Below are 121,896 nucleotides of genomic sequence, written 5' to 3' on the forward strand. Positions count from 1 at the left end.
GGGCCATGCAAAACCAACACAAGTTCCGACAAAAAAGCATTATATATATATATATACATAGATATTTGTATCCTTACTGTGCAGGGTCCCTCCCCAACAGTATACAGCTTTAAATCACTGCAAAGAAGAGACATCTCAGGAAAATTTTAAGAAAATTTATTTCTCTTTTTTTTTGCAGAAGTCTTCTTTGCCAAGCTTGTTAGCAAGGTACTCTGGGAATGATGAATATAAAGGGAGACTGCATGGGAGTCATGACTGTTTATGGGTAGGTTAATAATGGAACTGATCATGTCATCACTGACATTTTCCTGTCTCTATTCATTTAACATATGGGAAGAAAATCAAGGAGAGAAAATGAAATAGAAAAGGAATAGGTGATCTCCTTTCTTCGTTGTACTTAGAGGAGCTGAATAATATGGAATCATTCACTGTGAAACAGGGCAAAAAGTCAACAAATGTTAATGAGTCTCCATACGTTTTATAACATTCAATTCTCTATAGTCTTTATTGGTGTCTCTTCTGAAGCCTCATGCTAGCAGTAAAGGGAGAAAACAGCATTTTGAAGCAGTACTAAAGGTTGGAGCCTGCTGTGTTGAACTTCTCAAATTGCTGGGAATGAGAGCAGCTTTAGTAGTTCATGTACAAAATTTAAATCTATATTTCAAGTGGCATTTCAATTGGCACTGAGCTTCTGCACAGACTGAGTGGACAGAAGAAGAATGCTTCATCTCCTTGATTATTTCCTCAATGCCCTTTGAGTCATTCTGTGGAGTATAGCTGAACATTTTCAACCTGTGGGCAAAACTCAGTACGTAAATAAGAGTATATCAGTGAATAAACATTGCCAACAGACTGTGCTCATGAACATGCTCAGTCAAAAGGACAGAATGCTTCTTAGAGGAGAAATAAGTTATACTAAAATTGAAAGGGAACCTTAGAAAATACTCTCTGGTTCATGTGGGGTACAACTTCTTTAAAAATCCTAATCCTTCAGCCAGTGACCTCAGGGAGGGGTGTAACCCTAATGCCCAAAGTCTACAGTGAGCAGCTGCCTGCACCACACAGCTACAGCAGCACCTTTTGGGATGGAATCCTCCACCTCTGCCAAGACAGTCTCCTGTCTCCTAAATTTGCCCCCACCAGTTCTGCACCTGAGCAAAACAATGCTGAAAAAGCAGCTGCTTAGAAAATAGGTTCTTGAGACACACAGTAACTTAAATTTCACAAGATGAGACCAACCGTGTAAATCTTCATCTCTAAAATGTGTTTAACTCTTCAGCAATCACTCCATTTCCTGAAGAATCTCTGCAGTCATTTGTTCTTACACTGGGGACAAACTACCCTCTTGCGTTCACCAGGTTCTCCTTACCACTTGCTAGTCAAAATTCCAATTCAAATTTCCTTTGGGAATCTGGGATTGGAAGCCAAGACTAGCAGGCTTATTCCACAACCAGACTAATTTAATTTTTTTTAAAGTGACACTAGCAGTCAGCCTACATGCATTTATTTTTCATCTCCTTGTGTACTCTGCCATGAGACAAAAGAAATATCTTTCCTCTGGGAATAAGGGACTAAAATGACATTTATCTTCCTAATGCCTACTCTAAGCTCCTTGCACATGCACAACTGTCCTCATACCAAATTTTTTGTTTCAAACTGTTTTGGTGCCTCAGATACACAGTGGGACACAATAAACGAAGATAGCTGGTTTCTCTAGGGATTTTATTCCACATAAAGAGATAAAGTTCAAAAATCCCTGAGCATATGCTGAATGACAATACATGCAGACCATACAATTCAGCCCCATGAAGGCAGCCAGTCACACATTCCAAAAACTGTAAGGTTGTGTTTTTAAGGTGATGTGCTTAAGCTAATAAGCTCAGCTGTTCTCATGCTTATTAGAAGCTAATTCAAGGATGTGTGCTGTGCTCCTGCTGAGCTGCAACATTTGCCTGATTAATGTTTTTCAGCATGAGCTAGTAGGGAGTGATTACTTTCCTCTGTTTCTTTAGGCAGCAAGTCTACCTCTGCTACCAAGACATCTGTAAGCATTTAATGAACATTTCATCTCAGGCAGAGGATCCAAGCACTCTGTTCATCAAAGAGTGCTGTTAGATCATGGCCTCAAGGTCCCACTTATCAATTCAGGTTCAAATTTAAGCTGTCCCAATGTTATTTAGATCGAGATTTGTGTTAATGTTACCTTGAGAAGGAAAATGAAAGAAAAAGAGAAAAAAGTTGTAATTTATGTTAATCACTGCTTAGCTCCCTTTCCAAAATACCAGAGATGAATACTGATCACAATTTCCTAGCAGCTGCACCTACTTTGAGTAGAGGAAGAGCAATCCCTCCAATAGCAGCCACCTGAGCACTCTGTAGTGATCCAGGATTTCAGGGCTCTGGTTTCAGTGGAGCAGGTTATGGTCCCCAGGTACAAAACTTCAAGCAACTATTGGCGAGACACTGTCCTGCAGGATCTGTTGGAGTCATCCAACATGCAGTTAGACCATCCTTAGTTTCCCACTGCTTTTCAGCTTTCCTCCTAAACTTTAATTTCATAGGCTATATACACAAGTTTTTTAACTTCTCAGTCTGGTTCAGTACAAGAATTCAACAAGGATTGTTACAAAGATTCAAATAGACACAGTATGTTTTACCTCAGACCGCTGACTCCTGTGTGATTATCTACTCTCCTGAAAGGAAACCCAGCACAGCCCCAGCAATCCTTTGCAGAAAAAAAAAATCTAAGAGAATAGGAAAAAAGTGATATTATCCATAAAGCTCAGAGGGCAAAAATAGAACACACACATACAAAAAAAAAGTTTTTAAAAAAGAAGTTAAAGAATTATGTCCCAAAACATACTGTAGTACATTCTGTTCTTCATATAGTAGCACCAGAAAGTTAAAAGCATAACACTAAAACTGTATAAATTCCTGGTTTATAGAATTTACCTTGCTTTAATTTTGGCAATAAATTCTAGTACTAACAGTTATTAGGAAAAAAGAAAAAAAAAATAGAAAGATGACTGTAGCCTGGAAGCATTTCAAAATTAAAGGGAAACCTGGTCTTTGGTGGAGAGTGTTGGCAAGAGAATATAGGTTTAATGAACAAACCTGCTTTGCATTATGCAGCACATTTTTGCTATAAACACAAATTAAAGCATTTGTTTCTAGTGTAGAAATCTATCCTATCAATTTTTCCTCAGGTTCTGTTTTCTCACTCCTCAGGGTGTCTGGCTGTTGGAAAAGCATTGATTTAAAACTCAGTTCTGCAACACTGGTAATTGTGGGAGTGGATCTTACCCACAAGTCATTACTATGAAGCTAATGGAAATGCTTGTGTGCACAGGAATTAGAGCTGGCTGAGAATTTATCTTTCTCCTGCCTTGCCTTGCCTTGTCCTGCCTTGCCTTGCCTTGCCTTGCCTTGCCTTGCCTTGCCTTGCCTTGCCTTGCCTTGCCTTGCCTTGCCTTGCCTTGCCTTGCCTTGCCTTGCCTTGCCGTCCCTCCTTCTGGAAACAATTTTTGCATGGATACTGCAACTTTTGACAAAATATATGAGCTTTTACACTGAACTTTCAGTAAGTTACCATTTTACTGGACCCTCTAGAGCAAGAACAGGAGTTAGGAACTTGACTTTTCTCAGAAAGATAGGCAGCAATACATGTCTCAGGCATGTCCCCTTCAGGTTCTCAACTGAAGTGTTCTGTCTTTTATAAAACACTCAGTTATTGCTAGGGCAGGAGAAAAAGAGATGGAGCAGTCAGGATGTATGTCTGAGGTGCTAAGCTCCCACAATGAGGCATCCAGACAACATATACTTCTGCACATTGGGTAGGGAGGAAGGCCTGAGAGGAGCAACTTCCACTCTGGTCTAATTTCTACTCTAAAAATTGGTTTAATTGTCTAAAAAATGGGAAATTTTTTTAACACAGGCTCTGTCACAGTCTCACATCTCCCATATTGATTTTTTTGTTTGTTTGTCTAAAGCACCTTTTCTGAGGGCAGGAGCGTTGTGGCTTGTAGCTGCTTCTTTCACAGACTTGGAATGGGATTTTCCACACAGATTTGCACACAGAAGTTCAGGGTCAGAAGTCAGCTTTTGTATTGCACCCACACAGCACACAGTCCAGGAAAGGTCTCCTCCTGGGGCTAAAATTGCTGCCCAAGGAAAACTTATTCCATGCCATTTCAGTAGGGTCAAGAATAGAAAATTTACACTTACCATGACAAGAAGTTCTGCTTGCTCCAAAATAAGATTTTAAGTTATGGTGAAGAGTAAAATACATCCATGTTAACCCATTCCTGCTCTGGTCATTCTGTTGAATCAGCACTTGCAACATGCTTTTCCATGCCTGTAGGGGCACAACATGCTAGATCAGCACTCTTCAGCAGCAGGTTTTTCAGTGGCTGAGACACCTTTCCATTGACAAACCCAGCTCTGTGAATTCTTTCTCCTTGCTGGTAAGGATGGTGACATTTAGTATTTGACTGTAATTGTATAAACAGACATTTGTACTTTTCTGTTTGCCACTAAACTGCTAGGGATTTAATCTCCCATTTGCCTGCAAAAACTGCTTCATGCATAATCAACACAGAGAGGTGCTATAAAACTGTAACTGTAATTGTGAGTCAGAGAAAAATTCAATTCCATTATATATTACCATGCACTGTCAGAAAACTTTATCTGCCCTTATTTATTACGTACTAGTCTGAAGCATGCTCGGTTTGAGAAGTAGCAGAGCATTGACAAACAATGTGTAACGTAATTTTTTCAAACAGGTTTGCAGGTTCACCCACAGAATTAAGAGCACACCAGAAGTCCAAAGTTTTTCTCTGCTGCTCCAGCAAGTCCTGCAGGCTGAGCTGATCCAGGTCTTGCAGCTGAGCCCAAGCCAGGGCCCAAGCCAGATAGATCAAATATAGGAACGGTCCAGTATTATTCCAAGTCCTGCATGTGTGTAAAGATACATGTATGCACACATACAGACCTGTAACATCACTTTGGGTTATTTTTCTTGAATTGCCAACCCACGCAGGAAGCTAAAATTTAGTACAACTGGAATTTTTCAGTAGATATGCTCATCTTTTAATATTTGCTACGGTTTAATTTATTAAAGTTAAAAGGTCTCTTTGCAACCAGATTAAAGCAAACCCTTCCTTAAATAAAGATTCTTTGTGGGGAAAAAAAATAAGGATTACCCTGCTGTTCCTTTTAGGATTCAGTTCACAGTTCAGTCTTACATTAGAGATGTGTGAATGGCTTCTGAAGCAAAGTACATTTCAATAGGCCTGGCACACAGTGATAAACTGAGTCCTATTCAAGAAGAAACTTCATCAGCAATGACTTGGATCAATGCTGGTACAATCAATCCCTTGACAGGAGAAGCGGGGGTTGTTATGAACATTACATACATATACTTCATACAAATAAGGTTTTCTATCGACGTTTGTTGTAGAGGAGAAGGATTGGTCTAATTAGAGCTGAGGACCTGGCAGAGATATATTCAAGTCTCCTCATCTGGGATAGATTTGCTGTGGGACTTAGCCTATGGCAAAGTCTGCCTGTGCCTAAGATTCCCATTTATAGAAAGTGGAAAAGTAGCTTTTTCATTTCTTTCAAGGATTTTGTGCAGATAAATATGTGGTACTTACAAGCACCATGTGAGAATGTAAAACAGAATCTGAACAACAGCCTCAAGAAGATGAGCATGATACTTATTCTTTTAAAGCAAGGATATTAAACCAGTCAAGCAGAAGTATATCATTAAACTATTCTTCTTTCTAAGGCTGTAAGTAAGCTCATTCCCCTGAAGGTGACTTGTCAGGAACATATGCATTTTCTGTAAGCTACCGATCTCTATTTGCAGTTTGTTAAATATTACTGAGAATAGAATTAAGACATTTATGCCTGCAAATGTGGTATTCTCAATGGCTATACCAGAATCAACTACCTGACACATTTCCCCATCTTGCACCAAGAAGAAATAAGGTAAGAGGAATGGAATTTCTCTTCCCTAATCTAATAGCACAGACATTTAAATCCGAGCAAGTCACCCCAGGCTGCCTCTCAAGTTCATGTCGTGAATATATTCCTTCTAGCATGCGATTCATCTCATCCTAAAGCAGACAACTAAAAATAGGTCAGAACTGCAGGCTAGGAGGGCTTTTACTCCTGCCAACACTAGCAGCAGGTTAACATGAGAAGCTTACCTAAAAAGGTCTTCATAGTGTCCCACCATGTATCAATTCTGTGTCTTTTTTTCTGTGTAGGCTTTTTCTCATTTCTCTTGCATGTGTTTAGAAAGTCTTTTAGCATAGTCTAAAATAACAATTTCCCAAAATATAACATGTTTAGAAAGAGTGTTAAATGCCAGTTATACCACTTACATTCTAGGAGATGAACATTTGTCCTGCAAATTAATTGCACTAAAATTTTCTGAAGCTTGAGTTTGTCATCTACAGCTAGGTAAAGAACAGACATAGCTAAAACCTTCAATGGTCTTTTTCTTCTTCCTAAAATAGTAGATGTACCTGTTTCAACAAAAATGTGGAGCTTCCTAAAGGCAGGCCATACAAACTACAGGAGAAGAAAAGAGTATCTGTCACCCCAATACGATTTTTTTTATAAACATATATTTTTCCAAGTTCCTTAAAAAAGATGTCTATGATTTCTCTTCACTTGCATACATGTTGCTATGCAATAAGAAGGCTAATTTATCCCTCTACAAGGAAAAACTCACCTTGCCCACAGGATCAATCCCACATAGGATTCAAAGACTTGCTCAAAAATTTCAGAGGTAAAAGGAAGATATCTGCACAAGAATAAAGCTCTGTCAGCAGTAGTTTAGAGTAAGGTACATGCTGGTAGTTTAAAAAAAAACAACAACACATATGTTTTGCCCATAAACACTGGGAATAAGACAGCATTTGTGCCTCAAAAAGAAAGGAAAGATTCCAGAAGTCTTGATAAATTTTCCTAATTTGACTTCAGTGTTCAATAACGTGTTCAGTAGAGGCATCTTGGGAAGACCTACTAAATGAGCAGTCACTTTCACCTGATATACTCTCTTATTAGTGGTTACTTTAGAAACAATTGCTTCTGAAATGAAAGATGAGTAAAATTACATTTAAACTATTGCCTTTAATACACCAAAGAGGAGCTTAAAATGAACTGAAGAGGAAAGATCTCATAGGATTTTGTGTCTTTTTTCACACAGTGCTAATGGAAGAAAGAAAACAGAATCATAGTTACAGAGCAGAAGTACAGATCTTCTTGTTGTTTTTATGGTATTAAAAAGACCAAAAATAAAAGTGTTGTTTTTAAACAATTTCAGAATAGAAGAGAGGAAGGGAATTGATCTGATTTTTATTATCCTTGTTAAATGTCCAATTTATCCTTTTACTGACAAACCTCTTCACATGTTTGAGAAATCTTAGGGACCTGCGAACTTCCAAGAAAAAGCAATGCCACATCCTGAACCTATAAACTGCATTAAAAAGACCATTATCAACTTTTTAATTAGCCAGGTAAAAACAGCTGAATTTTATCAGAATTTATTTTCATTTTATTAGCCTAGAAGCTTAGGCTACATCAGTAGGTGAGGGCATGACATATTCCTGACACCCTCTGCAGAGGAGGCCCCAAGCATCTGGCAATCTTTTTCCATGCATCCCAGATGTGCCCTGTGCTGCTTCCCATTCTGACTGCAGGTGCCCAGGTGCTGGCAGTGGGGAATAGCAGAGGTGACAAGCTGAGGCTGTCCTATGCCAGGCACAGCCATCTCCAGGAGACCTACTGCAGGGCATGGCTGAGCCCATCAGTGGCACTGCTGGCTCCTCTGTGGTGACATATTTCAGATGGGAAAAAATGCTGCACAGCAGCAGTGAGAGAGGGGTGAGAAAAACATGAGAAAGAGCCCTGCAGACATCAAGGCCAGAGAAGGAGGGAAGGGGGTGCTGCAGATTCCCCTGCAGGCGCTGGAGGACCCAACTGGAGTCAATGGACATTCCCAAATGACTGAAGCCAATGGAGAATCCATTCTGCAGCAGAGGAAAACTGTGGAGTGTAAGAGCAGCAGAGGGGAGCTGTTATGAACTGAGCCCAAACCTGCTGCATTTCTGTACTGCTGGCTAAGAGCTGGTACCACGTGGAAATTTTCAGTTCATTCATCAAACTTTGAGCACCACCATTCGCTAATTTAGGATTTGGTCTTTTGAGTCTTGAGTAAGAGTAGTACTCATTGAAATCCACATACACAGGCTATGATAAGATAATAGATACAGTACTTTGAATAAACCCTGTATAACCAAGACAAAGCAAGAGAGGTAAAATAGTGGCTTTACTTTATCACCAAAACTGCACCCAGGCCTTTGTTTAAGTCAAAAGAAATCTCAAAGGTCATTTCTGTCAAGAAACATTTGCCAGAGCTTAGGAAAACACTGCTTGCATTTCATTTTTCTGCAGTGATATATAAGGGGCAATAAGATATCAATTTAGGAGCCTTCTACCTTTTGTCCTCCACCAAAGGGGAATCCCGGAGCAGCCAGTGAGGTGGGCTTAGTAGTAGCTCCCTTGGAAAAAACATAATAGAATATCTTATTCTGAAAAGACATAGTTTTATCTGCAGTAAAACAAAAGCAACAGAAGGACCTTTCTTCTTGAAAAGTCTGCTGTTTTCATGGTGTGAAGCCACATGAGGATGCAGCATAGGATTTAGACATTGACATCGTTTTCAGAACCTACTGCTCTGGTCCAGTATTTCTGACTGACAAAAATTCAGTCTCATATGCATGCACACACACATACACAGGCCTTGTACATTTGTTGATCTCTAATTTCTTTTTCCTCTTGACAAAGCTTATAATAAATCAGAAAGGGTAACAGGCAGAATTACCACACAAGAGAAATGAACTGGAAAAATGGATAATAGTGTTTATGTTCATAATTTACATTCCATTTGCAGCTTCATTCAGAACTGCAGCCTGGTAGCCAGTTGCAGTCTATTCAAGTGAGTCAAATAAAAGACTTTTATTATTTTTGTTGAACAATCTCTCAGTTTGCCTGTAAATAAAATTATTTTTGTTAAAAACTATTGAATTTGCTCTAGGTAATGAATCATTTGTGGCACACTCTGAGCACACTAATACAGAGAGATGCCTGGACAGGAAGCTTTTATCTGAACTGGTAGGCCAGCAGCATCAGTTCTGACACTTCTCAAGTTTGCAATTACGGAAAAGGCTTTGCCCAGAAAAAAAGCTTTCAAACTTAAATTTAATAAAACTGGAGAAAGAAAACAAAATTCAGCATACATCCCCACTCTCTTACAGAAAAAAAAAAATAATTTCCAGACTATTTCAACTAGCTTTCAAAATGCACTTTTGTAATTTGTTACCAAGAAATGTGAAATACTCCTAAGCGTATACAGCACATTCCCAAATAAATAGGTTTCCTGACAGCTTTTTCAGGCAAACAGATGAATTGACCTATGAAAAAACATAATAGGCTGTGTCAGATATTAAAACATGAAAAAAATATAATTTGTCATGAAACTACATGGCAAGTTTTGATCTCAGCTGGTTCTAAAATGAAACAGTGTTTTTTCAAAAAGAGTCATGGGCAGCAAAAAAAAAACCAACTGTAAACCATATTGCAGCCAGGGTTTGTCATAAATACCCGTGTTGCCGAAGCAGCATGCAACTCAAAACTCACTAGCTGACCAACCTTGAAAAACCTGTGTCATTTCCATTGCGTTTTCTTGAAAAATGAGACTGAAAAACCTCTTTTGCCTCACACATTTCCTGATGATTTCCCCAGACAGGTCACAGAAGAGACACAGAGTCAGGCGTCCTGCTCCCCCTGCAGTTCAGCTACACTAAAATTCTGGAAAATCTAATTTTCAATTCTCTTGGGTGGGAAAAATAAAAGCCAGTATTTTCAAATAAAGTTTCAGCTTGAGAAAATATACATTAATACACAGCATTCCAAAAGGAAATTTTTAATCAGTTTCACTTTTCATCTCAAAATATCTGTGGGAAAATCATCCTTCCCTAATTGCCAGAGAGGTTCACAGAGCCCCTCAACCCATGGCCATCTTTCCATCCAACATAAAAGAAACAGGGAGATAGACTGTAACCTTCACCTTTGAAAAACGCCCCTGGTTTCTCAGAAATTCCTTGCACTTTGAAACTACTCCAGACCCATAATCTGCAGCAATGGGAATATAAGAGGCCCTTGGTCACCGCAAGCCATATATTTCACTCCACATCTGCCCACAGATCTCCTGTCCTTCTCTCGCCCCTTAGTTCCCTGCCAACATTTTTGTTCTTCTTGAACTACAGGTCAAGTCATAAATGATACCTTTTCACTTTTGAAAAGCCATTTTCTAGTGAAATTTTACAGCTAAGATGACCTTACCATTCAGCCAACTAGAGCAGGATGAGACATAAATAGGTATTTTCTGTCCATACAGCCACACTTTCTGTTATACATAACACTTTATCACAAAGGAGAGCAGTTTGCTTCAGCTGTAATCATGAATCTGTAATAAAGGACTCAGTCAAGCTGTGAATATGCTACACTAGCTACAAATTATTCCTAATCTACATTCATTCCCAGCTCTGGCACTCAGTAGATAGTGAATTTGTCATATCTCCCAGATAACTGTGCAGCTATTGTACTCTAAAGTATTGCCCCTTTCCTCCAGATACAGCCTGAAGGGTGTTTAAAACTGTGTGAACTGAAAATATCCAAACCTTGGGCAAGAGCTACAAACACAAATGGAGAAGTGGTTGGTTGGAGCATGGTGCTAAAAACACCAAGATAGCAGGTTCAATCTGTGTGTGGGACATTCACTGCAGAGCTGGACTCCATGGCCCTTGTGGGTCCCTTTCAACTCAGAACATTCTGTGATTCTCAAGTGAGATTTCTAAAAGTAAGAGTTAGCTGAACAGAATTTCTTCTTCATATCCTGAGAACTCATTCTTGCAAAACATTTTCTTGCAAGCCTGAACAGCAGGCCTAAAGCCAGCTCTCAAACCACTTCTTATTGCTCATGCAACACATGAGGATAAGCTCAGATATTCTGCATGAAAGCCAGATCCATTTTCCTTCCCTTACACAGCAATACAAAACTACCTAGACTCAAAACGTTGCAGCTCTGAATGATCAAATGCAGCAAATAGTCAATGGTCCTAAAGCAGCCTCTGTAAATCCATTCTTCAGCAACAAAAACCTTGCCCTGAAGTTCAGCTCCCAGCGACAGCTAGGCAGTAGAGCCCTGTATATACTTATCTAGGGAAAACATATTGCATGCAGCACATTCCTATCTCATGCTCTAATTAAAGGAATGCAAATATACCTGCAATCTTGCCCTAGAGACCCACTAATTTGCATTTTTTCCTCATAGAATCATTTTGACTTATCGGCATGACTGTAAGTTATCTGAAACCTGAGGTGATATCATGAACTCTTCCTCAAAATTGCTTTCAGAAACTGGAAGAACCTTTGATTTTCCCCATTACTAAGGACCTACTGTGCAATCCAAAACCATCAATTTTGAGCAAAATTCTGAACCTGAGGTGAAAACTTATTTTTCCTCCATTCATCAGAGGAATGCACTTCAGTGTACAATTTTCCTGAGGTCAAAAAAGAGTATGCTTGTCAAAACAAAGCTTTTAAACAGATGCTTTCTATATGTTAGTATGAATTCAAGGATTTATTTATAAAATTTTAATGCTTATGTTATACTTTAAGGTCAAATTAGAATCTTTTCTGTATAAGAAAGATACATCTTACATCTCTCTCAATTTGTATTTTTACATACAATACTCCATAAATTGACTTCAAAATTTGACTTTAAAAAGAAGAGTTCATACTACAGTGCATTAGCCATTCTTGTGGCTTTTCCAGCCCATGTTTAAAATTTTAGCATTGGTCAAGCTTGGAAAACATCTTAGTTTTTCATCATACCAGAACTAAAGTTACTGGATACTGAAGTTCGAACACAGTGCCCTTCAGACCAAAATTAAAGGACTTAGTTTCTACTTAAGAAGAACACAATTTGAGTATGAGCAGAGTCAAGACACAAACATTTCTTCCGTGCTTGTTTCACAGAAAATGAACACTTAGTAGCATATTAAAGTAAACAGTGCCTGTAGAAGCAAGTACAGCTTGGTGTTTAAGATAGAAAACCAAATACAAACAGGCACAGAAAACTGTCTTATCTGTTCTCTTCCCCTTTATTTCCACCTGCATGTGACTGCAGCATTTAACCTGTTCAAGCTCCATTTCTTTAGCTGATGACATTTGGATTGTGCTGGTAATTAGCCTGGGGAGGCAAAGACTAATGACCCCAATTATTTCTGTAGGCACAGCTGGAGAGTCTTAAAAGCTAAAGTTTATCAGTGTGTGTGGGGGTGGAGGGTGTTCCAAGTGGAACAGCTTTCCACAGCCTAAGATATCTAAATAGGCTTGCAGTGTTCTTGCTCTGTATTGTAAATTGAAGTCATTCATTGGCAAAAAGGTGAAGTTCTTTTCTGATATGTTATTTTATGACAAGGAAAACTTTTGAGAGGTATAAGGATCACATTAAAAATGCCCACGTGTATTCAAAAGCACCTTTTATTCCTATAACTATGTAGCCCTGTTGAGTATTGCCACTGCTAGTAGAAGATCACATTTTTGGAGTGAGTTTGAAAGGCCTTTGTTGGCAGAATGAGCTACTTATGACTCCCACACAATGTGGTAGTGCAGAAAATGCAGCCTTGGTATGAAAGCAGAGGAATGGGGAGAAATGGGTATGCAGAAAGTGGCACAGGTGAACACTGACATGGCATGGCAAGAGGTGGGTCCAGAGTTAGCTACATGTTGGACATCTTGCCTCTCTGACCATCCCAAATGTATGTCTTGCCCTTAAGATCTGTGGAAAGAGATCCAAGAACACAGAGTGTAAGGCCCATTAGAAGGAGAGGGCTTGCAGCAGCTACTCAAGACTGTCACTGTCTGTTTCTTGTAACATCATACTTAAAAATATTGGAAGAGTTATAACAAAGGCATTAGGAGAAATCATTCACAAAACTTTTCTGAAAAACAAGGCAGGATTCCCTTTTCTCTGAGAACATGACTACATTAATAAAGAAAACAAGCAGTCTTCTCATTGTATCATAATGAAAATCTAGGTATAGTGTTATGTGAGTCTGTATGGGACTACAGTCGAGGATATTTTTACACCACCTTATCTGTTAATATTCTCCTAAGAAGATAGAAACTTACTCTTCTAGATTTCAGTCCAGCTGTATATTTTGCTTCTGTTTCTGAAGAACTTTGTAGTGCCCCATGCAGACGAACAGGCACAGCCCTGCCTGTTCACGGAGCTCAGTGAGTACATGCTCTCCCTCAGGCACATTGCACACACAAAATTTATGCTCTTCATTTTGCTCAGACGAAAGATCACTCCAAGCCCAGGACAAAGGTGAGCTCTGTGTGTCCTAGACCTACATACAGGGATCAGTTGGGTAGCATTTTAAACCTCCACTGGTTTAAAAGCTGCTTTTAGGAGATGGTCTCTGCCATGGTCCTCAGGCTGCAGTAGGGTGCAAATGTAAAGGACTGAACCATCTTCCTAGATATATTTTTTATTTCACTGTCAGAAGTATAATATTCCTTTGAAATACTAAACCATTTCCATTGCCTATAATGAGACCTTCCATGTGTGAGAAGAGTGCATAGATTGTGCACAAGTATAAGCAACAACAGGGTATTTCAAAGATAAGAGAACTTGAAGATATAGCTCAGTGACATGAGGTGACATTCCTTTTGGTGAAATGATAATAATCCATTTCAAGATCCAGAAAAAATACAAAGAGACAGCTACCTTTTTATTTTCCTTTTGGAGACAGAGTTTCTCCAAGTATTAATATACTTCTGGGTCACTGGATTTGAAGTATTTTTTAGGACTAAATAGATCCCATGAGTGTTTAGTTTTGTAGTTACATGCATGTTGAATTTTACAGATCATGAGCAGAGATGTCCAAAGTTATCAATGAATTAAAAATACATTATTCAGACAAGGCCTACCTCTGAATTAAAATCTCCAGGAATGAGGGCGTTGCAAATAAACAAAACAGATGGCCTAAGTATCGTATACATAATGAACAGACAAAGGGGAAAAAAATTGCCACATTTTAGTTTTTTTCCTGTGGATTGAATTAGACTGCATTGAATAGGCATGCAAGGACAGAAAGTTGGCAAATACTAATTTACAAATCTACATATGCCGAAGTAACAAAGTTAGCTAATATGTTCCTAGGAGTGTGTGTTCTTCCTAACCTCAACAGTTGCCCCTGCTACACAGCCCCTTGGCCAGCAGCGTGAGAGCTCTGCTGTCTCCTGCCGCTGAACCGCTCATTAGTGCCGCGGCTGCTAGCATTGCACACGGCAGCGCACACTGTGCCGGAGCGGAAGATAAGAAAGAAAATGAAAGTAGTAATTTTCTTTAGCTCAGGCTTTTTCTCCACTTTGATGTGATTTGTTAGAACGCACTCAGTAATTTGAGAGCGTTTCTTTTTCCCCAGTCAGGTTCCAGCAGTACTTTCGTGGTGCCCTGGGGTTCCTGTCACTCCCTGACATCTGTTACAGTTGAAGGCCATCAGCTGGGTTTGCATGTTGAAAACAAATTCTCAGTGGGGTCCGCAATTTCTCTGTGCTGTTGCTGTGCAGCAAAATAGTATCTATTGATCACTGACTGTAACTGTGGTAGGTCAACAATTACTGCTGATGGGAGCTCTCCCACATCTCAGTGCAGCAGCACGCCTTTGTGTTGCTCTAAATGAGCAAGTGGAGGAAGGGGACTTGGGTATGCGAGACAAGGAAAGGCTCTGCTCCTGAGCAGCACTTTTATAAACAAAGAAAGTTTAAAGCACTTAAATGTATCAAAATAAAACCACATTATCTAACACAGAGTAGCCATCTGGCACAGGGGAAAAAAGAAAAAGCCAGGAAAATTGAAGCTTGCACAAGATTAAATGCCTACAGATAAAAGTCAGAGATGATAATGAATTATTCTTACACTCTCTCAATACTTCATCCTACATCTGATGTTTCAAATACAAACATACACACACACACACACACACACAAAGGGAATTAAAGAAGAACTAATGTATTTTGAGAAGTATTAAAATAATTTCTGCTTAGAAACAAAGCTATTTTAGACAGTATTTCTTCCCTTTTTAAAGCATTACAAGACTTTGCAACTTCAATCAATTCAATTCCACACTATAAACAAAAATCACTGGGCTAATCGTAGGTAGGAGAATAGCACAGGTGATAGCACATTTTTAAACAGCTCTACACAGATTTGGATACTTAGAAGTTTTTGAGAGAAAATAGACAGCATAGAATTCAAGCCAGAAATTTGGCAATGATGTGGAATGACACAGGTTGCTTTGTAACAGAGGTGAAAATACATAAATGTCAAGCCGGTCACACTGCCCACAGCCTTTGTATTATGGGGATTAGGTTTCCCGAACCAGCATCTTGCTTTAACCTTGGTTACTAAGACAGAGTGCAACTGGCCACTAGCACATACCTTGAAGGAGTGCTGTTTGTGAAAACTCCCTGTCAAGTCGAACAGACAAATAACAAATCTGATTTCTACCACTCTATCCCTTTCAATTTGGAAGGAAACAAATGGTGTTTTAAGTATACTCTACCAGCAATGCCAAATGCATTGCTGCCACAAACAGGACCAGGAAAGCTGTTCTCCTGTTCCTTAGGCCACCTCACACACTGTTCTGTGTCTTATCAAAGTCGTTACCAAGGTCTTTATTTCTTTCCCCCAATATCTGCTGGTGAGGAGACTCTTCTGCCAGGCTATGTGACCACCAGTACCAGGAGCTGCTAACTTCTCTCTGGGGAGGAAGGTCTGCAGCTCTGGTTTCCCAAATAAATCTGAAATCATGAAAAAATGCAAGTCCTCTCCTCTCTTAGCAGAAATGATATTTTGTCTCTGAAGTGACCTGTGGTGGTGGATGATACCACCTCAGGAACTGCTGGGGAGCCGGGTAGTCCCAGTACAGCAGGGTTTCACTGGTGGCAAAACATCCCAGTCGAAGTAACACAGTAAGTCCCTCCCCAAATTATGTAAATCCCCCTGGCTGTAACCCAACCCCTGACTCCATCCCTCCCCTCTCCCCATTGGTTGTGGTGTTCCCCCCGCTTCCCCCCGCCTCCTCTCCCCTCCCCTGACCCCAGGTGATCCCTATATCTAGGGACACCGAGTGCTCCTCTTCCTCTTTCACCCTGGAACCCTTCGGAATAAACCTCTGGAACATCCAGCTGATTGAGCCTCTGGATTCTTTGTCTCTGGTAACGCATGAGCTATCCGGCTCTCTGGGTGAGTGAGAATCTGTGCCTTACACTGGCTCGGGTATGAGAAGGGTCTTTCTGAACAGCACCACAGCAGTGCTGGCTGGAGTGATCTCTCAATAGCCTTAGAGACACTTTTGGTAAACGCAGAGGCCTGTTCCACCCCTCCTCCCCCCTCTGCGTTAGTGACCCATAACATATCTTTACTGGCACGTTTGGTAAAGGGGCTCAGATAACCCTGTCTTAATCTTGTAAACCACTCATGAGCAGAGCAGAGCTATTCACTCTACTGCATTGTTTTCATCAGCTCTATTCCCCATCTTGATGTGAAAAGGAGACTAAGGAACAAATACACTCAGATTGACAGATGATATTCTACAAACAAAAAAAATCTCTTAATTCAGAGGAAAAATCTTTGTCACACTTACCGTGACACATTAATTTGCTTCATGGCACCTCAACAGAGAACAGCAATGGGTGGAAACAGGAGTTAGGCATTGGTATTTTTCCATCAACAAGAAAGCAAATAGCAACCAGAACACAGGTAAATAGAAAACAGAAATCATTATTTGTTTTAAATCATTGCGGACAGTTTTAATGTTAAAGGCCGCACTTGAAATATCCAAAGTGCTCAGAAAATAACAGGACAAATAACTCATAGAATCAAATCTAAAACTTAAGAAAGTGCAAATGAGAGCTATTTGAATTATTAACACCAGTACAACGTAGGCAAAAGGGCTAAAGCATTTCCAATAATGCCTCTTTCCACTAATTACAATGATACTCCATGGAATTAAACTGTGGCAACAGTCTTGTCACTTTCAAACAAAGAACATGATTTGAAACTTGTGATAGGAAAGAAAGTAAGGGATTGAATCACAAATGAAGTGGATTGGAAAGGTTTCTGGATTTGGCTGCCCAAACAAATAGTTGGTGAAAACTATATTATTTAAGATGCTGTCTTTTGGAAAAATAACATGGTGATTCCTCTGCATTGCTTAAAACTTTGAAAGCATAGCAAGGGAATAATTTTTTTTCTGATCTTTGTATCTATATTTTCATATTCAGCAATTCTAAACAGTGATTGAATACATGAAAACATCTTTTCTGTATCTCTAAGAAAGTTGTTTTCCATTCCTGTGTTTCAAAGCGTACAACAAAGTTCTGGTAACTTGGGATACAGATCTAGTATCAATGCTCCAGTGGCATCCTTCATGGCAAATACAGTTATATGACCATAAACCAAGCCAAATGCAGAAAATAGCCTGTTCAGACTGTATTTTTCTATTTTGCTCTAATAATTTCTGGATCTTCTTTCTTACAAGGATAGGCTGAGAGGTTTGGACCTGTTCAGCCTCCAGAAGAGACAGCTGAGAGGGGATCTCATCAACATCTGTGAGTATTTGAAGGGAGGGTGAGAAGAGGATGGATCCATGTTCTTCTCAGTGGTGCTGAGCAATAAGACAAGAGGCAATGGGCAGAAACTGATGCTCAGGAAGATCCATCTGAGTATGAAAAAGAACTTTATTGTGCAGTGACTGGGCACTGGAACAGGTTGCCCAGAGATGTGGTGGAATCTCCCTCACTGGAGATATTTAAGAACCATCTGAACACAATCCTGTGCCACGTGCTAGAGGATGACCCTGCCTGAGCAAAGAGGTTGGACCAGATAAGCCACAGTGGTCCTTTCTAATCTGACCCATTCTCTGATTCTGTGATTTCTGCAGTGAGTTTGCCATGTGCAACCACAAACACTACTTTTGTGGCCTCTAATTGTCATCATCTCATGTCTTTCTGCTTCAAGACTACAGTACTTCTTATTCACCACCATGACTTCACTATAAAAATGCTTTATTTTAGCCTAACCTGTTTTTTTACAAAAAAAACACCTTCTTTGTCAAACCTTAATTCTGGGTGTCACAGAAATCTACCATGACAGATTTGCTGCACTTCTATGTATGTTGCTTTCTTCCAGTACCATAAAATTATCTCTGAACAACTTCAGCTCACCTTCAAAATCTTCTACTTTCTATTTCCTTCCAAAATTCTTTATAAATCTTACTTTTTTGTACTTTGGGGCTTGGGGGGTGTGGTGAAGGGAATGTCATTGACTGGGGTATTTTGGTTGTTGTTACTTTTAAATCTTATTTGGTTTAGTAAAGTCTCTCTTGCCCAGTTAAATAAAAAGAAAACATTTAAATAAGCCTGGAAACATTTTTATTGTTGTTGAACATCTTATTTTTTTCATTCAGGTTGTTTCTTCCTGGTACCCAGCAGCACGATGCATGCTGGTTAATCTACTACTTTAAATACATCCAGTGAGAATCTGGAACAATGAAGAAAAAGCTCCAAATTCTTCTTCCTTCATGTGATCAGCAACACAGAATTTTAAAATATAGCTAATTCCCATTTTTAGTCTATACTTGGAAGCTTATTTTAAATGTATAAACCAATCTAGTCACTTCATTAAGACCTTCAAAATGTATTAATAGAGACTATGCTGTCATATTCTCATATAGTAATGCCCTGATAGAAGATTTATTTATTGTGTTTAGGTATTGTTTCTAGACTTGTATTTGTATTTTCTTTGTCTAAAATTTGATTGATTAAGAGAACTGGTAAGTTATATAAGTGTAAGCCCTTTCAGTGGTGTAAAAAATGACTAGATTTCTCACACTGACAGCAACAGCAAAACAGACAGAAAAATAACAAGATTAACAACAGTTTAATTGCTGTGTGGAAAAGGATTCTGTATGGATATTGATCTAAATTTCCCATTTAGCACCCTAATGAATAAAAAGAAAAAGAATTTGAAAAACCAAATTCTTATCAGTCAGGTAATCTGCATAAAATGCATTTTTAGGTCTCTGCAATATTGCAAAGAACTACCATATGGACTAATGCTGCTAATCCTACTTGAGACCACAAACTTAATGAGCCAATTTAAGTAAGTCAGGAGATAAGCTGTGCTTTTCTGTGTGATGTTGAATTTCATGAATAACAGGGAAGAATTATCATTAACAGCCTTTGTGAAAGAAGCAGAAATACTCCTAAGAAAGCAGAAGCAATTGAAATTGCACGAAGTGCATGTCATGAAGTAGATTAAAGTATGCCTGGAAAGAACAAAAAATTGTATTTAAATTGGATAAATGCAGCATACCTTGCTCTTTTGCAGTTTAAATTGCAATTCAGTTTCTAATCAGTCAGATAATTTCAAATAGGAAATAATAATGGAGTGTGTTTCCATATCAGTGGCTACACGCAGAGCAAATTTTGCTGAAATAATCCAATTATTCTTTCTATTTGCTTTGACATCATGCTGCCTCCAAGTAATTACCAGAAAAGTTGGACAGATGTACTTCCAAAGGAATTATGCTGGTACCAGCAGCTAGCATTCAAATACCATGTAGGAATCAGCAAATTAAACACTTAATTCCTGCATGGTGCTTCTCAATGACGTGAAGTTTTTTGCTGAGAGTTATTCAGGCTCTGGCAGTTCCTCTGATGACTCTTACTCTGGTGATCTGAGTAACATCACCAGATACTTGGCAGATGTGGTTTGTGCCAGAGGTGACCAGCTACATCTCAGCCACCCCAATTCCTTGACTGGCATTCAGGGCAAACAGTCAGAAAGTGGCTTTGCTGGCCCATCAGAAGGTTAGGTGTAGAAACTTTGTTCAGTTTGACCTGCCATGGCACAATCAATGAGGTGATGTCTGTGAGGGACCTGCTCCTTTGCTGGGAGGACACTGGGGACAGTGTTTGCTGCGTTGGCACACACAGTGCTTTTCTCCTCTGGAAATGACATTTCAGTAGTATGTGACATGTTAATCATGGCTGCTCTCAAAAGAGTAAATAAAAAAAGATGTAAGAGCTCCTCAGGGATTGCAAATATTTTATTTTTAACATAATGTTTACTAATGGGACTATGTTTATGTAGAAGTGATAAAAGCTATCGTGTAAATTTCTATTTGGGATCCAGTATGATTTCTACTAGCCTCTGACAGTTTCCATTTGACAAAACAGAAGAGACTTCTGTCTTATAAGTGGGGTTTTTTTCTTTACCTTTTTCCTTTTGGGATAATAATAAGAGGCAATAATTTTAAACACCTTTGGAGACTATTTCATCGTCATGCAAGAAAACAGATTTATCAAACTAGCTAATAAGTCAGAGTTCTATGATTTTTTTAAAAGAAAAAATCAAGTTGAAAGGAAAAGCAATTCTTCACTAAATTAGAGCTTTTTATTGAGAAAATTGAAGTGAAATGGAAAAATTTCTTGTATTACAGTAGTCAAATTTTCTGTCATAGCTCTGAAATATCTCTCTTGCCAAACATATAAGAGAGGTATTTGTTGCTAGGGTTGTGTTATGCACAAGGTGTTCCTAAATAATTCAAGACAGTTGCTCATGCTGAAATCTTACAAATCTACTTTATAATTCCCTGTCCATATTCATCCATTCAGTCCAGTAATTCACCTTCTCCCTGTTGGACTGCTATAAACAATAAAGGCAAACATTGCTGCAGTGCTACTTTCATGCAGACCCACAGCCTTAGACTTTTTAACTCTTCAAGACCAGATGATTGATATATTTTCTTCTCCTTTACTTTTTTATATATCCAAATATTTCTTTCTGAAACTTAGTGAGACAAATTCTTTTATTATTGCTTAAGACACAATTTTCCTGTGAAAAACATTCAAGAAAACCAAACCTTCTGTTTTTATACACAGCTATCATTAGTTATTTCCCATTGTTAATCCAAACACACAGATTACAGTCTACGCTCATGACTACTGAAAACACAGGCTTCAGTCCAAGAGATTTACAGGTCAAATTCTCCACAGTAAACCTCAGTGTCTATCTTATATGGCTTCCACACTTCTACAAAACTGATGGTGGAGTTTGTTTTCAGGTGAACCTGCAAAGACTGACAAAGTTAATTTCAGTTGCAGATGTAGAGATGTGGCCCTCTGTGGTGTGTGTGTATGCAAAGCAGTTATTTGCCCCGTGGTATGTAGATTTTAGGAGTCTGACATGATATTTACTGTCCCAAAATCTGAATTTTACTCAAAAAGATCATTAAAACCAGGAGTAAATAAAAAGGAAGAACAACAAAGGCATTACGCATTTGGCCTTGATGAAAATCAATAGAGGAACAGTCAGTAAGAAAAGATTCCTCATTCCCAATGAAATAAGGCCATGTATTTAAGAAAATAAAAGCTCTGAAATAGAAGGCCACTTTGCACAGACCAGCACCAATATGGTAGGCCTTGGGACTTAACCCTTTCCAGCAGTGTCCTCTGCATTTCCTTCTTTGCTTTTCCTCTATGTTCCACTTTTCATCATATGAGCTTCATTCAGAACCAAGAATTTCCTTCTAGACTGGCTTAGCCATATGGGTTAAGTAAGTCTGCACAAATACAGGGATTGGTAAATATGAACAAATATAAAATAGTAAGCATGACAGTCATTACAAATTCCAGCCAATTAGGAGAAACAGCCTTAAAAATGGTCATATTTCCTACCAAAACCAAAAATTGATGCAAATGCCACAAACCTTCCTGTGACCTCTGAATATGCTAGTTATTACCTCACACAGTAAGCTGCGCTGTTACTCAAAGCTAGAATGAATTATCAGGCACTGACACCATTACAGCAGCATACATTCATGAGATCTGTACTTACACTAAATCTGTTTTGATCATCCCCCATTAAATGAAAGATGAGAATCTAGGAAAATTTCTACTTTTTTTTTAAAATTATTATTTAATAAAAGAAAAAATGCTGAAAATATTTTACCAGCTAGTGAACCAATTAGAAATTTGAAAGCACATTCTTCTCACAGTTTTATAGTCCTTTCTTTCTTTTTTCCTAATTAACAGTGAACTAATTAAAACTATTCCTTATAACTTAAAAAACCTCTACTAATACTTGTTGCACATGCTCAGAAATCTTGCCTTTAAATGCAAAGACTGTAAAAGCTTGTATTATAATAGAAAATCTTCAAGAATAACATCCTTCACAACTACTGTCCAACTCCACTCCTTTGTGATGGGATAATTGTCAAAATAAAAACTTATTTAGTCTTCTGTTGAGCCTCAGAGGAAGGCATGGATCATGAACCTGCTGGGAACCCTCTGGAGAATGTTGCAATCAGGACCTGAGCCTTCAACCACCCCAGAGCCCATCTGCATCACCATCAACCCCAACACCCCAACATGTCTGTAGCCACCGAGACAGTACCAGAACCCTCTGTTGTGCCTTCCATCCAATGGATTTCCATAAAAAACTTCAAACTCAATCCCTTCACCTTAGTTTTGCAGATGAAGAGGTTTGCACATAGTTTTTCACTGTTGGCTGTAGTTGTTGATGACTACCTAGTCATGAGCTAAGGCTTGCAGATGGCTTAGAAACATGAAGTGGGAAGACCTGTAGGATCAGACTGACTGTACAATTGGTATAGGACTTGTCTACAACTGAGCCAGTATCATAAAAAACAAAGAAAAAATCTAATCAAAGACCGGTGTGAAAATGCATCTGCCAATTGTTAGAAACTGGAAAACAGCTTGACAAAAAGCTTTTTCACTTGTCTTTTACCAAAGAGCAGCCATCCCAAAATAATTCCAAGAACATTTATTTCATTTGTATATTCCATGAACCTGTTTCACTGCTATCCAGTAACAAACAAAGCATAAAGAAAAGCCCTGATGAAGAGGAGCTTACTAAACAGTTAGCTCATAACAACACAACATTGGTACGAGAAACTGAGAAGTTTATAATTTTATAGATCATTACCAGCTATCATTGTAACTGACAATTTTCAAATTATGATCTGAAATAACATTCTTTAAATAATTTCCAGTGAATTGTATAAAAACTAAATAAACTACGCTTCTCCCTATTCTATACAATAAAATCTGTTCTCAGTTTAGTACATATAAAAGAAACGGAGTGTAAAAATGCAATCTATTGCCATACAAGCATAGTTAAATTGGAAAGTTTTGCTAAAATATTTTTCTTTTTCCACTGAAAGGATGCTCTTGTAAAGTCCTGAGATTCCTCTGCTATCCATCTCTCCCTGCATATTTACACAAAATTTTTCTGTCTTATATATTGCAAAAGGAAATGTGTCATTAAATGCTTTTCAAAGTGACATTGCTGAGTGTGTTAGAAGTATTTTCTGTGCTCTTCATGAAAGACATGAAGGCATCAGCTGCATTTCATTAGTGCTACAACTGCAGCAAACCAGATGACTGTTCCACAGGGCTCTTCAAAGGCAGTGATAAGCAGCCAGCTCTCACTGACGAAAGAAAAGATTATTCCTTCAGCTTTTCTTTTTTAGGAAAACAAGTTGTCAGCCCAGGAAAAGTGGAGTAAAAAATAGATTTCTAAGAAACATGGAAGCACTTACTTCTCCGAACAGGGCAAAGTGGAGAATGGGGAATTTTTTGCTGAAAATTGTTCTGGAAAAAAAATCCGACTATTTTTCCTTGATGATTTGATTTATAAGTGGTGGAGGTTTTTAGGGAAATCTAACACAGCTCAGAAGCACACAATACCTGGAAAGGGTACACAGAGACTCTTCACTTGCAGGAAGTATACTTCAAGTTTTCTCTCAGGAATTCATGTTATGCACTTTAAATTTGACTGGTATGAGTAGGTTCATTATTATTAGTAGCTCAATTTCCTCTAATGGTTTCCTGCATGACTAGATTTTCATGAACAGAAATTGAAACAGTAGATTAAAGTCTTGCATGCACCACAACATTTTTCAGGTATGGATTGGGAAAGTAGGAGCCTCTTAGATCTTGTTTGTTCAGAACAATTCTGAAGATTAATTATCTTGCACTTCAGAAAAGAATATTCCTTATGAAAAAAAAAAAACCAAACAACCAAACAAAACCAACAAAGAGAAAAGAAAAAAAAAATCAAAACCAAAGCCCACCAAACAAAACCCTTGGAAAAAACCATTTTTTTAAAGTTTCAGGGGAAGGTTTAACAAAATGCTCTACTGGTTCTCTAAAAAAATTTTTCCAAATTAAAACCTGAAATCACAAATACTTGCAGGAAGCCTTAGATTTGGCATAGGATGTTGGAGGGGAGAGAAAACTTCTCTGCCAAATCTCACTGCTTAGAACTACAGAATGAGATGTGAACAGGTACATATAGAAGTTTTAAGCATAAACCTGACTGGTTTCTGCATGCATTGCCATAGCATCCTACATCTCCTGAGATAGGAGGACAAGCTGTCCCACAATCCAGGACAGCAGCAGTACCAAAACAAATTTGTGCAACCACATGATACCATAAAACTAAATGGACTTTCAAAGAAAAAAGCATGCCACTTTTGTTAGCATGTCACATTGAAAAAATAATTGGAGTCCAAACATCACTTGATCTTTCTGATGGACGTCAAACCTGACCATCTGACCCTCCTGCTATAAAATTCTCATGTCTTCTTTGCTTCTTCCTTTCTATTTTAGTGAGGTAAGACGTCAGGAACGTTCACAGCAAACTATAAGCTGCAAAGGAAAAACCTTTAGGCTAGATGGACACCATGCACACTTCATTTGTTTCTAAAGTCAGTTCAGGTGAGCTTGGGACAAGAGATATCTCAGATGCAAGAAGATTTGTAATTAGACATAATTAATACACTAAAAATGCCCAAGACATTCTTGAATGTCTATCAGAGAGTGGCACATTTGACAAGACATCAAGTAAAGAGGGATGGATGAAGAATGCAGACTCTATGCAGGAAACCAGGGATCAAATTGGGTTCAAGCCCACAATATTTCTACAATTGAGTACTTTCATCTTTTACACAAAAAAAAAAAAAAAAAAAATGTCCACACTGAAAGGGTTTCCAGCTCACAGGGTAACAACCCACAATAAAAGAAAGGACCCACAAACACATGCGATCACAACTTTAGGCATACCACCTGAAATGTGAAAAAGTTTTATTTGATGCCCATTTGTGCTAAGGAAAAATTAACTTCTAGCTGGACTGCAAACTGTCAAATCTCAAGCAAAATCCTATTTTGTCCTTGACTGTGGGGGTGCGGCGGCCCGATGCTGCGGATCCCGAGTCCCCGAGGCCGGCGGTCGGCGTAATCCACGGGGACGCTGCCGAGGATGCCATCGCCTGGGACTCGGAGGAGGCCGGGCCGTAAACCGCTCTCTCCCTCCCCTGGAAAGTTTTCCTAAGCTTATTGGTTTAAGGTTTGCTTCCCCGCCCCTATCACCGCCCCCGCTGCTTGCCCACACTAGAATGTTCTGTTACCGGGCTTCCCCCATGAGTTGCTTGTAATCCCCTCCCTACTTATATTTCATTTGCTCCCCCGCTTGTCCCTCATGTTGTCCCGGAGCCCCGTTGGCTCCGCCCCTGCTGTTCCTCCCCGGGAAACCCCGTATTTCCCCCTAAAAACTTCTTCCCTTTGTTCTCTCGGCGTGGTGTGGCCGCGACCCCAGCCCCGCCGGGTTCTGCGCCCGGCAGCTGCGTGGACCGCCCCACCCGAGAGCCCCCAGTGTGCCTCCCCCGCGCCGCTTCTCCTGAATAAACTGCACACTGGCGACTCTCAACTCGTAGCACTCTCTTTATCACGGGAAGCGACCAGCGACTCCACGGCGTTCCTGCCCGGCAGGCACCCGCCTCCGCCGCGTGGTCCCTGCCGCTCCAAGGAGCGACCCTGGGAACACCGAGGCTGACCGCAGCCGCCTCTGGACAGAGCTGAACAGCCGGGAGGGCTGAGAGCTTGGGCCAGGTGAGGCCCCCGAGGTCTCCCGAAGCCCCGGAGCTCGTTGGGGCCAGGCGGCCGGACCCCGCCGGACCCCTTACAACTTCACTTGACAAAAAGGACATTATTTCTTTAAGATGGAAAGTATCTTTTTGACCATCCTTACTCTTTTTAAAATTTGTATCATTTCTTCACAGAAATAGGTAAACTCTTCCTTTCTACACCAAGTAAAGAGAGTCATAAATAGATCAAATATGGATTTGACACAATCAAAGTGAGAGAAATACATCCTACAGTAAATGAAAGGAAGCCTAAAATAGAAAAAAAATCCTCAGCTTTTAAATAGGTACTTAAAATTATGTCTGACAAAGCACTGCCTACATTCAAATGACAACCAAGTATTGCACTTTTTTGACTTTTTTTAGTTGCTGTTTATTGTTTGTACAGATTCCCATACAATTCACCAGAGAATTTCACAACATATTGTAACAATGCAGAGCACTCAACTGAAACAGCTGAGACAATGTTAGACTCTCTGTTAGCAAGCAGCTAGTTTACATCTAAAAATCCTATGTTTATTACTAAGATTCTTGAGATCTTCCAGTGTTCTGATCCATTGCAAAAAGCAGAAGATTTGAGCATCTTTTAGGTTATTCTGGGAATTCATGCTCTTTGAGGGATTTTACTGCATACAATGTGTATGTGTAACCAGGTTACTACTGAAGATAAAGGATAAAATTTCAAGCAGATGTAATTTTGCATTTAGATTGTTTGGCTTATGGTTCAAGAGCCCTAATTTTGTGTACTCTGACAGAATAAGGTTACACTTAAATTAATAAATAAAGCAAACAGGGAAAATTACATACATACAAACCTTTACCTAGTGTGCTTGTGGGTATATTTGCAGGGCTGGGTGATTTTTTCTTTTTAATTTATGGTAAGTAGGTCTGTTCCAGGGCTGAGGTTTTATCACTTGTATCCTTTTTTTCAGGTCACAGGCCTGAAAAATGGCACACTGTGGGACATCAGTGCATTTCTCATAATACATTGCAGACCTTTTTTACCATTAAATTAATTTAAATACTTTAAAATAAATCTCTCTGCACCCAGAGGTTTCTGTTTTCTATATGTATTCCACCTTCTATGGAGAACACAGCCTTAATTATCTTTTAAGATCCCATATTAATACTGTGCAAAGCGCTGATTAATTGTACAGCACCAACAATAGAGAACTGCCAAGATAAAACCACATTCCTCCTTGTGGAAGGTATGCAACAGTGATGATTATTATGGTAGGTGGGTCATTCCTCATGTGCAGCAGCCTGGAGGAGGCTGCTGCCCTCCCAAGTGACAACTCTTGACCAAAAAGCCCCCTATGCATCCACTGAGAAAACATTTCAGTGATTTTCTCAACAGGCTTTCCCCCCATTCTCTTCCATACTGTATCATATGCAGTGTCCTCCCAGTGCTATTCCACCCCCTGTACTACACATTTCCATGTTTCCTTCAGCTGTGGACAACACCTCGCGAAGTCACTGGCTCTGACAGGGCAAACTGTGCTTCTCAAGACACAGGCAGAATTTCCACAGGAAATTTCCACAGAAGAGGCTCCCTCATGTAGGAGTGATGGGCAGAGTCTGACTTTAAGCTGTCAGCTGGGGCATGGACTGTGAATGAGCTTGGTATGTGGGTCCGTCATGAATGTTTAGTGACTCGAACAGTACCCACAGTAGCAATGGTTTTGATCATCATATTGTAATTTATCACTTAATGCCAATATAATCCACAGATGACTTAACTTCTTAACTAAGGCCTCCAGCACTCAGCTGCACATAGGTGCTGTGACTATAAATTGCTGTTTTCTTTTTCAGGAGAAGTAAGTGGGTGTGAGAGGGTGAAATTTTCATTGATCTGAGCTTCAGGAAAGAGAATTTGAAGGACCTTCACACAGTGTTGTCATTATAAACTCACTGCTTAACAGGTTCGGGTAATATGCTGTATTTGAGAAGATTAATTCAACTGTGATCAAATACAACCCAAAGTTCTTTCATTCCCCTGTAATTTCCTGTCCTCCATTGTTCACCCTTCTAATTAACTACTGCTCGCTTCCTAGGCTCCAAAAAAAAGCATCAGACAGATCCCTATCAAGGCTATAAAGACAAGAACAATGATTACAAAGTTCTCAGAGATGCTGTAACTCTTTCCTGAAGGCAAACACCTGACTCAGATCATCCCATCCTCTCACACAGAATTGGTCAGGAAAATAGGGCATGTTTGACCACAATAGTTTCAATCAATTACAATCAAAGTAATTTTGATTTTAAACAGTTCACAAGGAGGTGGCAGGCTCAAATGACTAATTACTTACAAACACACAGTCTGAAATAATAGTGATTTGATAATCCCATGCTGCTGTAATCATTATCCAGTGTTCTTTGTTCATATTACACTCCCACAAAACAAGCAATTCCAAGCATCCCCTTCTAATGTACAAACATAAGGAGAGCAAAAATTACATGTGGGAACCTTAACTAAATGACAGTAGAAGTAATCAAGCTGAAAACCATCTGCCATTACTGGCTGTGCAGTGAAGTTTGCTCTGAAAACTACAGAGTGGGAGGCTTATCTTGTGAGTAGAGAAAAAGGTATCTTGGCAAGGAGAGCCAGCAAATCCCAAACCCTCAAATGCACATCAGCCTCCTCCACCAGCAACTGCGCTGTGTGGCCTAAAGCCTGCCATCCACTATGCTTCAGCTTCCTTGGACATGAAGATATTACCTACTGTTTATATTAGCACAGTGTCCAGAAACTTTTTTATTCATCCAGGGCACCTGATGCAGCCACATGGTATAGGAAACAAGCATTCCTCAGTTAAGCAGATGATTTTTGTCCTCTTGCTGCTGCTTTTTATTCTGCTCAGCAGTCCAGCCAGCACTAGGAGCTTTGGAGCTGCTGCATTTTCACCTCTGATATTTCCAGAAATTCAAGTATTTCAAGGTTATGCTCTGACTTTTTAAAGGGAAAGAGAAAGCAGAGGAAGAGCTTCTCATCTTCTGAAAAGTAATGAAAGCCAGGCGGGACAACTCAGCTGTGCACATGCCTATAGGAAAAGGGAGCAAATATTACTGATGGCAAACTGTCTTGTAAGAGGAAATCTGCCAAACATGGTCCGCTTCCAAAATTCCTCAGAGATAGTATCAATCTCAGGCTGTGATAAGGAAGAAGCTGTCTAGATTCTGAGCATAAAATCTACATCACATTCTCTGTAGAGTGGGCAGGTAACCCCCCTCTCTTTAGCTCTTGGTCCGTCTTTCACTGCTGCCTTTCTCTGTTCCTTCGCAATAAGAAACCAGGAGGAAAGCAGATCACTGACTTGGTTTGTCCTCCACCAGGGTCTAGGGCCAGCTGGGTAAGATCTCATTTAAATAACAAAACGTTTCTTATAGAGAAGTTCTCCTTGTAAAAGCATTTGCCAAAGGGGTTAAGTGACACAAAACGTATTTTCCCAATGGGTAAACTGAGGCATGGGCTATTGACATGTATGGTAACATGCACACCAGGAAAGGAATCTTCAATTCCCCTCAGATTGCAACCGTCTTACTAAGATAGGCTGTTTCCTCAGATCTGCTGGCAGAATTCAAAAGTTGTGGTTAGAGCCACTAAACAACTTAGATGTCACAGTTTTAGCATAAGCTTTGCATAGTACTCCCTAACTTTTGGACATCTTGCCTACAGATGATAAATGTTCCTATTGCTAGGCAACATTTAAGAGCTTGAAGAAAATTTTGGAGACGAGCTCTTTGTTTCCAGCTTTGCATTTTCATGGAAATAGACTGGCATCTTCAGAGGAAATTAATATTGTTCCCTCAGAGCACAGTGTAGAGCATCTATATTTATTCACAGACTCCTTTTGTGCCTAATACCAAAGAGCTACTCCACTGCAGCTCTTTCGCCACCTCCAGTCAGCTCTTTAACAGCAGATTTTAGGTTTGCATGGCATGTGCATTAAGTAGGCCCCCTCCCCCTGTAAGGCCCCCACATTGAGGCTGGGGTCAAGGGACAGGAGAACGGCAAAGGCTAGGGAGAGTGTTCAGCTAAAAGGAAATGCTGAAGAAAAGGTGGGACTGGAACATGAGCCTGAAATATTACAGTTTTAGGAACAAGGTATTTCATTGTGTCTGACCATTTATCTTCATTGAGACTGAAGGGGCTGAGCATTCACCTGATAGAGGTTTGTACTGCTCCTTTCTCATGAAAAACGTGCAAATATCAGCACTTTCTTTCCTCAGTAGTTGAATTACTACAGGAACAGTTTTCTAATATTTTCTCTGCTCCCCTGAGGGAAACATGCTGTACTGGTATGAGATGGTGTGGTCACTTTGAGCCCTGGCTGGGGAAGGGCTAGCCAGACCCATCAAAAGCAGGAACTGGTGGCCAAACTGGTGACTGAGTTCATTGCAATCCCTTTTTGGGGGCATCCACAACCCTTCCTTCCCCCCAGTCTCCGCATTTCTGCTACCTTTTTACCTGTTTGCAATCAGGAGGCAACAGCAGAGTCCTTATTGACTTGAATGGAATGAGGATTTAATCTTTTTCAAGTACTCCTAAGTAGTCTGCTGGTTTTTGTGCTAGCATCACTGACACAATATGTAAAATCCAAGTTAGAAATTCCTATTCCGTCTATTTTACTCTGAGGGAAATTTTCTAAAATATTTACTTGTAGGATGTCAGAGAACAAGACAGCAAGAAGCTTACTGTTCAGCTATTTTCATTACAGATTTTATCATCTGTTCTTAGCCATATCCCCAAGTTCTAATTAGGAAATTGCATTGACACAGAGCTTTAAAAATTGTCGAAGCAGCATAGTTGGTGTTTTTGCCACTCTGGTTTGTGACTAAACACTTTCAATAGCTTTTTCAATCCCTCTTTTTTAATATTGATCTTGAAATCTCCAAGCAGCTTAGCAGCAAAGCAAGGCTGCATCATTAAAGGCAATTGACTTACAAACACTAATCTCTGGAAAGAGGGGAAAAAAAAAAAATAAGATTTGAACATAACCAAGAGCACATGCAGGCAAATGTAAGCTTTGCTCTGTGGTGCTAAGATCATAGTGGGGCTTCTTTTCCCCAGAAGGGTTAAATAGATTAACTGAGACCTGGTGTCCTACTACCAGTCCCCACAGATTGGAGACAACTTGTGGGGACAGCATAGGATTCACAACAGTCAGCATGATGGCATGGGAACTAATAAAACCAGCCACGTGTATTGAAGCCTAAGAGAGGAAAAGATGCTTGTCATTTACTTCCATAAATTCTCCCAACATGGAATTTAGATTTCTTACCTGTCAGAAGGGAACTTTCATTGAACACCTTTGTCTTCCTGGTTTTGTGAGAGTACTTGCACCAGTATCTTCTGCTGCTTGCATTAGCTTCATTCACCTTATCCAAGGCCTAAATCAGCAGGAGTGTTTTGAGCTTTCAGGACAAACTGAACCAGGAAACAGCTGCTCCATGATCCCTTGCTGGGACATGGATGACAATTAAGTTATATTAAACCTCAAAGCAGGCACGTGGGAATTGGAGGTAGCAGTTAAGAAGCTGTAGACATACAGTCTTTATACAACCTTTTACTTGAGGTGCCTCAAGAGGCAACTGGACACTTGAACACCATTGTTGACCTTTGCCTACATGATTTATTTATTATTAAACCTCAAGTTAGAATCACATCATTATCACTCCCCGTCTTCACATTAAAAAAAAAAGTGCTCAAAGGGAATATAGTCTGCTGAATTTTTGAACTGAATTTCTTGAAGTGAGAAAATGCCGTGGAGTTGCATGTCATAATTAAAAAGATTTAGTAAGAATTAAACAATACATAAAATCCTGGTTCCTCAATGTGGAAAAGTAAGTTAGTGCAGGTACTTAAAATTATCCTGTAACAGCTTTCTACAACATATACAATCTACAACTTTCTACAACTAATACAATCCCTACTTTGGGCAGTAGAAAAGACAACATGCAGAATGAAGCATTAGAGGCTTTCCTAAGGAGATAGCTCGTTACCCATTTCCCACATCTCTTATGTTGGTTAGTGGCACTTTGTGCTATTTGGGCTAACAAGCCTGACAACATTTGTGCCCATACAAATTGCCACTCTGGCCTTTGAACATTCAGTATTCATGTCCTTCCTCTGCTATTACAATTGTTCAGAAATGTGCTGGGTGTTTTGTTTTTTTCAAGAAAAGTTTAAACTGCATCTCAGCAAGATTGCCGCCAACACTCATCTCAGCACTGGCATCGTTGGCAAAGCTGAGATCAAGCTGTGGAAACAGTATGATAGATCTGGTTTCTGCCTTAAATATGACACTTGGTTTTTGGCCACCATTTTGTATTTTGCCCAATTTCAGAAAGTAAATCAGCGACTGCCAGCAACTATAAACTGTCAGGTCTGCAAAGCTGCCAGTTTGCTGGATATTGAGGTCAGTTGTTGCTGCAAACACTGAAGGTAGGGCTGGGATCTGTTTGTGGCACAGCTTGAGTATCTGGAATGGACAAGTCTTGTTGGGGCCCTGGGCAGCAGAGCAGCTAGCACACCTCTGACTTGCTTTCCCTCAGGTTACACCTCTTTCTCTGAGAAACGTCCTGCAGGGGCCAGGCTGTACTTCCACAGGGTTCAGAACATTTAATGTGTATTTGTTTCACAATTCTGGCCTCCCTTCTAGCCTATGGCTCTGCTCCAAGCGGGAACTGAGCAGCAGGAACAGCAGCTACTGCATTACATGTCTGTAAGTCGTGCACAGGAGTGGGTGTGTCAGCCATGGCAATTTTCTGCACAGCCATACTTTCCTCATGTGCCAAAACGCCCAGTTCTCAACACAAGGTCTCAAGCAAACATTAGGATGAAGTCCAAAACAACTTTGGCTGCTGAAGACATTTAATGCCCAATTACACAGCTAGTCAAACCCTTACTGACCTTTTTACAGTGTGGTACCTTGAATAGTTATGAATGAAAGGCTTCATCCACACCATCAATTCTGGAAAGGTCTCGGATTGCATTAAAGCACAACCCAGAAGAAAACTTCTTATACTACACACCTAAAAGAGATATTTCAAAAATTATTTGGAAAATCATAAAGACTCTTCTGAGACTGACTCTACACTTTACAGATATGCATTTGTACCTAAGCAAGTGACTCAAAGAAATATTTCACAATAAAAACATCAAGATAGATATTTTGTCTTTCCTAATAGTTGCCAGCACCCAACCTTTGTTCCCGAAAGGCAATGCTGCCCTCTTCTGGTGTTCTTGATTACAACACAACGCCTGAGACAAAATTCTTCAGCAAGGTAAAAAAGCATTTTTTAAGGTGCACTACTTTTGATTGTGTAGAAAATAGACACGTCAAGTTTTGAGGGGGAAAAAAAAAGCTAAAGCAAGCAAAGTGCCACAAATAACAAACTTACTTTTGTAGGCTGTTGATTTAAAAAGGGCACAACTGGTAACAGATTACTGAAAGTCAACCTTAGGAAATTTGTTAGATGCAGAGCAAACAGTACAAAAGTAGTGCTTTAGAAGGTTGCTTTTACTGACTACAGCACAAATTCACACTGGGCCATTTAGAAAGGAGAAAAACTGAACAAGACAAACAATAAGGTTAGAAAGATTTTTAACCATGTCTTCAAAGTGGTTAAAACATGGAGCAGAATCTTCCAAGCTAACCTATACGGACTATGGATTGTACACACCTGGTAAATGGCAGAAATGAAAGATTTTTAAAAAGGAATCAAAACTTGCAGCTAATTTTATAATATAAATTGATCTGTCACAACTGTTTATCTACTAGCAACTTCCCCCATAGAAATTATTAATCACTCCTTCTTTATCCCTGCTCCTGTTCCAACCCTAAAAAAATGCTTTTTGATCACCCAGTCAAGAGAGATATGAAAGCATGTTTTCATGCTTGTGTAGTTCTGTCACATACGGTACTGACATTGCCCCTGGCAGGACATACACGTCAGCCTCTTTGGTTGACCTGTTGTCAGTAGGTTTCACTTGTTTACACTTGTGTGGTGCAAGCTGAATTTTATACAGGCAAGAATAACATGTCACTATTGTTGTAAGAACAAGCTACTTATCATTCTCATATAATTCTGTAGTGCAGAAAATGCAGCCCTGGTCTGAGAGCAGAAAAGTGGGGACACAGGAAGAAACAAGGGTTTCAAGATGTGGACCACCCTTGGACTGGAGATTCCAGAGCTATGCACAGCTCTAAAATAGTAATTTTAAAACTATGCAGACCCAAACTTGACAGAACTGGTCTTGGAGACAACAAAATATAGTATCTAACATAGGCAGATTACCTTATACAGATAAATTGAAATCAAGCTGGAGCTGTAGAACAAAAAAGGAAGCTGCAAAAAGCACATTATCCAACATATAAATGACTCCCAAGGTGATCCTAGGAGGGTAAGAAGGAACCATCAACGTGAACAAAATATTCTGCCCATGAAAGAAGGCAGAGGGGCAGAACTCTGTTACCCTCTCTAGCAGTTGCAAGCTGTGGATTTAAAACTCAAGGGAAACAATGGGAGATTGAGCATAATTTCAAGAGGATGATTGAAAATGAAGTGCATGTGCTACAATTTTATTGCTGTAATGAAGAACTGCAATTTAACTCTTCATATTTTTTTGCCTGAAAGAAATATTTTTCAGTTCGTGGAGACCACCCATGGAATGCGGTCAAGTAAGCAATAGAGCAGTAGGAAACCCTAATAAATTATTTTTCCGCCAGGACAAAAATGTTACCAAAATGGAAAGGAAATGCTTATTAAAAAAACGCAACCAGCATTGAGCATGTACTGATACATACAGTAGTTTTCTGTTCTCTCTTCATCCTAAAATCATGGCTGGTCATGAATGCATGAAGAAAAAGTGAGAGAAAACAATGTACTGCTTTTGCTTCCTTCCAGCATGAAGTATTTTGCCAAATATCCTGGCAAGGTATTATATATATTCCTTGCTTGCAGTAGGACAGAACTTTAAAAAGGATGTGAAAGTTCCCTTTGCTCCCCTGACAATTCTCTTTAAAGCATCACAGACTACAAAGAATGACAATCAAAAAACTCTAGAAAGAAAATGTTATCATGCTGAAAAGCACTGATAAACCAGCATTAGATTCTTGCTTCCATACTGACCATAAACATGGTGCAAGCCTTGTGGCTAAACAAGCCAACTTTACTTGAACAGAGCAATTCGACAAGTTGACATGTACACTGTGAAACTACAGAAGTGAGAGCCAGGCATTGATCAAGCCAGTCATCTAGATTCTACTGAAGCTGTTTTACTAAAACATCTCAAGAAACACACATCTTCAAAGCCTCACTGTTCCAGTTACACTCCAATGACCTTCTCAGAACAAGTTTATGGAAAACACCTCATACATGATTCAAGTGTTGTCAAAATAAGTAGCAGCTCATTAAACTGAAGTTCAGTATACACCTCGAATAAGAACATAGAACGCCACTCCTTTATCTTTTATAATTGATTAGTAAATCACACAAAGCCTTCAGTTTTACTCAATTACATGAATGATGGAAGGAGACACTCTTGAGGACATCTGGATAAATATTTAATGAGTTAAAACAGCTTTAATCAGAACATAGCACATTTGATTACATTCCCTATTTGTTTTCAAACTGACAGGAAAAGATGCATTTTAAAAAGTAATTTAGAGGAAAAAAAAACCAGGATAAAAAAAAAGAAAACAGATTTAAGTTGCCAGCACCTGAACAAGCAACAGAGTGCTCTAACAAGCATAGCTATCCAAGTCCATTGCAATGAAAACTGCTCAAGTTTTTGGGAGGCAGCTGCTCAGTTTTTCCTGAAAGACATGGGATTAAAAATTCAGGTCTTTTGAAAAGACTGCACTGGTCCTGAGTCCTCCTCCCGACCAAAGAACATAAACCCTCAGGAAGCTCCAATTCATCATACCCTTCCTTACAGTGGCCACAATTAAAACACTGCTTTTCAGCCTATCCTACCCACCTTGTATTTTTTCTCTTAACTAGTAATAAAATAAAGCTGCATCAAGGAGTTTCAGTAGGAAGTGTGACTCACTGGTTGCTCACCACCCTTGTGGCTCTTACCTCCAAGTTTTCCTTATTTCTTTTGACCCAGATAGCTATTCAGTTGAGGATGAAAAACAAAACCCCTCAATATTTAGAGGAAAAACAAACCATGGAAATGTTCTTTAGTATATAGCTCAAGTTTAGCTTCTGGGCTCTCCAGAGGAAAATATCCACACAACTACTTCAAAAGTAGTGCTGGGACCAAAATAGCTTTCCTGTGTCATGAATAACATCTCATCTTTCAACCTCTGCAAAAATTCAAAATTTAGAAAGAATATGTACTTCTGAAATTCAAGAATAGCCTTTATTAAAGAGATTACTGACCTAATTATGAAACAACTGGTACCTGAATTTCCAAATAACTGAAAATACTTCCACAGAAACACAGAAATTCAAGCAAGCAGAAACCACAAAAAACCATTTTATTGCAACAATGTCCCCATCATCAAGTGAGATGGCAAAAATTAAATTTTAATTAATTTTGCGTTTCTACCTTTTTATTTATGTAAATATAAATTCAAGAGTGTAAAATAAATCCACATATAAAACACAGAGGAAACATTCTCTTTCAGTGACTCCAAAAAAAACTTACATACTGAAGATTCATGACAAGTCATCCACTGTCCATTTTTCCAAGTATACAGGTGTGAAAGAATGCAGAAATTTACTCTCTAAAAGCATCCTGTATAAAGTCCTTGAAGTACTTAAGTAATATTTAGTAATCTCCTTCTTGAGCTTATGGATGTAGATTCCAAGAAAAGAAGAGACAAACATCTCAAACTTCAGATTATTTAACTTCCATCTAAAATAACCCATTTAAACAAGATTATGTTCAATTCTTCTAGCTGAAGCATCACAATTACTTTATTAGTATCATTATTTTGGAAAACTATCTCTTATAAGGTTTTCCTGCTTTTAAAATAAAGTCAGAATATTTATTTCAAATACTTTTGTTTACTTATACGGTAAATATATTGCGGAAAGTAACTCCACATGCTGGTACAACAGGCCTTCATGAAATTTCATTTAAACATTACTACGATGTACCTTAAAAACAGGGACTACAGCATGAAATGCACCATAAAGAGTCAGTGTCATGGGATTGTGTCTGATCTTTCTCCTCAGATGCAACAAAATGCTAATGTATTTTGAAGTAAATATTGGACTGCTAGACCACATGAATACTAGTTGGTTTTAAATATTTGGAATAGGAACATTTACTGCTTTAGAAATATGTGATTTTGTTCATTGTTTTACACAAAAAGAAGTGTCACCAGTGTTATAAAATGTATCACCGGGGTCTTTCAATATAGATGCTTTTCATTGGGTCTAACAGGCATTCATTTCCAATGATTGTGGGTTTTAATACATATTCCAGCCAAGTTCTTAATAAACTGTTTAACCTCATGGTTATGTTACAACAGAATGAAGAAATTAAGATGGCAAAAGCAAAGTTAAAAATGAAAACTGCAAGTAACTTCACAACTAGAAGAGGAAAAATCATTGAAGGATTTAAATCAGCACTATCGTGGGTCCCCACATTTGCACTGCTACTCTTAGGTTTCCAAAAGATGCATATGATTTTATAAATATTTTTGTGCTAAGAGCCATGCTCAGAAACAAAATATAGGCTGGCACAAGTCTACCTTCTTGGAGATGCATGTTAAGTATAAAATTCACTTACTAAAGTGCATTTGCTGAACAAATTCTAACTTCTACTATTATAGCTATCCCAGTAAGCAATACAAACTAAACTTTGTTGAAATTCTACCTCTACTTAAAAGCAGTAAATATAGATGACTGAAATCTAAATTACAATCTTGCATTACCAAACTTTTTGACTCAATGCTGTGAGCTCTAGAAATAAACAAAATGTACTGTCCTATACTTCCCACAAATGAGGAATTGCCTCTAGTTAGAAATACTGACAGTGTAAAATGGAGTTAAATATAAGCAGAGCTGAAGTAAGCATTGCTTTGCTTCTTATTCAATATGGTGTTTCTTTAAGGCTCTGAGAGAAGCTGTTAAGTTGTCTCAAGCTCGTTTGGCAAAAGATAAATGCAGAAGTAGCAGGGTCATCTGACATTTCAGAACTTGTATTTTCATATTTCACTAAAGCCAGCTCATTCAGTGTCTGTATACATTTATTGCACTTGTGTTGTTGGAATACAACTATACCAACATAGTAATAATGATTGCAACAAAGCCATAGTAAAATAAACTTTAGAAGGGTCTGATTTGGACATTAGAGGATAAGTGTCTGCATGTTTAAAATGTTTCCCTAATAATAATAAATACAGACAAATTGCTCATCAAGTCAGATGCACATGTTTAACCAATTATTTGGCATATATAAAATTTCACTCATCCTTTTATCAATACAAATCTGTTAGGGATCAAAAAAGACTTACCATGCAAAATATTGATTAGTGCTGCATAATGGAATATATATTTCTATCAGAGTTAAAACAGCATTTTCAAAATTTAAAGAAAAATAGATTTTTAAAAAGGGATTCTACTGTTGAATGCAAGTCTTCCTTGTAGCAAAAACAAGATAGAGACAAGTTACCATTTATCGCTGTACTTCAGTCTTGATGAAAGACTAATAATAATTTGTCCACCTACTTCTTAATAAATGCTACATTTTCAAGAATAAAGGAACTATCAGTAGGCATTATTCTACTTAAAACAAGTTATTTTTCTCTGTAATAGGTCAAGTATGCTTTTAAAGATTCAGGTAATGGTAGACTCATAATTTTCTCTCTCAACAGATTTCGAGGAGGCTCTTCTGGCTTCAAGGCTTCAGTGTGATCTTTATCTTCCTCCTCTTTGTTGTCATCTTCCATTCTTTCATCTTCTTCGCTATCTAGAGGCTGAGGAATGAGCTGATTACCAACAAACACATAGGTGTTAATCCTGCGTCTACGACATCTCCTGCGCTTGCGTTTCGGAGGAGCCTTCTGAGTAATACCCTTGGCTTTCATCTCCTCGTTTATGAAGTTTCTAAGAGTGCGTCTGATATATATTCGTGCTAGGTCCTGGAGGTTCCTAACAGCACATGGAGCTAAAATGAAAGAAAAATAAGTTATACTAAGTGAAATTCAGAAAAAAAACACCCAAAAACCAACCCAACTAGCTGCAGGGTAGTAAGACTAATGTTCCAAACCAATTCAACTGAAATTTTAGAACATGATACAATAAGCTAATGAAAGAAGGTTAGATAACATCACCTTGACAAACCCTGTGGCATAGTCCAAGAAACAAAGAGGTCGTCTGACAGATGTGCAAGAGAAGTAAAAAGCATGAACAAAACATTAAAATAAATTTAAGAAATTATACAAGTATTGTCACTTTTTAGCACCTGGCACATCTTGGCACCTACTGCTATCACTGTTAAGATCCTGCTCTGGGAAAACAATTTCTAACCCCTGGGCCACATTTGTTTAGGCAAGTGCCTTTCTTCTGCCTCCTTCTGCTCACTATGCTTTTCCCCACTTCCTACAGAATCTAACTGATGAGGGAGGGACATGCCTAATTCACACATGACCAACCAGGTAAGCCAACCACATCTTCACAGCAGAAGAGGAATCAAAATTACCAAAGTCCTAAAGGGAAAAAACCCAAACCAGCAAGTAAGAAAAAAGCCCAAAGCTTTATGTTTTCCAATGACAGGCAGGTGATGACAAAATATTGCTTGGCTACTACACACCTCCTCTAGATGACCTATGGATGGCTAATTCCAAGAAAAACAAAACAAAAAAAAGCACACCAACAAAACCTGAAGCTTGTTCAACTTTCTTACTTGTCACTTTCCTTCCCATACAGAATACCATAAAATTAATGGGGACTACAGCAAGGAAGAAGTTAGTGAAGAAATAATTTCAAAAATTATACTTCCAGAAATTCAATTCAGCTTAAAAAACTCCTGATGTAGTCCAAACAAAATCTACTGTTTCATACACTAGCTTCAGTTGCAGACTAATTTGAGACAGAAAGGATGTTCACGACTGACAACACTGATTTCAGATCATGACAAAGAGAGGGGGAAAAAAGAGTGCCATTTCTTTAGTATAAAATCAGCTCAAAATTCAAGAACAAAACCTTATCTAACCATCCACAACACTTCTGCAAGTTCAGGTGAAACAAACCATGACTGCAGATTGTATGCCTATCATAATAAACGCAAGCATTTTTAAACGAGACTAACAGAATGCAAAATTTTGCACATTTACTATGTATTTCCAACTGTCTTTCCCTCAGTGCACTGCATCCCAACCAGTAACGAAGTTGATGAAATGAACCTTTTAGCAACACCTCTGTAGTCTTCTACCAGATTCTATTTTGAGCATGGCTGACAGATATATTAGTAAGCCTCATATACATATCAGAGTTACTTTAGTCTATATATAACACTACATATGTGTCAGAAAGCATTCAAGGGTTGTCCAAAGTAGGGCATAGACTCCATGTTTACTTAGTAATGACATCTGCAACCTCTGGCTAAAGTTTACAGAGAAGCATATTCACTAGACTACTTAGAACTTTTAAGACAAATTATATAGGCCTGTGGATTTGAAACAAACAGACAATGTTATTATAAAAGAGAAATTAGCTAGAATTTTTATTTCTTGAGCTTCAGCATACTCCTTTTTACACCCCCCATCCCTTCCACATACACGCAACACACCCACACAAACACTTCTTTAAGTTTCAAAATAAAACTAGATCAACCTGAGCAGTGGAAAGAAGCCTATCTCACTGATCCCATCTTCCAGTGAAACTTCAAGCCTCTAACATTGTCTTTGCTTTTAAATAGCACAAACAGCACCACATTTGCTTTTTATTTTCCTCTTATCATTAAAAAGTAATTTTGAAATTATAACACAGGAAACACCTTTATTGTACTACCATGCAGCTCTAAATGTCCATGGTCTGCACTTCTCATTCTGAAAATTTAGGAATGTTGATAGAAAATCCTCTTTTGTTCTAGGGAATTAGACTGTATAAAATCATTGTAAAGTTTGACTAGCCACCTCTGTATTTCATTGTTAGATATGATACAACCTATCTATTATGGATGGAACAGAGAGAAAAAATAACCTTGTATTACTAAGTTAATTTCAGGACAATGCCTTCTGAGGGCCCAAAAAAAGTGTTAAAACAACAAAAATTAATTATTTTTGCAAAGGAATAGATTACATAAAGGAAATCATCTTCTATACTTTGCATAAAAATGCAAAGGTAAATGTAACTATCTTAAGGAACTATCCTTGGCAAGTTCACACACTTAAAACTAATACCCAGAGCGGCAGTTACAGGCAATGAAAGCTGACAGGACATCCTGAATTCCTGAGGGGCTTATACCAGTTTCACAGTGAAAACATATGCATAGGGATAGTTCTCTTTGGTTATTTGTTAGCAGAACAAAAGAGGAGAGAAAGGTTTAATTTTTTAGGCTCATTTTTGGCTTTAATTTCCCATGTGTTACCAAAGCCCTGTGTTATTCTACTCCTAGCCCTAACTACTCTGCCAGAAAATTTCTGTTCTATTCTCTTCTCTATCAGCTTTATCCCCTTCCCTGTTATAATCCAATCTTACCATCTTGGCAGCAAGTGTACTGTCAAAGACTTTCTAAACACCTTTCCTATCTTTACTCAAAGCATTGCAGCTAGAAAGCCCATGCCAATCACTAATAGCAAACAGCTAGGTATCCATTGCAGACAAACATAAAGCACACTCAGGTTATTAATATTTTATCATACTCCCAGTTTAAAGCCCCAGTTTAAACATCTTCCTTCCATTTCAGGGGGAGGAGAAAATGTTTTTCTCTGGTAGACCATGAGAAAGTTAGCACTATGAAGGACCTAATATTAGCTGCCTATTTCATCTACAGTGCTGTAATACAGAGGCTGAACCTAAAAGGAAAAGGTGGCTGGAAAAAACAAGCTGGAAACATTCTATCACTTAAATTCAGGATATTAACTGTGAAACAACAAAGACCATGCACCAGGAGCACCAAAACATCTCAGTGAGCTATGGCTTCGCTAAATTGAATGTCTCTGCAGTACAGCCTCTCAAATTCCAGACCTCCATCATCAGGCACTGTAACATCCCTGCAAGCCAAAGGGAGGGAGCACAAACTTACGCAGTCCCACGGTGTCATGTTTGCCGTTGTCATTTCTGTTTGGTTGCACTAGTGGAGCAAATGAAACAGCAAGGATATTCTTACTTTCCCAGGTGTTCTGTCCTGTTCTCAAGATCTGAGTTAGCTGCAAAACAAAACCAAGATAAATCAGTAGTTATAATTCTGTCATAATCAACACTATTCCGACTGGTGTTCAAACACAATGCTATTTTGTTCTACTTCAAAATTAATAAATGAAGGCTGTTTTATGAACAGAAAGGACTTTGATAATCCTTGAAATATCACTTGGTCACTAGAGTACTGAATAAGGCTCTTTGGTAATGGGAAGAGATGCAACTGGTTTTCCAGGGCGCTAAGGTAAACAACTAAAGTAAGTTCTGTTTTTCCTCATTTTTCCAAAAGATCAAAGAATACTTTGGATCAGAAGCAACCTCAGGAGTCCTACCTCCTCCTTGAACAGGGCCAACTACAATGTTAAATCAGAAGCTTTTCCGATTAAGTGAAAAAAGATCTAGGTGAGATTCCCCACCTGTCTAGGGAATATAAATTTATAAATTTATATTATTATAAATTACAGTGTTATAAATTACAATAGGTATAGTTCATGAAATCGTTTAGAAAGTAAGTTTTAATTCCTTGCTTTTGCTAAGCTCTGCTTTTCAGTTTTGCTTTAACAGAAAGAGTTCCTGTTTTAGAGCCAAACCATTCTGCTGAAGGTTTGCAACAATTGTAACTCTTTTCGAAAGGCCGCTCAGCAGCCTTGTGTGATTCCCACGGGACACAGTCTAACTGCTATGCAAGAAAGAAACCCCCCCCAAAAACCTGCGCACCCCTAATCACTACCAACCAGCGCAGAGAGCGACGATTCCACGGCCAATCGAGACACCCAAAAGAACGTCAGTCAAGACCCACGAGGGGACTCAAGGGAGGGGGTAAAGAGAACTATAAAAAATGATGATCTGCCATCTTCGGGCACGGTGCTGTAGGTGTAGCAGGGAGGCTCGCCGCGCCCACCCAGCACTGTAACTTGGCTGCTATCTGCTTGCTCAATTAATAAATTCTTTAATTGGCTCTACGTTTCTGATTGGTTTTTGAGACCTAACTCATAACAATTTGGTGCCCTGACCTCGGATAGGGAAATTCCCCGGGAGTTCCCTAAAGCGAGGCGCCCCGTCGTGATTTGACGGCCTGGAGGGGACACTCCACTGGCGCGCCCCTACCCGACGGACCTAAATTTCGGGTATCAGCCAAGGGTTCAAGGCCCCTGAAATTTCGTGCACGGAAGCCACAAGACGCCGGACAACGGAGTGTGAGTATAGGTTGAGATACAGAGACACACACGGCGTGGGTGGTCGGGGTGGTTTTCCCGGAGTGCAGCGTGTGAGACGTCCATTTACGGACGAAGTGATTGGGGCTCCCCAGTAGCGCAGTTCCTGTTCCCCGCAAAGGGTCAGGTCGCGACCGGGAGGAAGCGAGTGTTGTGTTGTTGGTGCGCGTGAGGGCACTCCAGAAGATGGGACAGGGGAAGAGCAAGCCCCCTGCCTCCATGAAGGGGAGCGGGAGACTCCCAGGGATTCCCCCTGACAGTCCGTTAGGCATACAGCTGAAATATTGGGCTGATGACCCCCGGACCCAGGGGAAGAGTAAAAATAAAATGATTAATTACGGTATGGTAGTTTGGGAAGGAAAACAAATTAGAACTGATTCCCTATACTGGCCTATCTTTGGATCCGATGAGGAATTTGTTTGCCAGGCTTTAAATCTTTGAGTTAACAGTAAAAAAAAAACCAAACATTTAGTCAAGAGGAGAGAGACTCTGCGGCTCTCTGGCTTCCTTACGCGAAGGGGGCGGGGGTTTGTGCTTCAAAAGAAAGATAAACGAAGAAAATCCGTTGATGCACCCCCACCTCCCACACCTCCACCAGGCCGGGAAGGAGAGGGAGAAGTTCCACTAGACCACGAGGCGAGAAGTGCAGCCGAGCCACTGTCCCCTGAGGAGTGGGGAAGTCCCTTGTTTGAGCATGGGGTTAACGTCCCACGGGGTCCGATTACCCGGAGCAAGACTCGCAATCTATATCCCTTAAAGGAAGTAGCTATGGGAATGGTAAACCAGGCGGGGGGTGGCCAGGCACCGGGTATAGGATATGTGGAAGTTCCCCTAAACTCTATGGATGTCCGTGAATTTAAAAGGGAGATGGGACATCTTTTAGACGACCCCCTTGGGGTAGCAGAAAGAGTAGATCAGTTCCTGGGTCATAGTCTCTACACCTGGGATGAGTTACAATCAATTTTGAGAATACCTTTTACAATGGAAGAGAGACGCATGATCCGGGCAGCAGGCATGCGTATTTGGGAAAACCAGAACCCACAAGATTGGGCTAACATGCAAGACCTGAGAGCTATCAGTATTCAGGGAATAAAGGAGGCAGTGCCTAGAGGACAGAATATGTGGATAAAGCCTAAGACAAGCATATTCTTATATCCACTTAAAGAAAAAAGAAAAAAAAAAAAGAAAAAGAAAACTAAAAGTGAGAACAGAGGGTTGTTTAACATCCCTGGAGCTTGAGCTGGGTCCTCAAGGGCACTAGGGAGATAGATATGCGGGGGAGCGTTAGGAGAGAGCTGAGAGTGTTTAGCTATTTTTCTTTTTGTGTGAGAGAGTGAGTTTGCTGTTATGTTACAATGTGTGTATTTTCTCTTAACTAATTTTATTAATTACAGTTCAATTTAAATTGACTATATGTAGTTATTTGATTTAGATTTGATCTGGTTTAATCTTAAGTAATAATAATTGATTTTTTTTGAGCCGAGTTGCTCAAGTTCTGGTTTAATTGTATTTAGTTAAGTTTTAGTTATTTTACCAGATTTTTATTAGTTTCAATTGGTTTTGGTTAGAGTTTAATCATGAGACAAAAGAAAAGACATTGGAAATGATAGAAAGAGACTGAGAAAGTTGAAAAACGAGCTAGACGTAGAGTTAGATAAAGCACAGAAAGTTCATAGAAAAAAGTCTAAAGATGAGACTTTAGACTTTTGATGGTTGTAGAAGTAAAGAAAAGCTAAAAGAGAAGAAATTCCAGTGAAGCAAAGAGAATCGAAAAGACGAGATAGACCCACGAAAGGAATATTGCAAAGGAAGTCAGGCTAAGGAATTGCATGCTATTATTATAAGGAGAAAGAATATTAAAAGTGAAATTGTCTAAAAAGAAAACATGATAAAGAAGCACTTAAAGAAAAATAGAAATGTCAAAAGGTATATTAAAAACAAGACCAAATTAAAATGAAACCCCTAAGCAAAGAAAATAAAGTTGTGTGTGTGTCAGCTACATAGTTATGTGTGAGTGCCAAAGAAAGCTAACTTAGTTTGTGTGTGTGTCAAATTAGTTTTTTGTGTGTATGTTAACTTGTAGTGCAAGCCGCATGGAGGTGCTGAGAGAGAGAGAGCAAACGTCTCTCTCCCCCAAACACCCCCCCCGGGCGAGCGGCTGTCAGACTCCCTGCTCCCAGAGTGCAGCTGCAGCCGCTCTCCTCTGGCAAAAGCTGGGTTTTTTTTAGAGAGTAGCAAGCAGCAACCGAGAGAGAGTCACCAGTTTGATTATTGAATTGTAACAGATTTAAATGGTATCCGGTTAAAATTTGTTTCAGTTTAAATTTAATTGGTTTTAATTAGTTTGTGATTTAATTTTAACTGATTTTTGATTAATTTTTAGATAAGCTTTAAAAAAAATTGTTAAAATAATTTATCCCATCTAAAATTGCACAATGAATACTATATGTAAATAACTTGACTTGATAGCAACAAGTAAATTAAAGAAAAACATTTGACTAATATAATTAATTTATTAAATTGTTTAAGAAAAAAGAACTAAAAGTACTAAGAGTTTAAACTACAATTTACAAAGATTGATACAAAATATTTATCTCTAACCCCATGTTGTAAAGACTTTTTCTAGTTTTACTCACTACAGAGTCTGCCATACGAACTGCTGAGAAAGGGCAGACTCATGCCAGCCGTGTGAAAAAGCTCACCCGAGATCCGACGTGGCAGATCATCTCATCACAGCAGCCTGAGGACTTAAAGCTAAGACTCCAGAGACAATAAGTTTCCTATAACCCACATGAACCCTGTTAACATTTGTCTAAAGAAATCTACTCACAGTTATGAATCAAGATATAATTTTGGTCGATATGCACAAGACTATGTAGTTAAATGTTACAATGCTGGTTGCAACTGTTACCCTTTTGTGTGCTTTATTTGCAAGGTACGCAAAAAAAAAAGTGGTGGATCCATTGCAGACGAGGGATACCCCCATCGGGGTTATGCCTCCCTTGCTATGAAGCTGAAAGAGATGATACAATGCAAATGTTACAATCGGCAGTTAATCTGGGCAGATTGGAAAAGGGGTCTAAAGAATGGTGGGAAATTTTTGCCCAAGGCATTCACCCCGAATTGTACTGTTATCACTCCAATGAACCCATGCCCTTGGTGGCCGAACTTATCGGGAGCGAATGTAGAGTCGAACTGGCATATCTACCTCCCACGGAAGAAGCAGTTAAACATAAAAATTAGAGCAGTTATAAAATCCGCTGGAAACAGCAAGCAGAAACCCATGAGTTCCCTGAAGATTTCCCTTGCTGCCGAGAAGAAGAATATCCTTGTGGCCAGAGGCAACCTGGTCGACAAGCCAGGCAGAGGGGAGCTAAGAGTGGGAACAACACCTGGGATTATGACTCTGAACTCCCTTTCCATAAAACGGAGTGAGCTGGAGTGCTTGCCACCTAAATTGGGAAACAATTTGGCTTTATTTGAAACACCAACAACAATGAGGTCCCCCACTAGAACCTTGCAGATAACATACACAGCCTCGATAATAGCCTGTCTCACTTGCTTGGTATCCTGCAGCACTTCAACTCAGACACACCCACACCAGCCCTTTGAATGGTCTGTAACTAACCTGTACACCTCCACAGTAGTAGCAAGTGACAAAGTGGTAAGTCCGCAGGTACCCAATCTTACACTAACCTTGAAATCTGTTATTGAAAACTATCGCTACGATGCAGTACGTCTTTACATGTGCCCAGCCTCTAACCCAGGGAAAGACTACTGCAACTAGCCCAGTGAGTATTACTGTCCATATTGGAGTTGTGAAACTGTAATATCTAATCCAGGAAGAGGAAAGAAAAATCATGATAAATACATAAATGCTCAGCTCTGGCCAATTGGCTGTAACCAGCCGCATCGTGCAGCTTACATAATACATCTCTTTTGCAAACGAATACAGCTCACCACATTGCAACCCACAGATCCCATTTGGCTCCTAGGACAAACCTGCGGAGTTTGAGTTATCGAAATTGGATACTATTACAGTGGGGTATTTAAAATAAAAAAAGAGCCTCTTCCTGAAGACCCACAAAATAGTTCACAGCTGGTACCACCAGAGCCAAGAAATTTACTTAAACTAATTACAAGTAGTTATCTTGCTTTGAATGCTACAAATCCAAATTTAACCGAACATTGCCAGCTCTGTTACACCCCAAAACCACCTTTCTATGATGCTATAGCCATTAGTAGTGAAGGAAACAAAAGTAATGACATCAATCCAACTCAGTGTATGTAGAAAAAGAGCCTAGAGTTACAGACCGGGGTTACCTTGGCACAAGTAATTAGCAAAGGCACCTGTATCGGCCAAGTCCCAAGAGAAAAACAAACACTATGTAATGAAATTATTGATAACCTAACCAAACAGAGAGAAAACTAAATGGCTTTTGCCGGCCAAAAATACATTTTGGGTCTGTGCCAGCATTGGGGTAACCCCATGTATACCTTTAAATGCCTTTAACACTAAAGATTACTGCATTCAAGTCATGATAATCCCATGGATCAGTTATCATCCTGATAATTATGTGATAGATCATAATACCGTGCCTAAACATCACCTAGTAGAAAGAGAACCAACCACAGCCTTAACCATTGCCACTTTATTAGCACTAGGCACTGCTGGAGCTAGCACCGGAATAGCATCACTTGTAAAACAAGGACAAGAGTTCTCTGAACTCAAGGCAGCTGTCAATGAAGACCTTGAAAAACTTGAAAATGCCATCACCGCACTAGAAACCTCTTTGAGATCTTTATCCAAAATAATTTTACAAAATAAAAGAGGCTTAGAAACCCTGTTCACACAAGAAGAAAGATTGTGTGTAGCACTCAATGAAGAATGTTGTGTTTACGCTGACCACACCGGGGTAGCAAAGGGATGCAATGTCTGAACTACGAAAGAGGCTAGAAAAAGATAAGCAATGCAACCATAGTATGAGAGGTGGTTCAATTTTTCTCCTTGGTTAACCACATTACTGTCTGCCATCGCTGAGCCTTTCATTGTGCTTCTTTTAGCTTTAACTATAGGCCCTTGTATTTTCAACCGTGTAGTTACAATCATTAAAAACATCTTAGAGGCAGCACACCTGCTGCTCATCACAACCCATTATGAGACAATCTCAGGTAATAGTAGTGATGAAAACTCTGGTGTCGACCATGATGCTGACTTAGAAGTTGAATCACTTGATTTCCTCTAAAATAAATTCATGAACTAAAAGTGAACATAAGAGAGGGGGGGAAATTGTTATAAATTACAATAGGTATAGTTCATGAAATCGTTTAGAAAATAAGTTTTAATTCCTTGCTTTTGCTAAGCTCTGCTTTTCAGTTTTGCTTTAACAGAAAGAGTTCCTGTTTTAGAGCCAAACCATTCTGCTGAAGGTTTGCAACAATTGTAACTCTTTTCGCAAGGCCGCTCAGCAGCCTTGTGTGATTCCCACGGGACACAGTCTAACTGCTATGCAAGAAAGAAACCCCCCCCAAAAACCTGCGCACCCCTAATCACTACCAACCAGCGCAGAGAGCGACGATTCCACGGCCAATCGAGACACCCAAAAGAACGTCAGTCAAGACCCACGAGGGGACTCAAGGGAGGGGGTAAAGAGAGCTATAAAAAATGATGATTTGCCATCTTCAGGCGCGGTGCTGTAGGTGTAGCAGGGAGGCTCGCCACGCCCGCCCAGCACTGTAACTTGGCTGCTATCTGCTTGCGCAATTAATAAATTCTTTAATTGGCTCTACGTCTCTGATTGGTTTTTGAGACCTAACTCATAACACGCAGTAGTGTTCAACTATTCGTATTCTGAAAAACTGCCTCATTTGAAGGCAGAAAGCTCCCTTGCCAACAATTTGTAACACTCTTTCAGTATGCCGAGCACCTGCGAGGAGCAACGGACTCCTGTCTGTCAAGTAAATTCTCCACCCCTTCAGGAAGACAAATGAGGAATTAAACATTTTCTCAGCAGTTTTATGCACGCTAGATTAACTCAGAGCTTTTAGGTGCTCCTAATACTTTACATGCTCTAAGCCCTATCCATTTGTATATAAGGTTAAAATAGTCAAAGTTTTAATTTCTCTCGTAAATCGTGACTACTTTTAAGCTGGATTCCATCAATTTCAACTGACAGTATCTTAGCTGAATAAACAATGAAATTATTTATGGAACTGAATCATGCAGACTACGTTTAAATCTCTTTGGTATTTTAAGAAAGCAGACAGACAGTGTAAGAATTCTTTTTGGAAAGTAAAGTAACTAACATGCTGATCAACAAGCATTCTAGTAATTATCTGTATTTAGGAGGACGTCATCCTAAATCACATGATGTGCCTTTCTCAATTTCCCTATTAGTAAAACAGGGAGAATAATACTTACCATTGAGAAGCCTTTTGAGGTCTAAGGATGAAAAGTGATAAAAGTGCGAAGTATTATTAAAATAATACGCCCCTGTCTGAAAAGCGTTAAATATAACATGGAAAAGCAACACTGAAAACTGCTGGAAATAAAATCATATTTTTCTTTCATTTTTTTCCTCCCCTTACAATGTCCCACTAATCACAGTCATTTTGTATTCTCTGAAATCAATTCTCCCGGTTTAGAGGTGGTTTCTTTGTTTTGAAGTACTGACTGAAAATATTTGTCTGGCAGGGAGATATCAAAGCAGTTCTGGGGCTGGTACAATACACAGGAAATACTATAAAACAGACTTTGCTAGAAGCAGGACATTGATGCTTTCCTACAAATTTAAAGGAAAAAAGACTTCATTCAAGACTTCATTAAAAAGATTAGTCTCTGCTTAACTGCAAAAATACACCAAATCATGGTATCATTAGTTCAACATTAACTAACTCAAGTATACATTCAAAAGCATTCCTTAAATTATATATTTCAGAAGAATATATTTATATTTTATCAGAATACATTTATATTTTATCAGAATATAAAAAGGGGAAATTGTCACTAAGTCACCTGATCTTCTATAGGCATTACTAAAATGCCTCCAACTTTCAATAAAATTTTCATGTAGTTTTCATGGTCTTTCTGGACTCCAGCTCCACAGTAAATCCGGTCATATTGATGACTGTCTGAGGCTATTTCCAAACAATTACCAACCACAAAGGCAGGTTCACAGAACTCAAATCTAAGGGGAAGAAGAAAAAAAGAAAGAAGGGACACATTTCAAATTAGGATTTTTAAGAAAAGCCAGTTCAGATAAAGACAGAAAAATGTATTTTATATCTTCCCTTATATCATGTAGAAATGTAAGCATACATAATTTAAGAGTCTGTATTAAGACAGTACTACTTTAATGATTTTTTTCTGCCACATCAAGAACCACTGAGGAAAAACTCTTAAGCAGTTATAATTATGTATTATGCAAAACAGAATAAGCCTCAAAACATCACCTTACTAACTACAAGGAAGCAGATTCGTCAAAGAAATCTTAAGCCATATGGTAAAAGTGCCATTATAACAGTATATTATCAACCATGATCGATATCCAGGCTGTTGAATAAACATTGAAAAGTTTAATTTCCTAGTAGTCCACTCCATTTTCTGTAAGTTAGTTTTTTATAGACTCATTTTTCTCTGCCTCCCAATTTTCCACCTTGAGCCCAATCCACTTTTCCCCAAAATGAACTTAATGAAGTTTTTTTTGACCACATGCAAAGCAAAAAACAAACAAACAAACAAAAAACCAAAAAAAGGATTCATTATCTCAGAAACATCTGTTCTCATTTTCATCAGCAAATTGAAGTTATACAACTTCATTTTAGTAGACCTAAGTTTGTAACACAAGTTGCAAGGACTGTAAATACTCTTTGTCACTGCACAGAATACCATAGGAAAATTGTACAGGGCAGTACTTTATTGCTAAGGCTGCATATATTCTCCACAACACTGTTATTTTCTGACATTTTTTAAATCTCTGAAGCATGTTACTGCTTCAGCTGTTAACACCGTAAAAAAATTTACCATTTTGTGAAAAAATTCCTTCAGTGAATAACTGTACATCATCCCTAAGCACTTTACATTTAGGAAGAGAGGTTACAAAGTAGCTCATAGAAAGGATTTATGTTTTTCTTTGAAAAAAATATTACATAAAACCCAAGACACTTGTTGCATGAAAAAGTTCATAAACTTCACCTGGCAGTGGTAAAGTCCAATGCATCTCAAACACCATCCAGGAGGAATGAATTTTTCTAAAAACTTCAAATACATGTAGCCATTTTATGAACTCTATGGCTGATTGTCAATGGAAAGTAATTTTTCTTTTTGCTTGGCTAGCATTAGCAAATCCCAGTACAACACCTGACAACATTCAAACCAGTATTTTTTCTGTTACGGTAAAGTTGGCAGCTTTCACTGCTTAGGGATGAAGCCTGTAAGGCTTGGCTGACTTTCTGATCTAGACCACTGCGATTAACAAATCAGGAAATTGAAGTTTCTGCTGGAAGTATACTTTTCCCTCTAAGATGGGATGCTTGATCTTGAAAATAATGCAATGCTTCTTTCTTTGACTAGTCCAGACAGACCCCAGAATCTTTTAACAACTGCTGCATGGCTCTCTCTCACGCACTCCTTGCAGACAACAGTGCATGTTTTCCAAATTCAGAGGGGAAAAAATATAAAAAAGCTACAAAACAACACTGGTTGACTGAAAAAAAAAAAAAAAACCCAGGGGAGATGGAGGGGGAGTAGAGATAAACTGTATTGTTGCACACAACTGGGAAGGTGAAGCCTAAACTGTGGTTGCAATAATTTCAGATTAACACAGAAAGATCTAGAAATACATTAGACAAGGTTAAATACTGGGAAGAAAATGAAATCCAAAGCACTGATCAATCTGCTGAAGAAGCAAATCTCATTTTATAAACACTTGGGCTATCATGTTCTTTCCTACATTTTCTACATTGCACATATAGGGCATCAGGCAGTTTATGCTATAGTTTTCATTTCAGGTTGCCTATGGTTTAAACCAAGCATTACCACATCAATTTAACTTGAAAGTTTGAGCAAAGTACCTCTGTGGGCTTAAAAAGTAAAAGAGTAAGGGGGAGGAGGCAGGGAGAGAACGAGTACAGTACTTTTCTAAAATGCAGTTTTAAATCTTGACAAAGTCCCTGGTTAGTTTTAGAAAACTGAAGACAGCCTCTCTCCCTGCCTGCCCCCAGAGCTTTCACAACTTCTTATCTTCTCAGAATGTTCGTCTGGTAACACCAAGTTTATTACCAGATAATCCTGCTTCCTCTACTAGAAACCACCCTAGAAGTTCATGAATACACTGGTCACACCCTCTTAAAACAAAGGGGGACACCAAACTGTCCAAGGAATACAAGACACAACAAAACCCCACAAAACATGCCCCAGACACAAAATATTCTATACATGAGCTGAGGACAAAAATACACAGTAGTCTCTACAAATATAGTAAAAGCTGAAGATAATTTTTCATTTAGCTACACAGCTTGCAACCAGAAGGGCACAAAGTGCAAATAAAGACAGATGCCACTTCTTAATACACTTGTAAGAATAAAATGGGTTAAGCTCTACAGACCAACTCTGTCTAAAGGCATTTTAAATTGGCTGGACTGTGCTCCCTCCATGCTATCAGTGGAATTTTGTGAAGACACAAAGCTTGTGACCAAAACAGCTGTTCATTTATTATTCCATTTACTTCAAAAAATACCTTCTTTCTCCACAGAGTTTTTCAGCTAGTTTCAACCCAGTCTGTCAACAGCTGGTCTTCCTGACAGACTAATTTCCCACAGCAAACCTAAACACTTTATGGACTAGGTTACATGTAATTCCTGAAGACACCTCTGTAATCTGTATCAGATGGAAAACAAAGTCTAATCAGCTCACCCGGCCATGCAATGCTCACCCCCGGCTGGACTGAACTGGTATGCTAGCTGCCCACTGGAATATTAGGCAGTTCAGGAACTGCCAAATGTAGCTCCCTGGTACCCAGAAAGGCAAAGGTAGGTAGAAGAAATAGGAGGTAAAGGTGACAAACTGTCTCTGGTAACAGCAACATCTCTGTTCAAAAGCCAATCCCTCTTCATTCGTGCACCTCACAGAAATAACTGCTTCATGTGTTATGGTATGAGCAGTGACTCATACCAGAAATATCAAAAAAAGCATACTGAGCTCCTACTTTAGAGTAGAGAACCATGGACAAGTTACATTGTAGAACAGTGAATCTTGTTCCTCCACACCCCCATGTAATACAGATCTCACTAGTGATGCAGCAAAACTTTTTCACAGATCCCTGTGCCTTGAGATGATTTCAATTTCACAAATATACCAACACCTCTGAATCAGAAACAGCTGATAAAGGTATGTATCATTTTCTTGTATTTATCCAACCTAATAATTTGAGATGACCTTTGAAAACAAACTGAAGTATAATTCTGAAAACTGTTTCTACTAACTTGGCTAAGTAATTGTCAAAAGTAAAGTTTAGTTTGGTTTTACTCAAATATATGAGACCCCATCAATTGATCAGGAAATTATTTAAAACTTAAATACAAAGGTTCTACAAATACAAGGAAGTATTTAATATTAAGAATACACCAAGAGCATCACAAGCATTTCATTCTTACAGTATGAAAGTAGCATCAACCATGTTAAGTCAAGTTCCATTTGAAAACAATCAAACCCAAATTCTTTTAGTACTAATTGTCACTACATTAAGTTTATTTTATTCCTGTTGTGTCTGGGATATTACAACCAGCTAGATGTTATACTTCATTCTGTCTTACATGGAGCTATATTTTATTAATATTGCTGAAAATAAAACTGTTTATTGCTTTAACATGCAGTATCAACAAACATAAGATAGCTATTAACATGAGACAGTATTTCACTTAAATATTTTGTTTGTTTCCAGGCTGGAATGGATATGAGAAATGTTAAGCGTTGTTTAATGTTTGTTCACCTCTACCATGTGGCCAGGGTGGCTTTACAGAGCAATTATATTGGTGACATGAAAAAAAACCTCTTATTTCACACATCAGACAACAAAAAGAATGGAAAAATGTGCTGGAACGATCTGGAGAAGTTTAATCACTTTAGGCTCTTCACTTGAATCTGCTGTCTTGATTACAAGAGAACTAACAGCCAAGAACACAGAAATTAAGAGTTCCCATTACAGATAACACAGCAACAGAAAATCTCTGTTTAAATGAACACTTGCCACAGCATAAATTTAAGCACACACAGAGCACATGCAGCAATGGCCCAAGATAAACAAGCAGTTTCAAGCATATAAAACTTTTGCATGGGATGGGCATTTGAAGTTTGTACTCAACATAGCCAAGGTACTTTTCTTCCAGCTAAATATTAAAAAAAAAGTAGGATTTAAAGTGAGTTTTTGCCTTTGTTGCAGAAACTTAAGAAAATGATCAACAGATTGTAACTGCCCATATTTTTAAGTTAGATTCCCTATAGCTATCAACACAGCAAAGTATTACTTTGTAAGTATTACAAAGTATAGATTTCTAATAAAATGAACAATCATTTAAAACATTTACAGCACAGAACTAAGATTAAGTTTGTTACTCTTGTATCCATATCCACCAATCTAGTGCTATCTGTCATAGCACCAAGAGTATACCACCAACCTATCCTAATAGCAGGGATATTTTACAAGGGGATTTATTGCTTGGTCCTAATGATACCCATCCATGAACCCTGCCTTTAATTACTTCCAGCTCTGAATATTGTACAGGACACTTCTTGGGCTAAGCTCTTCTACCTATTTAACCTTCATGAATGAAGGATTCTTCTACGTATTTAACCTTCATGAATGAAGGATGTTATCCTGATGTCTTATGAAGATGAAATTAAGCGCAAGTTTTTCTTGGTTTAAGTGGTAAACATATTGATTCTTTAAAAAAGAACAAGTTCAGTAACACTGGAGAGAAAAATATCAAGTTATTTGAAGGAAAAAACCTGTTAGAATCCACAGATTGCATCTGAAGGAAATAGTAAAATGTTACAAGATACTTAAAACAAGCAGTACTGGGGAACCACTTAGAACTGGTTTTGCTAAGAGAAGAAATATTTAGTTCTGAAAACCAGCACCACTCCAGCTACATTTTACACCTCTCAACTACTACATTCACATCAAGATATCATCTGACAATATACTTCTGCCTATCCCTATATTTACTAACCACACTCACATCTCTCAGCTTACTGTTCACAGCCCTTACAGAAAGAAAATCCATGTCAGCATGAATTTAGTATGCTGTTTTCCCATCTACAATCATTTCCTTTGGCTGGTCGACTCAAACCTCTGAAAAGCCTGCATTCACATTCAGTACCATCAAACTGCTTTAAGTAATTCCCTACTAATGGGAAATTTATTTAAATTTATTTAAATTTAGGGCATAAAGAACTACTGTTCAACTTTAATAATGTATAAGAAAAGGTTGGCAAGTTGTTAACATTTGTCACTTGAACTACAGTGACACTACTTTGGAAGAAAGAATTTCACTGAAGTCTTTGTGGGGAAAAAAAACATCAAAACACAACATATCCTTATAAATATCTCAAAACAGAATAGTAAATCAAGCATAAGAATTCATGGGTTTAGGGTAGTTTGATATGAAACTAATTCCATCAAATACACTAATAACCATTGAAATAATTCTGCAAAATGTCTAGAGTCTGAAAATATGTGATAAAAACATTAAATGATTTTTGTTACTGTGATGAGGAAGTAACACTTACTTCTGTCCTATACTAATGCACTTTTATCCTAGTTCTAATATACTGCTGACCATACTTTCCAAAAAAGGACTCCTCAGTGTGGTAGAAGAAGAGAGGAAAGAAGGAAATAAAACCCCCACCAGTTCTGGCACATTTGTTGGTGAAAAGAGTAAGAAACAAAAAACTGGTGTATAAATCTACAGCAGTTGTAAAATTAGTTTCTGTGCTGATTTAAAGACACAGACTGAAAACCTACACATCATTTAACCTAGAAAGGTCAGGATTCTTTGTCCAATTGCATTAAGAATACAATCTCAGAGCTTCTCCCATGTCAAACGAGAATTTCATGTATTAGTAATCTTACGCCAAGCATTCCTAGAACCTAGCATTTAAACACTTATATATTCACTGAAAAAAACTTTGAAGAAGTTTTCAAATAATTTAGTCAATTCTTCACGTTTTAAAATTTATCTTCTTTGAAAACAAAAGATGAAGGTCAATATTCACACAGCTTTATGTGATACAACATGCCACAAGAACATGCAAAAGATTAATGAAATACTTTTTGATTTCCATGACTCATTAGCCTCTCTCATTTTACTTGACTGTGAAAGTGCTTTAGAGGCAAACCCAGCCAGATATAAAGGTAAATAATTTTTAAAGAGTGTTAATTTTTTTTCCTATTAAGTAGGAAAAAGATGGCAAAACTCTTTCCACCTTTTCTCTATTTCTTTCTCCACTGTTCATTTAATCTCATTTAAGTATTTTTCCAAGCTCTTTGAACTAGTCCTAGGTTCCTGTATAAACACATATTAATATCTTTCTAGCATGTTTTATTGAAAAGTTACAAACATTCCACCTACTGATATTGTTGATAACTTTTGCAGGTATAGAAATACTAGAAAACAAACAAATTAAAATAATGAATCTTTTAAAAGCTCTCATTGTAGACTTCATTTAAAGTCCTTTGCATCCAATTACAACAGTAATTTTAATCAGCACTCCACTAATAGCCAAAAGTGATGCTGAGAAAACTTCTACTCCATAATTTTGTCTAGAACATTTTTTCAGTTTCCAGGCAATGCTGTAGGGATAGTGAGAAATCTGTATCTCTAACTCACTTGTCATTTCCATCTCTGAATTAAACTGCCTTGCTTCTTCTCAGCTATCTTGTTTACAATTTCTGATATTCTCACCAGTTTCACTGAGTGGACCAAAGCACCTTATTCAATCATTTATGAAGAAAAAGTCAAACACTGGTTCTTAAAAATACTTATGACTAATGTCACTCTCCAACACTGATTTACAAAATTTAATTATATAACTTCATTGTATTATATCTAAAATTTGGTAGTAAAATGAAAAGCAATACTGAAGGAATACTTTTTAGCAATTCCACATAGAATTTTAAGAAAAGTGAACAGGCATAGGGAAGCAAGAAAAAATTTCTGTCAGTTCAATTTATTGTCAAGGCCCCAGTAAACCCATGGAAAAAGTCTAGAGAACAATTTGTTTACAAAAACTAGAAAAGGGTTTTCTTTCTATTTTTTATTGAAGCAGAAAATGGTTTTATAGATTGAAAAAGTAATTTTAAACTGCGGATTTTTGTGAAACAACGGTTTTTATAGGAGCTATACATCGAGTATTGTCATCACCTGGTCTAATGTAAAAGTACTATCAAAACTTGCAGCCATAACAGATTTCTAAAAAAAGGCAGTGTCCACCATGAGATTTACTTTCAAAAGGTATTTTATTGGTGGTTCTGAGGGGGCAAGAATATGTATTTCTGTAACTATCAAATACTTGGAAAATGCAGGTTTAGTTCCTCCCCAGGTAAGAATAGATTGAATTGTCTTTGGAGCCTTTCAGTTTACAAGGTAAAGAATGAAAAACAGTACTTCCCTCATATCCCTAAAGAAAAAAATGGCTATGATTCTAATCCCTATTTTCCTTTCTATCATAACGTCTAGCATCAAAGAATCCCACTGGAATTCCTGTCATGCCTGTGTTGCTCTGATTAGATTAAATCTCTACAAGAATTTACTCACCACTAAAAAAGCATTATTAACACTATCTGAAATTAAGTTATCAGTAAGATCTGAACTGAGAAAGCCATCAGTGTGTTTTGGAGACAGTTTGCTTTTCCTGCTTAGATTTTCTACTACAATCACTAGCCAGCTGACCAACAAGAAGAAACTTCGTCTTTGTGTGTACACACAGGACATGCCTTTCAAATCTGCTTTAATTTTAAAAAGTGAGCCTTTAGAGTCCTACAAGCAGCCTTACATTTCAATGAAGAAAAATACTCTGATGGAAGATGTTTTCTGTTCTTTTAATGCCAACACAATCTACCACAGGACTTCAGGAAGAAGTTTCACCCACAACACTTATCCCAGAATTAGTACTAGGGTTCTTGTCACTTACCATTGAAGTGGTTTCTTTTGATCCTGAGAAGGGTTGGTGATTTTCTTTCACAGCAGGGACTTCACCAGCTTACCCAGGTTTGGGTTTGGATAGGGTGCTAGAAGATGGGCAACCTAGCCTTGCCCTGTGGCTCTCTCTCCAAGCTGGATATTCTAGGTCTAGAAGTTGAATGGGAGCAGAAAAGACAACACATTCCCCTTCAATAAACAGGTGAAGCGGGGCCTGGTACTTGCACATATGTGTTTTAGACAGAGCCTTCTTAAGGAATGATTCTTTTCCCCTTAATTGGCATGCATTCCCTGAAGGTTTCAAGAATGAAAGAGAGCCTTACATATATTTCAGACTCAAAGAATTTTCTTTGGTCTATATCTAAAATCTTTGTACCTCAACCATCACAACAGTTTCAGATGTTTTCAAGAAAGAACTTCTCCTTTGCTTCTACTGGCAAACATACATCATCAAGTAAATCAAGGCAGTATTTTATTTTTCAGAATGCACAACTCCACCTCCATTTAGAGGAAAACTGTTTTTATAGATTGGTGGGATATGGATACAGACACAAGTAATTGGAATTATTTGTCTTTCTGAAGCAGGTATCTGAAAACTCTTCTTTTGACGAACAGTTCAAGAGGCCAAAACTGAGATAAGACCAGCTACCAGAGATAAACAGCCCTCCCTTTAGGCTGAGAGAGAGTCTCCAATCCTTCTGGATATGGTAATTTGATATAGTGTCAAGTCTCTAGTGAAGTACCTTACCTGAATCATAGGAAAGTACATTTTTAATTGTACTTCAACATTATCAGGAATCAAAAAAGAAAGTTATATTGTATCACACAGCACCAGAACATTCCCCCACAAAATGGCATCAAAGCCATATTCCATCTTGTTTTATTAGACAAGAACCCACCTAAATCATCATGATCCAGAGCTCCACATGAAAATCAGATGCAAAACCAATGGCCTATTGCTCCAAGTAAAGGAACACCACACAGTTATAAAGTGTTTATTTATGATCCAGGTTGAAGCTCTCAAGTACCTACCCAAAAGTTTAAAGTTGTGCTGCTTTTTTCAAAAGGAGAATGCATAAAACATCAGACCAGACTACAGAACTTTATCCACTTAAGAAAGAATGCAGGGAAGTGGCAAAGCAAAGCTTTACTGAATTTCCCATTTTCGTAGTTCCATTACTGCTAGGAACACACATTGTGGTCTCTGTGCTCCTTATGTCCCCTGAGTGCCTTGTTAGAGGCTGCTGGTCAAGTGAAAGTTATTTTTCACACGCACACACATTCACTTAGACAATCAACTTCATTCATTCTGTCTGCCATATGAGCTATTTTCAAACAGTGAGGACTCCTGTTTGGTACACACCAGCATTCAGCAGTAGACAGTTATGGCACACCTCCTCCCTGTGTGGTCGTTCAGGCAAATACTAAGCTGACCAAAGCCGATGAAACAGTCCATAACTTTGGGTAAACATCTTTCACTTATAAATGAAGATGCAGGAAAAAGTTACTGAAACAAGAATCAAACCCAGACTCACTGAGTCAAAGAACGTAACTTTGAGAGTCAGCTTAAAATTCAAGATATGATATTAATACTTACAGTAAAAACAAATACAGAAGAACCCTATGACAGAAAAAAAGCACACACCATCTTCATTACCCACATTAAAATAATACAGAATACTTACAAAGAAAGCAGTTAGCCAGAATCAGCTATGCAGACAATTTAAAAATTCCCCCCAAAACACAAAATCCAACTAGGCAACCATTATCAGGTCACCTGCAGTGCAGCCATTACAGGCAGATTTGTATAAAAAGCACTTGCACAAAAGTATAATTTTTGTTAGGCTGATGAGGAGAGTTGTATTTCTTTGAAACCCAATATACATACAACATTGACATTCATTTTTATCAAGTTTAAGAGTTTTGTTTTCTTTTTCTCAAGTTCCTGAATGTTTTAAAGTGTAACCAACACACCCCAGTGTTCTGCTATTCATTTACAAAATTACTGTAATCAGATTTTGTTTAAACAATGATAAAACTTCATCGCTACCCTAATTTCTTTTAATTTCAGTACACAGATCTGTCACCTGATTGGAAAGACATTCCAATCAAAACTAGCTTTTTTGAATGTCTTGTAAAGATACCTACAGAAATGCACAAATACAGATATGTGCAGGAATTCACTAGGTAGCAGGTAAATCTAACTTAATAGAGCCATTAATGCAGTATTAGTAGTGATTACAAATGACTGTATTTCACACACATTATTCTGAGATACATAAATTGCATTATAAAGCTGCTCATTCAATCTACTTTATTTGTTCTGGCCTCTGTTATAGATTAATCTCAGCCAACACAAAGGCTTGTATTAAAATTAAAACAATAATAATGAAACATATGCATTTTCTCCTACATGGTATCAGAATAACAGAATTAACTTCCAACACAGATGGTAAGATGATACTTTTCTGTTACTTAGGGGCATGAAGAGAAAGGCTTGTGGTCAGATTTGAGCTCCTGAAGTTTGGGGTAAGGGAAAAAGTGGATTGAGCTCCAGCCAACATAATTAAGAATGTGCCAGTAATAATGCACATTACACAGGTAAAAGGATAACAAGAATTTTCTTTGCTGCCCACTGGGGAAAAAAAGGTGTAGTGTGTGCAACTTTTAGGCTACTCCTACAACTCGAAAGCTTTTCCGCATTTCCAGAAGCTATCTTATAATCACTGCTGGAGAACTTACTGCTTGCAAGGAAAGAACAGCCCTAGCCAGAACCTTCATTTTCCTTCTACAGAGGCAGAGAAGTCCCATATTCTTACAGGCCAACTTAAAATAATAAAAAAAATGTTGAGTAGGTAGCAGCAATCAGGTACAACGCCCTGTAACCCAGAATTCTAATCAGAAGTAAAAATGAGTAGAGTACAAGCACAAACAAATACTCCTAAGTCCATCTCTTCAGGATGTAAACATGAAGGCAATCAGAAAAATTTACTCAGGTCCAGATCAACCGGGCTAGATTAGAAAAAGAGTTAATACTGTATAGAGAGATGATGTACAATTACATAATAAAAACTAAATAACTGCATGAAAATTGCTCCATACATGCAAAGACACCCATGTATCATACCACTCTCCTAAATGCATACATGTGTGTACATGCACATACATATGTGTGCCTGTGTATGTATACACATCGCCAAAATGCAGGAAAATCCATGTTGTTAAGCACTCAACAGCAGAAATATTCCCATGCCTCCAAAGAGTGCTTTCTTAAGACTCTACTTACCTCATGAAGTAGAGCCACAAACTGGGAGTTTTAGGTTTTGATTGTGTGATGCCATTCTTCTCCCGTCCTTAAGCTCACAAGCAATGACACACTGAGTTTAAAACCAAAAATATTGCAAAGCAAGCTAGACAAATTAGATACTTACTTATCAAAGCTATCACTGTATTTTATGAAGCTCTCCAACTTTTCCTTGGCATATTCTACCACATCTGAATGAAGCTCTATTCCATGATTTATCCCGAAAGGTCCTGTAAGTAAAAATAGCATGGTGGGTTTTTGTGGTGTTTCTTTTCTTTAAGCACAGCAAAACTGCATGGAACAGCACCATACTGTGTAAACATTAAAAACACATAAAACAGAAGTCTCCAAACGCTCACTGCTAGACAAAGTTATTTTTTGCATCTGCATTACCAGTGCTTAAGAGGAAGGTAAAAGGCCAAAGGTTCAACAAAAGAACAGGGATAGAACTACAACAAGACAATTATAGAATGAATTTTCTTTGTGAGCATGCAGAAAATAAGTTGACTACATTGAAGTCAGTCTTAGCAAATTATTTTTCAACACATTACTTGGAATATTAAAAAAAAATATAATTTAGTCTGCATTTTGATATTTAAATTTTGAAGACTTATGGCAAACTTTTTATCTCTTGACAATTTAGAGATGGGGATTATATCCCTTAGCCACATATGGTCTTCTATTTTGCAGGTTACAAAATCAGAAATTTGTTCTTGATTTAGTTATATATAATAATTAATTTCCATCTACAACAGTGAAATTGCCCACACATTATAAACTGCCCACACATTATGTTCACTCATCACAATCCCATCACAATTGCACTGCTTTCCTGTAATCACATCCAAGTATAATTCCAAACCATACTGTGTGCCAAAAGTTAATGCTATATTTCAGGAACAAGAAGAAATCATGAGACAGTATTATGAGGATTATCCACATCAGGAAGGAATCTGAATCAGACAGTCATATTTGCTGTGAGGATTCTAAATTTAACATGAACTCATAGCCCAGGGTCTTTAGTCATTGGAGCATAGAATTGGAAAAAGGAGAGAGAAGGGGAAGAGGGAAAGTAAACATCAATAAGATTAGACAAAACTTATATTTATATCCTCTACTGCATTCTAAATCTTTCCTTAATATTTAGCTCCATGATGTTACTCCAGAGAAACAGAATTCAATTTGTCTTTTCTAGGACACAGATTAACAAAACAGACCTCGGGGTTAATAAGAGAGGTTTCATTTTACTGCAAGAAAAATATAGCATACAGCTATATACCATTAAGCTGATCAATAATTGTAACTCTTAACATAGTTTAGAACATTTTCTACTGGGTGACATAAAACCAATCCATTAGGTTACCATTGGCAGTGCTTGTAAGACCTCCCTGACTGCAAGCAAGAGGTAGCTATCATCCCACAGATGTTCTTAAAACTTGTAAAAACATGTACCTCCTGCTGACATTCATTCTTACTGTAAATTCATTTTATTATTGGTCACTTTAAGAAAAGCATTGGCATAGGCAATCCCTTTCTAGATGCTTGTTTAACATTCTCTTGTACCATAACAGGCTATGATGCTTCTGACAGCTCTGCAGCAAACAGCAGTATTCAAGATATGTCTTCTTTACTTAAAAAATAATCACAATTAATTTAAACTTATGATTTAAAGTTAATTAAAATGCATAAACATCATCTGTCCAAAAATTCACGTGTACATTCCTTCAAGTACCTAACTTTGAAAACAACTAAAACATCCTGCAAATGTCAGTTGCTCCAGCAGCTTGAAATTAAAACTATGAATGCAGAACACTACCACATCATCATACATCACAGTACCTTCACACAGAAAGATGGGGAACGTGTTCTCTTCTTTCAATAGGAAAGTCACAGCTGGACATGTAAGCAGAGTCAGCTATTCTAAAAATGTAAAACCAACTTCTCCACTACTCTCTGAAAACAACTGGCCTCTTTCAGCATAATGAGCTAGCAATTCCACCACCTAGTCTGGACTTTATGTTTACATTATAACAGTATCAGCAACAGTCAATTCAATCTCTATGGCTTGGTACAGGGTCTTTTCAGTATGCTGCCATACTTAGAAGTGATCACATTTCAGATTATTTGATAATTTAACCTAGTCATTTTGACACTGCCAACGTGGCAGAAACATTTCCACTACATTGTCAAATTTAAAGATATGCAATTATTGTTAAAACCTACACGGTTCTGCTACTCACTGCAGTGTATGCTGGAATTAGTTTGGAAAAAAAGTGAGCTTTCAAAATTTTATATGGTTTATTTGTCACAAAATTACATCTGTTTAAAGCAACTGTTCCCTGGCTCAAAACAAACACTAAAGAAGAATTACTATATGTAACTAATTTTATTAGAAGGAGTATAATAAGGAAATAAAGGCACATAAATTGCATTTGTACCTTCCATGCCTCAGCCTAGAACTCAGAACACATTACAACACTAAGACTTTGGTGACAGGGTACAGCACTCCAGAAACACGGAAAGTCTACTTCTGTAAGAAGCTGAGCAGTTGCTGCTCCAGGCTGCTCAAGACCTGCTAGTGACTATCAGCACCTAAGCTGTCTTTTCGGGAACATCTGCAGGGTAACTCTGCGCCTCAGGAGCTGTCAGCCAACCTCACCCTCCAAAGAAGACAAGTCTTTTCCCGTTCAATTTCTTCAACTCTGCATATGGTACTCTGAATGATAGGAATTCTGTTTGATACAGAGAGGATAAACCCAGGAGCATTCAACAGCTACTCCAAATTGGTTAAATACAATAGGTACTCGTGCAATATATACAAAGTCAAGTGCAACAAACATGTATTTCTTTTTTTTTTTTAACACAGTAGTTAAGAAAGAATAACGAAAACTTTCCACAAGACAGACATAAACAAATACCATTAGTCACAACCCTGAAGAAACATTTTAGAGAAAAAAATTACTCAATGTTTACTAATTGTTTTAATACTGAACTTAAAATATTACAATCTCATATATCTACTCTCAATTCGAAACACCTCCAAACAGGGAAAAGCAACACACTAACAGAGTAGATAGCTTTATCCTAGTTTTACCTGTGAATGAACATAATTCCTGTTTCCACAAAACAGTGACATCTCTTGTATTTATTAGTATTAACTAGAACAAAAGATACTGCCAGAGATACCAACGAATGATGTTTATTATGCACTATTAGGCATAATTTCTTCTTTCCAATAAATAAGAACTGATGACAGAAAGTAACAAAATTAATTGAAAATTAACGAAACAACTCTGGACACCTTACTTTTGTATATTAATAAATATAAGCAAAATCTGTTATTACCTGTCAGCAAGGTCTCTGCAACCAAAGAAAAACTGCATGTAATATAGTGAATAAAACTGCATCTACAAAAACTACACATTAAAATAACTACAGTTGTTTTATGTAATGAAATTAATTTGTAAAAAAATTAGTTGTTGGTGCATGTGCTCTGTAGTTTAAATGTTGGGCATTAGGAGATTTAACACATTTTTCTATATAGGCTTTAAAATTTAATTTAGGCAACAATATTTAGTTCCACCTTTTTCTCATGTAAGAATTGTATTTGAAAACAAGAAAAACCACAGTGCTGGTGTGTTCAAACTCTTTTGAAAACCTACAGATGTGATTAAACAGTCTCATCAGTCTACATCCCAAAATGTTCTCACTAATAAAATGATCAAATATATTTTAAATAGCTGTTTGACACTGATACAATTTATTTTTCATTTAAGTTTTCATTAAAAGAGATTAGCCTTTTCAATTAAGATTTTCCTTTCCATAACCTGAAGGTTAAAGCAGTAACCTACAGTAAAGGCATAAACAGAGTGCAAATGCTGACAAAAATTTTAGTCTTAAAAAATTCTTCCAATCTACCCTTTCCCTTTTAAGAAAAAAAAAAAGGACTGTTTCCTTTCAAATGAGAATTTTACACTAATTATAATTATAACATTTTATAATTTAGGAAGAATTTTCTCTTCCAAAACACCACATGAAATGCCACCAAACTACAGCACCAGTGAACTGCTTAGAGATAACAAACAATATTTTAAGAACATATCTCAAAGATCCAGCCTTAAGTACAGTACTGTCATCATCAAAAACGTAAAAGTAAAGTTTTACAAGGCTTGCATAACCTTCTAAAATATGAAAACCTGTCATATTTGAATAAAAACATTCAGGTTACCCAATATTAATAATTACCTAATATTAATCCCACCATTGTACTCAAGTATCCGGTTCCACTACCCAGATTCAGAAAAGACAATCCAGGCTGAAGTTTCAGTGCTTCCATGACTTCAGAATAAATGCAAGGTGCTGACAAGTGTATATTTCCATGCTTCCAGGCCAAGTCTTTATAAGCATTGTCCCTGTATCCTTCCAGATAGTAATCACCACGATCAATTGCTCTGAAGGCTTGCTCCACACTCTCGGTGCGAATGTACTGAGCTTCTTTCAAGTTATCAATTAAGTCATCGTTGTCTTCTCCAGCACTCACAGCTCCTCCCATGCTGAACTTCTGTAGTAATTCAATTAGTTTGCAAAATACATTAGGAGGAGTTTTCCCAAAAGTATATGTATGTAATGGAGTCTCAGTTGGTTTTTCAGAAGGACATCACAAGTGAATCCTGCAAAACAGATGTGTTTACATAACTTTAGTTTCAAAAGACAAAGACATTAACTATTAGCAGGTGATGAAATATTGTTAGTACTGGATAACTCTATGAAGCAGAGCTATTAAAAGCCAGGACAGCTAGTATTTAATCAAGATCCTGCCCCTCAGATTTTAACTCAAAGCTGAGAAACATCAGCTTAATACATCAACTTGGGCTGTCTACATTATGAAAACTCCTACACTGCACTGCTTGCTAGACACTGTAAATACTACAGTGGTAAGAACCCAACACCCATGTTATATATTTGAGGGGCCATGGTCGGGACAGCAACTGCCTTTGGGCGACCTCTAGTCCCATCCTGAGAACTAAATATCCAACAGCAGCTGGAGGATGTACCAAGTTAGTTAATTTTGAAAGGAACTTGGTTTCCATGCTCTAGTATCACCCAATGGCCAGAAAGGGGTGATGTCCAGGAAACGCTTTTCAGATCTTCACTTTTGAGCTGAAACAGAATACTAGTGCAGACAGAATGGCACATTGCTCTGTACTGGAATCGAAACAGGAAAGCCCTCCAAGTATCTTAGCTCCTCCTAATGCCTGCCATATTCACTAGAGGAATACAAATTCCTTAAGTACCCAGAAGTTTTCAACAGCTTGCTAGCTCGTAAGTGTAATTCTACATAGCACCCTGTAATAAGTAAGTGTAATTCTACAGAGCATATTAACTTCAAAATAATTCCTTCTGATCTGTATTTTATCTGCAGTTATTTAATTACTAATTACTAAACTCAAAATCCAGATGTGAACATTTTTTATGTTGCTTCAATTATCAGTAAAATAGGAGCAGAAGACCAGGAGACAGGAAAACAAAGTTTGATGCACCACTTCTAGGTGAATAGAGTACACAGTGAGTATCAGAATAATGTTGATAACACATTCAAGTTTTAGCTGTTGTTAAGTAGTGTTTACCCTAAGCCAAGGACTTTTCCATTTCCCACACTCTGTCAGCGAGCAAGGTGCACAAGGAGCCAGGAGAGAGCATGGCCAGGACAGCTGACCTGAACAGGCCAAAGGGATATTTCGTACCACAGGGTATCACATCCAGTATATAACTGAGGGGGAGTTTACAGGGGAGGGGACAGAATGCTTGGGGCTGCTAAAGCCCTGGTATATCAGAGGTGAAATGATGACTGTTCACCATTCAGCTATGTGCTTCCCTCTGAAGCAAAACCTATTCTCACTGACATTCTGGAATGGAAAGAGGTAAAAAGTCACCAGGTGCAATTATTCAGCAAGAAAACATCAGATTAAAGTAGAAAAAACACACTGCTGAACACCCTAGTGCTCCACAGCAGAATAAGTAGGCCTGGGTGTGTTGAACTGCACAGGAACATTCTAACTGGAAAAAAGTCTACAGGACAATGTCGACAGAAAATATAAAACCTGAGACTTTTTCTAAGTATAGTTTACAAAAATATTCCAGCCCTACTCCCTTGCCTACACTTGCACCACCCCTGAAGGTTCAATGAATCAAATGATACTTCAGTTAAATAATCTACAGTAACTAAAGCAATAGCTTTTGCCGTCTTTCATACTAGAAAGTTCATGATTATCTTGAGATCTGTTTAGAAATAATTTTAACTAAAAACGCAAAGGTAAGAACTGAGCTTTCTTTAAGACCAACGCGGCTGCTACGTTTGAGAGACGGGAATGCCGCTTGCAGCCCTCCCTGCTGGGTGCATCCACCACCTCGCACCAGCAGATGGAGAACTCGGCTCGCCATCAGCACCGCGCCAGCAAACGTGCACAGCTCACGGATCGGAAAACGTAAAAAGCTTCAGCGTTTCCATCAACAAGTGTCTTCACTAGTTTCACATAACATTTATTTCCTGTAAATAACATTTTTCTCATTTTCAATACTCACCACGCTGTAACAGAATTTTTAAGGTATTTGGAAATTCTGTATTCTTGGTATTACGTGACAGCTCATGTTACTGCAGTGTCACAAGACTTTCTACTGATGATACCCATCAAGCATCTCAGCTTCATTAATGGCTGTCACACAAATCTCAAAGAACAGAAAAGGTGTGGTCGATTGCATGACATTGTGGGAAGTAGGGGAGAACAGAAATTGAGAGTCTCCTCTCAAGAGTGAGATACAGCAAAACACAGTGCCTATTTGGAAGTGTAGTTGAAGGTTACAGCTTGTTCTGGATACACTGCCCTGTCAGAAGGTGACATTAGGCAGATGGTGGTGATGATGTTTGCTTTTTAGATCCCTTGTTTTGGTTTGCTTTCATTAATCAACTACAGTGCTCTACTCTGGATTCTACAGCTACAGGTAGGCCAAAATGCTGCTCAAATGGAAAGTATTTTTGTTCAAAAACAAAAAATACCTGAGAAAGTGAAAAATAGATCTTTTCATGAAAAGTGGCCTGTTGTGCTGCAGAAAAATACTTTTTGATAGTTCACTTTCCTCCAATGCTTTTGTATTTGTAAGCTTTTGCCTTATGAAAGTAGAACTACTTCTAACAGAGATTATAGATACTTTAAACACACAAAAGAAAACCTCTCAGAAGCCATTTTAGCACAGCTGGAGGAAGAGGGCAAGTTAGTCAAATCTTCCTTGTGACAGCTGACCCAGGACCAAGATAAAAACAGCAGAGCATACTATGGTAAAACTTTCTACACAGCTGAATGCTCACCAAAAACATCCTGTGAAGCTCCCTGATATTAAAACTGAAATGCATGCAGTTCACAAAGAGCACAAACAGCCTTCTGATATCTATTACACCAAGAGGTGCACTAATTTTACAAGAGGAAGGTTCCTCAAGTTAACAAAATGAAGCTATTGCTTTTAGCCTTACGAATCTTTGCAATACAGAAGACAACAGAAATTAGAGTTTAGGAGTTAAAACTTCAGTATGGTCTTGATAAAAAAGTTCATTCACTTAGCAAAACCAGCTACAATTAAAACAATCTTAGTTTCTCATTCCACACTACTCATTAATTTATTTTCAAAAGTTGGAACCATATCTTGAAGTTTCTTATATTCACACTAAAAATGAAATGGAAACATGCTTTCCAATTTCCATAAGAATCCACACAACTGTATAACACCACCTCTAACCTGTTTCTGACCTAACTTATAACCAATTTCAGTGAAATTCCTTAAATAATTTCTGGGTGTTCTTTGGTTCATTTATCTTTTTTTTAAATATTGTCACATTAATTGAACATGTATTTTTTGGCTATGTGGCTAAGAAGTGACAACAATTTGAGTCCATTTTAATTCTTCACTATTTTATAAGCTATGCAAAACTCTTAGCTAAGAAGTTAGTAACAAGATGTAAGGTTTACCAAGTTTTTTTTGTCAGCTTTTAAACAGAAACAAGTTTTGCACGTTTCAGAATTTCTACAAATATATTTGCACTTCAGGTTAATTCCTTATGCCACTAATGATTTGCACACTCCCTTAAATACAGTTTAAATACCATGCTAGCAAGATGTCCAGTTAATTTGAAAGACAAAACCTCATTGACATTGGTAAATCCATATGATGTCAGGTATCTTACAGATTTAGTATCTTATAATACTGACACAATCTGACTCCATATAGATAACTACTTAGAAATACAAGCTAATTGAGCCAACTAACTTGATTCTTATTTTGTTTCAATGCATGGAAAAAAGGAGATGAATTACAATAAATGGAGTCAGCCATATTTTAAGCCTCCTTGTCCAAACTATTTTCACGAAGGTGTCAGCTTGGAGCAACACCACACTGAATCAGGGGTGTGATACATTACTTTTAACTCATACATGGAATATGACATTGGTTGGTGAATCTTCCCTCTTAGCTGTGAGAGGGAGAAGACAGCAAAAAACCTGACAGCTGCATATTAATATTATGCTTTAGCTGTTCAGTTTCCCCAGAAAGGAATATTCTGTGACTAGCAGTAGAAGGGAATTAGCCATGAATGCACACAAGGGCTTGAAACACTTCAGTCAACTTATGTTTCAGTTTACTCATGACAAAAATCTGCAACATCACTCTGACCAGCAGAGATTTAAAGTTCCCCAGGCCACCAATCAAGTATTAGACTTACTTCTTTCTGTCCAGACTCAATTCGTGACACCCCTACAGCTGTTATGAACTCAAGATTATGTTTTGCCTGTTCTTATCCTATCCAATGACTCCTATAACCATAGGACTCCCTTTTCAGTTTAGCTTCCCTTTTTCTCCCAAGTATCGTACCAGAGACTCACACAAGAAAATCCAACCTGAAATTGCCGAGCTGAGTTTAAAATTTCAGTAGGAACTTTCAAACAAACAGAATGATTGATTATGATCTGAAAGGAGTACTTATAATATTATCTTCACAAAACAAAGATTGGAGAAACCCAAAATATGAAGTGTGTGCTGGCAGTAACTGTAGTAGGTGACTGCACAAATAAAATGTGGGACACAGAGGTATTTCAGAGTAACGTCTTCAGAAACACTTTTTAAAAATTTTTATACCTCTACCTTGCTGCTAAACTGGTACTAAAGGCAGCAGAAAGTCTAAGTGCTTTGGAAAACCAACTAGTAGAACTGCCTTCCCTTCCACAGCTATCTGTGTCACTCCAAACATCTATGAAAGAAGAGCTGTTGTTTCCAGGATACACGATCCTATTTGGTGCATTAAGGAAAATGCTATTGAGAACACTGCACGTTTTTGAAGTCTATGCTCTAGACTAATCTTACTTAAAAACATTCACTCCTAACCTACCGTTCAGTGGGTCACTTCAAGAAGCTGTTCAAGTTAAACAGGAACAAATACAAAACCAAGTGGAGCTAACTCTCCAATGCAGTGCACTCCATGAAGCATACTTCGAAGTTCTTTGCAATATAGCAATGGAACAAAAACAGACTACAGGATTAGTGTTAAGTCAAATGAATGTAAACAGCTACAACTACTGACTTAACCTGAATTGCATTGACCTACTTGGGCAGAAAATGTTTGTCAAGTCTGATGTAAGCTTAAGCCCTGATCTTCCTGTTTGAGCTTTCAACAGCTGTTTATACAAGATTCCAGGTATGTGCTTGCTCTCACTGCTCCTCCACCTCCAGTCACCTGAACACACTGAACAGCACACATGGTACTGCATTTCTCTGCAAAGAGGTACTGAAATTTATGGAACTCCACAAATGTATGAGCAGTGACAAGCATATAAGCACATGATCAAATGACTTTAACCTTGGTACCTACACAAAGGCATAATTTTGGACTAATTTGCTGAGTAGCTACTGAACTTTTTTTTTTTTTTAATTGAGACAGTTCATAGGAACTAGAAGTAAAATATAACAAAACAACACAGAATTTTGTTGGTTGCTTTTGTGGTTTTGGTGGGGCTTTTTTCCCCCTCTTCTTTGAACTAAGATACATTCCTTTCTTGGTCTATGCCTTCTTTTGTACTGAATTTGTTTTTCTCATCTGAAACTCCACCTACCTCCTTCACACGATACCAAAGACTGAATGCTGGAAGGAACATTTTTCTATACATCAGTTCTGTATGCCAGACCTGTTTTCAGGTATGCTGATAAAGACTTGAAAATTCTTTACCTTTTATTTCAAAGCAAAGCAAACAATCCTACATACTTCCGGGATGGAAATTTTAATGTGCAGCATAACCCCACATCCTGACTTAGCTCTCCTTACTGCTTAAAATCTGGGCAACAAAAAAATTTTTGCAAAGCTGAACCTCTCAGGCTTCAGGAGCAGTTTCTTCTTCAAAAACAGACTCATTGGTTGCTAGTACAGAGTACCTATTGGTCATCTACACAAAATTATTTACTCCACACACCTCCCACCCCAAATACGTGAGGTATTTGGGATTTGCCTAACTACAAACATTTTTAATCTAATCATTAATGTTACAAAAAAGCTTTAAATTGGGACCAAATACAGAAACATTCCCTTCTCTTCAAAGGATTTGCTAGTACCTAATTTCACAATAATTTCTAATTCAGCTGGTACCTACCATCTTTTGTTAAGAAACATAATTTAGAAAATGAAAAAGCCCCCATGAATAAGAGAGGTTGATGAGATGACTAACAGCTCTGAAATTCCCTGATTAACCTGTCTTTGCACAAGTCCCATGAGATTTTAAGCACCTGACATTACCACCTGTTCTGAAGACATTAGTCTGGCATAAAGAGTTTGTCAATTACTGACAGACAGCATTAATAACCAGTTGCTGCTCAGACCCAGAGCCAGCTCCTCCTTACTGGAAGCAGATGACCAGAAGTGCTGATAACAAAGTAGCTTCTTAAGTGCTCTGAAAATCATTTTTCAAAAGCATTTTTTAAAGCATTCAAAGATGCTGCTGGCTAGCAACATACAAAAAAAACCAAAAACAAACCTAGACCTAAAATTTGCTATGTGTCAGTTCAGTAATACAGTCTACTAGATTAAAAAAAAGAAATCCTCTACATTATTTCAATAATTTCAGAGAGCAGTGATAACTGCTAACAAAAGTCTGAATATCTGAAAGAACCAAAGTAAGAACCAAAGTCTGTGGCAGTGTGTGATGCAGCTTGAGTGGTAGAACTATGCAGTCCCTGGTAACAGCACCTGCTCAGAGAAGCGTGACATTTTTTTTCCCAGTATGCAGTGCTAAACTGTCAGCAAAACCATCATTGCCAGCCTGTTGTTTGCCCTTAGAGTTCAGCTATAGGCAAACTGGTGATTACAACTCAAGAGGTTGTATGTATACCTCAATGACAGAATGAACACTAGCCCTGCCCTGTGTACCCTACAGTGTACCATCAATTGCAGACTTCAAAACAATTAATATTGCTTCTCTACCCACACCAGTCTGAAACATTTCCTGTAGCTTAATTGTAAGACAATGCATAAAATGCTCTCATCTCTGGGGAGCCTAAGATGACTTAGTGACCTTTCAAAGCTCCACTAAAGATCTCATAAGCAAAGGATATCGGTTTAACCCAATGTCTAACATGCACAAGATCCCCTACCCTTCCTCTGATACCAGTGTCCATGACAATCTGGCAGTCCTCTTCTAGCACATTTTGTAAAGGTCTCAGCTCCTGAGAGGTGTGCCTAAAGCGCTGTCTATTCCCAGGCCAAAACTATTTTTAGCTTGTCTAATAAAAAATAGCCAAAGATCTTTATCACAGAGTGGTTGGGAAAAAGGGGAAAGATGAAAAGCTTCTCTCAAGGGCCCAACAGACCCACAGAAATAGCAGGTATCAGGTAATAGCAGTTTGTTCACTGCCTACAATATCAGGACTTCATGACAGATAAGAGTCGATGCTTCATACATACAGATGTCTGATATTCACTGAGTCTGTCTCCACCTGTTTTGCAGATCAGAAACTGCTGTCTGTGCACATATTTCACAAATTAGTGAGCTACAGTGACCAGGCTGCAAAACTCATTGCCACAATATACAGCTTTATAGAAGGATATTTAACAGAGAGTATTCATTTCAAATAGGTTCATGTAAGCCATAACAGGCAACTGTTAAGAATTAGAAGAGCTGTAGAGTGATGTGTTGAGCGATGGTACATTTAATCCAGTTTAGCCTGAAAAGGCAGAAGGCATAAAAGTGACACAAACATTTCTGCAAATTTTAGTATTTTTGTGATCACTTTCCAACTAATATATTTTGACATATACAAAGAACAAGCCAAATACTCAACTTTTTTAAAACAAAGCTGATTTCTCTTCCTGAAAGAAACTGGTAAATAATTTAGTTTGGGTGACCAGAACATAAACTACAGTAAAATGATGCTCCTTTACTTTGAGTATCACCTTCAGAGAGTAACCAGTAACAACTGGAGGATGGGGAGAGAGAATCCTCTTTTGTAATGAGGTACAAACCAAGTTTTGTACAAGAACTGAAATATGTTTTCCTAAACTTTTACCATAAAAGTGTATGGTTTTTAAGCAGATCAAGTCACACTTCATATAACTTTAAGCAGGCAAAATGTGGCCCATGAAAAAATTTTCACTATTTCAGCCAGTACTAAAGTTCAAAAACTTATTGCACAAAAACATTTCAAGTTATTTAAATAACTCACTTCCAGCAGCAACAGAACAACATACGCCTGTTGCCTTTAGCAAAGGAAAATAGAAATGAGGTCAAGTGTAAAAATAGAAGATAGTTACATTCCTGACACTTGAAACCTCATCTTGGAGCTATGCATTTACTTCAGTCTCTAAAAAAAAAAAAAAAAACAGGCCAAATTAAAAAAACAAAAATATCAATTGAATTTATCAAGCTCCAAGTACACTACAACTTTTTGGTTTCTGATCTTTGGCAATTTATCTAAAAGCATCAAAATTGCATGCAATAATCACAGCATAAATAACTTAACTGTATTATCATGATGTTTACTTTCAAAGCCTGAGAATCCTAACTGTTATGATTATGCATTCTCTTCTTTTGAGATGCTAAAAAAATACAATTTAAGGAAAAAACAAATCCCAATTCTTGTTTAATTCTTAAAACAGTCCAATGAAACACAACAATATGGTTTGAGAAGTTAGTTTATTACTTAGGCCTGCAATTCTCTAGAGTGAAGAATGAGTACAGCCTACTCCTGTTTCCTGCTTCTCTTCCTCAGAACTATGACATAAAATTCTTTCACTGATGCAATCTTCCAGAAGCATCACAATGGGTTTACCATTTTTTCAAATGTAACTTGTTTACTAACACTTGCACACTGAGTCACTTTTATCTTGTCAAAGAAAGCAGTGGATATCTACCCCACTTCCCTCTTTTTAATCCCAAATCCTGCATTTTACGGATCCGTATCATAATCTGTCTCAGTCTCCACACATACCGTAAATCTACAAACGGCACAACCTAAAATGATGTGACTTTGTCCATAAATCTCTACTACTTGAGATTTTCAATGCTTGCTTTATATAAAGCAGAGATCAACTATCATTTCATGGTTCTTACCAAAAGGAAGTCATGATTTATCAAAACTTTCAAAACATACAAATCAAGGACAAATAGGTCTATATTAAAATTTTACCAAAAAGTCTCTAGTCATCCAGGAAAAAAAAAAAATCAACACTTTAGTTTACAATGTAAAAGATCACAGCACTAATGCCATTATCAAAGTCTTTTTCACAAAGCTTTATGCAAATATTCTATTATTCTCCCTACTTTGAGGTTATGTTTCAAAGTATTGCTTTCGTAACAGTATGACTTTAATGTACACCTCTGTGGCTAGCCAGTATCTTCTACCCTAAATTTTCCACAGGGCTTGCATATAATTAAACAGATTATTTGCCTGCACATATCAAAGTTAACCTTGTTGGGTTTTGTGGTAGAAATCCGTTCTGCACAGGAAGGAGCAGGGATGCACTTAGGAGTGGGGGGAAATACATGTGAACACCCTGACCTGGGCTACCATCAACTCTTTCCACACTCCCACCACCACTGTGCCTCTCCAAGGTATTTCTCAGATCGAATGATGTTACTCTTACAGGGCTACAAGAGCAACCATGGAGTGCAGGGGAAAGGGACTTGGGGATAGTACAAGTCCTGTGAGGGGATGCTCAGGGGAAGAACCAGAGGTAGTGAAAGGGAAAAATCATAGTGACTAGGGGAGAAACAAGCACAGGAAAGCCAGGGCTGTGGTGACAAGATGGACAGGTCACCTGTGACCAGGCTGCAGGTCAGTATGTGTGTCCAGCTCTGCTCTGCCTATCCTGTCTGACTGTTAATCTCCCTCTGCAACTCCTTCTTACGCCTCTGTTTGGTGCCCCTGTGTACCTACAGGAGATTGAGTCAGGCCACAGGTCACAGGAGCCAGTGGGTCTGTGGTTCCAGAAAAGCAGGGTGTGAGCTTCTCCAGGTCAGGGTGTAATTACACAGAGTACCAAGCTGGCCTGGCCAGCAAACCGGCAGAGTGGCCTTGGAACTGGGACGGGACAGACCGAGCGAGGCAGCTGAAGGAGATGGCTGCTACAAGAACAAAGAGGGGTCCAAGGTGAGCTGCTGGAGAATCTGTGGTGTTTGGGATTGGCAGCTGAGTGTGTGCATGTGTATAAGAGGAAATGGGGCATAAATGGATGAAAGAGTCAGTTCCAGGGTACAATGAGTGCCTAAGCCCAGTAACTGGAAAGATTAATAATATATACAAATGTGTGTTAGCAGACATTCAGCTTGGCCATCCAGAAAGGGTAACAGGGTAACAAGGTAAGGCCATTGGTGCTGTTTGTCCCTGCATTAGCGCTGTCTTCTGTGCTGGTGTGGTGGTAAATTATACGTTGAATACATGTGTTTGTTTGCTACTGAGAATACGTGCTTAGCCTCACGACTCACTGGACCTGAGGTCACACACACACCTAAACTAAAAAGTAGAAATACTTGAACAAAAGCCCTTATAACCCTTCTTTAAAAGTCCAAACCAAAATACATAAGCACATTTTTAAATTGAAAATGTTTCTGAATTATTGTTTTTCTTTGTCTCCAGGTAAGAATCAAGCACTACTGTAAATGTGGCTCCAAAGTGATAATTTACTTACGGTACCAACAACAGCAGATGTCGTCTGGAAGGGATTTGGAGCATTTGTGAAAGCTGCAGTAGCCATTCCAAGACATGCATGCAAATATTTCAGCAAGAAATGGAAGTTGAGAACCTTTTATCATTGCCTATATAGAAGCTGTGCACTTGCACAGCTCAAGTTCATCATCATTCCTTCAATCTTACTGTACCAGGTTTTTTGCAGTCATACAAAGCACATGGTTTTCACCTGACAAAAGTGCAGTTTACAGATATAACACAAGAGGCTGCTACACTCACACAACCTGATGTAGTTACATCATGGACAACTCCAGCTTATCCAGAGCATGCCAGAATTGAGAAGTCAAATTTTACACTGACTTTTTCTGACAACTGAATTACTTCAGAAAACATCACAGAATCTCAGGAAACTTGGCAGTAATGAGTCTTAGTCATGATGAATGCATAATTAACTGAAGCAAATAACGGGAGACTAAGGCCTATGGGATTTTATAATACTGCAGAAGTCAGCTCAGCAGAAGTCAAAGAAACACAGCAGCTCAACTTGACTGTGTCCTTCCAGTTTCACTGACCTTCTGACTGCAATATTGCCAAATTTAGAGTTTCTTGAAGGAAGAACACAGCAAAGCTTAACAAACTGGACTACACTGAATGGAAAGAAAACCACAGTACATTCTCAGAAGGGTAAAGGGGACAGTTTTTCAAATAAAGATCAGGATCACATGCCCCAGCAGAAAACAAGCCAGCAAAGCCCCACCCACCAGAATCCAACAAGAACTACCAAGTAAACAAGAACTGCATGAGTCTCAAGCAAAGATTTTCCAATGAAAATCAATTCCTGTAATGGCAAACTGATGTCCCAGTAGATATACAGAAATTCCTTATTAGTTGAAGTTATTAGTACTACAGAAATATTAATCATTTGTCAAAATTAAGCATCTCCTTTAAAAAGCTTTGGAGTTCACTCTTTCAGCAATGCTGACTTGCATACATTTCAGCCATACCTATAAAGCAAAACCAACTGTGCTGAAAATATCATTGTGAGGATAGTGGCTCCCACAATCATCTCTTTTTGTAACTTTGATACACAGGCCATGACACAGCACAGTCATCCTGACTGGGTTGAGTAGTATTACTTGGCTTTTTCTTTTGCATGTCAAGAAAACCACATGGTAATTCCCAAATATCTGCTAAAAACATTTGCTACAGAAATAACAAATTCTCAAAATAGTAATCACTTCTCATTTTCTGCCAACCACATGGTCCTAAATCCTCTTTCAATGTTAAAACAACCATTTATAGGAATCAAGCCTTTCATTTGGGACAGGGATGCCACAGGCATATCAATTGCCAACTGTGATTCACTAGCTGACTATTATTATAAACAATTCCAATTACTATCACTTCACTTACGAAAACCATACATTGATGCAGAAACCTCTTTTTGGAGAAGCAGGTTTGTCTTTTTTTTTTTTTAATATGAACAAATAATTAAGATATGTGTCCTCTGAGATGATCTCTTTAAAATCTAGTTCACTTTCACTTCTGAAGACAACTCATAACAAATTCTATTTGTTTTGCTTGAAGGGTAGTGCCAATACACATTTTTAATAGTTACATTCCTTTTGTGTCTACAATATTACTGCATATTGCCTTTCACTACATCTTAAACTAGTATTTTAAAACAACTCTGTTTGTTTGTTGATAAGAGAGTCTGATCTGACTCTCTTATCACTAAATCTAAAAAGACATTTGTAGACATCAGCTGGAAAAAAAAAAAATCTTCCCAGTGACAGATGCCTCCTGGAGGAACATTATCCCAGTATTACAAAGTTGTCACTATTCATCCTGAAAATAGTTTTCAAGATTGCTTAATTTTCCATTAGAAATTATGCAGCTATCACTTAAGACTTTAACAAGCCAATTGTTAAAAAAAAATGGAAGAAATAATTATGATTACTGACAGCTTTAATAAGACTTATCTATTTAGGACTCATGCAAACGAAAGGTTTTGTAATAAAAACAGCAAGCTTCTGGTACTTGCAATGTGACTTGAGTGCTCAAACACAGACCTCTAGTGCTATTTTAGGTGCGCATGCTAACTATTGGCCACTTGGCTGGTGCTACAGCAACAACTGGTGCTAAATAACAACATAGAAAACTCCTCTGCCCACATCCTGTCTTTGCTTCTCTGCATGTAAGTCAGAAGAGCTGCTCTTTCTGTCTGACTTACCACTGCTTTGAAAGGAACCTAACAGCTGGGACTGGAAAAGCAACCAGACAAAAGGCATCATTGGCCAAAACAGACCAGGAGAGCAAACCTGGAGACACTGACTTGTAACCAGTCTGTCACCACCAGGTTCTAAAGTCATTCAGAACAAGAGACTCTGTTTATAGTCTCTACACTGCCACGGAATTGGTTGGTTGTACACAAACTGAATTGCGTTCTTTGTGCATGTGTGTCTCTAAATACACACCAGCTCCAGCAAAGCATGCATATAAGCAACCAAGACAAGGGCTCTCTTCCCTAACTGTTCAGCTACCTTTACTTCACATTTATCCTATCTGCCATATTTTTTTTTATCTTCAAATAATATAGGCCCTCAGTAAATCCTCTCATATCTAACACCTCCATGCTGACAACTCAGATGCCCTGCAGCACCTCCATATATATGGAGTCTTTCATTCAGGATTCAAAACATCCCATGTTGCTATCAAACCACTTGATCTAAGCCTGTTACCTTTTAACCCTGATTTTAAGGTTTCATTTTTGTAAAGTCAAATTCTGAACTGTTTCCTCAGACAAGTTTTTAAACATTAATGCTAATTGTTCTCTTTTGCACCTTAGAAACACAGCAAATCCAACTTTGTTTTGCAAGTGCATGCTGAGGAAATACTTCTTTGAGAAAATCAAGGGAAATGCATACTTGAGAGGCATTCCAAACCTCACCTGTTATGTCACCTTAACAACACTCACAACATCTTAAATCTCCAATTGCACATAACTCATAGAGCTCAAACTCTGCACTTGTAAAAGCAAGATCTTTACATTTTTTCTTCACTAAACATTACACAAAACAAAGCCAGAACTCCAAAATTAGCCTTCATTGAATGCATTTGCTCATCAGCAGGCTCCAAGCATTTTTCTGCCACAAGACAACTCCTCTAAGAAGAGGAGTTCCAGTCATTCCTCCCTCTAGAACTTCCCCAAGTGAGAATACACCAGAATCTGCAGCCTGTGAGTTCCCATGGTGACTCCTGATGTCATGCCTAAATTCTTTTAGAGCTGTGGAGTTTGAGGTTTTGTCTCTCCTTGTTTGTTTATTTTAAGCACTCTGTAATGACCTCTAAACCAGTGTCTTTTCCTCACCATAAAGGTCAATTTATATTTTTGTGCTTCAATTTAAAGAACTGATAAAATTCATTTAGAAATAAGTCACATACCAATTGCAGTCCCAATGAATAACTGATAAAGACCCTACAGTTGTTCGCCAGATCAGTTTCCAATCCTTTTTTTCTTTCCAAAAATAAGTTTCTTTGGACTGCCATTTTTAAAGACATCTTTACTTATGTTTTACTTTTACTTCTTACTTTCAACGTTTACAATAAGCTTCTCATCAGAAGTAGATTCAGCATGAACCCACACACATACATTCCATCACTATTCCAAGCTCCTTGAGATTAGTTAACATCACCGTCAACTTTGCAACACTATCTCTGAAACATGAAGTACACATGACATACCAGGACAAAAAGGACAGAGAAGCAAAACCACTGTCTGAATGCCAGCCAGCTTTCTTTCAGTTCTGAAAAAAAATATATTCAGCATCCTAAGCTGCTATAAATTCTATCCTTTCTTCAAGGACCAGAAGTCCAGACCAAATTTCTTAAATAACACAGCAGCAGAAACTGCTTTAAGAGCTTGTATGAAGGAGGCCTGAAGGCTTTCATTAACATCCAGTGCACACCAATAAGTCCCAAAGGAATTGGAGCACAGTAGTTATTTCCTGATGCTCTCATGTAATTATACCCATAATATTTAATATAAGGTACCACACTTTAGTGGTACTCCCTATAACTCCATAAATGATGAACTGGAACAGTGTCATCACACTTCTGCAAAGCAGATTTTAAAAGAATTCTCCATCTAAAAAATCCACACTTGTTGGTTGGAGAGGATGAAGCATGCAGATCAACTTCTGACCCTACTGGAAGATTCCTGGAGTGCCTTAGGCCAGTCAGATACCTGATTATTCATTTGCAAAACATGATTGCCCATACATTCTACCCACTTTTGCTTTGAGGAATTTACATTCTAAGTAAGTAAAATAAATTAGATTATATGATGTTTGTATTCAAGAGTGCCAAGTGCTGTAGACATCAAGGCACTTTTCTTACCTACAGAGCTGATTAATTATCAGCTACAGAACATCACTTTCAGTTCAGCAGGGTAAAATAGCAGATTTCTGTGACATTCCTGCTGAAAATGGGAACAAAGCAGGAAATTACAAGAACAGGTATATGTAAAGACACCTCTCAGCCAGAAAAAAATGACTGTATTCTCAGGTGTTTCTCTCCATGCATCTAAGACTGGCATGAGCATTCCCAAAATGCTTAATATTTCAGAATTGCTTTTAATGTATTTGTTCTGGGGAACTTTTGAAACACCTGACAAAACCCTTTCTGAGACACTGCATGGAAAGATTTTATTGCATGATTCTGGGGAGAAAAAACAAGAACCCTGAACTACTATGTCTTGCAGTAGGAAATTCAAATTTAATTGTTGTGCTAATGTCTTTTAAATTTGCCTAAAACAAATATCCTAGGCAACATGCTCTTTTAAGACTTCCACCTGCGCTGCTATCATGCCTAAGCCTGCCTTTAGCTCCAGAATACACACTTCCCATCTCAAAGCACTTCAAGTTTGCAGAAACACAGCCAAGTGACTGCTCTGGTATGGTTCCACACAGGCATGGAAAACTACAATACATGTCTGGCACTTAGGTCCTATTCTTAAGTCTCCAATTAGGCAGAAGCCTCTTCAAAAGAAACTGCAACTTAAAGCAGTCACTTACAGGCAAACAGAAGACTAAGCAATAAAAATCACCTAACTGCCAAGATTATGATTATAAAAATGGCAAGACTTCATACTTTATAAATAGAATACTGCAGAATTTAAACTGGCCAGTCACATATCTAAAGCAAGTCATGATACAGATTACATGAAGAAAATCCAGAGAGAAGGCCAATTAGAGAGTCAGGAAGATTTTTACAAGAATTCTGAAGAGAAGGTCAGTGATTATGCAGGGAAGGAACCTAATTCTGCACAGACACAGTGATAAAATTTGGCCACCCAAGACTGTTCAGTATTAAATATTTTTTTTCTGTTTCTGTGATTTCATTACATTCTCTTCACTGCAGACCTCCCAACAACATCCAATTGTATTTTCCAGCATTTCTAAAGGACACTGACTGTTGTAAAGAACATCTGGCTAAGTGTCCATCTCCAAAGCCCTCATTGTGGGTCTGTGACCTCACTCACATACTTCTTACATTCCTATCATTATATTTATTCACCCAAAGTCAGTTAAAATACCAATAAGTCTTTCACACAGTTTTCCACCTACACATCCAAAATACTTTTCAAACTTTTCCAACAAATCAGGCAGGAGTTCTGCGGAAGACAGCTCCAATTATCCAAGCCTGATTCCTTCTAGACATCGTCTGCCCAGAGTAAGGTAATGGTCCTGCTGGGGAAAAAAATGTATCACACATTATGATTCATTTGCAAGCATAATGGATTAAAGTTGCAAAGAAATTCTCACCCCACATTATTGTAATTTACTAACTTGAGGGACTAGATTTTTTGTGGCTTGCATTTTAAAGAGCATGCTCTCTAACACAGAGGTCATATGGTCAAGAGGAATTGGGTATTTTCAGTAATTTGCTGAAGTGCTGACTAGTCTTATTCTGGGTATTTTTGTGTGTGCCAAAGTTTGCTCCTCTTTATGAGAAGAAACCTTACTTTCTTGCTGAAGTCTGCAGTTCAAATGTACTTGACTTTTACTTGACGGGAGTAAAAGATACCCACTAGGAGAACAGTAACTGCGCTGGCCCTGGCAAGTACTGAAAGGACACAAGCGTCTTCCACACACTGCAGCAGCTTAGTACTTTCATAAAGACCCTTAAGACCCTGTTTTCAAACAGACAACCCCTCACCCTTCCCCCTTAGGTGTTTCTTTCCTTTTTTTTTTTTTTTACGACTGAGCTGCACAAAGCAGGCCCAGGCTGCTGACCGAGTATCAAATAAATGCCAAGATTCTTTCCCACTCTGCCCTCCCTTCCCCTTCCTGCAACTTCAGTGCGAGCCGCTGACAACTGCCGAGGCAGGGGGGAGGAGGGCGGACGGAGGGCAGACAAGAGCCGCACATGCACTGCAGAAGGCTGCCCGAGGTTTCGGGCCCAAGAGGAATCCCATTAACACCGCAGACCGCAGCTCAGCTACAGCCGTGACCCCAGGACGCCTCCCCGAGCAGATAACAACAAAGAAAACAGAGGGGAGGAGGTGGCAGCCCCGGAGCCAGTTCCTGCTCCTCCCCTTACGGTTCTCCCAGCCAAAACAGAGACCACAATATAAACACACACAAAATGTGCGTTTATGGCAAAGCGGGGGGCTGGGGCAGCCTCCTCCTTTTCCCCCTCCAGGAATGCTCACCGACCGACTCACCCTGGCTGGCAGGCGAAAAGCGAAGTTACCGCGCATCTCACACACTTTATTTATGTAAACAAAGTATCTTCCCCTCGCTGCAGCCGCACCACCTCCTCCACTCCCGAAAGAAGAAATACCCTTCATTAGCCCACGGGTTTCTCTTGAAACAAAACAAAATGTTGTCTCACGCACCCCTCAACAATGCCTCGGCCTAGAAGACGCAGCCCCAGCAAGCCCCTTGAGGTTATAAAGACTCGACAGAGGAAAAAAACAACCAACCAAACCAACCCCAAACAAAAACCCAAACCCGCAAGCTCCCCTTCTCACTGCGTTTCCTCAAAGGCAAAACGCAAGCCCACAGCCGTCATGGGGGGAGGCAGGGCACTGAGCCGCAGCGGGGGACGAGCGCTGCCCTCACCTTGCTGCACCACCACTGCCCCCCCGCCTGGATCTCGAGGCTGGAATCTTCTCGCTTGTCCCCGTCCTCTCACAGCTGCCCAGGCCCGCGGTGGCTACACCAACCACCTCTCCTCTTCCCAGCCCTTTTTGGGCCAGCGATTATTTATTACGCAGGCGGTGCGAGGGCGCGGGGGTCGAGCAAAGGAGGAGGAAGAAGAAGGGGCTGCCGAAGGCGTACGCACAGAACCTGTCCTGTCCCTCCCCAGGGCGAGCCCTCGCCCTGTCCCGGCTGCGCGAAAACAAGCGCCCCCCCTCACCCCCCTTCCCCCGCGCCTGCGTGCGGGGCCTGCGGACAATGGGGATCGGAGCGCCCGGGGAGCCGGCGGAGGGCAGGGGCCGGAGGGCAGGGGCCGGCGGGCCGCGCTCTCCCCCTCCCCCGCAGCAACCCGCCGTCCCGGCCGGCCGACGGGGCCTCCGCGCAGCACGGCGCGGCCGGAGCGCAGTTCTGCCCGCCACCCCCCGCCACTGCGGGGCACTCACCCGATCCGCAGCGGGCCCCGGACCCTGCGCTGGGCGGCAGCGGCGAGACCCGCCTGGGGGGACGGGGATCGCAGGCAGGAGAGCGCTCCGGCCGGCCGCGGGCGAACGGCCGGGCGAGCGGGGGGCGGCGCGGGCGGTCGCGGGTCGCGGTGCGCGGGTCGGTTCGGCGGCCGGTGCCGGTGCGAGGGACGGGACGGGACGGGACGGGGAGGCGGAGCCCGACAGCTGAGAGGATGTAAACACAGCGTCACGTGACCCCGCCCCCCGCGCGCGGGGCCGCACGGGGCGAGGCGAGGGCGAGCGCTGCGCTGCTCCTGATTGGCCGCGCGGCGCCCGCGCGACAGCCAATGGGCGGCCGGCGCTCGCGGCGCTCGTCACCAGTCGCCCTGGGGTCGCGGGCGAGCCGCGCGCTGGCACCCCCCCCCCTCCCTCTCTCCTCCTCTCCTCCCTCCCCGGCGGCTGGGAATCCCTGGGAATCCTTGGAAATCCCGTGTCCCCGGCCCTCTTATCTGCCGTGGGCCCCCGAGGATGGAGAACGGGACGATGTTCTCGTGCGGAAGGGCCGAGCCGCGGGGGGAGGAGCGGCGGCGGCGGCACTGCGGGTGGGCGGCGGGGGACACGCAGCCGCGCCGGAGGCCCGGATTTAAAAACATGCGCAAGGTGCCCCCGGTGCCCGTCCGAAATAGCTCCGATTTCACCGGGCATCCGCGTTTGTGGCGTTCTCGCCTTCCTCAGGGGACGCGGCGGCTCTGCAGGACCTTTCTGTAGGGCCCCTGGCAAGGGGAGAGCAGAAAGTTGACTTTGACAAAGAGAAGGGCTCTCGGGCTTTGTTGTCGAAGCTCCGAAAGAGTTTGAAAATATCCAGGGCAGAAGAGAGAGCATAGGGAAATCGCAGAGAAATTACTAGAAATGCTAGAAAATGCCTAAAGGAGGCCTATAAAGATGTTGAAAGGTCTAGATGGGATGGTACATGAAGAACAGCTGAGGTCGCTTGGCTTGTTCAGCCTGGATGAGAGACTGAGGGAAGAGCTCACAGCAGTCTGCAGCTTCCTTGGGAAGTGGAGGGGCAGGCACTTGATTTCTTCTCTCTGGTGACCAGTGAAGGGCCTGTGGGAACAGCATGGACCTGTCATGGAAGTTTAGGTTGGATATTAGGGAAAGCTTCTTTGCCCTGAGGGTTGTTCAGAACTGGAACAGGCTCCCCAAGGAAGTGGTTATGGCACGAAGCCTGATGTAAGTTTGGGCAGCACTCTCGAGCCCATGGTGTGATTCTTGGGGTGGTCTTGTGCAGGGCCAGAAGTTGGATGTCAGTGATCCTTGTCAGCCCCTTCCAACTCAGGATGTTCTGTGTTTCTCTGGATTTGGGAAAGGAAGAAGTACTGTGGAAGGAAATAAACATGAATAAGTGGAAGTCAGGCCTGGGGCCCCAGTGCAAACTTGAAGCCCAAGGTGATGTAGAGTGTTGGGTCATTCTGAGCCCTGGTCTCAAGTAAGGTTTCTAAGGCATTGTCTCATGCTTGGTTTGGCATGGAGGACTGATTTGGGGAGTCACTGGGGAAAGTAGGCTTGGCTGATGTTTGGGAGAATTAAGAGTTACACAGGTGTCAGGACTTGTAGCAACTTGGTTAATCTGTCGTCATTGCAGAAAGGAATGAGAAACGCCTGAGGTCAGTATCAGAAAAGGGATGACATTCACACTTTAGGAACAGTTCATACTCACCAAATGATCAGGCAAAAGCTGTAGTATGTAAGGATTTCAGGCTAATGGATACAAAAACCTGAAGGTCTATGGTGGATGTTAAAATAAAACTAATTTAGGTAACTTGCAGACATTTACAATGATAAGTTAATCTGGAGTGTTGTAAACATTGAATGTTTTGTGAAATGCAGCTTAGAGGCATAAAGTTTTGAGCTTTAGCCAAAGTTTGAGTGGTGGAACAAGATTTCTAAGTAAAAGCCCTCAGAAGTGAAGGACACAAAAGTGTACCTGCTAGGAGGCCAGGAGTGAGTATTGCTCTGTTGGGCAGGACTAGTTAATACCTGGAGTACACAATGGCTGTAGATCGCAACAACTGAGGTGAAGATAATTGGCTACGTAAAAGGGAGAGTTTCTGTTTGGCTGGGACTCTGAAATAGGTTTTCTGTTGATAGGACTGAGTTATTCAAATAGTGCTGCAAATTGCCCCCCTATTAGTGATGTAATAATGGCTCCTTGAATGAGAGAAATAGGAGAATAAACATAAATGCAGTTTTTACATTGAAATATGCCTTGCATCAGTAAATGAATAATTTTTGCTGGCTTTGAGCATTGAAAGTTTATTTCTGTTAAGAATTTTTAGTTAGATGTAATAAGTGTGTATAATTCCGTGCCTGTTTTATGTGTGAGGGTTTCCTAGTTTTAATCCCTTCTCTTTCTATCACGTCTCAGATATGCCTGTGCCTGACCGACATGTAGTCATTACCTGTCAGGCAAGGTGCACTTAATCATGTTCAATCAGGACAAAAGTTATGGCCATGTTTTGCTCATTCACTTTAAAGAGAATTTTTCAGATAGGTTTTTTTCCTCCACAAATTAACATGTTATGCTTGAACTGGTACTGTTTTTTCCATTTGCAGTGGACATGGACATCCAATTAGGAAGGTCATTCTGCCATCTTTTTTCAGAGCTGAAAAGAAGCTTCAGCATTCGGGTCTAGCAGAAAATTCTCCTCAAGCACAGTTCTCCAAATCTGTTCTAACTCCTGTCCATCATTAAAAAAGAAGTAAGGTATGTATATTCTGATGCAATATGTAACTTCTGCATCTTGATATGAAATGTATTCGTTATTGTCATTATTTTAAATTTGAGATGTGCATCATTTGGGCAACCTTTGTTTTCATTTGAATGTAAGTTGATATTTTCAAAAAAAGCTAAAGTATTATGTGACAGGCCTATCAATGCTCTATATAAACTTGCTGAGTTCAAAACCCATGTTTCCCGCTTTTTAAATGAATTAAATTGAAATAATGAAGCCCACTTCTTAACTAAAGCACAAGTGCACATCATTTCACCCTCATAAAACAATGGGCTGTGTAGGTTAATTTTTCAGTATTTTGTCCTGCTACTTTGTTATTTTTCATGATCATGCAGATGAAGTCTGAACTATGTGGAAGACTCCAGTGAGTCTTCATTCTAAGCTTCTGGTGAAGGTTATAACAGTCAGATATCTAATAGAAAAGTACTCAAGACTGATATTTTTTCAATAAATTTTGAATTTGCTACCAGGGGTTGTTAAGGTTAATTATTTGGACCTAACTGTTACCATAATGGACAGAAAATTGGATATACACAGCAATTTATGACAAAAACTGTTTCAGATAAAGATTGTGTCATATATATTGAGCAGCCATATTATTAGGCATATTTAATTTCTTATTTATGTAGAAAAAAGTTGTTCTTTAGACTAAAGCAGCATATTGGCCTTCCTAAAAATGGCAATAGCTTAAAAGTAGAGTGGTGCAAATTACTTTTGCTGAATGCAATCCTGTTGGCATAAAAGTAACAAATAATCCATCATTTGCACTACTTATATTTTTTTCACATCCTTAATTAATGAAAACCATTTATATATCATTGCCTTAATTTGAATCAGTTTCAACTTTATGTTCTCTGTTGTTGAATAAGCATTTTTAAATATTTTCAAATGCTACAGAAAACATACAAAACAAGTATTAAAGTATTTTTCTTTGGCATCTATTTTTAGAGATATATGCCATTTTCTTAATCTAATAAAGCTTAAATTGTAAAATTTTTGGTGGAGCTTAAGCTGATACTGTTTAAAATATTTTTTTATGTTCCACAATAAAGTCTAATTTGAATAAAGCTGTGACAGGATAAAGTTTTGTAGGATAGCTTAAGGTTTGGATTATTCATACCAAGAAAAGAACTTCTTTACTTGGTTGTTTAACTCTGGAAAGTCAATGCAAGAAGAAAGATATTATAGACTTACACCTTAGCTCTATATCTAATTAGTTATTTCACACTGTGGTGCATGCATTTGTATGTTGACACAGCTTTTTAGAAAATATTCATAACTCTTCGTCATTTTGAAGCAGTGATCATTTTCTCATTCTACTTTTTTTCCTCATTTATTTTGCACGTAACTAATTTTTTTCTCTCGTTTCCAAAATATTAACTTACTGGGTTTCCTTTCCCCAGACAAATCTCACTCTGTACTTTTGTTTCCTTTTTAATTATCAAGCATTTTAAAACTATAGTTAATTTACTATATCTATTTTATATGCTCTCTCAAACTGATAACTTCCTGACACCTTTCATCCACTGAGCTCTTTCTTTGTCTTTTTAATTTTTCTTTTTATTGCCTTCTTTCTTTTCCTTTTTTTTTTGGTAGATTTGCTTTCCTAACAGGCTTTGACCAGTTCATTTTACAGGTGTAGAACAAAAAAGATATGGTACAGAAGTAGCAGGTACAGTTTTCAGATATTGTCCTCTGCTCCCTACAACAGATACCACTTCTGGCAATTGGATACAGTGAGCATGTACTTCACGCTGTGTCACACATTCCATTGGTGTAGCTTATGTCAGGGAGAGGGCTTGAAATTGACAAGTGATGCAGTGGCTTCCCCTGTCTTGCAGGCTCGGCTTTCCTGCATTAATGTATTATCTCAGAGAATAAAAGTACTGTACCAGTGAAAATATCATAAGTTAATGCAAAGGAAAAAATAATTAAATAACTTCTGGAAAGCAGTTAAATTTGCCCTTAATTTTTTGCCTACCTTTCACATTTTTCAAATGTTTTGTTTTTGCATTCTTTGCTCCCAGATACTTGAGTGTACCTTCTGTGGCTCTCATCTGTATCCCAGCAGTCATCATGCCATTTCTAAAGATTTGTGGTAATTAGTGTTCAATTTCCCAGGAAGGGAACTGAATCATCCCCCAGAGTGTGCAAAGCCCCAGCTGAGCCTCTTCAGGTTGAATGTAGAGGATGACTGCTAAGCTGTAATGGACTGGTCAGTGTAACTTGCAGTCCCAGAGACTGGCCAAACATCATCCATAGGCTGTTGATGTGGGCCTCTGGAGCCAGCAACTCTGCAGCTGCTCTTCTTTCAGGTGTGGCTCTGAAAGCAGTTTAGTCACATTTGTACAGTGTTGCTTTGACAGGTGAGACTTTAAAGATTTCACCTGTAAAACTGGCAAGATCTGCATACACAATCTGTAGTGTCTATGCATCTTTGACCTTGTTAGTCTGCAGTTTGGATAAACAAACCCAGCATAACTGTCTTAGATAAAAGTGGTTGTATGCTAATCAAGTTCAGATCAGAGCATTTCTCAAAGCTCCAGAGCTAGTTGATTGAAAAGAGCATCTTTAAAAGGAGTAAATGAACATTTCCTCCAGGCTTTGTCTATATGCCGGATTACCTCATAGAGTATTCCTTCTGGTCTTTAAGATTTGCCAGTTTTTCTTTTAGATCTGTACTCTTTCCCCTCCCTAGCCCCCTTTCAGAGAGGCAGTTGGTTACTGTAACCTTGCTAAGGCATTTGGAGTTTTTAGGGATAGAGATTTTCATTGCTGTAGATTTTGAAATGGATTGCATTAAGCAGTTGAACAGTGTTTTACATGCTGTGCATCACCATCATACTCCTCTGAAGCACACCAAATCAAATGCATTGGGGTTTGAGTTACATATATTTATTTGGGATGCCTGTAATCTATCTGTGCATCCCACCTCTCACACCCCATTTTAGGTGGCCACAATATTTATCAACTTTATTAAAAGAAGTGTGATACAATGGTAGCAAAAACATCTTGTTTTGATTCCCTGAGCAGTTGGGAATAGCAGTGATAATCTTCGAAAGAGATATGCCTACGCACAGCTGGTTAGAGAATGCATAAGGCTTTTTTCCCTTGCCCTGAAATCCTCTGCTTGGGTGATGTTAGCACTCTTAGCCCCTCTGGAGCAGGTCTTGGGAGATTTCCTGGCAGTGGGCAAAGCGTGGCACAGAGCTAGAAGTATTTTAGTTGTCAGAACATAAGCTGAGCTTGGTTCACATTTTAAAACACTGAAAGCATATACTAGAAAAAGAAAAATACCAAAACAGCAAAACCTATATTGTAACTTAAAGATGCAAAAAAGTGAATGAAATGAAGAAAGACGTTAAAGGGAATCTGTGTCTGTAGACATTGGTCTGAAGGATGTGTCTCTCATGATAAGCTGTTTGGCCTTCTTCAGATTACTCTTCCAATTTCCTGCATGCCTTCCTGTTTTATTCCTCTGTTAAGAACAAGCCTGAGGTTGTAGGAGCAGAAGGGTTCTAGTGGCCTGCAGCCACTGCTAAGTGCCTAACTAAATGTTGCTCGTAAATAAAACAAACTGGACATTTGGATACAGATTGACATACTACAAAATCTAGTCACACAATCAGATACTAAGAAATCTTTTAGAATTTGGTACTGAAGCAAGTGTCAGTTATTTAGATTTCATGTACATTACTTTTGATTTTTTCCATGACCCATGATGGGAAGAGAAATGTCTTCCTTCAGTATGTCTGCTTTAAACCATTTGTAACTTTTCTCAGAGGTATATTAGGATACAAAATGAATATGTAAGCAGAAAGAGTCATATATTATCACTTCTGTCCTCCTTATTGATTGTAAACTGCAAGCACGAGACATTCTCCATGGAAATATGTTGATTTGTCTCTAGATGTAGCTGACAGTGAGTCAACAACATACTCTTTATGTCATCCTTTTCTTAAATCAATAGGGTGTTTTTCTAAATTTATAATGTTCTTTTTTTAGAAGGAACACAGTCCTTCAAACCAAGAAAAATTATATACCATCATGGTTAGTAGTTTAAAGACAGTCTCTGAGCTTCCCTTGAATGAGTCATGCTTAAAGAAAGTTGCTATATTTATAGCAAATAAATAGCAGCAATATTATTCTGAAAGTAATACATATTTTCACTTTATTTTTGCCTGATTTTGTTAATCAAACATGGAACAACATATAATGTAATTTATATGAATTAAAATTTAACTTGCGGAGCCTCTATTCTGTTTTTGGGAATCACTAGATTCCTAATAGTCTCCAAGTACTCTATTTTTTATATGCAGCTTTTATCTTTAAGTAGGAAAGATGAGGAGAGCTATCTGCACATTGTAAATGTGTCAAAAAATGTTTCTAGTTCCATTTCTAACACATTTAATATTTTGGCAAAGTGAGAAGGTTAAGTTTATATCATTTTTTTCTTCAAGAGAATTTAAATCTCTTAATCAGTAGGATTGAGTTGTTAGAGACATAAACTTAGTCTTCTTTTGGACTATATAAAAGCAGACTACCAAAAAAACTTTCCAAAAGGAAATAATAATTTCTTTTATAGAGATAAAAATATACATAATACTAATTAAGTTCATATTATATAATATTCTCCGGTAATTATCTAAGTAATTTTCTAATATTCCCTAAGTAATTTTTGGTGAGAAATGGACAAACAATGCATTATATCCAACAGGCTTAAAAGGTTTGTGCTTAAGATGCAGCATTCAGATTGCTCTTAAAAGGTGTTCTAACAGAATATAATCTTTTCTTTTAGCCTCCTCCAAACTCCTGATACTTTCCAAAAAAAAAATTATATTTTTCTCCAAATTTGCCAGAGGTTTAGCACCTTCTTGTTTTTTGCTTGTTTTTACCTTTTTGAATGATGCAGTTGACTATTATTAAGTCTTTGATACATGTGCAGATGGCAAGGGCGCTAGAAGTGTAACTGCATAACTGTGTCTGAGGAACATATTATTTAGTAAGTTAAATGAAACTTGACTGTTAGGAGAGCTGGAAAATACCTCTGGAGCAGATCTGTTCTCAACCAATTAATTAGAGTGCTTTCTCAGAGTCCCTCATCTGTGATTGTACACCACAGGCTTAGGTATATAGTAAAAGAAATTAAATGGCCTGAATATTCTCCCATTTTATCTCCCTGGCTCTTGGAGCAATTGTGAGAAAGCTAAAAATTTTGAGATGTTTTCTAGCTAAGATACCATCACTGAAAGCAATTCATTGACTATGGCTATGTGGACCAATGTGCATTTCTCTTTTTGGCTACATGAGTCTCTCTTTGTCCATTTCTCCAGCTGTTTCCCCTAGCACTAAGGGCATCTTCTCTGCCTTCAGCTGTTCTCATACGAAGCCATATAGACTGAAGCACAGCTAGACCCTTTGTCATGGGCAGAGTGGGAGCTTCAGACAAAGTTTATTAAAGGCCTCCTGTTGAATCAAAAGGTGCAGAAAGGACCCTCTTGCTTTCTAAACCCCTTCTCAGAGAGGAGCCTGAGTGTGGCTGGATCAAGTCTTAGCCCCAGACTTTGTCAGCAGTTTATGTCCAAAGGATTATATATGTGTAACTGAACTTTGTCCTGCAGGATTAAAGATGGCAAACGAGTTACAGTTATAAAACTATGTGTGATTTATCATGATGATTAGGCAAAAAGATCTTAATCGGAATTATTTACTACACAGCGTAGGAGCTATAGCAAATATTAAAATGCATTATAAAACAATGTTGAAGCAATTATATTAAAGCATTTGTATTAAAGTTAGCAAAAACAATTATTAAATAGAGATTGTTATTACACACCCATGCCAATGACTGTGGGCAAATCTCTTTTCCTCAGCCTGGAGGAGTAACTTTGAGGGACATCTCCACACATACACTCCAAGAGGAGATGTTAGAAGACCCTGCCATTAAAATTTGGGACTGGGTTTTTGTAGTGTGGACTGTTTGACTGTCAGCAAGGCCAGCTGTGCAAATTCAGCAGCTTTAGAGAAGTTTTTTTGTACTATCACCTGTTTATTTCTTTATCTGGGTACTTTACCAGTCTTACCACATCTTTATCTCACTATCAGGATGCTTAATTTTGGGATTGATGAGTCAGACTGGTTACAGCTTTATTCAACACCAAAAGCAGTATGATGCCCCCTTCATTTACCACTGGTAGCTTTGCAAATAGGTCATTGTTCAAGTTGTTTTACCCCATTCCAGGTGGAGCATCCTGCAAGTGCATGAGCATGTTGGAGGAAGGGTCATTAGCACATTTTGGAAAGGTGCTTAAAAGCAAGAGTGGCTAAAGTGGGAAATTAATGCAAGATACTGAAGGCAAATTTTGTGAGTGAGTATGCTCATAGTGAGTGGTAGATTTGAGCTGTTTGCATGATATTCTGCTGCATGCACTACTGTGTGCATGATATTCTGAATGCTTTCAGGGGCCTCACTTCTAAGAGAGATTCACTATTGACAGAAATAGTGACCACTGAGTACCAGGCAGCAGCAAGAGAAGGACTCCAAGGCTAAAGGTGAACAAAGAGCTGAGAGCAGCCACAGCAGAGGATGAGCAGAGCTGTCATAGCCAGGGCACAGTCTGATCACACCTGAGCTGGATAAGCAGAGTGGTAATAGCAACGGAGTTTACGGAGAGATCATAGAGCAAAAGCAAGGCGGCAAGCAGAACAATGATGTGGGGATGGTGATGGTAGGTAACACCTATAGGATAGAGCAACCTGAGGCTAAATGAATCTTCTCAGGCCACAGGCAGGGTTTGTGAATGAATGGATTCTCATCAGGACCATTACAGCCTCTTGGTGCACTAGACCATGACATTGAGCTTTTCAACTGATCAAGCCCAAATGGAGCTCTTAAATGACATAACTTGGCAGGCAAAACTTTGCTGTGAATACGTAATTACAGGGTGTAATAACCAGATTAAGGTTGTATTGATTTGTCATGTTTAAGGTATGCCAAGTTAAGAAGCTTCTGATAGTTTCAGCAGCCTTAGGTAGGCATTTGGTCTCTTGTAAAAATTATGTCTTACTGTTATGATAAGAAATAGGTTTGTGATCTCTCTCATTTTTTTTAATTTGGCCTAATGCATATGTCTTCATGTGCAAGACAAGGATGAGTAAGCTCGTGTTAAGCCTTGAGCAAATGCTGAATGCCAGTGTTTTCCCCTTACTGCATATTGGTAATAGTGGAAGATCTTGTTAAAACCAACTCGTTCTTGCATGCAACTACAAGACTGAACATTCTGTACTCCTGAAGATCTGCATGAGTGCCTAAATCTCCACCCTTTAAATCATGTGAAAGATTGTATCACAGTGAGACACTGGAAGAAGTTGCCCAGAGAAGCTGTGGATGCCCTATCCCTGGAACTGTTCAGGACCATGGTGGATAGGGCTCTGAGCAGCCTGGACTGGTGGGAGGTGTGCCTGCCCATAGCAGGGGAGTTGGACTAGATGATCTCTAAGTTCCCTTCCAGCACAAACCATTATATGGTTCTATTTTTGTTTCATCTTGATTCTTGGCAATTCTCAATTTTCTACTAACCTAAAGAAATAAAAAAGCTAAATAATCAAATATTTGGCAATAAAAACCTATAAATCTTCAGGGGGCTATATGCCTTTAACTGTATCACCCAATCTCTAATTTTTCATACAATTACATGAAAAGAAAAAAAAAAACATTGAAAAAACACATGCATGAGAGAGTGTGAAAATTACACTGCTAAAATCTGTGACTTCTCAAGTAAAATAACAGCCTGAAATCAATGGGACAACACATAAGTGTGAGAGTATACCTTACATAGCTTTCTTCTTGAGTGCGTGTTGAGCCCTTCAGTGTCAAAAAAGTCTTCAGGGGACTCTAAGTGAGAAAAGTATAAATGTTTTCTGCTAACACTATGCTATATATTATACCAGTGGCAGAATCTGGATCGGAAACAATTAAAATCTCAGTATATTAAAGAAAAATAACACAATTCTTTGGTTTACATACAGGTTTGCCTCTGTATGACTTAATAGCCTGCTACTGAAGCAGCTAAAAAGGCAATGATAATACAAACCTCATTTTCCTCCTCCAAGGTATGTACTGTATTTAACTGATATAATTTTCTGTATTTTCTAGCATATAATATTTGGAATCTGCACTTATGAAAATGTTTTACAGTGTGTAGGTTACAATGTGTAATTGTTAGAGAATGCTCACTATCTCTAGTGGACTTCCTGTTTTTAAAGTCTGTATCTAGGTAATTTTTGGGTGCTTCAGAGCTTCACATAACCATTTCCTATTGAAAAAGTAGAACTCAAAGCATCATTTAGATCACAGATAAATCTAGCATTGGCAGGTAAACATGCAAATTTAGATTGTGCCAGCATCAACTTAGATCAATGAAGAAAGTTTATACTTAAGTCTCATTTCGGCTTCTAAGAAGTTGTAATTGGAGAACTCTGCTGATACAACACTCCTGTTCTCTGAAAAGAAGGTTAATGCTGCAGAACAGAAAATGAAGCTCAAGAACTTTCTTTTCTGTGAAAAAGTGTAGAAAGGAGCAGACTGCCCAGAGAGGTTGTGGAGTCTAATTCTCTGGAGTTACTCAAAAGCTGTCTGGACACAAGCCTAAGTAACATCCTCTGTAGGGTGCTGCTTGAGTAGGGAGGTTGGACTTAATGACCTTCAGTGGTCCCTTCCAATCTTACCTATTTGGTGAAAATAGGTGATCCTTTTTCTTCTTGTGCTTTGTTTCACCTGAATAAAGCTACTTGTATTTTTGGCATACAGTAGAGAGCTGAACCCATAATGAACACAAAGTTAGTAATTAAGACCTATGAGTAGAATAGCATCCAAATGTTTTAAGTCTCTAGAGCAATAGAAGTCATTAGGCACTGCCCAGTGTGTAAGTAACCACATAGGTCAAACTTGTATGACAAATGAAATTATTTGGTATGCAACTGGGTTCTTGATGATTCTTCAAGTACATCTGTGTTACAGGTAAAATTCCATAGATACCGTTAAAAAATACATATACAATACATGCAATGGCAAAACAAAAACATCCCACATAACTCAGGCTATTTAATCTTGCCCCATTTTGTTCATATCTTTTAACATTAAAAAATTATATGAAGGCTACTGTGTATCTTTGTACCTTTTATAATAGTATTCTGCCTTCCAAAAGTTGCCAGAATCTTTAGACGAAGTTTCAGAATATAAATGAAAAAGAAATAGCAGTAGTTTCATCAACATCAGCAGTGAAGAAAAAGGAGTAGAAGCATCTTATTTTCTGGAATAATTCACAAGAAACAGATTTTAGAAAGCCACCATGGAAATGCGTTCTAGATACCTAAGAATTTTTCTGAATAGTTTTACGAATGTCACACTTCTTTGGATTCTAGTTTAAGATTTTTTCTTCTCTGTTATGCCACAGAAGCAGCTTTTTACTACTTAATCCTACTTTATCCCAGGTACTTAAAAATTTCTGTGAAATTTTCTGCTTGGAACTTTTGGGCCCTTTAGGTCTTGACTGTCGGAGTAGCTTTAGTTCCTTGTGTAATGGGAGTATGCAGTTGTTATAAGTTCATTTAGCTAAGTGACCCTGAGGCTTTTTTCATTGCCTCTCATTTGGTACCATCTGCGCTATCACTGACATTAATAAAGCCAATGTACTACCATTCTTTATTCTGACTTTTCACCCTGCAGCTAAGAGGGATCATTTCAGACAGTAACAGCAACCCATCTTTACTCTGGTGTTTAAATGTAAGAGAAGTCTTACAGACCCCTCATTTATTTCGTTCACTGACCACCTTCAAACATTAGAATTTATTTTGTTGCCTGTTAATTAGTTTTCTGCAACAAAGACTAAGTATGTGGTTGTGGTGTTTGTGTGGCTATTTAAAACTAGTTTAGCTGTTGCAGGAGAGTGAAACCATTCTTTGCAATCAGAACTGGGGAATCAAAACACAATCAGATACTGAGAGTCCAGACTAATAAATACTTGTTTCGTGACTCAAAGCTGCAGGGGAATGTAATGTCTGAAGACTTTTATAGTTAGAGCTTGAAATACGCTCTTCATTTCATAGGAAAAAAAAGAAGTCATGGAAACACATAAAGGTAAAGGCCCAGCATTTGAATAATGCTGCCTTTTTAGTGAGTCATGATGTAAACCTTTCAACATGCTAAGATGTAAACCTGCTATAACAAGTTTCAAAATTTTCAAACGAACTTACTCAATACCTGCATTTTATCCAAAGCCATACAAACTTTACATGTCAATTAAAATATATAAAATTAACTCTGATAAATTTCGTTCTTGATTGTTGCTATTTAAACACCTCTAAATATTCATAAGGTTATTCTAGTACACTTTTTTTTCCTCCCCAATAGTTATAGGGGTCAGTAACACTAAATTATTATGAAGTACAATAACATCCAAAATATCTTCACTATTTCCTCTATGTAAAACAGAGTGTAAATTCTTTGGGAGCAGGGGATGTCTTTACGTGGGTTTATTACTGCATCTCACCCATATAGCTCAACTCAGAATGTTCCCTTTTAATAGATCATATACCTTCTGACCTCACTGTTGTAGTCACCTTTCTGCTGATAACTCTTCTGATTTTGCAAGAGTTGTTTTCAGGAACACAGTCATTGATTAGTGCTAAGGAAGGAGGAAGTAATGTGGCACTAATAATTGTTATTAATTTTCAGTGAGCCCTTAGATCTGTCCTAAAACAAGATTTCTATTTGACAGGAAATTCTCTGAAATACCTTATTTATGTCAGCACAGTATTAAGGAAATTTTATTAAAATTCTATATAGAGATTTGGTTTTAGTCAGCATCCTACTGTTGTTCTCTTCCCATCTGGGACATTAACACCAGAGAGCTTGATTTCTTTAGATTATTTTTAGATTATTTTTCTTTGCAGTGTAATTTACTAGAGCAGCACCGTAATGTTCACAGAACCCAAAAGCTCCCAGACCTGAAACACTGCAAAATGTCTGTGAAGAACCTAAACTAAACTGGTGATACGAGTTTGATAGGGGTTCTTCCTCCTTCAGACAGAAGACAGGCTCTGTTTCTCTAAAAAGACTTGGCTTTGCCAATCAATTAATATAAATACCTTTACCCGTAGAGAAAATAAGGGACTATGGTATTCATTATTTCTGCTCTCTCTTGTTATATTAAATACTGAAGACTTTAATGAAGTCAAAGGATAATTTTTAGTGCAATTAAATAACAGTGAATTAATGATACTTTTCATTCCCATAGCTTTGAAATGTAAAGATAATTATTTTCCCAGTTCTCTGTAGAATAGGCATGTATCATTAGCTTTGGAGTACAGTGAAGTACAGCAAGGTTAAACAAATTTTTCAGAACTAGAAAAAAATAAGGAAAACCAAGAATAGCACTCTAATTTCTTGTCATCTTGTTCTGTTCTGTTTTCACAAGATCAGCCTTTATTAAGTTGTCATCTGAAACACCTTTAACAGGTTATACCCATGAAGAATTTAAATTAGAGGCTTCTAAAGTTTATTTAGGAAATTAACTATCAAGACAGGGGATATAAAAAGCATTGCACTGATGATGAGTTTTGTCAGGTATACACAATTTAAAGTCCCTGTCATGCTGCTTGCTTGGATGCAAATTTCTTGTGGATTTACTTTTCCTGGCTGGCGTGCTTACCTAAACAAAACCCAGAATGTCATTCTATAGGAGAAGTACCTAGGTTGTGGTACTTAGGGTTTCCCTTAAGCAGAACAAATTTCCTGCTGTTGTAGGGAACCAGAAGTACTGGTAGTATCCTCTGGTAGCTTTTGCAGTACAAGCCTTATTTTTTTACAAGGCGAAGGAGAGTGATCTCTAATTCATGGCATACAAGGACAGAGCTCTTGGCTTTTCTTTGGGCCCTCTTTTACTTGCTTGTGTCTGATTATGGGGAGTTGGGCAACAGAGGGATACCCAGCATTTATGTTTTTTTATTCTTCGATAGATCTTATCATTTTTTGTAGACTCCAAGGTGAAATTGCTAGAAGCAAAACAGTCTCCTGGCAAAATTGTATGATAGATACTCAGTTTAGATAGTTTTACAAGAAAAGCTTACAGTGTTTTGGGTCTTTTTTCTATGGGGAAAAACCCAAACCAAATAAAAACCAGCTTTAATATTTAGCTGTATAGCCAGAATACCAAATGGGGTTCCTGAAGTGAGAAAAAGATTACAATCCTGACATTTCTATTTAGGTTTTTCTTTAGGGAGATCACATTTGGGTGAGTTCAAAAGCTGTTTTCATGAGTTTCTGTAATTTTCTTCTACAGCAAAATTTAGCTGCTTTCACCAGACATCACTGCAAGTTGCCAGAAAAGTGTCAGAATTCTTCTCAGTAAATCAGTTTCTACAAATTTGTCCCAGGTAGAAAAAACATTTGCAAAGAAAATAAGTCTTATGACTAAAGGAAAAAAAAAACAAATCTAGTCATGGGGACAGAAGAATAATGTTCTTGCTGAAGGCTATTTCATTTTATCTTTGTAAATTTTTAAGTCTATTATTTATATCCTTGTAGGAAACTCTACTGTTTACAGATCTAATCATTAGTAAGAAAAAATTCTTTACGACCTTCAAAGTATTTCTGTGATAGATGAGGATAGAAAGGTTGCTGCACTATATGAAAGATGATTTCTTCTGTAATAAAATGTTTTTCTCCCATACTCTTACTGCCTATTTTTCGTCTTGTAGGTTAGCGAGCTCTGCAGTCCGTGCTCAAATAAGTCTGTCCAGTTGCACCTTGACCCCTGAAAACAATTGTACAAAATCAAGTTCTTCCTTCAAGCCCCAAATGCCCCTAGTGAGGCACACTACCAGATTGGACCCTAGCCTCCCGTGGTCTGACAGATCAGAGCTGCCTCCCTACAAAGCTTCATTTCTACGCTTACTCCCCAAAGCAGCAACACTAAGGAATATTCTGATTACATACTAGAGTAATTCTGGTAGGACTTGAAAATAAAATCATTCTTTAACTTATTTTTTCGTGAGAGACTGTGTCATGGTAGTTCAATTTTAGGACTGTAAACAAGGAGTGCTCTTCTGGCACTGGCTCCCAGATATATTGCAGTTTTGTTACCAGACTGTACGTCGTACTTGCCGGAGGTCTTAACACTCTACTGTTAGAATGCTTGGCACTGTAAGGAGAGGAATGCCTGGTACTTCAGTAAACATGTAGACCACGCTTGAAATATCTCCAAGATCTAGGCTGAGGTTCAAAGCAAATGCTGCATTCTTCATCAATAAAGAGATTGTGATGCTGTATTTGCATATCTCTCTTTGTTGAATAAAGCACTCTTGGGTGGATTCTTATTTTGGGAAAGAGATTTCGTAAGGGATTTAGGACAAGTCTTGGTAGAAAGAAGAATAGAATTACAAGATTAGACATTGCTTGGAAAGCATTTATTCTGTAAGAACACAATTTAGTAATAGAAAAAATGGTACTTTTGATTGGGATTTCTTATATCTACATCTAACATAACAAACTGAGTCCAGAGTGGTTGCAAAACCTCTATTGCTGGACTGGCTTCTGTCAGAATTGATGTGGGGGTTTTCTGCAAACTTATGCAGTAATCTTTCCATTTTCTGTGAGTACACAAGCCCACACTCAGAACTTGCAGTTCTAGAGCTAGTCAAGCTTCTTGTCCAGGAACATAGTGAAGGTCATTCAGGATCTGTCTGTAAGGCACATTAAAATGTGGCACAGATGAGAAGAAGAAATATGTAGACATTTCTGTTCATTTAGAAAAAGATGGTTTCTGCAAGCATAATGCCATTAGTTTTCTTTCTGAGATGTTTTCTAAGTAGAGAAATGTCAAAAGGCAATACCCTGAGGGAACCATTGTGGTATGATTTCTTTTATATTTAAAGATAGTGTTCAGGAGAGGCAGTACACTTGTTAAAAGGGTAGGTGTTTTAATCTGAAGTGAAACATGGAAGGCATTCTGTAAGAGACTTGAAAACAAATTCATCACTTCACACATTAGGCTATCTAGAGATGAAATTTTGGCACAGTGTTTGAGGATAAATGGCATGTCTTTTTGATCAAAGTTTTTGGAGATTAGCTGATTATTAAATATGTAAATATGTTCGCCTCTAACAGGTATGTAATTGGCAAGAATGATCAAAGTATTCTTTCAAATCTCTAGACAGTTACTAAGTATGAATTTTCCCATGTTCAGAATTTTACTTTTTTTTTTCTTTTTACAAGAGTCTCTTCATCTGCTCTTCTTGGGGAAAAAAAATCACACTGACAAACAAGACTTCTTTTGAAAAGCTTAAAGAGGAACATTTGCTGTGATATATTGATCCTTTGGAAGCAGCTGATAGTGGCAAAGCCCACTCCATCACTTAGGAGTCTGACAACCCTGGAAACAGGCTGGCCAAACTGCGTGAAACTGATTTTTGCATTGCTTACATCCCTGTGCTAACAGCTGTTATCATAGTATTAGCCTTCTGTAGTCCTCATGTAACCTCTTGAAACGTATATGGGCTCCATGCTCTGAGATTACCTGCCAAATATTAAAAAAAAGAATCATCATCACCTCTCTCTTTCTTTTCATTTTCCACCTGGGGAGAAAATAGCTTGATTAGTTTGGGTGATGATAGGAAGCTGGAGGAAATCCAATCATGATTTTTCAATCTGAAGGGTTTATTTCCTTTCATTTCATTCATTTCCATTCAGCTGAAGGTAATGAGGTTATGCAGGTCTGATTTCAAAGGGCACAATTTTGAAATGATGGGTTTTGCTTAGGTACCTTATAGCTTTAAATTGGTGATTTTGATGAAGTTGCATAAACTAGAGTATAATGCAGTTTCTTCCCCCAGCGATATGGTGGCTCAGCAGTGAAGACGTGCTGTGGTATTTTTTTTCTTTTTTTTTTTTTCTCTCTCTCCCCACTAAAGCATACAAGAACAGATCTGCTGAGTAGGAAGCGCTATTTTTACATAATCACTTTTCAAACCAGAGCCTCACTGTAGACATTTTGAAGACACCAAACCAAGCATTCTAGCAGTCACTTCTCCAGCTGCAAAACCTGCATATAAGAAGGTGTTGTGTAGGTCATTTAATAATTTAATAGTCTCCTCTTTATCTCTTCTGCTGTCAACTAGCTGAAGTATTTCCCAGTAAGTGTTCTTCTCATTTCTGGGGTTAACCATCCAGAAATTCCTTGCTTACATACAAACAACTTAAAATTTCCAAAAAAATTTTTGAAATGAAGGTATCTAAAAAATAATGTAAACGTGGTTATTTTGTTTTGAAAATTCTTTTTAATTTACCATGATGCATTATTATAACATCTTAGCATCTAATTTATTTTCATAATCAGCCCTTTGAGACAGAGAAATGTTATTGTTGTCCCCATCATTCAGATGAGAAGTGTTTTGCTTAAAGCTGTCCAGGGCCTGTATAAAAGGGAAGGGAGATAAAACCATCTTTCATATTTCAATCTGAATTGTTCAAACGCTAATGAAGTAGCAAACATGATTAAAGTGCTTGTTTACAAGTTGATGCAGAGGCATCTCTTCCTTGACCATGCAAGTGACTCCCACCCTCTTGCCTCTTTTTTTACTCCCTCCAGCTGCTGCCATTGACCTGCCCTTCTTATTCTTTGCACCAGTGTTAGGGGCAACATATTTTCCCCCATGTTATTGAAGCTAAATGTCTCCTTTTTCCAGGCTTTGCTATAATCTGGGATGACATAGCAACTGCCTTCTCTCTATTATTTATCAAATAGAAAAAAAAAGTGTTAAATGAAAGACAAACAAAGCCCCCCCCCACACATTCATAAATCATAGATCCAATAAGCATGTAGTAATCGTAACAATTCAAAACATTTGTTGAAAGCCAATCTTTTGGCTAGAGAGTTTAACTTTTTAGTAAGTTATTTACTGGTTAAGAGATGGATGCATACATAATCTTTCTTTATATTTTCTGCTGAAGTTTTTACTTAAGAATATCTGGCTCACATGAGGCAAATTAACCTCTTTGCATGCCAGCTGGGTTACACTGTGTTTGTGATAAACAGCTGATGTTTTTAAAAAAGAAGTGTCAGCAAAAGCACTAAGAAATATAAGGTATTTTGAAAGTTTTCTGCCACTTCTTCCTTCCAACATGAAGCAGAAGAGTTGTTTTTTTAATTCCTGGGAGCAGTCTCCTTGACTTTGGTAGCTCAAATTTCAAAGCACCTGCGTAAGTTTTTATAGCACCATAGCAAGGGACTGCAGGGCCCATATCCAGAAATGGGCTTTGAGCCAAGTTCTAGTTCAGTGACTTACGGGCTTTGTGGGTAGAAATCACAGTCTGCTTAAACTCAAAGCACTTTTTATTTGTGTTAGAGACTTTTACATCTCAAATACTGTCCTTATTAACCTTAGAGTTTGAATTAATATTGCCCCATAGTTTCCAATTAATATATATTCTACCTATCAGAACAGCTGCTTTCCAGACAAATTAACCTTTACTTCATAGCACAGTCCTTCCTGTTCATAGAGCAGCCTAGATGAAGCTGAAAGCTGAGATCATTTTAGGCTTAGCTGGACAAGGACTTCTCTCATCTGTGACCAGCAAAGTGTTTTGCTGAGCTCTGAAACAACCAGAAGGAAAATGTACAGAAAGTGTCAGTGACTCATTTATGTACATGCCTCTGGGCATTTATCCTTCTCTTGGAAGGGCATTTTTTCCTCTGATCCACTGAAGCAGAAGGAAATAATATTTTAATTTTAGGACTGGACTTACATGTAAACATTGTACTTTCAAATCTTAGAATTCTGATGTACACTTTATTATAAGCTAGTAATTTGCTGTGCCAGTGTTCAAATGAAGAAGCAAACCTACACTGGATGAACAGGCAAGTGCATCCTACCCTGTAATGATACTCTGAAAATCACCTTGAAAATGACCCAGTGGGCTTCTACTACCCAAGGAATAGATATAAGTCAGCGCACATCACTGCCTTGTAAACACACAAATAATTGTTACGTTGTGTTTACTTTCTGAGATCTAAAGTTAGGTACTCATCGACAAACCTGAAAAGCTGGATGCCTTGTATAATATGAAGATCATTGGCTGCTATATTCTTTACATCCTTGTGTAAAAATAAGTGTTCCACTGAAGAGAATACTTTCCATTCTTACTATGATGACTTACCCACATTTTAGATTTTTTCTTTTCTTACATAGCAAAGTTTAATCAAAGACTTCAGTGATAATTCAGCATTTTTGTAAGAAAAAATGTATTATTTTACGTAGTTTATTCAATAATCTATCTTTTTAGTGCATTTCAGAAATATAGATGGTTCTGAAATGGAAATAATGTTGTCTGATAGGCTGAATTAAAAACAAAAGATTATTTACTCCCATTTCTTTATTTATTTAAAAGAACATTCTAGAAAACTGCTAGTATGCTACACTGAAGAAGTGGCTATTAGAGTATCTAGTAACAGATAAAATGTATAATTAAGCATTGACAGATTAGTATGTGAACTTTCCTGTTTTATTGCTTTCCCTGAAGACCCTATTTCTACCTGAAGAACAGAAATGCAATAATATTATGAAATAGCAAGACATTACTTGGTAAAAAAGAGTATTTGAGTTAACTTAGTTTTGAATCTTGAAATGGACAATAAAGTTGTTTTCATGTGTGAAGCTAAGGTATCGTTACAAATGCTGCTAAAATTACCAGACTTCAAAAAAAATGCAAACATTAAGCCAATTGCAATGAAAAGCTGCACAGAAGTATGAGAAATGCTGTTTTCTTTGTCTTTTCTTCAATCATTTTCTTTCAGTTTTAGTGACAGCATTCATTTTCCTTGATTTATAGACAATTAGAATTTATAGGTACCAGTTTAGAAGCTGTCTACACGTTAAATGCTTTGGGATGAAAATAATGTCAGAATCCTTCTACAAGGTTGCAGACTTGTAAAATGAAAGCATATTTTTCTAATATAGTTTTTAAAGGGCAAATGTACTTCCAGCTGTGCCATGTTTCTATAACTAATGAAATGCAAAAGGCTGGCTCCTCAGCTGATGGAATTCCCCATTACTTGGTGCTAGAAAAGCAAAATCCACATAAACTCCTGCCTCACTAGAAAGTCTGCAGTGTGTTATCTAAGCACTGTGAGAAATGAAGCCTAAAACTATGCAATTAATAGGTGAAAAATCAACATGCTGTTAAGTTTTTCCCCATATTCGTTTGTTGTGAAGGGAAAATATGTCTTCAGTTCTAATGGTTTATTTTCACTCATTGCTTACCAGTGAGAACTAATTAATCTACTGTTTTTCCCAGTAAAGGAGCTACTGGAAAAAAGATCAGTTGAGAAATACCTGATAGATGTTGTGCTTGGGATAGTTCAGTTTGTAGCAATCCTTTGATCAGTAATATGAAATGTCCAATATCTAAGAAGACTTGAGGAATAATTTCCCTTCGCTTTCAAATTGTTTACCGTTCTGCATTTTGTTGCGGCATGGAATGCCCTCTGGTGGCGCACAGGCTTTATGGCAAGCACTGGAAAAATGGGAATTAGCAGTTGGCTGTGCAGTCTTTCTTCCACGCTGATTTGTAGCTCAGTGACAGAGCTTTTCTAGCTCTCTGCAGTTCTGATACCTTTTGGCAAGTGGCTGAGGTTGGGCGTGAGGCTTTATTCAGAGCTACCTGAAAGGGCTGCAAAGCTCCTGCAGCCCTGCCGTGAGTGAGCAGTGCTGCCCTTGGAATAGGTAAGAATCCAGCCAGTGCTGAAACAGAGTTAAAGTCAGATTGTACTCTGAATTGCTCTGTCATAGGACTAGAAATAAAACACGTATCTTACTCACAATTTATTCCTGTGTGTCTTTATTGCATACAGAGGAGTATAAAGCAAAAAAAAAAAAAATTTATCCTGGTAATACGCCCAGGGGCCTGTCTTTAGCATTTTTTCAAAGTGCATCTCAGCCTGGAGCATAGAAGCTGAGCAGTTCTGTTGCTGCCAGAGATAAGAATTTTTTTAAATTATTTTCTAAACCTTACTAATGCTTTATATACTAAATATATTTTCTTAAAATCACCTGTTGTGAATCTATACCTTGTCTTTTTTTAGCACAGTTATTGGAATCAGATGGTGTAAAAATTTTCATTACCCCAACAGGGAAACACATGGGAAGAAGCATAATCTAGCTTGTGTTTTTGAAGATTTTCATTTTTTTTTAGGAGATGAAAGGATGATTGAAATGATGACTAGATAATAGATATAGGCAATCTCTTTCCCTGTCCTTCCCCCACCTCACCTCCAATCCTATCTACCCGATACTGTCTTTTTTTGAAAAACTGTAAGTAGAAATATTAATGGAAAAAGTAAAGAAAAATATGTGAAGTGGTAACTGGAAATAGACTTCAAGCTGCAAGTAAAGGTACTATCTCTGTTTCATTCCTGCAGTGTTCCAAAAGACAGTAGTTTTTATGCTCTATCTATTCAAAGTATAACAGAGACATACCTGCAAGATAAATTGAGTTGTTTTTTTTTTACGCAAGTTGTTAAATATGGAATTTATATATAGTTTTATAAACCTACCGGCTTTCTAACAGAGAAGTCACTTTCCTATGGCAAAGACCATCAACCTTAAAAGTTTTCAACCTTTACACCAAAACACCAAGTATTAGCAAGATATAGAAAGAGGAGGAAAAGGGCCCCCAACATTTATAACTTACACAATTCTGGCAGGAAGGAAAGAAGCATTGATGCATGAGGCTTTTTAAAAATTCAGACATTCTGTTTTGTTCCACTCCAGCTGTATTTAAATACTACTGCTGCTGAAAGGTGTTGAGATTATTCAACATAAACTGATCTAGACATTAAAGAAATTTTTGCCTTTGGTTAGATTGTTAGTGACAGTGTTGTGGGTTGCAAAGGGCTGATTGTGAAATCAGGCGAACCACAATAATTCAGAAAGTTCATTTTAACATGACAGAGCTGACTGGAGGCTTATTATAAATACCAGCTCCATATAAAGAAAGGCAGAAGGGAATCGACTTCAATGTTTTTATTCCTGGAGGTGACAGACACACACACACACAAAGTGAAAATAAACAATGAATAAATAAAAGTAACTCTTGCTTTGCAAAAGGTCAAGCTTGTTTCACTCACAATTTTTATTGAAAATTGCTTAAAAACCCCACAACAGTCTGGTTATTTCAACTTTTCCATCCCTTTGACTGAAAACCATTCCATATATTCAGAGAACAATCTAATTTCAGATCACGACTGTTCTGTTACTTTGAGTGTACTGCTCATGTCTTTAAGATCTCTCAAAGAAAATACTGTGAGAGCCCTATTATGGCATTTAACCTGAGATATGTCAACTGGCTGAGAAAGTGATGGTCCATTTTTAAGTGCCTGACTATACTTCAATTTTTAAGTCTGAAGGTAGCTCTCTGCCAGAACAGTAAGTGTGGATAGCTTGCCCCATACAGCACATCTTCAGGTATCTTAGAGGAGGCCCAAGTTCAGTCTGACTGCTCTGAACTGAGTAAAAACTGCACATTCCATAAGGTGATGACACCACAGACACAGTATACCATTTCAGAGCCAATGCAAATAATTCTCACCACTGCATGTTCGCTGCACATGGCAACTGAATAGTTATTCCTCATGCTCAGTGCTGGCACAGTAACACTGGATGATGCTTTCTTCCTCCTGAAAGCATTTAGTGGCTTTGTAAATGTATAAACGTCAAGTAAAAATTGTACTGAATGATCCATCAAGCACATTTCCAAGCCATTAACTCTGGTTATTTGTGGGCATGAAGATAGGAGGATCTAGAACTTCCTACCTGGAAAGTGTAAAACTTAACATGAGAGATGTATTTGGAGACATTCATTATTACCTATGGCAGGCATGAGGTCCCAGAAATCAAAGGAATGTCTTCCAGAGTTATGTGGATGCCATTTGGTGTGGCAATTCAAACAGAATCTGAAAACTCAGGAAGCTACTGGGATAGCAGAACAGTGACAGATTGGCTCTATGGTAAATCCCTTAGTCAAAGGCGATCCTAATAAGCCCTGAAGAGACTAACTCAGAAAAGGTTAGGGGGAACAGAAACTCATGGCACACATTAAAGTTCAAATGAGTAATTGTCATGTGGATTCTATTTTGTAGCTTACCAGCTTCCCAGGTTTGGAACAGCATTTATTTTTTGAAAAAGCTGGTTGCACTTATAAGGCATTCTGTCCCTGGGTGATTTTACTGATAACAAGTGTGCAGTTAAATCAGCAATTTCTCGGACAGTACTGTATTGATTAGCTTTTACCTTATATTGCATACTCCTTACAGATCAAATCACCTAGAGTACATTAAGGAGTAAACTAACTTTTAATTGAGTGCCTTTTTATTACACTAGGTCGTTTGGATTAGTGGCTCATCAGTGTGCAGAGCGTGTTTACAGCTTCCTTTATTACTCTGCTTCCATAATAACTAAAAGAAGCTGTGGCCTCACCAAAAAACAAACGAACAAACAAAACAAAAAAATAAACCAAAAAAGTAAATCACTTTAGATAGCTATTCACTCTACAGAGAACTTCATTGACTAAAATATAATTAATGGAGTGAGATCAGACACTAGTGTATCAATAGATACTTGTTTAAAACAAAACAAAGTGCAAATCAAGTCTGTGAAACAAAGAGAAACAAGGTGCAAGTTTTCCTGCTTCAGTACTGAACAAGTACAATGTACAAGGATGAAGTACAATGTGAAACAAGAGAATTACAGGTGAATAAAACAAACAAACAAAAAAATATGGGGAAAATGCCCACAAATAAAAATCAGACTTATCTTAAAACAGATTAATGCAACCAGGCCAAAAGTGATATGAAAGGAAAAATAGAACTATATATGGTGCTCTATATGGTGAGTTGTACTTTAATCACAAAATCTGAAATGTAGGAAGAGAATATTCATGTCAACAATTGATTATTTTTATTGCTACCCAAGTCCTACCCCTTGCCCCAGCCACGTTTGTTTTCTCCATTTAGTTTTCTTGACCTTTCTCATCTCATATTCTGTGGGAAGTGATGACCTTTGCTTGCAGGGCTCTCAGTTCATCACAAGAGGAGAGGAGGTACAAGAAGTGCCAATACCTTAATCAGGGTATTGATCTGCAAGTGATCTTCAAGGGATATGTTTTGGCTAGGGTTAAACTTCCAGTTTATACAGCATCCTCAGACCAATGCTATACTTATGTGACACCTTATCTTCCCAGGACCTCTGTAAAGGTGCATTAAGGGTTCTCAGTCTTTCTTTCAGGGTTGATGTTTCTCCTTCAGCCACAAACTGTACTAGGTCCAAGCAGGTGACAGGATGGAGGAGGAAGATGAATCATTTGGGTTTTGCTGCCATGGGCTGACTTATCTCTGATTTATCTGTGAAACAACTGATGTGTCCTCCCAGAGATGTAGCCAGCAGCCCCCGCTCCAGGATGCTTCCTAACATGAGGCCTCTGCCTCCTCCACCCTGTGAGCATCAGCTTTGTCAACATGCAGTCCAGTGCTCCCCCAGCTGATTATTGGTAAAATGACTGAGGATGCAGTAATCCCCAGAGACTTTACTTATGCAGTTCATCATGTTGCAAATTATTTTTACTCTCTTTGTAGCTTTGGGGCAGACCTGCATGACTAATCACAAAAGCAGAACGGCAAAACTTACTGTTCCACTTGTGCTTCTTTATTGTTTCTCATCTGCTTAGCTGTGTAAACAGCACATGCTGATGAACATATGGCTCAGGCAGAGTGAAACTAGAAGGTGGGAGAAGACCCCAGCAGAGCAAAGTGCCTCCTCCACTTGGAGGTTGTGCCCTGACACCCCTCTGCTCCAACCACACTATGTGGAAGGCATCAGTGAACACCCACATTGGGACCCTGACAAAAATACAGAACTCATATTTTTTTCAGTCAGATCAGCAAGATGGAGACATTAGCTTCATTACAATTACAAGACCACTAGGTGGCAATTTAGTAGCCCTGTTTTAAATGTTTAATGTATTTGTTTTCTTTATTGCCTTAGATACCAACTTGAATGGCAGACTGAATAGAGTTCTGGAAAACTCTGTTCAGCAGAACTCTGATAGCAGAACTCTTTACTGCTTGTTCCTGCCAAATATATTGAAGTCTTTCTGCTTATCACACCTCTTCCAGAGATGCATTAAATTCAGTGAGTGCCTCTGAACACTCAGTGAACACCTCTGGCCAAATAGTAGGAAAGGTAATTATTGATTATCAAGAAAAAATACGCAGTCCTTCTAGCTCTTTAATACATACTTGGTGTTGCAGGCTGTATAGGAGTTGTAGCTGTATATGGCATGAGGAGATTGGCCCTGTCCACAGCTGCAGCTATAGGATAATGACATAACTATCTGCATAGACTGAAGCTGAATTTCTGTGGCAGCACACCAAAGGCAAGCGGAGAGCTACTGCAGCCTTTGTCTGTATCTGCCAAATGTGTTTGCAGTGACCCCACAACCCCCTTGCCTCAATAACCATAGATCAGAAAGATGATACGAATCATTTTCCTGGAAATTAAAAGTTCTTTTCCTAATAAACAACTAATGTATGGTTGTCTGAGAGGATTGGATTGCTGCAGAAAGCATTTCAGGTCTGGAAGATTTAAGACTCTCATCTAAACAAAGAGGGAGGAGGTCAACAACTCAAGTATATCTGTATGTGAGTGTGTACAGTTCGTTTTTTTTATTACAAATACTATAAAATTGATAGAAAAAATACCACAAGGTATGTAACAAAACACATACAAGACCTACATACAAGAGAATTGTTTTAATTGCATACCTCTTCACCTTTGGGATAATGTTTATTTTTTTGTCCCCTTGTTCAGCATTGAGAGTTTTTATGAATTTTACTTAGCAGTGAAGTGATGCTGAAATAACTGATCCCAGAACTTTTGTGAAAACTATTCATAGTAGTGCCCACGGTTAATGATTCAATAAGGAGACTTACAAAGTATTTTTTCCCAGTGATCTCAAGTGACACATACTAAAAGCAGTGAGCTTTTGATGTGCTGACATTTGTTCCTGGGAAAAAAAAAAATAAAAGAGCAATAGCATATTGTAAAATTTCAGCCTACAGATGCTAAAAATAGGAGGAAATGGAAGAAAATAATTGCTTGAAGTCAAAAACCAACAAGACAATATGTAGTGCTTCTGTAGCTTCAAAGCAGGCTGACTCAGAAGCTAATATTTTGGTGGAAAAGGTCAAGAAGAAAATGGTTTATGATTTGCATTGATCTTTATATTAAGTGACTTAGGTTTCCAATTACAGAGCTGCTGTTTGATGCAAAAAAATTCAACCAGTCTGTTAATAGCAGAAAATATTGCAAATGAGTGCAGCTGAAAGTTGCAGGGTGTGGGGAGGGGTGACAGAAGAAATACCATGGATGAAATGTAAGGAAAGTTTTGTCAAGAGTGCTCCAATCCAGATGAAAAGTAGAACATAGGATGCTCCCAGATAACACAGTAAGAGGAACCTAATCAATAAATAACTGCATTAATAACAGGAAGATTGATACCACCTTGAAATTTCTTTTTTTACTCTTTCCTTTCAATTGTAGTTTTCATTTTTAAAGGATCTGAGAAAGGGATTCTCATTTAAGGTAGGAATATCTTAGCATTAAAGAGAGTCAGCTGAAGTGGGGGAAGGGTGAGGAAGGGAAGAAAGCTGTTTCCAAACCAGCTAGGAGAAAGGAAAACTTACTTATTTTTTCACGTACAGCCTGGGAACTGCACTAACTTTTATCAATAATGAATATGAAGGGATATTTTTTGCAGGATTTTTTGGGGTTAGAGGGTTTGAGCACCTCATTAATATATAAGTATGTAAAGGGAGGCTGACAAGAGAATGGAGCCAAGCTGTTCTCATTGGTGCTAAGCAATAGGAAAGGAGACAATGGGCAGAAAATGATGCTCAGATAGTTCTACCTGAATATGAGGAAGAACTTTACTGTGAAAGTAACCATGCAATGAAACAGATTGCCCAGAGAGGGTGTGGAGTCACCCTCACTGGACATATTCAAGAACCATCTGCACACAATCCTGTGCAATGTGCTCTAGAATGAGCCTGCTTGAGCCAGGAGGTTGCACCTGATGACCCACTGTTGTCCCTTCCAGCCTGACCCATTCTGTGATTCTGTGAATACATCAGAAATTGAAGAACATCTTACATTTCCGAAGTAGTTGGCTTCTTTTTTTTTGATAGCTCAAGACCTTAAAAGTTGTGGGAACGGTGCTGTTGCTTTTCAGGCAGTGACTGATGAACAGCTGCAGGTTTCATGTTTGCTACCAGCCCTCGGCCGGCGTTACCTGCTGGCAATCCCGGTGCCATCGACCGCAGGAGGGAGTTTACCGAAAGGTACTGACGTACAGGAACAGGCTATAAAATGTTTAGAGGTTTTGATGTCGGCATTGTTGTACAAGGATTCTTTCCCTGTGCTGCAGTAAGGCTCAACCAGCACCGCCCGTAAGCAGCCCTGGAGCAGCCGCCGTGCCCGCACTGCGCGCCCTCTGCCGGCGAGAGGCGGGTACTGCAGGCGCCGCGCTGCGCCACCAGCAATGTCCCGCGAGGCTTTTCACAGCCCGGCGGGGAGAGAGTCGCTCCAAAGATCTTCCTGTGAGGAAAGGCTGAGAGGCTTGGCCTTCTTCAGCCTGGAGAAAATAAGATTTTGGCAGAGCTTAGAGCAGCCTTCCAGTACCTACAGGGCCTGCAAGAGACTTGGAGAGGGACTTTTTGCAAGGTCTTGTAGTGAGAAGAGAAGGGAAAATGGCTTTAAACTGCGAGACAGTAGGTTTAGATTAGCTATCAGGAAGAAGGTCTTTATTGTGAGGATGGTGAGACACTGGAGCAGGTTGCCCAGCTTCTCCCAGGGAAACTCTGGATGCTCCATCCCTGGAGTGTTCAAGGCCAGGTTGGATGGGGCTGTGAGTAACCTGCTCTACTGGAGGGTGTCCCTGCCAATTGCAAGGGGGCTGGAACCAGGTGATCTTTCAGGTCCCTTCCAACCGAACTGTTCTATGATTCTATGATGTCCCACAGTTTTATTGAGCAGCAGGTAGAGGGAAGCTGAATAGAGTCTGCGAAGCTCTCTGGCAAAGGTGTTCCTTATTTGACGCTGCTTCTTCACATTGAGTAGTTGTTAATTACACTGGAAAAGGCTTCTATTTGAAAATTTTGTAGGAAAAACTCAATTACAACCACAAAAAGTATTTTTTTCTTGTTTATCTCCCATGTGCAACTTGAGAAACTTCATGTTCAGTCATAAATAGTAGCAGTAGGAAGCTTTCTGTATAAAAGTTCTAGAAAATTCTTTCAGAGAGAATTTTTCTTTCTTTCAGAGAGAATTTTTCTTTCTTTCAGGGAGAATTTTTCTTTCTTTCAGGGAGAAGAATTATTTTAGGATACTCCAGAGCGTATTCTAAAAAAATCAATATTTTCTTTAACAATAAGAAACAGTATGGAGATTTTATTTTAATCAAATAGATGGATTTTGATTCCTGGGAGTAATTTTTATCTTAAGCAAAAACTAAAATAGTTTCATAATGCTTTCTTTTTGACAAAGTAATAATTTTCCAAACACTCGTATTTTTTACCTATAAGCCAAGAAAAATTAATGTATGTGGGCATTTCAACACATCTGGCTTTAAGTAACCCATTTTTTTTTTTTTAGCAGGGATTACTGTGTTGTTACCTATATTAATTTTCTGCTTTAAATGAAAAACAAATAACCAACCAATAACCTCTTCCATTCCATATCTGAAACTCATTAAAAAAGAAAAAAATATCTCAAATGCACTGTTATCTAAATAACATGCTTAAAACCTGAACTATGAATAGAAATTAAAGGCTATAGAGTATTTTTTTCCCCTCATTTTTGTGAATTATACCAGTTGTCTTCCTACTTTATAGCTGTCTTTTATCTTCCAGCAGTGACACCCCCATCTGACTTATGATCTCTCCACAGGAAGTCATTGAGTGACACAATAGAGTTAATGAATTGGTCTTTCACCTCCAAAAACCTGATCTAAATGCTAGCCTGAGATAATGAGCATGATGGAGTTCAGTAATGTCAGCAGAGTATTAACTTCTGTTTAAAGGAAGAATGAGCACTGGCAGGAAAATGGATTTTAAGAGAGATTTGGAGCAATTGCACCTGCATGCATTATGGCAACTCTAGCCTTCCTTCATTAGAGTCATATTCACATTATCCCTTTGCTATTTGAATAGAATTTGGCAGAGGTTTATCTGCAGAGTGTATCATTTATCAGGGGTCTTCCTAGATATTTAAGTTCCTTACCATTCTAATATCTGAGCTCTACACCTTCAGTACCTGGTGGTTCAATGTCAGGATACATCTACACAGAGAATCAGAGAGGACCACTTAACTGGTCAAGGGTAATATATTTTATCACAGACATATATAATGGCAATATTTTTCAGGGGAAAAAAGCCTCAAAACACTACCATCTAGGAAGCACTGGGTTAACTGTGGAAGTCAGCAGGACTGACAGAGTGTTTGTCTTTCCAGCACAGAAAGGCCAAATACAGTGTACTTCACTGAGAATCACTTTCCCTCCCATAGGTAGATTATTGGCATGTCCTGGAGGTCTTCAAAGGTAACTCTAGAGAGCATCTACAGAGGTAATCCCTTCTCTCATTTTTTGAGAGATTTGAAAGAGGTCAACAACAGCTTTCCAAGCACTTCATCATTCACAGACATATTTCAAACTGTTAGACCATTTGGCAAAAAAAATGTCTTCAAGTTTGTTGGCATATTTGCACCATGTTTCCAGCTCTTTCTCTTTGTTGTTTCAGACAGATCCCATCTGCACTCTCAAAAGGTCACATTTCTCAATCTAAAATGGGAAGCATCTCCCATGCTTCTCCCAAATACTTCACAGGTTTTAGCTCTGCTAGTGCAGTGATGTCATTATTTATCTTAAGGCTACTTCAGAAAGTATGATAACTGATTTAAAAAAGATTCATGTGACCATACCAAGGAGCCTCCACTTACTTCCAAGCTTCCACAGGCTCTTCAAAACAATGAGGATGGTCAAGTTGTCTTGTCAGCTAAGACTGTATTTCTCTGGAAAGCAGCAGCACAATGATAGATTGCAGAAAGAGCAGCTGGCTGCCAGTGAGCAACAGGGAGAAAATCCCGAGCAGCAAACCCCAGAACTCACCACCAGCAAAACTAAGTCCAAAACAAGTAAAACCTTAACACAACAGCAACAGCAATCCCTTCCACACATTTATCCCCACTGATTTTCTTTCCCTGTGTATGTCTTGTGTCTTTGGAGAGAGAGAGAGATAGTGATCTTCCTGACTGCTCCTCAAAACTGTGAGGGAGAACAAGATTCTCAGAGTAGCTCTGCTGTTGCCCTAACTGATTTGTTTCCCCCACACAACAAAATTCAAGCTTTTACCTCAAAAAACCAAAAACATCAACAGCATAAACCCAAAACCAAATAAACAAACCAAACCCCCAAAAACCCCAACCCAACCTAATACAGACCAAACCCCCAAAAACAACATAAATCAGGTATTTGCAAACTAACCACTGAAATTTTCCAAGACAATAGAAACCTGAATAACCAAAGGAAACAAGGATTTTAGAATAGTGAAATGGTTAGTAATATCATATGTACACAGAAAACACCATCCTTACCTCTTAGCCAACTTAGCTTTACTTTTTAATGAGTGGCAGCAGCATCAGAGTAACTTGTTCCCTGCACAGTCATTGGCTCCTCACAGTCTTACACAGACTGACATTTATGCAATCACCAGTTCGTAGCTCTCTACTTTAGGCTTCCAATCACAGCAAAATATATCTATTGATAACAGCAGGCAGTCTGTGAACAGTTTACAGGGTGGTATTCTGTTAGTTTAACCATTACCATCTTTTTTACTTTCTTCTTGGTTTTATGGTTGGTTTAGGTTGTTTGTTTGTTTTTCCTTCACAGCTTTTGATTCACCCCTAATTACAGTCCTTAAACAGCTTTAATGTAGATTTGTCCTCCTCTTGTGCTCTCCTGCCTTCCCCTCCACAGCTGCCTGCAATTCCCACCAAAAGGCTGGTTCACACCCTCACTGTTCACGTGTTTATACCTAAATTTATCTGAGCCCAGACTATGTCTGTCTCTGACCAAAGGTTAATTTTAAACTTAAGCAGATGTGTGTCCCCAGAGTTTACATAGTTTATATATTTAGAAGACAGATGCTCTTTTGGCTTTTGTTATTCTATATTAAACAAGCCAGATTCTCTTTGGGTGTGAACAACAGGGAGCAGACAGTGGTGTTTGTGCTCAGTCAGTGCCAGGAGCCAGCTGAACCTACTGCAGACCTGTGCCTGAAGCCAGGCAGGTCTGGTTATATGGATACCTGGTCAGTTCTATGCTTGCAATATTCAGTCCTGCCCCTCACTGCTTGTTTCAGCAGCAAGGATCAGCCCACATCCACCAGGATATTATTTTCAGTTCTGGATGGCTTTGCCTTGGTCAGAACACAGGTGGAGAAAATGCCTGGATGTGTGAAGCAGGACCTCAGTCTCCTCTCAGACACTGTCCACAGTCACACAGTTTAAGAAGTTTTCTCAAACACAGCTGTTAAACAGATGAGCTCTTTTCTATTCATGGAACATTGTTCTTAAGACCATGTCCTTACAGCTGGTAAAGATGAGCTAGTTTCCAATAGGTTTGAAGGTTTTATTTGGGTTTGTTTGGTTGTTTTTTTTTTTTTGGCTGAGGCGCAGAAAGTGTGTAGGGCTTGGTATAGGTGACTTACCCTGGTGGTATGACCTAGGACTTCCTCCAGATGGCATGATCAGGGTGCTCAGCAGGCACTGATGTGTCAAAATGCTGAGTAGGCACCACTGAAATGCTGAATGAGGCACATAAGAAATGTCATGTGCACCAGGGACTTGGTAGCATGTGTGGGATGTGCAGACATGCAAGCTTCAAGACCTGCAGAGCCTGACATGACCACAGCCCAGGAAAACACTGCTTTAGAGTGCTCATGTGTTGGGGAGAGGAGGAATGTAATGATGCTTGGAAAGGAGTTGTCTTTTGCTTTTTTTGCCTGCCTATTCACTCCATTTGTTCTGTTCTCCAGCTGAGAAGGAATATCTGAGATGCAGCAGTACATAATGCCATGGAACCTTTGCTTAGCTACATTAAGCTTTGTTGTAATTTTGTGTAATCTTAGATGTATTTTTAAAAAATTTTCTCTTTTTTTTCTTTTTATTTCAGTTTTAAAGGTGCACTATGATAAGATTTAGGGGATTTTTAGGATATATGGGGAAAATATCAGTATATCACAAGTTTGTAAGTTAATTTCTTTCAAAAGGGTACAGCAGGTCAGTGGAAAGGAAGTCTCCTTGCCCTGTCCAGCTTCAGACATTGTGTCCTCCTCTGCCTTCTGGAGTTGCCACCTTCCCCAGAAATTCATGGAAATGATCAGAGAAGAGAGGATTCACAACAGAAGGACAGAGCAAACAGAAGGAAAAATGGAAAACCCAGCAAGGAAATAGCACAGCAAACATGGGTACATGTCTCCTGAGGAGAACAACATCAAAATCACAGGCAAAACAGGAGATGAGCTAAAAAATCACCCTTCCCTAAGGTTTGAAAGAGGGCAGTGTGGGCACTTGGGAAGTGACTGAGTTGTGAGTTTGAAGCCCAGATTGGATGTGAAGGCTGGCTCTGCTGCGATACTTGGGACTGGAACACCCTCAAATTATCTTGTCTTCCAGTTTAGTTTTGAATTTTCTCAGATTTAAAAGTATGCTCTTCTAGTGTCTGTTCAGAAATAAACCAGCTTCTAAATTTAAATATATGTAAAACCCTTTTATTATTCTGAGAATGATTGTACTTCCAAGAAAGGGGTATGTACAGATCTACCTTATGTTGTGGCATATTCAGGATGAGCATCTAAACAGCACCAAAATACATCTCCAGTCCTTGGTGGCAGTCACTGCAAGGCTTTCACTGTGCTCCAGAAACAGGGAACAGGTTCAGGTTCTGCAGCTTCATCCTGCTGCTTGCTTTGCTGAAGACAGTTGATCTAGAAACTGAGCAGACAACAACTTCGAGTGGACTTGTTTATGCCTTCCTTCTATCTGAGCATTGTGTATTCACAATTGGACTTCAAAATGAAGCTGTCCAGGGTGTCTCATGTCTGGATATGCTCAGAACAAAATAAGAAATGGCAGAGTCACATTTTGCATGGTGCTGTGGTCATGTTAATAAATCTTGCAAGCTTTCCAAATAGTATGTTGTTGTGCTTGAGAAGGACTTGCCTCCTCAAGCACAATGTCATCTTAAATATTGTTATGTAGCTTCTGCATCTTCAAAGATTTGCATCCAGTCAGCTGAAAACATGCAATGGCTAGGCTCATTTTCATCCGCAGGATACAGAGTAATGTACCCTAAAAGAATTTGTATTTGTGCCAAAAATATGTACAGAGAAATAGTAGTTATATTTCCAAGCTTTAGTTTTGTTTTTTAGCAAGCTAACAAAAATGGTTTTGTTTTAAAATCAGCACCCATATCTATAAAAAGGTATGATACACCAGAAACACATTAAAATAGCCTTATATGAATACACAGTATGTCTCTGGTGATAATACTGACAGTGTGCCTTGTGCATATAATTTTATTTGCATGAAGGGCTAGCAGAGTTCTGGTTCTTTTGATCATATACATGGTGGAAAATTGACCAGAATAATGTTCTCTTGACAAACTGAGATTTTGGGTGCTCTGATCAGTGTTTTAATGGCCAGTGTAAACAAATCCTATGCTTTCAGTTGGCAGTGAAATCGCTTTGAAGCTGTAAAACAGGAATGAAATATAGGAAGTGTTTGTAAGATGCTGAGGGCAGAAATATGAGAAAGGCAAGCAGCAATTTTAAAGCATTGCTAGAATGTTTGCTATAACTCAAACTAAACCACAAATCCAAGGAAAATGTGTTTTTAAACTTTCCTAAGAAGTGCAGTGTGTCCTGTTCCTTAGGGGAGGAAATCTGGCTCAGCAGCTTTGTGTTACAGCAGTGCAGCCAGGTAGCAAAGAGCTCTAAACCACCCAGCAGCTAACAAAGAGGCTGCCATAAAGGGGTAGGTGGCTACACTTCGTGCTGTAAGGAAGCTACCTTTTGTTACTTGAAAGCACTTTTCACATTTTTTCATATGTTCAGACAGAAACCTACCCAGAGTTTTCTTCCCCAGGATAAATTTCCATTTTTGTGAAGTTGGAAGTCTCCATAATTCAGGTGGAGAAACAGAAACTGGCTGTGAGGACTCCAGAGATATTAATTAAACCTCGGTCACATGGAAATTATTTGGAATTCCTGGGAAATGCAGGACAGTTCTTTTGCCAGTTTTTAGACCTAACCAATCTGAAGAGACCTCAAGGTACTCACCCCAGTCCTAGAGCACAGAGTTTAGCTAACAGTGCCAGTGATGATTTTTTTAAGCATGCTCTTCTTGCTCAAAATAGGCATATCCATGTTTCCAGGTTCTGAGAGGCAGGTTGCAGTCAAGACAGGTTCAGAACAAGATTGTTCTCCCATAATGAACAGAAAACCTGCACTGATCTCCAGACTGATGAAATAGAGAAGAACCTCCTTACCTGCCGGCAGGAGCAAACAGACACTTCCGCCTCTTCAGTTTACTGCATCTGAGACATGGAGATTGGGTTTGTTATTACCTAATGTTGGTGTTGTCATACTGCAACATGCATGTACTCTGGAGTTTCTACTATCCTTGTCACCTTCAGAAAGATGAATTAAAGATTTAGTTTAATAAGTTTACTAAATGTTCTACTGGCAGTGCTAATTTTCAGTGGAGATGAAGGAAGTTTTCAATTATTTCTAAATTTAGGGAGACAATAGAACTGAAAGAAAGACTGTTAGTAATTCCATGGTGTAGGTTTTGAACTTTGCAGTCATATAGTTTGCTATTTTTAATTTACATTGAAGTCATTTAGATTGTGAGGACAGAAAACAGATCAGAAATCCACAGTGTGGTTTCAAAAGCTTCTTTGAAGTGAAATATGACTTGTGATTACTGCTACTAGTTTTGTTGCTCAAACTGTCTGATGAGTTTCTTAAGTAGATTTATTGAAAATATTTTCTTAAAACACAGCTCTCCCTAGAATGCCTGTAAAAACAAAACAGATTAAATAAGTATTAAGAGGGAAAAATAATAGTAAAAAATCTAATTATGCTTAATAAGATAGAAAGTTATGGAAACTATTTTAATTATGGCTTTCCCAGTTATTTAGAAAGGAGAGAACATTGAAACCCAAGTAATTCCTATTACTATTTCAGGATTTATGGCTATTGTTAAGAGAGGAAAAAATGGAGGTTTTAAAATTTTGGAGAAAATAATTATGTCTTATTTCTGAAAATAAACTGAGGCTACCATCTATGCTTTGAGTGGTAGAACAACAGCTGTCGTAAATTTAGTGGAAGAGAACAGAATAACATGATGCTAGTATGTCACACTCCTACTGGTCCCCTGTCTGAAAGCTCATGGCCCAGTGGCACCTTGGCCCAGGAAGGAACAGCACCATTAACTGCAAAATAACTTCATCACAAGTAAAATTCCATTTGGTGGAACTGTTTAATTATGACTCAGCTACATAAAAGCAAAATACATAAATATGCATTTTAACTTGAGTATTCAACTTCTTATTTCCTTCACATGGAAAAACTTATTACTCTATTGTCCCATTAATCAATTTTGTCATCCTATATTTTTCATTACTGGAAGAACAAAATTAAAATCCTTGCCTAAATTTAAGACTTCCTTGCCTTCACTGCAGGCTTCTCAATAGAAAGAAATTCTTAGTCTCCATGCATATGTACTCCCAACAAGTAAAAAATTCCAGAACAATGTTTTTAATTAGAATTTACCAACCACATTTGGATGGTTTCCTGCTTTACAACACTTG

The 121,896-nt window shown here is 38.6% G+C and overlaps 2 protein-coding genes across 16 annotated transcripts; one reads left to right on the forward strand and one right to left on the reverse strand.

Moving 5' to 3' along the window:
* Nucleotides 1-36,621: 36,621 nt before the first annotated feature.
* On the reverse strand, nt 36,622-85,196 carry PCMTD1 (protein-L-isoaspartate (D-aspartate) O-methyltransferase domain containing 1). 2 transcript variants are annotated; one of them, XM_085052815.1, is made up of 6 exons: nt 85,063-85,196; nt 66,450-66,874; nt 62,332-62,434; nt 50,718-50,889; nt 42,376-42,499; nt 36,622-39,294 (listed from the first exon to the last, which is right to left on the reverse strand). In XM_085052815.1, exons 2-6 carry the CDS (start codon nt 66,754-66,756, stop codon nt 38,924-38,926), a joined length of 1,077 nt encoding a protein of 358 aa, XP_084908941.1. In that variant the 5' UTR covers nt 66,757-66,874; nt 85,063-85,196; the 3' UTR covers nt 36,622-38,923. The 2 variants fall into 2 exon arrangements, with proteins under 2 accessions (XP_084908941.1, XP_084908942.1); XM_085052816.1 differs by lacking the exon at nt 85,063-85,196 and adding an exon at nt 84,542-84,669.
* Nucleotides 84,422-111,613, forward strand: LOC146441989 (uncharacterized). Of its 14 annotated transcripts, none has more exons than XM_085052820.1 (4): nt 84,422-86,729; nt 87,679-87,829; nt 94,099-94,221; nt 100,617-101,186. In XM_085052820.1, exon 1 carries the CDS (start codon nt 84,490-84,492, stop codon nt 85,315-85,317), a length of 828 nt encoding a protein of 275 aa, XP_084908946.1. In that variant the 5' UTR covers nt 84,422-84,489; the 3' UTR covers nt 85,318-86,729; nt 87,679-87,829; nt 94,099-94,221; nt 100,617-101,186. The 14 variants fall into 14 exon arrangements, with proteins under 14 accessions (XP_084908946.1, XP_084908943.1, XP_084908944.1 ...); XM_085052817.1 differs by lacking the exon at nt 94,099-94,221 and adding an exon at nt 95,886-95,969; XM_085052818.1 differs by lacking the exon at nt 94,099-94,221 and adding an exon at nt 95,886-95,969 and having other exon boundaries at nt 84,422-85,826.
* The last annotated feature ends 10,283 nt before the right edge of the window (nt 111,614-121,896 follow it).

This window comes from Lichenostomus cassidix, chromosome 2 (genome assembly GCF_008360975.1).
Source record: "Lichenostomus cassidix isolate B80296 chromosome 2, HeHo_3.0, whole genome shotgun sequence".
In the NCBI taxonomy this organism is placed as follows: domain Eukaryota; kingdom Metazoa; phylum Chordata; class Aves; order Passeriformes; family Meliphagidae; genus Lichenostomus; species Lichenostomus cassidix.

What these genes read in the sequence shown, in the direction of transcription:
- PCMTD1 (XM_085052815.1), bottom strand. Translation starts at nt 66,756, where the DNA reads ATGGGAGGAGCTGTGAGTGCTGGAGAAGACAACGATGACTTAATTGAT. An exon ending in TACAGTGATAGCTTTGATAA is followed by an intron (nt 50,890 to 62,331) that starts GTAAGTATCTAA and finishes TCTTCCCCTTAG; the next exon opens with ATTTGAGTTCTGTGAACCTG. An exon ending in TAATGCCTATAGAAGATCAG is followed by an intron (nt 42,500 to 50,717) that starts GTGACTTAGTGA and finishes TTTGTTTTGCAG; the next exon opens with CTAACTCAGATCTTGAGAAC.
- LOC146441989 (XM_085052831.1), top strand. Translation starts at nt 84,490, where the DNA reads ATGGGGGGAGGCAGGGCACTGAGCCGCAGCGGGGGACGAGCGCTGCCC.